Source organism: Benincasa hispida, chromosome 2 (assembly GCF_009727055.1).
Source record: "Benincasa hispida cultivar B227 chromosome 2, ASM972705v1, whole genome shotgun sequence".
NCBI lineage: Eukaryota > Viridiplantae > Streptophyta > Magnoliopsida > Cucurbitales > Cucurbitaceae > Benincasa > Benincasa hispida.
The window spans coordinates 53,914,522-54,058,700 of record NC_052350.1 but is presented as its reverse complement, the minus strand read 5'-3'; the positions used below and the strand labels follow the sequence as shown (position 1 = coordinate 54,058,700).

Sequence of the window (144,179 nt, the reverse complement as noted above, 5' to 3'; positions counted from 1 at the left end):
AAGGACACTTAATGAGGGGAAACCTTATCCTGGTAACACTACGGACGCGGCTCACTTTGTGGAATTGTTACAAATTTTATGACCGAAAGTCTTCCGACAAATCGGTTACCATTTGAAGTATTACTTTTTGGGAGCCGTCCAACTCTTCGACGCACTCCTCTATGTGGGCAATAGAGCCCGATGAGCTATCGCCATGTTCAAAGCTGTCGTACATGTTTTTTAGTCCTCAAGGGGTCTCTACCTCCATCCAAGAATTCTCCTGTGCTTTTTCATGGATGTTTTTAACGTTTTCTTGTCCTCTTTAATTCTCTTGAAGCGTTAGATTGAGTTGTGGACTCAAAATACAGCTTTGAATGAAGGGAATTTGAGAGAAGAAGCACACTTTTGAAAAACTCGAGGTTAAAAGTGTAAATTTTGTATGAAAAATTGTTAGAAATACTACTTAGAAGTTTCACATTCATAAACTAGCATGTTTTTTAAAACTCGTTAAACTATAAATTATATCTTATATATAAAATAAAATTTTCCCTAAGGACCGAATTTGAACATTTCCAAATTCTCACTTCACTAGTTCTTCAATTTTGTCCGCCAGCGTTGACCTTTAATCGCGGCATCAGAGCAAAAAGATTTAAGACCAACCCATCATTGCAATCATTGGAGAAGAAAGGTTGCTTCACCTTGAGCTCATAAGTACGGAGGCCACGATTGTAAAAAGGGGTAGGACAAACGATCATTTAAATCATATTTAAATGATTTCCTCTCACATAACCTATAGTTTTATTGTGCATCTAATGTAAAATTAAGTTTAACCTCTAGTTTTGATTTAATCAATTTTAATTAAATTCAAAATTCAAAAATAATTCTCAATCAGTATATTTTGAATTGACGTTTCCTTTACTTGCCTAGGTGACGCAGCTATCATTTTTCCTTTTCTAGCCTCATAACTTTTTGCCTCGTACGCTAACGCCCCTCCCAACACCCCATGCGTGCACACGTGAAATTAATTTGTAAAATTAACAAATATTGATTTTAGAAATAAAATATAATTTTAATAACATTTATAACTCTTTATTGATGATAGTCAATTAATAACATTTACTCTCTATGAGTTTTAGGACATAAAATCCAACTCATTTCCCTCTTCATCATGTCACGCTGTCAACATAGCAAAAGTCGACAATAATCATATAACTACTAAAGAAGTCAATGAATCAAAAGAAATGGACTGACATGTGAGATCCAGTAGGCTCTTGATGTTCAGATAGCTAGCAACCTGAATTGGGGTACCAAAAACACACCCATTATTATCCATAACCAACAATGAGGAACCCATATAAGCAACAAATATGAATTCCAGTTTTAGGTAAAACATCATTTGCTATCTTAAGCAATTGAAAACTTGGTTAAATTTGAAGGGGAAGTGTTAAAGGGGCTTGAAGCCTAACATGTCCTACCAAAGAAACATGATCAAAGTAATCTTCAACTCATAGTTTTTTTTTAAAAAAAAAAAACCCAAAGAAGCAAGATAACTACACAAAATAACGGAGAGTAAGAAAAAAAGAAACTCACCAAAATGATATCAAGTAGGATATTCTGATCAACGACTTCAGAATCTTTATCATCTGTGTAATCGCCATTGTCATTGCTGTCGATTGGGTAACATCGTCATTGTTGTCGTCGCAATTTGAAGTCGTTGCTGCCGTTTGATTTCCTCTGCCATCCGAAGTTCCTATCACGCGAGAGCGAAGACTGTGAATCTCACGATTTCTTTGTTGAGAAATTCGTACGGATGGGTCAATGTTCGAGGCCCACTCGAAATAGGTCCAACTTTAAAAAATACTCGAATTTTGGCCTTCTGATGACGTCAACTACGTGTAACATGTTTATTTAGTCCCTAAAAGCTCGATGTCGCACATGCATTATAGATTCTCGCTCCTTCATCTCATTTTTTACTCCTTCCTCTCGTTCTTCATCGGACAGATCGAAAGTTTTAAATTTTATTCAGTCTGCCGGCTTCTTCTTCCTCTTTCTTCTGCCTTTATTTTTCTTCTTCTTTCTTCTTCTGGCTTTCTTTTCTTCTTCTTTCTGAATTCAAATGAAGGAAAAAATTACAAAATTGATGAGGAAAAGCTAGAGGAAGAAACAAGAGGAAGAAGCGAGAGGAAGAAACGAGAGGAAGAAGCAAGAGGAAGAAGCAAGAGGAAGAATTCAAAAGAAAGGAAAAAATCAAGGAAAAATGATGGAGAACAACGTGAATTGGGGAGTGAGATGAAGGAGCAAGACGGGGAGATGAAGGAGCGAGAAATCTGTGTTGTATTTGGCCCCGCATGCATTTTGGGGTTAAAACGATACTTTTGTACGCGGCTAATGTCATCAGGAGGCCAATTTTCGAGTGTTTTTAAAAGGTGGGTCAAATTTCAATTGGGCCTCAAAATTTGACCATCTGTACGAATTTCCCTTCCTTTTCCTTCATTTTAGGAAAATTCGTACTGACGGGTCAATTTTCGAGGCCCACTCGAAATTTGGCTCAACTTTAAAAAATGCTCAAATTTTGATCTTTTGATGATATCAACTGCGTGTAAAATGTTTGTTTAGTCCCCAAAATGCTCGATTTCACACACGCATTGTAGATTCTCGCTCTTTCATCTCGTTTTAGACTCCTTCCTCTCATTCTTCATCGGACAGATCAAACGTTTTAAATTTTAAATTTCAGTCGGTCGACTTCTTCTTCCTCTTTCTTATGCCTTTCTTTTTTCTTATTCTTCCTTCTCCTAGCTTTCTTTTCTTCTTCTTTTTGAATTCAAAGGAAGGAAAAAACTCAAAGGAAAAAACTACAAAATTGATGAGGAAAAGTTAGAGGAAGAAACAAGAGGAAGAAGCGAGAGAAAGAAACGAGAGGGAGAAATGAGAGGAAGAATCAAGAGAAAGAATTCAAAAGAAAGGAAAAATAATGGAAAACAACGTGAATTGGGGAGCGGAATGAAGGAACGAAAGGAATGAGAGGAAGGAACGAGAGGAAGGAGCGAGAAATCTGTGTTGCGTTTGGCCTCGCACATGCTTTGGAGTTAAAATCGTACTTTCGTACGCGACTGACGTCATTAGGAGGCCAATTTTCGAGTGTTTTAAAAAGGTGGGTCAAATTTCGATTGGGTCTCAAAATTTGACTCACCTGTACGAATTTCCCTTTGTTTTATGGTTTCTTTTTATTAGGGGAAATTTGAATATTCCATATGTTCATTTGTCCTATAACTCTTTATTTTGAAAACTCATCCCAAATATCTTTACTCCCTTTAAATTTATCTTATTTCCGCACTTTCCCAATTCCTATTGATATTTCCACATTTAAGTAAGTTTGACATTGACATAAAAAATGAATGAATTGACATCTTAATTATTTTATAAATAAATTCATCAATAAAATTATCAAGATGAACATAATATAAAAAATAAATATTTTAACTCATTTACAAAGAGTAAGATATTTATTTCTTAATTTATATATAATATTTTCTGATTTTCTTGTTTTTACCTTGTTTTTTTTACGAGACATTTCCGAAGAAGTGTGATTCAACATTTTCATTAACATCAACATTTTAAACATAAATAGCCCACATTTCCAGATTATCCACACCACCACTAGATCTATTTCCAAGTTCACATATAATAGAGATATGCACTAGAACCGTTTGTCATTGCATACCGTATTCAAAAAGGTGATATAAGTCATTTCATATATTCTTTTCTTCCTCCCATTATTTCAATGTTCAACTACAATAATTAAGCTCGTCTCTAATCTATTTATATTTGAATTTGTTTGCCACTTTTACCGTTTGCCAGAAAAGAGTAAAGGGTTTCTGAAGCTGATTAGACTAGAAGAAACTATTGTCTTAATTCCCTATCTCCCTCCAAAAGAAAATGTACGTAGAAAGATATATTATGATGAAGGATTAGGAGTTAAAACGTATCAATCAAGTTATATTAAGAGTATCAATATTGTAATTATTAATGCTAATTTATTAGAATGTGGTGGCTATAAATAGAACAGTTTAAGAAGTTGATATGGTAGTCAATTGTAATATCTTTGGAATTTTCTTTCTTGTTTGACAAAGTGTGGATTGAGGAAATCCAACTTCAAATATTGAGAAGTTCAATATCAATAGTACAAATTTTATGTCAGTTGAGCTGTAGACTCCCGTTGTTGTTTGTAGCTATTTAGATAGAGTAAACCAGCAGAACTTTTATAGTTGTCCCTATTATTTTGTCAATGCTTTTTAGTAATCTTCCATGAAACTTGAATCTGACCTAACCTCCCTTTCATCACCCATTAGATTCTCTACATGGTTCTAAATTTAAAGAACCCTTACTTGTGATCTTATCTCTTAGGAGAAAAAAGAATATAAAGCTTCCCTGGCTACTATAATATCAAGTCTTTCAGGTTTTCCACTCCGCCTGCTATATGGCTTTGAAGAAAATACATTCTATCTCAACGATCAATCAGGAATGAAATTTGATGTCCACAAAGAAGCATCTGATAGTAATTTTACTCAGCTTGATTAAGCATATAGACCTCCCGTGGCGTCAAAGCTAAATTCAGAGAGTTAGGCTTTGAGGGATCTGGCTCTTAGCTGAAGAGGATTTAGACAGGCTGGATATTGAGCAAATTTTAGACACAAGTCTGTTTCTGTTTTCTTTTTGCTTCACTTCTTATTCTTCCACCCTTTTTGATCTTAATGAGAACCTCATTGAAATCAAGGGAAGAATGTTATTTATAAAACCTTAACGACTATTCTTGAAGCTTCTGCAGAAGTTCAAAGGGGAGAAAGTCTAAGAAAGCTAATGCTTGGCCATCAAAGTTGGACTACTCCGCTCTTGCTACAAAAAGTCTAAATAAGCCAAACAAAAGACAACAAGAAAAGGAGAATTTTTCTGTGAACTCTGCAAGAAGACTAGAGATACTAACAGATAAAGGACATCGAGCACATCAAGCTCAGGGTAAGTGATTGAAAAATATTCACCAAATGGTGCCAAAACCTTTTAGTAGCAATGAGCAAATGAAGTTTCTTTCAAATATGTGAATCAGTGTCGAACCTTAAAAACTCACATGAATGGAAATTATCATGCTTCGACTCTGGAGCATCAGATCACATGAATATAATTACAACAAACTAGAACATTCAAGATATAAACCAGTAATTTTAGGTTCAGTTGATTTCAATGACTATTATCATCACGGGTGAACCAAACTAGAGTCAGAAACCTTCAAAATGAAGAAAGCAGCCTCCAAATTTCAATTATAGAAGCAGTGATCAACAGAAATGTTAACTTTCAATTTAACCCATCAATGATTATCCATAGATACCATAAACAAAACATCCCACGATTATAATTTCCAACTATTCTAGTGAATGTTTTAAGTTACCATCCGTTTACTTCCCAGTTCTAATTCTTTAAACTGCTCTCTCCAAAGCGACTTAATGGGGCCCTTCAAGGTCAAAGATTTCTATCGTTGAAAATCCAAAATCAGTCACTAGACAACTCCAACCATTTTCCCCAAAGAAAACAATGAAACTACGCCCTGTGACCATCTTTGTCTAATAATAGGATTCTCACTCGTTTCCTCATATCCTTCACATAAACCAGAAAGTCAAGACAAATAAAAAAAGAACGCAAAACAAAACTACTTGAATCATAATGCGCCGCTTTAGTACCTCTGGGGTATCTGAGGTAATAACCCCATCACAAATTGGATTTAAGAAATAAATTATTTTCACTCAATCAATGTGTATCATTCCTACAATCCAACACAATAGCAAAATTTCGAGAGGCAAATAATAAGAATATCTATATTTGTCCAAGGATCTATCTGGTCTATGACTATTTTCTCTGATTTCCTTGAAAAATTTTGTTGAAGTTTTTATGGATGACCTTTCAGTTTTTGAAAACTTCTATCAATCTTGCCTAAACAGCTTAGAAGCTATCTTCGCTAGATGCGAGGAAACAAACTTGGTGTTGAATTGGGAAAAATGTCACTTCATGGTGACAGAAAGTGTTGTTCTAGGACATAAGGTGTCCAAGGCTAGATTGGAGGTGGATGATGCAAAAATTGATGTCATAGTAAAGTTGCCTGCACCTGCTAATGTTAAGGCCTTAAGGAGTTTCTTAGGTCACGCAGGCTTTTATCGAAGGTTTGTGAAAGGATTTTCCCAGATTGCGCATCCACTGAGCGCATTATTAGAGTTGAACAGACCATACATATTCGATGAAGACTGTCACAACGCTTTTGAAACTTTGAGGTATGTGTTAACCACAACATTGACATTGATAACTCCTAACTGAACGCAACCCTTTATTCTAATGTGTGACGCAAGCGATGTGGCAGTCAAAGCTATGTTAGGTCAGATGAAGAGAAACTAATACACCCTATTTCTTATGCGACAAAAACACTCAATGAATCCCAAGAACACTACACAATTATTGAAAAAGAAATGCTAGCGGTAGTGTTTTCCAAATGAGTCATTTAGGGTTTGGGGTTTTTTCATGGTTCTGAACCACTGCATGCGTTTCGAGCATTTCGCCCGGTGGAAAGTTCTTGCACGAAAATTGGTCCTCAATGGTTATCCAGGTGGGCACGGGAGTCGTTTGGGGCACCAAATGACCTTCATTCCCAAAATCCTCCAGGGCACGAGGTTTTATCATGGTTCTAAACCACTAAGTGCGTTTTGAGCGTTTCGGTCGATGGAAAGTTCGTGCATAAAAATTGGGCTTCAGGGTTGCCCGGATGGGCTACAGAGCCGTTTGGGTACCAAATGAGCTCTGTTCCTAAATTCCTCTAGAGCACGGGATTTTTTCATGGCTCTAGACCATTGGGTGCGTTTCAGGCATTTCACTCGATAGAAAGTTCGCACATGAAAATTGGGCCCGAGGGTTGCCCGGGCGAGCCACAGAGAAGTTTGGGGCACTAAATGAGCTCCGTACCCAAAATCCTCTGGGTCATAGGGCTTTTTCATGGTTCAAAACCATTGGGTGCGTTTTGGGCGTTTCCCCGACGGAAAGTTCATGCACGAAATTGGGCCTCAGGGGTTGCTTGGGCAGACCCTGGAGCCGTTACCAAATGAGCTCCGTTCCCAAAATCATCTGGGGCACAAGGTTTTTTCGTGGTTCTGAACCACTAGATGCGTTTCAGACGTTTCGCCCAATGAAAAGTTCACACACGAAAATTGTACCTTGGGGGTTGTCTGAATGGGCCTGGAGCCATTAGAGGCATCAAATAAGTCTCGTTCCCAAAATCCTCCGGGGAATAGGGTTTTTTAATGGTTATGAACCACTAGGTACGTTTCGAGCATTTCGCCCGGTAGAAAGTTCACACACGAAAATTGTGTCTCGGGGGCTGCCCCAACAGGCACGAGAGTCGTTTGGGGCACCAAATGAGATCTATTCCCAAAATCATCTAGAGCATAGGGTTTTCTCATTATTTTAAACCACTGCGTGCATTTCGAGTCTTTCGCCCGAAGGAAAGTTCGTGCATAAAAATTGGGCCTCAGGGCTACCTGAATAGGTGCGGAAGCAGTTTAGGGCACAAAATGAGCTATGTTCCCAAAATCCTCAAAGGCACGGGTTTTTTTTTTTTTTTTGAACCATTGGGTATATTCGAGCATTTCACCCTACGAAAAGTTGGCGCACGAAAATTGGGCCTTGGGTGCTGCCCGAGCAGGCCTCGGTGCCGTTTAGGGCACTAAATGAGCTCAGTTCCAAAAATTCTCCAGGGCATGAGGTTTTTTCATGGTTCTGAACCACTGGGTGTGTTTCAGGCGTTTCGCTCGATGGAAAGTTCGTGCATGAAAATTGGGCCTTGGGGGCTTTTCGGGCAGGCACGGTTGCCGTTTGGGGCACAAAATGAGTTTCGTTCCCAAAATCCTCTGGGACATGGGGTTTTTACATCGTTCTGAACCACTGAGTGCCTTTCGGGAGCTTTGTCTGATGGAAAATTCGCGCATTAAAATTGGGCCTTGGGCCTGCTCGGGTGAGCCCCTGAACCGTTGATAACTTTAATAGAGTTATATTTCCTAGCTTAATTTGAGCTTGTTGTTGAATTTTATGTGTTTATTGTGTTATTTTGTAGGTACCGAGCAATCAATAGGTATAATTAATCATTTGGTGAAGAACGGGGTTAATTTGAAGCAATTTAGAGGTATTTGACCATTTGGGCTTCACATGAGTTAAAATTACGAAAATGCCACTATTACAGGGTTGTAACGCTAGCCTGATGCTTTCCTGATGCTTTACAGAGTTGCAACACTAGCCTGATGCTTGCCTAACACTATAAGGCAGAATGTGCATGCATTGCAACGCTCCAAAGTTTGTACAACGCCAGTGTTACAACGCTGCGATAATTTCTATAAATACCTCCCTTCGTCTTTTGGTCAAAATATGCTAACTTTTGGGGTTGAACTGATGAAGGCCGAAGTTAACCTTCATTCTTCTTCTTTTCCCTTCAGAATTTAGTATCTTTAGGTTAGTTTTTCTTTTTATTTTAGGTTGTAATCGATGGATTGGAGGTGTATCTTGAATTTTTCTATGAACTAAGAGGTAACTTCTATCTAATTTCCTTTGAGCAAAAGCCCTGTGTCTAATTTCTTGAGTTTTCTGTAATTAAATTGTGATGCTCTTCAATTCTATGTTTTTCTTTGAATCTTGATGACTTTAGATTTCCATTTATGCGTTCGACTGATGACCTTATCATAATTGCATATCTCCACTAGTTAATTTCGAGCTCGCATGTTTCCTCGTAGTTTGTCTATGCTTGATTTTACCCAGTAGCAATGGTTGAATGTGTATATTTTAGATTTATAGGCTGTCCTTGAATTTTGTCATTGCATGTTTAATCCATATTCGAAGAATAAATTGGTTAATTGAATATGACTTTTCCTTACTTTTAATCGGCATGATTGAATCCTTATTCCTAATGCATATGTTTTTCTAATTCTATATGATCGCTAAGAACCCAGTAGAATTGAGAGCATATAGTTTAATTAGGGCATGGTTTTTCCGACCTTAATTAATAATTAGGACGTTTGATTGATTTCGATTTAATTAATCGTCAGCCTTTGTAGAGATTAGTTAAGTTGAATCGATTTGGTAGTCGTGCATAGTATAAACCTGAAGTTCAGGATTTCGACTTAGTGTTTATCCCCCTGAAGAAGAACTGTACACACTTGGCATCAAATGACTAGAATTCATAATTTCAGGACCACTGATATTTGGGAGAGATGAAGTTTCCCAAAAATTATCTTCAAGGTTAGATGTCTCCCCCTAAAGAGAATTTGGGATAAAAAATGTTGATTTTCCAAAAAAGACACATCCATACTCTCAAAATACTTATTGGTCAAAGGATCAAAACATTTGTAAACCTTCTTATGAGGGACATAACCTACGACAATACATTTAATAGCTCGAGGGTTAAGTTTAGTTCGAGAGAGGGTAGGAGTATGGACATAAGCAGTACACCAAACAATTTAATTGGTAAATCAGAGGACAGTCGGTTGTTAGGAAAAGACTCATTGAAGTAATTTACAGGAGTTTTAAAACTCAAAACCTTAGACGACATTCTATTAATTAGATATGCAGTTGTAAGAAGAGCATCACCCCACAAATATGTTGCAACATTCATAGAAAGCATAAGGGCATAAGCAACTTAAAGTAACTGTCTATTTTTTCGCTCAACAATGCCATTCTGCTGAGGCATGTCATGACATGTAGCCTGATGAAGAATACCATTATCTTGTAAAAAAATCGGTTAGTGATTCATTGAAATATAAGTGAAGAATTTGAATTTTAGTTTGGAATTGAATCTCAATCATATTATAAAACTGAACAAAGACCTCTTTGACCTCTGACTTTTTTGTTAACAAATAAAGCCAAGTTAAATGAGTGTGATCATCTATAAAAGTAAAAAACCAATGGTTACCACTCCGAGTTAAGACTTTAGATGGACCCCAAACATTAGTATGAATTAAAGAAAAAGGTGACGACGCCTTATAAGGTTTAGGCAAATAAGCAGATCGGTGATGTTTGACAAAAATGCAACTTTCACATTGAAAAATAGAACAACCAAAACCTTTAAATAGGTTGGGAAACAAATACTTTAAGTAGACGAAATTTGGATGCCCTAATCTACAATGCCAAAGCATTATAGTTTCTTTAACAGAAGAAGAGCAGACACTACTCAAGTCCTGAACTTTTTTATGACTAGTGGAAACGTCGTCAAAGTAGTAGAGACCATCAATCATCTTAGCACGTCCAATCATCCCCTCAAGTCTTGATCCTGAAAGATACAATGAGTTTCACAAAAGATAACACGACAATTAGCATCCTTAGAGATTTTACTCACAGACAACAAATTACAGGCTAATTTTGAAACATGAAGGACAGAACATAATGTGAGTTTTGTAGTCAAAGGAATAGCTCCTTTTCCTGCAATAGAGGTGTAGCTACCATCGACAATGTGAATCTTTTCATTGCAATACACAGGTGAATATGAGTCAAATAAACAAGGGGAACTAGTCATATGATCGGAGGCACCGGAATCAATAATCCATGGAGATGAATTAATGCAAGAGAGAGCTTGAGGACAAGTACCTGATTGTGCCAAAGAAACACCAGGATTACAAAATGAGGAAGTGGACTTTACAACTTTAGAATTTGGTCAATTTACTCTTTGTTAAATGGGTTGGAGTCAACAACATGAGCATTAGAGGTATGCTAATGAAAATTTCACTTACCTTGCTTAGAACTTTTCCAATTCACAAGTTTTCCGTGAAGTTTCCAACAAGTTTCGCACGTATGACGAGTTTTATTGCAATGGTCACACCAGATTCGAGGCTTTTCATTTGGCATGTTGGATTGATCAGAAGCCTTCATCGCAGTATTTTCGGTCACCAATGCAGAGCATTCAACTGATCAATAGGTTTTTTGCAGATCATAACATTCTTGCGACTTTCTTCCCTGCGAACTTCAGAAAAAACATCATTATAGTTGGAATAGTAGACTTTCCAAGTATTCTACCTCTAACTTCACCAAACTCAACATTGAGGCTAGTAAGGAACTTGTAAATACGACAATCTTCAATAGTTTTCCTATAGTGCCTTTGGTCCTCTATAGACTTCCACTCATACGTATCAAAAAGGTCAAGGTCTTGCCAAATCCGTTTAAGGAAGTGAAAATATTGTGTATCTGAGTTAGTTCCTTGTCATATATCACCCAATTTCAGGTTCAACTTAAACACTTGTGACTGGTTGCCCAAATCAGAATACATCTGAGTTACATTGTCCCATAATTCCTTGGCAGTAGAGTAGCACATGTAATTGGAGCCAATGTCTTCAACCATGGATTTGACAAGTCAAGTCATAACCATGGAGTTTTCAGCATCCCACCCTACGAATGACGAGTCATTTGGACTAGGGGCAATTTTTTCTTCCGTGATGTAGCCAATCTTCCCTTGTCCACGAATATACATCCAATCACTTTGGGACTAACGAAGAAAATATTTCCCATTAAGTTGAATGGTGGTAATTTGGACAGTGGGACCAGTTGATCGAATACGATTGTCGTAAACTTTAGTAATCGATGCATTAGTGTCTGCCATATTGCTGGAAAAAACACAAACTCAAAGGGAATTCAGCTGTGAACAAAACGATAGATCTGGAAACTCAAAGAATCAGTAGATTTGGAAAAAACTAGAAAAAAAAACAAAGAGAAAAATAAGGGTGGCGAAGATCGGCTGAGTAGTGGCAGTGGTCTCGGCTATGAGTAGTAGAACAAGGCTGTCAAACCCACGTCGAGGTGAACCTTGAAAAGTGACCAGACGAGGAGATGTTGTCAACTGCGAACCTTAAAAAATGAACGAGTGGCGGAGAAACGAACAAACCCTGAAAAACCTTGATGAACCCAGTGGAGAAAAGACGAACGACGGTCTTTGAATGTCCAACGACAGTAACGAACGAGGGAAAAGGTTGTCAGCGGTAGCGGCGGTGCGACGCGACAACACTTCTAGGTTTGTTTGTTTAGGTTCTTTTTAGAAAATTAGGGTTTTAGGGCTTGAGTATAATTATGCTCTGATACCATGTGTAAAATGTATTATTTTATCATATTACAAGAGTACAATGTCCTTAATTTAAATAGAGTACAAAATTAATGAAATAAGGAAAATATTGATAGAAAAAAAAAAAGAATCTAACACAATAGTTACATCAAATAAGATCAAATAAAATAAAATATTTGCATAAACCAACATGAGTTTTCCATGTAAATTCTTATGTTTCCAATTTTATTGCTTTTCTTTAATTTCTCTATTATTTTTCTACTTATTCTTGCAGTAAAAGTGGGAGGTTTTTCCCAACAAGTGTTATAAGAGCGTCAGATTTCACAGTTTCTTGAATTTCTAAATATGCTCTATGGTTGCAGCATAGTCTGACCTTCCATATCCGAAAAGAAATCTTAAAATAGGTTGCGTGTTTGTGAACAATGTGATTTGTTCACTATTTTATGTTTTTTTAGGAGTGAAGCAAATGTGTGTCAAGCTTTATGAGTCCAATAAAATTTGATGTGGAGAAATTTGATGAAAGGATCAACTTTGGCTTATGGTAAGTGCAAGTCAAGGATGTGTTGATAAATATGGATTACGCAATTGCATGTTAAGCGGTGATGATGTTCCAGTGCAGTTTCGAAGTGATTCTAGCAAAGGTTTAAATAGAATAGTCTTCAAACAGAAGATAGGCTGCTAAGCATACGGACAATCTAGGCATATGAAAATTAGAGCAGGTTCGTCAAAGGGCTCTAGATCAAATGCTGACAGTGTCTTTCTCGTCAGGGGGGATGATGACTTCCTTTGAATAAGACGAAAATCATCATTATGGTATGTCCGCTTGACCATGATAGAGGATGTGATGTTAGCGGTTCTACTAGTTTTCACATGGTCATTGACTTGGCGGTTATGCAAGGTGTGTGGTGGATGTTATATCGATGCTTGAAGGACTTCCAGATGAGCCAAGTAGGTGGAATTTACACCATGAATATCAGCAAGGTTTGTCGACATGTGACAAAAAAGGAAAATCTTGGGAGGTGATATTCCAAGTGGTCTATTCATGGTGAAGTAGGTTATAGTTCTCTTATTTGAGAATTATGATTTTTTATGAAGACAATGGATGTAGTAGAAGCTGGGATTCTTCAAATATCTTGTCGTTTGTCCCATCTTGTAATTGAGATCAGGAGAGAATTGTTCTGTGTGATTATAATAAATTTTCACCTGTGGTGAAAGTGGGAGGTTTTTCTTGACCCTCAAACTATCTCTACAATGGTACGATATTGTCCACTTTAGGCATAAACCCTCATGACTTTGCTTTCGGTGTCACCCCAAAAGGCCTCATGCCAATGGAGATAGTCGTCCTCACTTATATAACCATGACCCTCCTCTTATTTAACAAATATGGGACTTTGGTCGCATTCCCAACATTTTCTGCATTTTTCATTTTGGGCTTTACCTTTTCCTTTTTTTTTAAAAAAAAAAAAATTCTTCTCCTTCTTTTTGTGCGGCCGGTGGTCGAATCTGCTGCCAGTTGGCCCGCTGCTTGTCGTCCACATAAGGCCTTTGCTATATATATTCTATTTGAAATCGCTATCGTACACCGACCGACTTTGCTTTCTTTTCTTCTTCTTTTTTTTTTGTTTATCACCGCTTTAACACCGTTGCCATTGTTGGCGAATGGTGTGTCATTCATCTGTGAATGGCATCGCTAGCGGGATTGAAATTTTATTATTAATGTTGATGCTGCCGTCCTTGGACTTTATTGAGAAAGGAGGTTGAGAAAGAGATTGAGGGAGATAGAGAAAGAGAAATTTAGGAGAGATGGGGTGTGGTGAAATGGGAAAATTTCACAAAATGACCCGAAACCAAAATTTTTTTCTACCAATGACCTCTTCCTAAAAACTGTTCTACCACTAACCTTTTGCCCATGCGAAATTCCAAAACTACTCCCAGTTTTTAAAAAGCCTTATGATCGTTTGTTGAACGTGCGTCTCTACGAATACTTTACAACGATAGGGTCTCCCTCCATTTCATCATTTCCCAATCGTTGAAAGAATACTAACTGATTGGATTAAAAATACTAGGCAAACGTTTAGAGAATATTAAGCGAGCGTTTAGATATTACTAAGCGATTAGATAGAGATTACTAGTGATCGTATAGAGAATACTAAGTGATCGTTTAGCTAACTATTATGCGATCGTTTAGACATCTATTATTCGTTTAGCTCACTGTTATGTGATCGTTTAGATATTTGTTACACGATCGTTTAATTTTTATTACGTGATCATTTGGTTAATTGTTACGCGATCGTTTAGATACTGTTATACGATCATTTAGTTTTTGTTATGCGGTCGTTTAGGTTTTGTTATACGATCGTTTAGGTTTTGTTATGCGATCGTTCGATTTTGTTATGCGATCGTTTAGATTTTGTTATGCGATCGTTTGGCTAACTGTTATGCAATCGTTTAGATATCTGTTATGCGATCGCTTAGTTTTTGTTATGCGATCGTTTAGATAAATTTGTGTAAAATTTGTAGAGTATAATTGGTGTTGTACATTTAACTAAGCAAATAAATAACTAAACGATCGTTTAGATAAATTTGTGCTAAATTTGTAGAGTATAATTGATGTTGTACATTTAACTAAGCAAATAAATAGCTAAGCGATCGTTTAGATAAATTTGTGCTAAATTTGTAGAGTATAATTGGTGTTGTACATTTAACTAAGCAAATAAATAACTAAGCAATCATTTAGATAAATTTGTGCTAAATTTGTAGAGTATAATTGGTGTTGTACATTTAACTAAGCAAATAAATAGCTAAGCGATCGTACAGAAAAAACTAAGCAAATAAATAGCTAAATTTGTAGAGTATAATTCGTGTCGTAGTCCTGAAGATTGTTTATATCCATATTCAGTATCGAATTGTGAAGTACATTTGGGTTCATTGTTCTGACCAAACCATGCTTCACTTCGGTCATCCCCCAAGTTATATGGTTCAATATGATCATCAAGTGAAGACATGGTATGAATATTGCGTGTCGGAATGGTTGCAAACCCACAATTTTGACTGGTTGAAATGGGTTGATCGGTTGGATTGCAATGCTGCTACATATTGTCCATGTATACTCCATGAATTTTGCAAGGTGTAACTGATACAAATAACAGCATCCGGGATGCATCACTGCCTTTTAAAAAGAAGCTAAGATCTTCATCGTCGACTATGTCAATTGGAGGAGTCGGGACCAAAAGATTGTAGCAATATTTGATGTATATATCAAACATATCTGGATCGATATTTAGTCATTGGTGCATCATACTCACTAATTCACTGCCTGTTATATCATTTTTGATTTTCAGACCTTTCATATGACCACCAACATAATTTCTTCTGGACTCATCCCAATCCCTATCAAATCATACAAAGATGCGAAGTAGCATTATTGATTTACAATGGGATAAACAAATCATTGATAAGTGAACGATTGTTTATACATTACTATGCGATCAATTATAAATGTTTACATGATCGTTTACAATTTATTATACGATCGTGTAGTATTTTATACATGGTCGTTGATAATTTACTATACGATCATATTGTAATTTATGAACGATCACCTATATTGTACCGAACGATCATTTGGTAATTTATGAACGATCGTTTATATTGTAATGAACGATTGTGTATATATTACTATATGATCGTTCATTCAATGCTAAACGACACTTATTATGAATGCGATCTGGGACAAGAAATCGTACATTGAATGAAGGGCTGAAAAAATCGTTGAAGGAAGAAGAAAGTGGACTGAATCTGAAGATGAAAGCAATCAATGAAGATGTTGGATGAAACTTTGAGAGAAAGCTACAAGAGAAAAGTGAGAGAATTTCGTGGGGAGTTCGACAGAAAGTGAATACTGAGAGTGAAGTTCCATTCTCTTCAATGCTATTGGAAGAATATTAGTTGGGAATAAATGTTTTGGTGAAATGTTGGTGTTGTATTAAATGCACATTGAATGAAGGGCTGAAGAAATGTGGTGCGATCTGAAGGCTTTTTAAAAACTGGGGGTAATTTTGGAATTTCACATGGACAAAAGGTTAGTGGTGGAAAAGTTTTTAAGAAAAGGTCATTGATAGAAGAGTATTTGGGTTTTGGGTCATTTTATGAAATTATGGGCGAAATGAGAATTTAGGGGTTTTTTCCCTTTTTTTTCCACATTTTTTCTTTTTTCTTTTTGTTTTTTATTTTTGATCTTTTAACTTATTATGCTTTTTTTACTCTTTTTTTAAATTTAATTTACTTTTTTTTTTTTCAAGTTTTTCTTTTTCTTTTTATATGTAACAAACTCTTTTTTTTCTATTTTTTATCTTCTTCTTCTTCTTCTTCTTCTTTTTTAAATAAAAAATAATGATGATAATAATAATAAATCCTTCCCTTATTTAAAACTTTGTTATTATTATTTTCAATTCCTTTTACAACCTCTTTTTTATTGCCTTTTTTTTTATTTCCTTAAATTTTCTATCACTCCTTTTTTTTTCTTTGCAACCTATTTTATAATTTTTTTCGTCACTAAATTTTTCTTAATTGCAATAAATTTTTCTCTAACTTGCCTCCATTTTGTTTATAGAGTTAACTTGCACCTTTTTTTTTTTAAGATGTCAAACAAAACCAGTTTTCCTCCTTAACTTGAGGGGTTGTCGCCAGCTTCATCAGTAACGATCTAGCATCTTATGTTGATGACTGTGTAGCACCTGCAAGATGGCCGCCAGCTTCGCCAACAACGATCTAATTCTTGCTCCACACATTTCCTATGTGGACGAATGTGTGAAGTGGAGCCATGCACACTGAACTTGAAGATGAAGTGGAATGGCTTTCGACCTTGAACTTTGAAGACGAAATGCCGCCTTAGGTGAGTAAAGCCCCAATGTTGAAAATGAAGTGTCAAAATTTAGGTGGGCGGTGCCTTAAACTTGAAGCAAGAAATTTCTAATACTTGAAACTTCTTTATTTAAGAGAGCAAAGAGAAGATTGGACAAATTTTTTAGCAAAGACCTTTTGGGTATGCATTCAACTTGTATAGTCTTGTGTAAAGTAATATGTGCCTTCAATTTACTATATCACCTTTCTACTAGGGATGAACATCTTGAATTTTTTGTTTTGCCCCCAATAGAGATGAAATTCTTCAATTTAAAGTTTCATTCTTTAATGAGGATGGATGAATGTGGCACCACTATGTTATGGACTATATTTAAATTTCTTTAAGCAGCAAACGTACCCTTGAAGTAAGGGATCAAGTCACAACATATTTCAAATTTTTTTTTTTGGTCATTCACTCATATGGACTAGGAGTAACATGCAATTTATATTCTTACGTTAAGGAGTTTTTGCATTTATATTTCAAAAGCTTCTATTATCATCATGGCTTCCTCTTCATTTGTGGATTTGTCAATATGATGAGTTTTAACTTCATTGACAAGCCGTCTTCTATACTTATGATAGTAGACAACTTCCTCTTTGTACATGAAGGGACAAAGCTATGAATTTTATCATCATTGGTTGCTTCACGAAATGGTTTTGCCTTCAAGACTTGCATCTTTATTTCATGTTGATCGCTTTTCACTTTAAGATGATCAAAAGCAGATGTTGAATGTTGATATCTCTTTGATGTGAAGATACTTAGCCTATGAAACTGAAGTTTGAGTAGGAGTAGATGTCAAACAAGTAGTAGAAGGCTTAATACGATTGAAGATAGAAGTTCTTTGTTTGATTTTTTTTTTTTTTTGGATTGTCAACTTCTAAAACGTTAATATAATATGAACTTTTGGAGTTTTCATCCTTCTTCTTCATAAGAATTCATTTTCTAGAAAAGAACTCCTTTGATGTCATCGGTTGATGAGATTGAGAAAAATTTTCATTCTCTCTCTTTTCATGCTTCAACTTCAATGAGCTATATTTGTTTTGAATAAGATGTCATTCTTGTTCTTTACCATGAGTTTTGGAAGTCAAATGATTGTCTTCAACAATGATATATTTGATTACGACTTTGGATTTATTTTCTGACCCCTTGTGTTGAAACCAAACAGATACAGGTTCCAAGGTTCCAAATTGGAGTAAGCCATTTCTTAACAATGGAGTTGGTTATAGCACATTTGACTGCATTTATTTGTTGTTACTGCAATATGATTTGATTGAGTTTTTTCATCAAATTCTAGCTTAACTTTTCCTTCTCATGCTAATCTTATGATTAACTCTTTTAGAATGAAGCATTTTTCCACTAGGTGACTGATGACTCGATGATACTTACAATAATTTGGATCACTAACTTTTTGCATCTCTTTTGGTCTGGCTGGACTAAGGCAAGTGGAAGATTTTATTGTACTGGGTTTTTATGCCCTAGTTTATTGTTTTGTACTTGTTTTGTACACCTCACTTTGCTTTAGGACAAGTGGAAGATTGTTGGGATTTGTGCCCTAAAGTCTCGTGTCCTGTAGTTTGTAAACAATTGTGTACGAATGCTTGTGATGTATAATATATATGATATTTACTTCAGTTCTTGACTTTGTACATTTAGATGTTTTTATTTTACCACAAACCAATAAACTTAATATCTCTGGTTGTCTTTATGTAACTTAAGCATGTATGTAGTGACATACAAGTGGATCATATCTTAAGTGACAACCAAAATGGTCTGTAGTGTATGGATATAGGAGGGAAACTTTTGTGGTCTTATCTTGATCATTCATGTAGGGGACATGAGCGGGGGCGTCCTATACAAAGAGTTTGTATAAGACCTGACCATGAAGTGTTAACGTCTCATCATATAACTTCGTTCATGACAGAGACTTCACTTCACTAGGATGACCATAGGTAATATGACCTCAATTCTAAGTGAGTTGGGAACTCTTGCCATTGAGGGCGACCCTTTGATTTGCATGGGTGCGAGTGGTCAGAGCGTCGACTCAAATTTGTGACATGATGTATGTTTCAGTAGTTTGTATAAGCTTAGTCTCAAAGGAATTGCATTTTGGTAGGGGATAAAGAATTCAGGATATGTTTTGCCATAAAAGTACACAATTGTATATTTATTGGCAAGCTGGAAATAGGTTACTCTGAATTAAAAACTCTTCATATTTATTACTAATTTCTTGGTTCAAAAAAATTATTGGACTTTCTCTTAAATTCTTAATGTGTCTCTCGACTATTAACACATACTCACTATTAATTTACAACTTTGTTAAAACATTTAAAGTTCTAAAGTCTTTGGTGGTTCCCTTGTTCTCTTTATTGGAAAATTTCACAAAATGACCCAAAACTCAAATTTTTTTCTACCAATGACCTCTTCCCAAAAAATGTTCTACCACTGATCTTTTGCCTATGCGAAATTTCAAAATTACCCCCAATTTTAAAAAAATTTTCAGACCTTTTGGTGAACGCACGTCTCTACGAATACTTTACAATGATAGGGTCTCCCCTCAATTTCGTTCATTTCTTGCTCAAAATATCTCTTCGAAGCATTTTCTCTCGATTTTGCTCCCGTTTTCTCTCCGGAGCTGAGCATTCCTCGCAGGTTTCTCGCCGATCGTCTCTACGCACTTTCCACCGTCTTCATGATCTGAAAGGTATAAGACTCTTTTCCTTGAAGAATGCATGTTGATATTTGAGGTTTAACTATCTTTTAGGGTTTAATCATGTGTTCGTTCGTAATCGATCGTTGAGAGAATACTAACCAATCGAATAAAGAATACTAAGCGAGCATTTAAAGATGATCAGGTGAGCGTTTGGATATTATTAAGCAATCGGATAGAGATTACTAAGCAATCGTATAGAGAATACTAAGTGATCGGATCATTTAGGTTTAATATCGTGTGATCGTTTAGCTAACTGTTACGCGATCATTTAGATATTTGTTATGCGATCGTTTAGCTAACTGTTATGCGATCGTTTAGATATCCATTATGCGAGCGTTTGGTTAACTGTTAGACGATCGTTTAGACATTCATTATGCGAGCGTTTATCTAACTATTACACGATCATTTAGATATCTGTTATGCGATGGTTTAGCTAACTGTTACGCGATCGTTTAGATATCTGTTATGCGATTGTTTGGCTAATTGTTACACGATCGTTTAGATATCTATTATGCGATCGTTTAGTTTTTGTTATGCGTTTGCTTACTAATTTTTGCACCACTTTCTGTTAAGGGAGGTAGCAGATGCAAACCCAGATGTTATTTCATTCAACATTCTAGGGAAGAAGGTAACATTCTCCCAAGAGGATTTGAACTTGATAACTGGGTTGTGATCGACCAAGGAAACAATGGAAAGAGAAACAAGTGGTGAAGATGTGACGAAACAAGTGGAAACAGGGAATAAACTTGCAATAGCCTTTACAATTTAGATGTGACGATCTGATATAATCACTAAATTGGGAATGTCTCCTATCGAAGTCTTCAAATGAGTTATGAACCAAGTCCACGATGCATCGTTCTCACCATCTACAACACTGAAGGCGATAGGATATATGTTGTTATTGTCATCGATACACGTTGCTATTAACAACACACCTTTGCATTTCTCGTGCAAAATGGGTCTCATCAACAACGATTACTGGGCGAACGCAGTTTAGAGAACCCCTGATACACGAACCAAGTGCCATGAAGATGCACTTAAAGTATTTTCCGTCCTCTACTTCAACCTCTAATATCGTACCTGGATTTGCAAGCTTAATTGCCTCGTCATATGCCCTAGCAATAGCATATGATCCTTATGGTGACCCTTGTGCGAACACCAATCCATACTCTCTAGCATGATAAGCCTACCCATAACTTATGTTCACTCCATAATCTCGTCGGACGTTCTCAATTATATCCCTTGGGCGGTATGTTCGACCAACTTGTTCGTATTTGGACTTAATTAAATGTCCAATAATCTAACTTTTTGCTTGTCGATGATTACCAACTCTCATTTCAAGAAAATATGTTGTTCGCTTGGATATTTCGTCACTTTGATGGAAAATTTTCATTTTTTTTTGCATGGACCCTCCACTTGCATTCCTCCACCGAACACCGGATAGTTAGCAAGCTTTTGTTGATTTTTTTACACGGTAGTCAAAGTTTTTTCTTATTGCAAGTATCGATAATTTAACTTACAAATCATATTTCAAAAAGAAAATTTGACCGATCTTTATATCATTGTCATTCAGATAGTCATGAGGTATTGTCATGAGGTTGTCGTATGATGGGCCCTATGATGGTTTGGGTATATCAACGAATGGTTCGGTTGAAATGGTGGAATGCATTAGAATCAAAGGCATCACAACTGGTAGGATGGGAGCAAGTATGGTTGGAACATGGATGTTAGGTGTTGGAGAAGTTTGTGGTCCTAAAGATTGTCTATATCCATATTCAGTATCGAATTGTGAAGTACATCTGGGTTCATTGTTGTGACCAAACCAAGCTTCACTCCAGTCATCCCCCAAGTTACATGGCTCGATATGATCATCAAGTAAAGACATTGCATGAATATTGCGTGTCGGAATGGTTGCAAACCCATAATTTTGACTGGTTGAAATGGGTTGATCGGTTGGATTGCAATGCTGGTACATATTGTCCGTGTGTATTTCATGACTTTCGCAAGGTGTAACTGATACAAATAATGGCATCCGGGATACATCACTGCCTTCTAAAAAAAAGCTAAGGTCTTCATCATCGATTATGTCAATTGGGGGACCTGGGACCAATAAATTGGCAGATGTTGGTATCCTGCATACTTCATGAAAAGTAAATATGAGTTTAGAAATGCTTTTGATTTTTGCTTTTAGAACATTTCAACCTCCTTCCTAAAGAGAAGCGATTTTCATTTTTGTAAGTATCATGTTCATGAACAAACTAGTGCATAATTTCCCTTGCAAACAACACTCTCAAAATATTCTCCCAAATAATCCAATAAAAAGGAAAATACATCAGTCAAAATGGAAGGCTGGAAATGCCTTTTCCTCCCCGATTTAAGGAATTTGTTCTTAATGATCTTATCACTAAAATTGCATCCAACCAATCTGCAAATCTAGCATGAAAAACTCTTCAATTATCAGTCCAAAATCTCAGGAACAAATATCTCACAGAAGACCAGAATATAAAGTTTGCACTTCCGCTTCCATTTTATATAGACATGATGGAGAATACAGATCCCATGCCTCAACCTGGAATAAGATTTGGTGTCACAAAAGAAATGTCTGGCATTAATATCACTCAACTGGTTAAGCACCTCATAAGGTCAAACGGGGAATGAAAATGAACTTGACAAACATTATTGAAGATATAAGAACTTGCTTGCCATTTGAGAATTGTGGATAACTTCTAGTGTCATCCATCACAATCTGGAGATACAATACAATAGACAGATATCCTGCATATTACGAGAATTCTGAAGAGAACATTCAGAACCATCAATAATCTCAGCTTCCCATAAAGGATGCATATTATGAAGATTTTGGCAGCTTACTCACAAGAGTACATATATGAAAAGGAGAAACAATTTCATTCTTGAAATTTTGGTACAGATGAACCAATACCAATGGTATTAATGCAGAATGACTCGTTCCTATAAAATGAATTAATGCAAAATGACAGTCTTAGAAAAAATAAAATAAAAACTAAACTTACGTCAGAGCACTTCACCACTGCGTTAGTAATATCTCACCCATCGCGAACCCTATTACGAACGACTGATTGGCCCAATCATTAAAATGGATATCACATTAGGGCTCCAATTACCACTGCATACAGTCGGCAAAAAAGTTAGTTTTCATTCATTTTCGTTTTTACAAATGCCTCTTCCAATTCTAATTTTTCCTTATTTTGTTGCAGTTAAAACTAACAAATCCCCACATTGCACATGATGAACAAAAAGTCCTCCCTCCACGTTACGTTCCATTTACATCCTATTTGACATTTTAGGAGGAAAAACAAAAAAACCAACCTGGGGTCAGGAAATTTAACATACGCTAAATTGTAAACGAATGGGAACAGTGTTGAAGCAATTGTTTTAAAAGGCAAAGATGAAATTCACCTAACAGTAGTAAAGGAAAGAGAATAAATACCTAAAAGAAGATGAAGACATTGATAAACTGAGGAATTTGGAAGGGGCCGCGCGAACGCAGGCCCCCACTGCCACAAATTATGACGTAAGCTCTACCACTTTGGGCAGACCTTAGGCGAGCACCCCTCCGGTATGTGCAATGGAGGTCACCAACCTAGGCCATGGACCTTGCTGATCGCCCATAAACCCCGTCCAGGTAAGTATGTTCAAATGCTTGCCATTGTCCTCTATTAATAGCGCTTTGTGAAGTCCCTGCCGCCAGTTCCGCCGATGTGGGACTTCTCAATTATCTGCTCAGTTATTGTATGCTGTTGAGGTAAAAAAGACCAAAAATACTTTATCCGCGATTGGTTTTTAGCTTTTAGCTATTGTGATATTTTTTTCAGAAATATTTGAATTTTTTAATAAAGTTTGAAAAGTGAAAGTAAGTTCTTATAATGCTTGTTTTCAAACATTAAAAAAATTAGTCGACTAATTTATAAATATAGTAAAATATCCAATTGACACTGCCTATCAATATCCATCACGGTCTATCTCGGATAGATAGTAACATTTTGTTATATGTGAAAATATTTCTAACAGTTTTGTCATTTAAAACATTATTCTTCTTAGAAATAACACTTCTTAAAACTTCTTTGATAATCATTTTTTTTTTAAATTAAGCACAATTTAAAAGAATTCAAATTTTTCTTTCATTTTGAAAACATGGGTAAAAGTAGATAACGAAACAAATAAATTTTGAGGCTATTTAGAGCGTTGAGTTTGTTACCTTAGTATGTGGTTATTGTAATTTGTTGGGTTATAATAGTCGATAGAGTTAAATAATCTATGTTTGAGGTGCAAGTATGTTAATACAGATTCAAAAAGTTTGCGTTTGGGATGCGGATTATTTTAGTCTCAATTTAGGGTTTATATGTTTAGGTTGTTGATTTGTTTAACATGGAATTCTTAAGTATGAATTTAGGTTTTAGGATTATTTTCGATTTTTTTTTATTATACAAGTATTGATACATTAAATATCAATTTTTGTAAATATAAACAAAAACATTTGTTCCACAAATTTTAAAAAATGTTAGATTTTAAGTTGCTTTTTTCTCTATCCATTTGATCATTTTAGGGATGCACAAATATTGTTTAACATTCACAAAATATATGGGATCAAGTTAAAAATCCATATCATCGACTAATGGAGAAAACTCCATATTTGGAAGTGTACAAAAGCAACCAATACTCTAAGCACATTATATTGCACAAAAATGTAAATCTTGGCGTGATAATTGTCAGGTATAGGTCACCACCATAATTACACACAAAAAATATTGTCGACTTATGTAAAACTCGGATTTCAATTTTCCTACTTAAGCAAATAATTAAGAGAATTAACTAAGCATGAAATCCTATGATGAAAAGGAGGTAATTATAAGTGTTTGAATAGATTTTCCTTGAAAAGTATGGAGATAAGCCTTAACTAGTAGAAATTAGGCTAAGTATGAAGTCAAAAAGGAATCGTGCATTGGATGTTAATGGATGAGATAGGCTAAGTTGAAAAGAGTTAAGCATTGAAGCCAAGGGCAACCATGCGTAGAGATGGTGAGGTTTGGGCGTAAGTTGGCCGAAGCATTGGCGAAAGGCATTGCCAAGAATTGCTCATGCGTTGAGGCTGCAAGAGCCTGAGAGAGCGAGATAATAAGCGTAAGATGTGGGGATGGACGATCGTATAACTATGTGCGGGCGCTGAGTGATACGCTAGACGATCGTGTAGCTTCAGGCGACGCTAAACGATGTGAAGCGATGTGCTATACGATAGGTGATGGCACTACATGATCAGCATAAGTGCTAGACGATAAGCGTAGAAGCTGGATGATAGCGCTATACGATAGCACTAAACGATAGTACTAAGTGGGTGTTAGACGATAAGCTAAGCGCTAGACGATGCGTGGGCACTGAACGATAGCAATACACGATGACGCTACATGAAGAGCGTGAGCGCTACATGATAGACAGAGCACTAGATGATGGGAGTTTCACAATAGGCGCGGACGCTGGGCGATGGTGTTGCACGGTAAGCAGACGCTACAAGATGGAGCTAAACCATAGGTGCAGGAGCTATGCGATGGGCTATGCGCGAGATCGTTGATAGCGAGAGTTTACTAAACGATTGTGCTACACAATGGGATGTAAGAACGATACGATGGTCAAGCATGATATGATGTACAACACAACAAGGATCTGAGAGTTGTGGGCTGGAAAAGTTAATCGGACATATGGCTGTCTCTTATACACATCTAGATGTGTATAAGAGACAGATACGATGTACAACACAACAAGGATCTGAGAGTTGTGGGCTGGAAAAGTTAATCGGACATATGGCGATCGAAGGAAACGCCTGAAGACCATGCATATTGAGTTGGACGAAGGAGAATACATGCAAATCGGCCAAGTTAAGCTGTAAAAAGAGGAAGGAGACATTTCAAACAGGAGGTGGTGAGGTTGAGCGTTGGCAGATTGAAAGAAGAACGTTTGGACATGCTCAAAGGTGGAGGTGTCAAGCTAAGGTGAGGGGTAAAGTGCTTATAAATAGGGCAGAAGGTTTCATTTCAATTCACAAACATTTCTATTCTGAAAGACCACTTTAAAGGAGTGAGTGAGAGTAAATAAGAGAAATCTGAGCGTTGAATGGAGGAAAATCAACGCTGATCGGAGCGGTGGTCAAAACAGTGGCGTTGGACGGAGCAGAGTGTATGGACAGACGCTTGAGCCAAGTTCAAACGAGGTGTTATTCCAAACTACTCTTGCAAATCAGGTGGCTATTGAACCAAAAGCTTTTAAATTAAATGTAGTTTTGGTATGAGGGCTGCTATGAGGAAATTCTAACTCTAAGGCTATCAAATTTAAGGAAAACCAAGAGGTGTTAACTAGTGAAAAGACAATCGGGCCAGGTAGAGTGAACTTGAGACTCCAAACTTTCAACAGGGAATCTGTCACACCCCCTCCCAGATTACCCTTCTTAATCTAGAAGTGAATGTGACGACAGTAGTTATCAATCCTTTTGTGGCACTTACTGCCTAACTAACATCTGTAACCTGCTTAGATCCTTGGAGTACATATATAACATTCACCAAACTAATGAAACTTTAAAAATAACCTCAGAACACCAGGGATTAACAACAACATAATTACATCATATTAACACATACAGAGTTCAGCAGTCCAATATATTTTACTAGTCTCTAATATGAGCAACACATATGTACAGGCGTTTACAGAGTAAACACCTAAAACTTCTCTCTAGACTTTGGACTTTTAACTGGAGTCCTTAAGTGGCAGAGTAGAATGACAGCTAACCTCTAGAGAGATGACCACTATTTGGGAAAAGAAAAACATTTGAAAGAATGAGCTACTCGCCCAGTAAGTGACTTAATAAAAACATAAATTTCATGCTTAAACTGAAAGCTAGAAAACATAATTCTGGAACTAAAACATGGCAAACAACGTGTACATAAAACTTTCAAAACCATTGTATCTGAAAACATAGCTAAACTGATTCCCGGTTGAGAGAGAACCCTTTTGCTCGATCTCTCAACGTCAGATATCATGTTTAAGAGAGAACGCTTTTGTTCGATCTCTCAAACATAAGCCTGGGCATAGGTGAGAACCCTTTTGTTCAACACCTTCTAGCCAATGCTAAGAAAGAACCCTCGTGGTTCAATCTTATCGTCGGGTATCATGTTTAAGAGAGAACCCTTTTGTTCGATCTCTCAAACATAAGCCTGGGCTGGGGTTAAAACCTTTTGTTCAGCACTTTACAGCCAATGCTAGGAAAGAACCCTTTTGTTCAATCCTACTGAACTGATTAACTATCATATGTGCACATAGAGCAAATTGGATCCTGATGTCAAGGATCATAACTGAGGCAGCGTACCACTGCTTATCGCTGAATTGAGTGAATTATTTTGATACCTTCTCTAAGTACTTCAGTACCAGAATCATATCATAACTGAAACTAGGTAGTACAGCTCGAATACCTTCTCCTTGTACTTCAGTATTTAGCTAAAAATACCTGATAGGAAAACATTTTTATAAAACATCCTTACTAAAATCTTGATCTCGTAAATCATAGTTTTCATAAGAACATTATTTGCTAACACATGCTCAACAACATTAAGAGCACATATGCTTTAAAACATAATACAAATACTTGTAACATAAACATGTCATAGAATCTCCTTTTGAAAACTACCATGGTTCAACCATTGTACCAAAGCATATTTCATAAACTTTGTAACTAGCATGCATTTATAAACTTTAGAGAAATGCGTTGCTTGGAACTTCTTGTAAAATAACCAACATAAAAGTAAATGTCAATAAAGCATGGATTATTAAAATATTTATAAACCATTTATAAATCATTTATAGTCACTCACAGATCCTTCAAGTTTTCTTCCTTAAGGCTTGATAGGCTTTTCCAATGGGAGTTGAACCTACAAATATAAGCATACTACTTAGTGTTTACATTAGCCTTCCTTTTAGGCCTATTCAATAAATCAAGCTCACATGCCAAACCATCACATTGTGCCTCCTACCATTCACTTTGAGGGTCGGACACTTAGCAAATTTGGAGGGATTGGGTGTCAAAAGAATGCACCCTTTGATCGTCCAACTCCCCACACTTAGAAAAATTTTGGAGCATCAAACTGCAGATTCAATTCCAACAATTCATAACTAAATTTCCAGAACTGATCTCAAGAAAATTCCTTCTACAAACTTGCTTATAATCAAGTTAGAAACATTACCTTAAAATTTCAGCTCGAAATTCCTCGTCGTTTTATCTGGAGATTCAAAATTTCATCATTGGCCCTAATTCAAGGAGCTGCCTACTTGTTCAACCATTTCCAGTTTAATTTTAAAAAATATATAACTCGATTTCCAAGCCTCATCTTAAAACGATTCATCTACAAAGTTGTTTATAACTAAGTTTACAATATTACCTCAAATGTTTAGCTCAAAATCTTCTTGATTTGTCCTAGAGCTTCAATTCTTTATTGATGGCCTAGATTCACCTGAGAAACAAACCCATCGTCTTTATTTTGCTCCTCCATCCTTATTCCAGCAAGTTTTCCCTCCAACACAGCCACAGAAACTAAACGCACACAACTTTCAAATGCCACAAGAATTACACGAATAGTCTGTCACACCCCGCCCCAGATCACCCTCTTAGCCTAGAGAAGGGCGTGACTGCAGCAGTTATCAACCCTTAGGCTGACACTTACTACCTAAAAACTCTTGCGGAATAACTCTGATACCAACTACAAATTATATGCAACGAAACGGCTGTAGGCCCACAATTTATTAACTTAGAAACTTAATATGTTTAGAGTATTTACAACATTAGATTTACAAGTCCCAATACCCACAAACCCTAGTCCCTATATGAACAATAGTAACATGTGTACAATATTAACAGTAACCATCTAGCAAATGGTTACAAGCCTTTTCGTCCTTTAGTGGAAGAGTAGATACTGAGCTGTCTTCAGAGGATTTGACCGCTACTTGTGGGGGGGAGGGAAACAAAAACATTTGAAAACGGGGTGAGCTTACGCCCAGTGAGTGATCGAGAAAACATAGTAAATTCTCATGCATGATTTCAGTAATGAGTTTTTAACTGAAACATAAACTTTTACAGTACTTGTACTACAGCATAAACGTTTTCCAAGCGTAAAACATGTAAAGCTGTTTTAAACATAAAACAATAAAATCGTTTCTCATATCAAAGTACTTTATAACTGGTAAAATAATCTCAACACAGACTACTAATCCAGAGAGAACTCTTTTGCTCAATCTCTGACTTTATTCACCTGTGGCCACATTAGGTACTACTGCTCAAATACCTTCTCCTTGTACTTCAGTATCAAGCTACTAGGATACCTTCTCCAACGTACTTCAGTATCCCGTTCGCTTGGTACCTTCTCAAACGTACTTCAGGACCAATAGATACCTTCTCCTTGTACTTCAGTATCAAGTTGGGTGGATGCCTTCTCCTTGTACTTCGGCATCGCATTTTACCAAAACTATTTATAAACAACTTTTCTCTTTAAAGCATGTACAGTATAACACATATACAACATGGCTTTAAAGATGATAACGCATGCTGGATAAAATCAACATATGTAAATAGTTTTTCAACAATATGCATGCGTTCAAATCACAATTCAAACTTGCTTGGAAACCACTTTATAAAACTAGTAAGCATGAGAATATTTTCGCTAACATGCTTTTTGTAAAATGTTTGTAATTAAACCAGTTTAAAACGTTTTAGTTCGAAAACATTTTAGCCACTCACCTTGAATTCTTAGGAACTTGTCACTCTAGTAGCTCCTCGGGTCCCTTTTTCACCCCTAGAATCCAGATTCAACTTACATCTTAGATTACTCATGGTTCCAAACCTTATTTGGAAATATTTCTTTCTACAAACTTATTCTAAAATTTCTTAGGAATCTTACCCTAAACTTTCAGCTCATAATTTCTCATGGTTTGGCTGGAATCTCAATATCTCCAAGACTGGCCTAGACTGATCTGACAGTCTAACCTTCTGCCTTCTTCTCAACCTCCAGCCCAGTTGCTTTGAGCTTTTTCCTCCGGAAGCCCTACTATGAAAACTAGACTTCCAGAGATTTCAGATGGCTTTTGAATCACTCCAAACGCACGAATAGATTGGAAGATCTCCTCATCCAAAATTGACACATTCCCTCGAACCCTCACTGCCCTCTACTTTCTCTACGAAATTTATGATTTTTTTGTGATTTGAAAATGAAATTCCAACTCCCTATTTATAGGCATTCAAATTGCTCGTGGAATTGACATCACCTACTTGGCTGCATGGCCAAATGTTTAATCCTTCCATTGTCAATGTAAGCTGACTTCACCTTGGTTCAATGTGTTCTTCTCAAACGCATCCAACACAATTTCTTAGGGTTTAAGAATTTCTCTTAATTGGACACCTAGATTTTAGTTGACGTTTGCCCTTACGTCTTCAAGCTTTGTTTGTATTCAAATTAGGGTTTTTAAATGCATAATCTACCCCAACGCGTCCGAATACATCGCCCAAAAGCTTGCTCGGCCGTTCAATACATAAGCGAGGCGTGGGCGTGACGTTCTAATGCAGCACCGGACAAGGCATGGCTGACGCACATGTTACTCTCGCTCTTTCTAACATTTTAGCTCAAAATCTCACTCTCTCCCTTTCTCGTTGGTCTTGCTCTCTCCAATCTCGCTCTCTCCCATTTTCTTTCCATCTTTCTCTCTAATCTTTCTCTCCAACTTATCTCTCCAATCTTTCTTGCTCAAAATCTTGCTCTCAATGATCTCGCAGATCTCACTCTCAACGATCTCGCTCTTAGCTACTGCGAACATTGTTTGTCTCCGTGCAATTTCTACACGATTATGCCACTTGTCACTTGCCTTCCAGTGCTTTGTGCACAACACGCATTTCACATAAATTTTCCATACTTAGCCAATTTTTCCCAAATTTCCCAAACTCAATGTCCATATTTTTCTTTTCAAATCTCTATTCCTTCTTCACCATTTCACACTAACTTTCTCATCAACCTACTTATTATACAAATTTCATTACAATTTCACCAATTAAAACCCAACTTATTTATACAAATTTAAATAGGGACATACAATTAAGTGAAAAATTAAGACAATTTAAATAAAAAAACACACTTAAGTGTAAAATTGGGATTCGGGGTTTACATAGCCCAAGTAATTTGTTCAAAACAATTAAATGAAGTCGGCCTTCCTACTTACCACCGCCCAAAATCCTGCGTGAAATCTTCTTGGGCCACTTAGTCCACTAATGAAGATTAATGGCTGAGATTTAATTAAGCCATTTTCTTCCCACTCCATCATAGCATAATTCAGCATTAAATCTCATAGAATAGCATGGTCTCCTCTTGGTTTCCCATACTTAGCCAAAATTTGACCATTCTTTCCTACATAGCTATCTGAGAGTTCTCTTGTTCTTTAGTTTACTTTCTTTCTCCATCACTCCTAACCAAAACATAATCTCATTAAAACTCATTGGAAGACATCACATAACTTACACTTGCTTACTTAAGGTAATTAGGGTTTGGGTTTTACAGAATCTCGAGGCAAAACTTTAAGGTAAGCTAGTTAAGACATTTTCAAACATTTTTATAAAAGAAAATTTCTTGAGGTAAGGTCCGGAATGATGGGTAATATGAACTTGAAATTGAATCTGAAATAGAATTCAACAGGAGATCAAGGGAAACCGAGTGAACTGGGAAGGAAAAGCAATTCCAGCAGATCACTGTGAGTGGTTTCTTTTTTTAGTCTTTTATCATATTTTGAATTAATATGCTACTGTTTGTGAATGAATGCTTATACCATGAGATGAGCATGGGGTTGGGATAGTCAGGGGGTCAAACGAATCTAACGCCTGAGCCGAAGATGAGTTCTCACAGGATGGTCAAGGGACCAAGAAGTCTAGTTCGTGAGCCTATGGGGGCAACCTTTGCATGGGATGGTTAGAGGGCCGACGGGCCTAACTTCTGAGCCCATGAAAGGAAGGACTATGTGTACATAAGTTAATGAACGTTTATAGACGTGAAATGTTAACTATCTATCGTACGTGTAGGTAGGTTTGCGAAAAGCTTCATTCAAGATGGAGGTTTGCGTAATAACCTCACGTTATGATGTTATAAGTCGAGATTGACTTATAATTACGATTCCAGTCACTGGGCTTCAAAAGCTCATGTTTTATTTTCATGTTTTCCTTGCATATAGCAGAAGAGTCCAGGTTGTAGGGAGTGGTCGAGGTCTGCCACAAGATAGAATTATTACTAGAATAAAAGTTTGTAGTCAGGATGGGACTATTGTTGTAAAATATAGGTTAAAAACTTGTAAACTGATTTCCTAAACAAAGTATGTGATTTCATCAATTCCATTAAGTTTTCGGCTGCAATATTAAATGTTTTTAAAAGGAAACTAGTAATGAATGGGCAATAAGTGTGCTTAAAGAGTGCTATCGGTTGTCATCATGCCTTCTCTTAGGTAAGAGACGAAATCTGGGAGGGGGTGTGACAACTTAGTTACATAATTTAAAAAAAATGATGGTAGATTATCATTCAAAAGTAATTAAAGAAGAAAGATTGATCAAGAGTGTTTTTTGAGGAGGAGCTTGCAATACTAAAATAAACTATTATATTATATGAATTGAATTAAAATGCATAAATTGTTGTAAAAGGTTCTTTGGAAAATTTCTTATCTTATTCTCTAGTTCAAATTTATGAATGACATTCTTTTAACATATATACACATTTTTCTTACTTTAAATTTTGATGAGACCTATGAAACAAGTTATATATTAAGGTATGTTGTAAAGAGCAATCGACGCTTAGGAAACTTGAGAGCTTAAAGCAATAGAAAGTTAGACGTGTGGCAAGTTGGAAGAGGGTAGAAAATTTCCTAAGTATGGAAAGGGATGCTCTCGGGTGAAATAAGTGGAAGTGATACTTAGAAGAAATAAGAGAGTTTGAGGGTGGTTTTGCCATGCCATGCGTTCAAGGTTTGGAAGAGGAAAAAAAAAAAAAAAGACTAAGTGTGAGGCTTGCATTGAGAGCCATGAAGAGGTTAGTAGAGCCTACCAAAGGAATGACTATCGAGGATGTGTTAGCTTCACCAGAGGTTAGTGAAAGCTAGGGCATGTGGTATGCGTGCAGCCAAACTTAACTAATCGAAAGGTAAAAACTGGTTAAGGATGGTAATGCACTGAATACCTATGTACTGGGGATGCGTTGAGTAAAAAGGAATGTGATGATGTGTTGAACTAAATTTGGACTTAGTATATGTTAAAGTTGAATAGTGAAGTTAAGCTCAAAAGGGAGCTAAAGACATTAACCAAAGGCTCTTATTATTTTTAAAGGACAAACGCAGATAGGGGAGGCTTACAACCCTTTGAGGAAGTAATTCAAAGACAGTTAGTGACTAGCTTTCAAGAGTTTACTAAGTGTTTTACTAACCCTTTGTGTAAATGTCACTTAAAGTTTTTGGAGCATTGTCTTTAGATGTCATGATGTCTTTAGATAGATTTTGTAAGAGAGAAAGAGATGAAAGATAGAGAGATTCCATTAACTGTGTTAATCTGTTTGACTAAATTTTTAGAGAAATTTGAACTTTGTATTTGTATTAATTTCTTCAGTATAGTAAGTACAGTCTCTAAAACATAATTCTTTGATGCTTTCTCTCAGAAAATAAAATTTGATCTGTAAGCTTATTGATCTCCTTGGATGATCGACCTTTGAGCTTGATGATCTTCTTAGAGGATCAGCCTTTGGCTTGTTGATCAACTTGGATCGGCCTTCACTAGAAGAAATTTGGGCTTTAGTGTCGATTTTAAACCGACATTAAAGGGCTTTAATGTTAGTTGGCAACCGACATTAAATATAGTGTTATTAAAGCCCTTTAATGTCGGTTTTAAACCAACATTAAAGGGCTTCAATAACACCAATAACACAGCCTTCAATGTCGGTTGCAACCGACATTAAAGGTCTTTAGTGATTAAAGCCTGTCGGTTGAAACCGACATTAAAGATCTTTAATGTCGATTGCAACCGACATTAAAACCTTTTTTTTTTTAATTCTTAACCGACATTGAAGCCCGAATCTGTCAGTTTTATCAATTATTGTCCGTTTTTTAAAATTCCCTTGCCAAATCCATTTTTTGGGTAAAAAAGTATAACATGACACATCATCATTGAACACTATGGCTATGACATATTATTCATGTATGGATTGTAAATCTATTACATTTAATCCGCTATGGCTTTATTGTTGTGAATGGATGTTTGTGATATCATAGTAAGGGCAATAGAATCTTCCATGTAAGTTTCATTAGCTAAAGCTTTATCTGCTATGAGTTTCTTGTAACTAGAGCTCAAGCCACCCTACACCAGAATTCATTAAGAAAATGATGGTTATCTGTGTCTCTCAAGGACCCTCTCAGTGCCACATCAGAACCTTGTAAAAGAAACTACAACGTGATTCTAATCAAAAGAGATGAGTTAAGAAAGAAGCTTTATAAGACTACCACCTTGAGCACCACAAAAGGTTGAAAGAGGGCAATAAATTGGGGTGGCTTTTTGCCTTGAACGACTCTACCAAAAGAAAAAAGCATATGATAAAGAAATTCCCAAAGATAGAAACTATTTATCACGTATACTTTATGTTTATGGTACCTAAACAAGTCTCCTTTCAGCGAGTTGGACATTGTATTCGTCAACCGTGTAGCCATCTTTTGATCTTCCTGAGGTTTGAAATAATATAAAATGGTTTAACAGCAATAAAAACATATGTTTATGTACAAGCACTTAAATATGTCATGATATAAAAATGTAAGGAATGAGAAAACATCCCTACACTTGTTTACAAGCAATGATTCTTTTACAAGAATCAAGAGTACTTTTATTAGATCAAGGAAACCATCTTCCATTATTCCCTTTCTTAGAGAATCAGCACTAGCTATTCAACTGAATTGGCAAGTGTATCACCACATTCCAAGTTTAAGTATGTAACTTACAATAGTTAGATTTTCTCAAAATAAACCCTAAATGCTAACTAACCTCGATGCTATCCTTTCCAAACCAAGAGCACAAGAAATAATCATCTTTCCTCTCACCAGAGTGATAGGTGCAAAGAATGATGTAGCAGTCTCCACTATAAAATTTACCAATATCCTCTGCAAGCAATATCCTCTCCCTCCAGCAACGGTGGAACTTCCTCATTCACTGGTGCACATTTTGTTAATCCCTTGAGATCGAGATCTTGTTGCTTCAATAGAGTTGTTTACAAAAAGAGTACCATTTTGAATAATAATTAAAGCAAGCAGAATAAAAAACTCATTTTATTAATTAGATGTGGTAACTACCAGCTACTATCCTCTTCCTTCCTCAGCACCTATAGTCACTGATCCAACTGGCCAGGACTCGAAGTTGGACTTAAAAGAATGTGTTTCATAGCCTTGTATAACCCGAGTCACACGAGTTGCCTTTGGCTTATTCTGGCTGGCAATAAATTCCTAAATATAAAGTATTGTTTGATAAATCTTGTCCATAACTTTAATTACTTGAAATTTTGGCACAGAAGATTACCTCAACTACTTGAATTGTTGCTTTTCGCTCCTCTACTTGCATCACTCTTCCAACCCAAACAACTATTTCAGCACCATAGTCCAGAAGATAACACTTATTATTTTCCAGTATGCTTAGGCTAACAACTACCCACATCCAAATTGCTAATTTTTGCCAACTACAGCAGCAAACTTCCAGTACACAGTAAAAACACATCCAAATGAGATACACCAAATCACAGTAAAAATTACCTTCTCAAGTGTCTCCTTAATTGCTTCATCACTCAGCTTCTCACTCCTACCTTTCTTAAGGATGTTATCACAAAAGGTAGCAAGTAATTATGCACTAGAACTTCAAGTAATTCAACAAATGTATCATATACAACAAAACCATTAATCAAATCGAATTTCAAAGGCCATAGACACATAAAAAGGCCAAAATCTAGGAGCAAAGAGACATATTGGAGTGAAACCATAGCTGGCTTTTATTGAGACATTTACACAAACAGTTGAGAGGCGTAAACATAAGAACAAAAATTTCATGCCAAAACACATAAAGTAACAACATGCCTCCAACATTGAGACATTTTCTTTACAAGTTCACAAGGTTCTCAACCCCTTTCTCATAAAATCTCACCAATGCATGATTTCTACCATATAATCCTAAACCATATCTCATATCAAAACACATAAAGTAACAACATGCCTCCAACATAATCATATGCATAACCAAACATTCTCAACAAGTCAACAAAGTCATATGCACCATATCACTTAATAACTCATTCACACGTAAGCTATTACACTACTACATGACATCATAACATGCTATTATTTAGCCAAAACACATGATTCAAGATGATCAATATGTAGTCATAAATAATATATAAATTACAATAGAAGACCAAAACATGCTAGCACACAACAAATAGACTCCAGAAGTAGAATTCCACTTGCACGACGCATATAAAAGAACTTATAAAATATTTGAAAGACTCCCAAAGAAATTTTAAATCTCAATTCGGACACTTTGAATCAAGTCTAAAAAAAATAGTCTCATATTCTTGCTGAAAAGTATTCGAAGAGTTTTGAAACTATTCTGAATCCAAAAGAACCCAAATCTTTGCTTGGTGGTGTCCGAATTTGCTTAATCCTTGTCCAATAGAAGGAAAACTTTGTTGTAAGCTACTGTGAGAGTCCTAAATAATGTTGAAAAAGAATTTATCACCGTTGACTGCTAATGTCGTCACTATACTAAGACTGTAGGGTTTTAGGGTTGCAGGGTCCTCAATCGCTAGCCGTTGCACACTAATGTTATCGATGTGTGTTGGAAGAATATTTGGGTTAGTGTGGCCTACCAGAATCACAATACCATGAATACAGCTTCCAATAATAAACATACCATGTCTTCCACCTATGAATTTATCCACAAACAAGAATCACAATACCAGAACCAGACTTTCATAGAATACTTACACCAAGCTATCATTTCTCTCATTCACAAATATCAATTATTACTAATTCCATGAATAAACAAGAATCACAATACCAGAATCACAATACCATGAATACAACTTCCAATAATAAATTGATCATGTCTTCCACCTATGAATTTATCCACAAACAAGAATCACAATACCAGAACCAGACTTTCATAGAATACTTACACCAAGCCATCATTTCTCTCATTCACAAATATCAAGCTAAAACAGGATTTTCAAAACATTCTCATCAATAAATCCAAGCTAAAACATATTTTTGATATAAATTTCCAACGAATCATAATATTAAAAGTACCATAAATGCCCATGAATCAGTGCTAGAAAACTGTCATCAAAACTACAATTTAATTACTCTAAAAACAAGTCATGCCCATAAAATCAGGTAAAACTGCAAAGGTCTATTTTCAAGGAAAGTAGTCACTCACAGTCAAGGGCGAGAACTGTTTAGGTTGTAAGCTTTCCCAATCTCCGTTTTTCCTAAAATTGTTCAACCAATAAAATTAACACCATTTTTCTATTTCAAACACCTTGTTCATCAGTGTTTTGACTTTTTTTTCTTTTTTGTTAATAATTTGAATGAGTAGCTGGCTTACTCTTTACATTTTGGTCATAAAATCCACCTTGAATGAAATGATACCTGTAGGAAGCTTTGGTTATCTCGAAGCCAGTTTTAGTCATTATCAACCTTGATCTTGGATATTATCTTGTTACATTACCAATTTAGCTTCAAGTAGTTGTTGAATTAAGGTTAAACTTTACTCTGACCCACATGTGTTCCAGGAAAATGGGTAATAGCTTGAAACTGGCTGTGGAATGAGCCAAGGATGTTTTGTCTTTTGAAAAATGGTGTTTGTTTCAATGGATTAGACCTGTCTACGATCTCCTCCTTTAAAACAGTCTTATTAAAGTTGCATCAACTTTTCTTTTGGTTGTGTGTATTCTCGTTTCATAATGACAGTGATTTTGATCCATTCAATCCAAATCTGAACGAAAATTGGTTTTCTTTGTGGGGGGAATTAATTTGAATCCAAATTTATAAATTAATGACAGTGATTTTGAACCATTCAATCCAAATCTGAATGGAACACCTATAAAAAGATAACAAATGCAACAATGTCAAAATAAAATAAATAAATAAATACAGATCTGTAACTTACAATGATCGACGACAGTAAGGTGTACTCGATGGCTGCAGCTTGTTCAACGAATGACATGAAAAAATCTGTAACCCAGTTTTTAAAATTAAAAAAGGAAAAAGAAAAAAAAGAAATCTAAGATTAAACTTACGTTTCAACCAGTAGCAGTTGACGATCTCATTGGCAGCGGTGGCAGACGATACGACCGAGCAACAGCAGTAGCGGATGAACACCACCTGTAGTGGATGATCTTCAGATGGTTTATGAATATCAAAAATAGCGTGCTTCTGCTAAAAACAGACCATAGATGGACGACACCAATGTTGGACGACCACGGACGGATGGCACCATGAACGAACGACTACGGACGAACGGCGGATAACCATAGACAGACGATGGGCAACCTGATTTGCACAGCCAAACTTGGACCACGGACAGCCTTTCGCATGACCAAGGCTTAGGGTAAGAGAGAAATGAAATGGTTTCGCGGTGCGAGAATGAAAATAGAAAAATTAGGTCTTTTTCATTAAAGTAAGAAAAAGAAATAATAAATCAGACCTCCGACATTAAAGATCCGTGTTTTTTTTTTAACCGACATTGTATCTCCAGTTTCACTTTTTCCAATCGACATTAAAGGCCAAAATTCTTGTAGTGCTTCGACTTGTTGATCAACTTGGATCGGCTTTTGGTTTGTTGATCATCTTAGATCAGCCTTTGGAGCTTTAAACTTCTAGTCTTTAAGCTTGAGAGCTTCCGTCTTCAGAATTTGAGAGCTTTATGGCTCTAATCTTTAGATCTTGAAAGGATTTATATTCTTTTTTATAGATAAAACTAACATGCATCGGAAGAAATCATAATCAATACTTAATTTGAGTTTATAAAGCATGCTAAAGCAATTTTTGCAGAAAAGAGGGTTTCATGTTTCAATACCTTTGAGGAATAGCTGAAAACTTCTTCTCCTCTACGAATTGGGTCTTCAAATTGATAGTAGACCACCACAATGATCTTCTCTACTAATCTTCAACTTGAATTGAGAGGTAGAATTTCAGATTGAGCTCAATCTTGGGTTAAGAAACAAGAAGGTTTATGGAGAGCAAACTGAAAATTTTCCAAATGCATGAACTAACTCCAAATATGAAAATTTGAAATTTTTAAACAACAAATTCATGCAAGCACATAGTTCATCAGCTTGATGACAGTTCAACAACCAATAACAAAGTGGACTTAGGTGTTAATTAGGGGTTAATCCACCTCAAACTTTAAAATGTTGGAAAATTCCACTAAATGGAATTTTCCAATTCTTCATTTTCTTTTCCTATTTTGTTTTTATTTAATTTTCACTAAAATTAAATTTAAAAAAAAAAAAATCAAACATGATTTTGAATTTTCAAAATTGAAATCATTTTATTTAAATAATTAATTAAACACCTAATTCATACATGAATCTTATTCATTTAAATTAATATTTAAATATTTTAAATTCTCTAATTTGTTTAATTTTAACAAAAATTAAACGTTTTAATTATATCGAATATAATTAATCAAACCCTAAGTCGAATTTGAACACTTCAAATTCAAAACCTAATTTCGAATTTGAACAATTCAAATCTCCTCAATTCATTATTCCAAGATATATATTTTATGAGCTAGTAGATGGACCTTATGGACCTACAAATCATGAGCTCCAGTGATTTGAGATTAATTGGCTAAACTCTTTAGATGAAATTTAATTAATATTTGTTAACTACCGAGACACACCACTATAGCTCAATAGTTGCACTCCTCTCACTGTAGATATATTTATGTCCATTTTAACCATAATCAGTAAGTCGATCCTTCAAAGGTCTTTCATATTTTCAGCTAGGTCAAAATTACCGTTTTACCCCTTTAAACACGCCTTGCTCTTTAAGCTCACGCCGATCCTCTGTTGAAAAATTTGGTTTATAGTTCAACTTATAAACGATATCCCTCTCAATCATGAGAGGGCGGGGCCCCATTGTTCAAAACCAAGAATCAGTGCTTAAGAGAACAATATATTTGCTAACCCTAAATCGGGTAGAAGTAAATTCCATTTTGCAGAACTATGTTCCCAGCTATCTATCTGGTCTTATCCTCAAAATGGGAGGCTTATTGAGTAGTGTTGTTGGACTACTCTCACCTATGCAGATCAAAGGATAATCCCGAATAAATAGGAGTTCATAGTTAATTTAGGATTAAGATCGAGTTACCCTAGGTTAGTGAGTTTGAAATAGTCAGTTTTAATAGTAAACGGTCATTATAAAAAAAGTGACTATTTCGAGGTCTGGTCTTATGTAAACTCAATGCATAAGATGCCCTCACTGACATGTCTCCACATGAATGATTTTGGGATCACCTCATTTGTATTAGTATACAAAATAGGCTGCATCCAATAGTGTTACTAGGATGAGGTACCCAATCTCATCCATATACTTATAGACCATTTTGGCTATATACTAAAACTTGATCCTCTTTATGTCGCCAAATAAAGTTAAATTATAGTCATGGATTCGTTTATTGGATTTTTATAACCGAATGCAATATCAACAACAATTTATTGAATAAAATACTCAATAATACTTTTATTGAAAAAAAGAATATGTTAATAGTATGTACGGACTGCGAGTTTAGGACATTCCCTAGATCTTCACAGCTCGAAAGGAGTTATATTCTTCAAGTCTTTCGAGCTTTAGTCTTTGTAACTTCAGATCTTTAGAGCGCTTTGACCTTCAATTCTTCCAGCATCTAGAAAGCTGTAAACTTGAGATCGATCAGAGCTTTACTCGTCTGGAATTCAAGGAAGTTTTCTTCTTCCACGTCTTCAATCTTCAGAAGGTTATAATATTGAAGTCGATCAAAGCTTTAGAGTCTTAAATATTAAGAGCTTCAAGTTTTCAGAGTTTTAGTACTTCGTCATCAATGCTTCCAACCTCCCCCTAAATGAAAGAGCAATGCCTAAAAGAGGATTTCCATGGGCTTTAAGTGAGCATGGGCCCATTGTTGTTGAGCCAAATCTTTAATTTGGCTCAAATTTTCCACGGGCTTGAATTGGGTTGAATTCGAGCGACTTTAATTACTCAACCTGATCCAACCTATAATTTCCATAATGGGCCTGGGCTTTCGTTGATGACCTGGCTACATGTGGTTAGCTGAAATTTCTCATTCGACAACCCAAACACCCCCTCAGTTTGGTAGAAAATCTGAAAGCAGAAATTTAAATACAAGTGATCCAATTAAAATAGAGTTGTATTCCATATTTTCACATGTGTTTGGTATCAAATTCAAACATTGCATTCAAATTTAAACAATTGTTTAAAATGTGTTTAATACTATATTTATAAATCATAATACAAGTTGTAGTCACCCACTAATATTTCGTTGACAAAAAGCTATCATTAATTTATTTATGAATATGATTTATGTTGAAAAAAAATTATATAATTATTATTTTGCAGTGTTATATAATTTATAATATATTACATAACACATATATTATTTTTTAAAAAGTAGTGTGAGTTTATAACATAACATACTATATTTCTAAATGTCTTTATATTTATTTAATACAATTCCGCATTTTAGAAATTTAAAATTCAAAATCTGAGTATAATGAAAACATTAAGATATTGTTTTCAAAAGTTACACTATCTGGATCCCAGAATCTTATTTTTTTAAAAAAGTGGAGTGAGTTTATAACATGACATACTATAAATGTTTTTATCTTTATTTAATATAATTCTGCATTTTAAAAATTAAAAATTAAAAAATTGGATATAATGAAAACATAAAAATGTTGTTTTCAAAATTTGCACTATTTGGATAACAGAATCTGAATAGTTTTCATAAATAGAATTTGGGTAGACTGTCAAACACATTTGATGAACTTAGTGAATCAGAAAATATAAAATAGAATCCGGATTTTCTACCCAATAGACCTAAACTTTTCAAAACAAAGTTAAAAAATTATCTATAATCCCTCATCTCCCTTCCATCTCCCATTTGCTTCAATATATGGTTTATGTGGTCTAGCACTTCCCATTTCTCTTTTTATCCCCCTTTCTTCTTAATTAGTATATCCTCTTACATCTTCCTTAATCTTTAAAACTACCTCCATTCAAATTAAAGTATATATACTCTTCACCACGATCAGATCGTAGTATTTTTATCTTCTTACCTAACAAGTCTTCAATTTCAACCTTATACTCCTTGAACTTGTCAAGGGCTTCAGACTTACATTGCATTAGGTAGAGATACCCGTACCATGAATAATCATCTATAAAAGAGATGAAATATTCATACCCACCTCAAGCCTTAACATTCATCGGACCACAAAGGTTTGAATGTACAAGCTCCAAGGCTTTCTTTGCTCTGTAACCTTTTCCAGTAAAAGGTCATTTGGTCATCTTGCCTTCGAGGCATGATTCACACACTGGCAAGAAGTTTTCTTCTAAACTCTTTAGAAGTCCGCTTTTTGCCAACTGCTCAATCCTATTGAGGTTGATGTGACCTAACCTTAGATGCCAAAGATGGGCATTTTCCTTAGTAGAAACCTTTGGTCTTTTAGCTGTTGTTGTTGTAGTGAACATTTCAGTATTAAACAAGGTCTTTATGACTAATGGCCTTAGTACATATAAGTTACTTTCCATTGAACCATAACCAATCTCCATTCCATTCTTGAAAATAAAACACTTTATTCTAAAAAAAGAAGATGGTATACCTTTGTTCAATGAGACAAGAAATCGAGATTACGTTCCTCTTATTATGAGGAACTACGAAAACATTATCCAGTAACAGATAACGTTTCTTGTCAACAAATAACTTCAGTCTGCCTACAGCAATAGCTGAAACAACCTCACCATTACCGACTCTAAGAGTCATCTCTCCTTGTGGCAACGTTTTCCAGGAACTAAATCCTTGGTAAAAGGAACTGACATGATTGGTAGCACTCGAATCAAGGATCCAGGCAGAATCATCATTCTCTACCAAACACGTCTCCAAGATCAATAAATCAGATTTACTCTCTGTCCTCCTCTTTTGAAAAGTAGTTGGATTAGTGTCAGAACAACTGACACTACTGGTTTCGTCATCCATCCCTTTGTGCTCGAAAAATAAGAATTGATGTTCAAAAAAATCTTGCAACGAGTCCATGATCTCGCATGCAATGACCATATTCTCAACCCTTTTCGCCAAAACATCAAGTATGTTAGCCAAAATGTGAAGTCGGGCCAATGAATTAGCCTTCATCCAAAACTCATATGCATTACGAACACTTTGCGGTGCATCAAGGGTCAGGACTTGAGGACATCCCTCAACCATGAAATATTCAAGGTCGTTTGCCACGAAATACATTTTACACGATTATTTCCACTATATGTAATCGGTCATATTAAAGGCACTAAATAGAAATACTAAAGAGTTGCTAAAAAGAAAAATACATTAACTTACGTTAGGTTTTAAGCAAATACCTGTTGTATAACAAACAACATCCAATAAGGTTTTAGCAAAACTAATATGAACCCCGTGTGACATCTAGTTTCGCAATGACGCTTCAAAGGTTTAGGATAAAAGTCGTCGAAGAGAGGTCAATTATCCCTCCTCTGAATTGAGAAGTTCTCAACCAGTCATTAATACCAGAACAACTCTTATTCCTATAACGACTAGCCATCATTGATTTGGTCAAGAGATCATTAACTTACTTAAAAATCTCCCGTAAGTGTGACCCGCCATTTTAGGCCCTAGAGATCCGCCCCAAGCAGCCAATCCGAAGGGGAAAAATCCGATTGGGGAAAAACCTAAAGTAACCCTATCCATTTTCTGGAGTTCACCTTGATCTTGACCAACTACACAAAACCCATCCGAAGGGGGATGCTCCCAGGGCACCACGAGGGAGTACAGGATGATCTCACGATGTGAACCAATGATAAAGATCGTAGGACGTGTTGACACACACCTTTCACCCACTTACTATAAACACTCTCTCCGTCCACCTTGATATTGACTAATGCAAACACCATCCGAAGGGGGATGCTCCTAGGACACCACGAAGCCAAGCATGAATCTCACGATGTGAACATACAAGGAGAAACGTGTGTGGAATCATAAACGTATCAGAGACATCTCTTCCTCCCATAGAGTATTTTATAACCTAGAGTTTAGTTTACTTAGAAAAAACATGGCTAAGGATTTTAACTAAGTGACTTTTAGGTTTGCCCAAGAGTAACTTTTACCTTGGATTGTTAAACAACTTTTGATCATCATCCATTAAACTCTTTAACGGAGACTTTGACCAATTGTCGCATGCTTGTAAAAAATATATCTAATTCATCTTTCTAGGTAGGTTTCTAGGTAGGGGTGTTCCATTTTCGTCAGCTTAAGAACTCCAGCCTAGACAAAACTCGCCTTAGACAAAAAGTCCCTTATAGATAGATTTAAAGAAAATTTAATCTTTTATGACAATCAATTTAATCCTCCTAAACCGATTTTAAAAGATTAATCTAGGTTACTAAACTCTTTAGAACCAGTGAACTTAAGTTCATCTCATTCAAATTTTAAAACCCTTTTAAAAGAGTTCACCCTAAGTCCACATGCTAGTATTTCTTATTGATTTTAGTTCTAATTTCCTTTATAATACTTATAAACGGAAACAACCAAAACCACAACGCAAAGCTAACACATGATGATGCATGATAATGCTCACTGCATGCAAAATATAACTCTCATATTTCATGATGCATGTGCATGCTTTCATGTAATTTCTTCATGCAATATTATAAAACTTATAATACATGATGCATGAATGATTGCACGACCTAATGTGGGTTTTTAAACTATATGTCAAACACTTTGCCATATAAATACCATACATCACATGTATAATAAACAAAAGTTGATGAACCGGGTAAAATTGCCTCAAATCCTAAAAAAAACAAGCTAACTATTACAAAATTAAGGAGTCTTCGGTTCAAATAGGCGAACCGGGTCTTGAACCGTTCGGGTGAAGCAACGCGTCTCCACTCATCGTGCACCAAAATCCCCGCGTTTGTCTACACGAAAGAACAAACACTTTGCTCTATCGTTTAGCAACAATCGTGTACCTTTTACTAAGCGATGAAGAACGAGGTACACGATCGTCATGCGCGATCCACACAATGCACAGCTCTATAATATCATCTAAATGACTACGATGCAGCGAAGCATCATCGTCTAAACGATCGTTGAGCGAGCGCCTTCGTTTCGTATATTGCGTGATCGTGTAGTAGTGACTATGCGATGAGGCATCCTAACTACACGATCGTCTAACTTCAGCGTCTATGTGATCGGGCAACCAACGCTACGCGATAGAGTAAACGATTTACCCCATCGTTTAGAATTAGCTAAACGATCGTTTAGTAAATACTACACAATCATATAGAAAAATCTACACAATCGTTTCGATAAATCCCAACGATCGTTTACCTGAGGCTACACAACACGACCAACTCTTGGTCTTCTTCTTCGTTGAGAACTGCATCTCCATGCTTTGAAACTTCATCACGAACGACTCAACTAACTCAAATTCTTTGAATTACAGCCTCGATAACATATTAATTATGCCCAAAAACACAGGGGCCCTTACAAATTAACACTTTGTAATTGAACAAAAGCTTTAAACAGAGGCAATTAAACCCGTAAACATTCATCAACGCCATCCACAAAAGCATTTAACAATTAAACACAAATGCAGAAAACCCACCATGACTGTAAACGAAGTTCAAAACAGAATTGAAATTTGGAATATCAGAACAACTTAGCTCTGATACCAATTGAAGGAAATCAGACACAAGGATTTCCATGAGTAGCAGAAGGATCTTTCCAAACTTCAATTGTATATGACATTACAATTACAATCATAAACGGAAACATACAGTTATGCATAAAACAGAAATTACAACTGTGTCGAGTTGACTATGACACCACCAAAAAAGTCACCTCAGTATTCTCGGTGTGAGAATCCAAAGTATGGGTTCTTTGTGGACTTGGTTAGAGGCAGAAAATCGGAGGAAGAACAATCGTGTAAACGATTGAGCAAGTGGGAGATGAAACAACCTATCATATAGATCGATGCCCAATCGTTTAGTAAAAGCTATGCGATCGTCTAGAAAAAGCTATGCGATCATCAAGCTCATTGTCCAGATGTGTGTCTATCGTGTAAGAATACTCCACGATCGTCTAGCTAACTCCAAGCCATCGTTTAGTAAATTTGATTTACTTGACAACCATCCATGAGTAATTTCCAAGATTGGAAATCTCAAAATAATACATTCAAATCTTACTAAAACTACGAAAACATTTTTCCTCTCACGGTTACCATGAAACCACCAATAACCTCTAACTCAATTGGTTATTAGAGAAAAAGATATAATTATCCAATAATTAATATTATTATAAATATAAATGGTAACTAAATTACCATGATATCTTTATAACCTATAGTTTTAATATTTCATCTCATGAAACATATAAACCATAGCTCTTTTTCTATTCCATGGCATTTTATGTAAAACTCATTTACAACCCTCCACTTGATGTATCTCGTACACCACACCGATCATATCATATATAATCGAATTACCTCTTAACAATTTGAACATTTCAAATCAATACCAAGAACTGATCCTCAACTTGAATCCATTGAGCTACCAAGGGGACCTTATGAACCTGTAGCTCGAAGCTCCAACGGTACGTGAATAACTGACTAAACTCTTTAGTCACGGGATCCACCATCCGTTAACTATCAGGCACTCCACTAAAGACCGACAACTGAACTCTCCTTACTACAGATATATTATGTGTCCATCTTAACCAATCAACAGAGAGACACCCCTTTACAGATCGCTCGTAAGTATAGCTCGGCCATTAACCGTTATGCCCCTGTAGTTACATATAACTCCATAAGTACCATTGATCCCTCTAATGAACATAAGTCATAGTTCTACTATAACTGAGTCCTCTCTTCCATTATGTGCAAGCCCCGGAATCAGCCCTTAAGGGAGAAATCTATCTACTTACCCCTACTTCGGCGAAGGAGTGAATTCCATCTTGTGTAATTGGGTTCCCAGCTCCCAAATCAGACAAGTCCCCAAAAAGGTAGGCATGTTAAGTTGGCAATCTGGCCACTCTCATCCATACTAATCAAATGACCGCCCTCAAAAGCAGGAGTTCCCATAATACTCAGGATTGAGGTCATGTCACCTATGGTCATTTAGATGAGATGTAAGTCTTCAGTATCAACGACGTTATATATAGAGACGAATCATCTCGTGATCCGGTCTTATGCAAACTCTTTGTATAGGACACCTCCGCTCACATGTCTCTACATGAATGATCATCTACCATCTGTAGTATTTTACAACACTTGTAAACCCCTACAAAAATGGGTCGTATCCGTAGTGTCACCAGGATCAGGTATCCTACCTTAATTCTTATATTACAGACCTATTTAGGTTATCACTTTAAGGCATGATCCACTTGTATATCCCATATACATGCTTAAGTTTACATAAGATAACCATGAAGCTTTGTTTATTGGATATGAGTAAGTGTCAGAATGAAATAACACTTATTTTATTCATAAAACAATGTGTATAATTACAAACAACGAGACTTCAGGAGAATTAGGACATCAATCCCAACAATCAATGCTTCAAACCTCCCCCTAAAAGAGCAATGCCTAAAAGAGGATTTCCATGGGCTTTAAGTGCGCATGGGCCCATTTGTTGTTGAGCTCAATCTTTAATTTGGCCCAAATTTTCCATGGGCTTGAATTGGATTGAGTTCGAACGACTTTAATTACTCAACCCGATCCAACCTATAATTTCCATAATGAGACTGGGCTTTCATTGATGACCTGGCTACATGTGATTAGCCGAAATTTCTCATTCGACAACCCAAACACCCCCTCTGTTTGGTAGAAAATCTGAAAGCATAAATTTAAAAACAAGTGATCCAATTAACATGGAGTTGTATTCCATATTTTCACATGTGTTTGGTAACAAACTCAAACATTAAATTCAAATTTAAACAACTATTTAAAATATGTTTGATACTATATTCATAAATCATAACACAAGTTGTAGTCACCCACTAATATTTAGTTGACAATAAGCTATCATTAATTTATTTATGAATATGATTTATGTTAAAAAGAATTATATAATTATTATTTTGCAGTGTTATATTATTTATAATATATTACATAATACATATATTATTTTTGAAAAAGTGGAGTGAGTTTATAACATAACATACTATATTTCTAAATGTCTTTTTATTTATTCAATACAATTCCACATTTTAAAATTTTAAAATTCAAAATCTGATTATAACGAAAACATTAAAATATTGTTTTCAAAAGTTGCACTATCTGGATCCCAGCATCTTATTTTTTAAAAAAGTGGAGTGAGTTTATAACATGACATACTATAAATGTTTTTATCTTTATTTAATATAATTCTGTATTTTAAAAATTTAAAAATTCAAAATTTGGATATAATGAAAACATAAAAATGTTGTTTTCAAAATTTGCACTATTTGGATAACAGAATCTGAATAGTGTTCATAAATAGAATTTGGGTAGATTGTCAAAAACATTTGATGGACTTACTGAATCAAAAAACATAAAATAGAATCCAGATTTTCTACCAAATAGACCGAAACCTTTCAAAACAAAGTTAAAAAATTATCTATAATCTCCCTCATTGCCCTTCCATCTCCCATTTGCTTCAATATATGGTTTATGTGGTCTAAAACTTCCCATTTCTCCTTTTATCCCCTTTTTTCTTTAATATATCCTCTTACATCTTCCCTAATCTTACTACCTCCATAGCAAGAATACAGAGAATAAGGGAACGACCAAAAGACTTTGGAACTTTAAATGTTCTAACAAAGTTGTAAATTAATGTGTTAATAGTCAAGAGACACATTAAGAATTTAAGAGAGAGTTCAATAATTTTTTTGAACCAAGAAATTAGTAATAAATATGTTGTAGAATGTTCTTGTCACATTCTAAGAGTTTTAGATACATATTTCCAGTTCGCCAATAAATATACAAGAACTTCTCACTTGTGTACTTTTACGGCAAACCATTTCCTGAATTCTTTATTCCAAGATAGCCCCTCCCAAAATGCAATTCCTTTGAGACTAAGCTTATACTAACTACTAAAACATACATCATGTCACAAATGAATCATTTGAAGGTCTTTTGCAGAAATATTCTGGTACTATCAAGCAAACATAATTTACTAAGAGGCAGATGTTGGTATCCTGCATACTTCATGAAAAGTAAAAATATGAGTTTAGAAATGCTTTTGATTTTTGCTTTTAGAACATTTCAACCTCCTTCCTAAAGAGAAGCGATTTTCATTTTTGTAATTATCATGTTCATGAACAAACTAGTGCATAATTTCCTTTGCAAACAACACTCTCAAAATATTCTCCCATAAAGGATGCATATTATGAAGATTTTGGCAGCTTACTCACAAGAGTACATATATGAAAAGGAGAAACAATTTCATTCTTGAAATTTTGGTACAGATGAACCAATACCAATGGTATTAATGCAGAATGACTCGTTCCTATAAAATGAATTAATGCAAAATGACAGTCTTAGAAAAAATAAAATAAAAACTAAACTTACGTCAGAGCACTTCACCACTGCGTTAGTAATATCTCACCCATCGCGAACCCTATTACGAACGACTGATTGGCCCAATCATTAAAATGGATATCACATTAGGGCTCCAATTACCACTGCATACAGTCGGCAAAAAAGTTAGTTTTCATTCATTTTCGTTTTTACAAATGCCTCTTCCAATTCTAATTTTTCCTTATTTTGTTGCAGTTAAAACTAACAAATCCCCACATTGCACATGATGAACAAAAAGTCCTCCCTCCACGTTACGTTCCATTTACATCCTATTTGACATTTTAGGAGGAAAAACAAAAAAACCAACCTGGGGTCAGGAAATTTAACATACGCTAAATTGTAAACGAATGGGAACAGTGTTGAAGCAATTGTTTTAAAAGGCAAAGATGAAATTCACCTAACAGTAGTAAAGGAAAGAGAATAAATACCTAAAAGAAGATGAAGACATTGATAAACTGAGGAATTTGGAAGGGGCCGCGCGAACGCAGGCCCCCACTGCCACAAATTATGACGTAAGCTCTACCACTTTGGGCAGACCTTAGGCGAGCACCCCTCCGGTATGTGCAATGGAGGTCACCAACCTAGGCCATGGACCTTGCTGATCGCCCATAAACCCCGTCCAGGTAAGTATGTTCAAATGCTTGCCATTGTCCTCTATTAATAGCGCTTTGTGAAGTCCCTGCCGCCAGTTCCGCCGATGTGGGACTTCTCAATTATCTGCTCAGTTATTGTATGCTGTTGAGGTAAAAAAGACCAAAAATACTTTATCCGCGATTGGTTTTTAGCTTTTAGCTATTGTGATATTTTTTTCAGAAATATTTGAATTTTTTAATAAAGTTTGAAAAGTGAAAGTAAGTTCTTATAATGCTTGTTTTCAAACATTAAAAAAATTAGTCGACTAATTTATAAATATAGTAAAATATCCAATTGACACTGCCTATCAATATCCATCACGGTCTATCTCGGATAGATAGTAACATTTTGTTATATGTGAAAATATTTCTAACAGTTTTGTCATTTAAAACATTATTCTTCTTAGAAATAACACTTCTTAAAACTTCTTTGATAATCATTTTTTTTTTAAATTAAGCACAATTTAAAAGAATTCAAATTTTTCTTTCATTTTGAAAACATGGGTAAAAGTAGATAACGAAACAAATAAATTTTGAGGCTATTTAGAGCGTTGAGTTTGTTACCTTAGTATGTGGTTATTGTAATTTGTTGGGTTATAATAGTCGATAGAGTTAAATAATCTATGTTTGAGGTGCAAGTATGTTAATACAGATTCAAAAAGTTTGCGTTTGGGATGCGGATTATTTTAGTCTCAATTTAGGGTTTATATGTTTAGGTTGTTGATTTGTTTAACATGGAATTCTTAAGTATGAATTTAGGTTTTAGGATTATTTTCGATTTTTTTTTATTATACAAGTATTGATACATTAAATATCAATTTTTGTAAATATAAACAAAAACATTTGTTCCACAAATTTTAAAAAATGTTAGATTTTAAGTTGCTTTTTTCTCTATCCATTTGATCATTTTAGGGATGCACAAATATTGTTTAACATTCACAAAATATATGGGATCAAGTTAAAAATCCATATCATCGACTAATGGAGAAAACTCCATATTTGGAAGTGTACAAAAGCAACCAATACTCTAAGCACATTATATTGCACAAAAATGTAAATCTTGGCGTGATAATTGTCAGGTATAGGTCACCACCATAATTACACACAAAAAATATTGTCAACTTAGTTACGTAATTTAAAAAAAAAAAAAATATGGTAGATTCTCATTCAAAAGTAATTAAAGAAGAAATATTGATCAAGAGTGTTTTTCGAGGAGGAGCTTGCAATACTAAAATAAACTATTATATTATATGAATTGAATTAAAATGCATAAATCGTTGTAAAAGGTTATGTGGAAAATTTCTTATCTTATTCTCTGGTTCAAATTTATGAATGACTTTCTTTTAACATATATACACATTTTTCTTACTTTAAATTTTGATGAGACACATGAAACAAGTTATATATTACGGTATATTTGAACTGATTAGGAAAAAAAAGTTTTTCAGAAAGTAATTTTCATTTGAGCACTTTTTATAAAACTGTTTAACATAAAAACACTCACGTGCTTGGTCACATCATCAAAAGCACTTTTATGCATAATTGTTTTTCCTATACAATGAAAATATTTCTATTAATATCAAATTATTATAAAAGAAGATTATTAAATACAATGAACTGATGGAAGTAGTCGTTGAAGCTTGTCGCCGAAATTGGACGTTGGTGTGGTCTTCGTTGGAGTTCGGGGATTGTCAAAGTTAGTCGTTGATGTGTGGAGTCATTGGAGGAAACATTGGAGGGAGAGACGGTTGGTTATTTTAAATATCGAATTGTAGATAGTGTTATTGCAGCAAAACGAGGGTTAAAATAACCCTTATCCACATTTTCTTAACACACACCCAAAACATTGATTGGGCTATTACAGCACACACAACTAATTCCAAATTGGATCCCCAAATTCTCCTATATAGGTGAAATGAGTGTTTATTAATTTATTTTTAAAAAATCCAACACCAACAAACTAGGTTTGTTTTGATAACTATTTGAATTTGAAAATTGTGCTTGTTTCTTACAACTCCTTTAACTATAGTTTTCATCTTTCCCTTATAAAAAAATAGAAATAGAAATAAAAACTAGACAAAATTTTAAAACTTGATTTTGGTTTTTGAAGACAATTCTAAAAAGTATATTAAAAATTATATGAAAAAAAGAGTGTTTATAAATGTATACTAGAAATGAAAAAGAAAATAATTATCAAATGAAGCCTAAATTGTTATCTTGCTTCTTTTGATATCCAAAATTGATTATAATTTAAAAAAAAAAAAAACATTTTAAATTACCATTCTTTTTTGGAACCCAATAAAATAACAATTTATACACCTAAACTTGGAGTTGTATCAATTTAAACATTGAACTTTTGCAAGTATATCTGTAAATCCCTAAACCAATTTTACTAATTAATATTGTTTAAGTTTCTATGATTATGAGTTAATGGTGTTTATGTAGTTGAATGTTAAGTAAAATGTACTATGATTATTTATAATGTTTAAAAGAGGATCATTTCCTAAGTGTTAGGACGGTGTGCTCTCGTGTTGTAAAGGGCAATCGACACTTAGGAAACTTGAGAGCTTAAAGCAATAAAAAGTTAGGCGTGTGGCAAGTTGGAAGATGGTAGAAAATTTCCTAAGTATGGAAAGGGATGCTCCCAGGTGAAATAAGTGGAAGTGATACTTAGAAGAAATAAAAAAGTTTGAGGATGGTTTTGCCATGCCATGCGTTCAAGGTTTCAAAGAGGAAAAAAAAACTAAGTGTAAGGCTTGCGTTAAAGGCCATGAAGAGGTCAGTAGAGCCTAGCAAAGGAATAACTATCGAGGATGTGTTGGCTTCACCAGAGGTTAGTGAAGCTAGGGCATGTGATATGCATGCAGCTATTAACTAATCACAAGGTAAAAACTTGTTGAGAATGGTAATGCACTGAGTACCTATATACTGAGGATGCATTGAGTAAAAAGGAATGTGATGATGTGTTGAACTATATTTGGACTTAGTATATGTTAAAGTTGAATAGTAAAGTTAAGCTCAAGAGGGAGCTAAAGACATTAATCAAAAGTTCTTATTATTTTTAAAGGACAAATGTAGATAGAGGAGGCTTACAACCCTTTGAGAAAGTAACTCAAAGACAGTGAGTGACTAGCTTTCAAAAGTTTACTAAGTGTTTTACTAATGAGTTTGCAATAAATAGTTAAATTAACTTGATTTTCTTAATGTGTGACTTAAGTATTGGAAATTGATGTTGAATGCATGAATATAGTTTAATGATAGATTTTAAATATAACTTTCATGTGTTTCAACTAAGCTTTATGCCATGTTTCAACATGAAACTAAGCTTTTCAAGGATTTTCTAAAGTATTTTGAGTATGTTGTTATATAATGAAGATTCATATACAGTTGAAATGTTTTATGCTTTCATGAAAAACCTACTCCTGGACATTGGTACCGAAGGTATGGTAAGGTACCCAATTATATGAGGATCCTTGCTACCAAAGGTATGGTAAAGTAGGTAGGATCCTAGTCAGTTCAACGTGCACATTAGATCTATGTTATCGACGTTGATGAGATCGAGTAAAGGGACTCTCTCTCAACTAAGGTTATTAGGGATTGAGCAAAAGGGCTCTCCCACATGCTTAAGCAAAGGGAGTAGAGGCACTTTGCATGAAATAATGATGAGTTCCATTCTAGGGTTTTTATATGTCATGTTTTCACTTTTCTAGCTTTAACTTTAAACCCTGTAAATGTTTTATGAAAAGTATGTTTATGTTATTCTTGTATGAAAGCATGTTTTTTTTAAAAAAAAAAAAAAAAAACAGCCACTCACTGGCATCTTAAGCTTAATCTTTTAAATGTTTTCTCTCCCCTGGTAGCAGCAACATCCCGAAGCCTAGAAGATCTGCCAGTCAGTCACTACCCAAGATCTTCCAAGCATTTTGGAGTTTAAGTGGTCCATTTTGCTATGTTTAGACCCTAGTTTTGTCTGTACATGTCATAAGGAACAAGATAGAACTTGTGTCGAACTATTGTATTATTAAACTTAAGTTTCCAGAATCTATTAATGTATGTTTATTTGGTAACTGGTTAGCAGTGTATATATATATAAATGTAGTGGAAATGATGATGAGGCTATGTTAGGTTGTTGAGATTATAAACTGCTAATCGGGTTTAACAGGTGCTAAGAGACAAGTTCATAGGAACAAGTTAGACCGTAGTTGTCATAAAAGGGTCAACGACTGCTGTCTTCAAATCCCTTCTTAGATTTAGAGGATTGTGACAAGTTGGTATTAGAGCAAAACATTTTGGGAATAGAATCGTGCACTAGTTTAGGGGCATGTAAATGATGTTATAAACCTAATAATGTGAATATTATAGGAAACATACCTCGAGGAAGTAACGGACTGACTCGACAAATGACTGATGAGGATTGTGACCCTACCCGAGACCTTGTAGTCCAAGAAGATCGAGATATAGTTAGAGAACCAGTGGCATAATAAGCTATATCTGAGGGAGAGTTTAGCACCTCTTAGGTTAGAGTTGATCCTCAAATGGAGGACATAGTTTTTGACAAGATTGCCTAAAGGTTAGTAGCCAGTATGAGGTCTATACAGACAAATCCAAAGAAGAAATATGGAATTGAGAGGATGAAGGCACTAGGTGCCACTGCATTTAAGGGTACGATGGACCCAGCAGATACAGAAGCATGGTTGATTTAGATGGAGAAATGTTTGCAGGCTACCGAATGATCTTGAGAACCATAAGGTCAAACTAGTTGTATTCCTACTACAGAAAAGAGCAGAACAGTGGTGGAGAGTGATAGACTCCAGAAGAAATAGATCAGAGATGATGCCTTAGGATAAGTTCAATAGAATTTTTTAAGAAAAGTATTATCCTGCTTCCTTTCATGAGGCAAATAGGAACAAGTTCTTGAGATTTGTTTAGAGGAATATGACAATTGTTGAATATGAACAGAAGTATACTAAGTATCTAGGTATGTTTCTACAATTATAGCTGAGCGGAAGGATAGATGTAAACGATTTGAGAGTGGACTAAGGAAAAAGATTCAAACTCCCATGACCACTATAGCTAACTGGACAGATTTCTCTTAGCTAGTTGAATCAACAATGAGAGTTAAAGAAAGCTTGGCAGAGGATAGGCAAGACAAGAAGGTCTTCAGAGGTGAGAAACGGAGATTTCCTCCAGAAGGTTGAGGAATGAAAGATTTTAAGCCCCATTTCAGTGGGCAAACAACTTCCCAGGGTAGCACAACAGGAAGCCAGCAGAAGAGGAGCAAGCAGAGATATAGTCAGACAGTTGGAGGATCTAGATCGGGGCATATAGTAAAGTCTGTCGCCAGTTCAGTTAGGAAACCTCAGTGTACAAACTGTGGTAAGCACCATTTAGGACAGTGTTACGAGGGGCAGAATGTCTACTACCAGTCTAGACAGCTCGGTCATTATCAGAGAGAGAGAGTCACACCCCTTCCCAGATTACCCTCTTAATCCAAAAGAGAATGTAATGGTAGCAATTACCATCCCTTTTGTGGCACCCACTACCTAACTGACATTCTTATCCTGCCTAGAGAACCCTGGAAACTCATATACAACATACAACATACTCAGAGTACTCAACCAAACTTAACATAACCAAGGGTTCAACACACATCATATACACATTATATTAACAACACAGAGTTCAGTAGGTTCCACCACTCTTCGCTAGTCCCTAACATGAACAACACATATGTACAAACATAAACAAGGTAAACACCTAGAACTTCTCTTCCAACTTTGAGCTGTAATTGGTCCTTAAGTGGCAGAGCAACAGGGCAACTAACTTCTAGGGAGATGACCACTACCTCGAAAAAAGGAAAACATTTGAAAGAATGAGCTACTAGTCCAGTGAGTGACTAAAAAAACATAATCATCATGTTTAATACTAAAAACTTCCAAACAAACTCATACTTAAAAAACTTTTAAAACATAGAATCTTTGAAATCATAAATCTTCTTAAACCTTGTTGAGCGTGAACCCTTTTGCTCAATCTTTCAACCTCTATCCTTAGATAGTGTGGAGTAATCTCAACACTACCAATGTCAACTCTACCTACGTGCACGTGGTAATAACTAAGTACCACCATACCTTAAGTACTATGGTCTGAATGTCATACCTTAGGTACTATGGTCTAGATACCTTCTCATTATCCTTTAGTATCAGGTTCCACATTAAAACATTTATCTCAGATACCTACGCAAAATCCTTCGGTATCAGTTCATCATAATCGTCACAAAACTTTATTCATTAAAACATGTATACTCGAAAGCATAGATAACATAAACTTATGCTACTAACGCATGCTAGTAAACATAAAGCATATAAATACTTAGAACATGCTTTCATAAGCATCATTTAAATTGAGCATGCATTGGGAAAACTCTTGGAAAACTGGTTTGCTTGGAAGACTATCTCATTCATACTTTAAAATGAAGGCAAGTATGAAAACTAGTCTTTTAAGGAAGACATGTGTTTGCTAAACACTTCGAAAATACTTATTTTGTCACTCACAGCCTTGGGCATTCTCTTTGTGGTTGGTAAGCTTCTTCTATGGGCGTTTGTCATGTAAAGTTGGCAAACAACTTTGATTAATGCCACTAGCTCCCTTATAAGCCTAACTCCCTTTAAAAAGCTTATTATTAACTTAAAACCTTAACCAACGCATGCCCACCAACACATCTAATGCTTAAATACTTCGAGTCAAATGGCTAGGCTATGCGGCCACCACTTCCCTATGCGTTAACGCACGTCCATCCTTATGCGCTGCATACCACAACTATGCATCAGCACTCACTACCTCAACGCATCAACGCACCCCTTCGCACACAACATGCCTCACGCCTAGCACAACGCCTGACACCCCACAACATGTTGGGGTTGATGCCCTAAAGTCTCGTGTCCTGTAGTTTGTAAACAGTATGTATGAACACTTGTGTTATTAATATATGATATTTACTTTACATCTTGTTTTTTGTTCTGTTAATTGTTTTATTTGCTTTACCACAAACCAATAAATATAAAATCCCTGGTTATTTGTATGTGACTCAAGCATGTATGTGGTGACATACAAGTGGATCATGTCTTGAGTGATAACCAAAATGGTCTGTAGTAAATGGATAAAGGAGGGAGACCTTATCCTAGTAACGCTACGAATACGACCCGCTTTGTGGAATGGTCACAAGTGTTGTGACTTGTCACAGATGGTCTGATCCTGATCATTCGTATTGGGGACATGCGAGTGGGGGAGTCCTATACAAAGAGTTTGTATAAGACCTGACCACGAAGTGTTAATGTCTCGTTATATAACACCGTTTATGACATAGACTTCACTTCACTAGGATGACCATAGGTAACATGACCTCAATCCTGAGTGAGTTGGGAACTCTTGCCATTGAGGGCGATCCTTTAATTTATATGGGTGCGAGTGGCCAGGTCGCCAATTCAAACCTACCATTTTGGGGATTCGTCTAATTTAGGAACTGGCAACTCAGTTACACTAGATGGAATTCACTCCTTCCCCGAGGTAGGGGTAAGTAGATAGAAGGCTCCCTTAAGGGCTGATTTCGGGGCTTGAACGATGTGGCGCCACATACCTTCTCTTGGCTCGAGAGGTGTTCACACATAGTTGGACTATGTTGTATTGTTCATTAGAGGAATCAGTGGTACTTAAGGAGTAAGATGTAACTACTAGGGCAAAATGATAAATTGGCCCAACTGTACTTACGAGCATCTATGAAGGGTCATCGTACTCATGATTGGTTATATCTGATGGACACAAAAATATATCTGTGGTAAGAAGAATTCAGCCGTTGGTCTTTAGTGGAATCACTGACAATTAACGGATGGTGGATCTCATGGCTAAAGAGTTTAGTCAGCTATTCATGTACCGTTGTAGCTTCCAGCCACAGGTCTATTAGGTCCTCTAGGTAGCTTGGATAAAGTCGAGAACTAGTATTTGGGTTAATTTGAAATGTTCAAATTGACAAAAGGATGTTCAATTATATATAATATAATTGGACTGGTTAATTATATATGATATAATTGGCTAAATATATGAGATACATTATTTTGGAGGAAACTAGATATAAATATGATTTATATCAAGTAGAGGAAAAAATACTATAGTAGATATGTGATATCAAACTATAGGATATAAATATAATATGATTATATTAATTAATTAATTAGTTGATTATTTATATGATAATTAACCAATTCTTCCACATTCGGACGTGGGTAGTGGGCAGCGTTGGTTATGGTAACCGGCGGGTTAAAAATGAAAAGAGTTTCATTTTTCAAAATCATGCATTCATATTTTCGTCTGCCCAAAAGAATTCGTGAAACGATCGCTCGAGAGACTATACAATAGTAGCTCTTCCTTCTAAACGATCGTCTATCTCACGATTTCTCTAAACGATCATATATGTTTTTTCTAAACGATCGTTCAGCTTTTCATACACGATCGTGTAGCTCTTCTATACTATAAGCACTTCCGCTATATGATAGCACAGTTTTATCTCCCACTTGCTTATTGTCTACACGACGCGTTGTCCTCCGTTCTCTACCAAACTCACTAAAGCCCACTCTTTAGGTTTACTTCGAGGATACCCGGGTTCATGAGTGGTGGTGTCGTCTCCGCTGTAGTGTTCGCGTTCGTACTGATCATGTTGTTGCAGTCGACATACCCGTCAGATGTTGGTAGATCTGTTGGAGGTTTTCCGCTGCATTGGCTTCAGAAGTTCAAAGAGAGTCTTCAACTGGTATGAACCCTTTCCCTGTTATTTATTGTGTTCTGAGCATGCCGATAATTAGAATAATATGCATAACTGTATGTGTTGAATGTATATCTTTTTTATTTCAGTCATTGTGAAATCAGACCGATCTGAACACGCTCACGAAACTCTTGGTATGAGATCCTTTAATTGGTATTTGAGCAAGGTTTCTGATACTCCGATTTCATCTGTTGCAACAAAATGACATATACATTCATGGTGGGTGGATTTCTATGCTGTTTTATTTGTGAAATCTGCTGTGGATGTGATGGATTAATGGATGTTTTCGAGATGAATTGCCTCAGTTTGTTTAATTTTCTTTACATTTACGGTTGTTTGTAAAACCCCCTTCGTTTTTTGGCATAAATAATCGTTATCGAGACTGTATTCAAAGTTTATTTGAAGTTTTGAGTCATTCATCGAAGTTATGGGCAAGAGTTGCAGCTCTTCAATGAAGGAGGCGATCTAGGGTTGATCACATCATGCAGAAGAAGTTCTACATGATCGCTGTCCATCGCATCGTAAATATGAAGGAATACGCGATCGTGGTTGAACGCATCGGTTAGACGATGAGAAGTTCGCATATCGTTTAAAGCGCACTAGACGACCGTTTAGGTCAACAAGTTTCATCACTTAGTAACCTGTCTCTTATACACATCTAGATGTGTATAAGAGACAGGGGCAGCAAGTTTCATCACTTAGTAACTGACTAAATGATCGCTTAGCATCACAAGGTAAATCATTTCCCAAGTTGCACGCATCTGTTAGACGATGAGACACTCGTGTATGGTTTAAAGCGCGTTAGATGATCGTTTAGGACAGCAAGCTTCATCACTTAGAACTGACTAATCGATCGCTAAGTAACTAAAGGTAAATCGTTTACTTATCGTCGCGCTACACGATCGCATGAACAATCAGGCTTCGCAGCCTCGTCGTCGTCTACGCGATCGTTTACTTATGCTCCTATTGTCTAGTGCATGCTAAATGATCGTCTTCCTACTGGAGTTTGCTACACGATGAAGACCTCCTAACGGTTCAAGACCCGATTCGCATGTGAACCGGTTTGCTCGATGAAAAATGTAATAGATAGGGTTTTTCATTCCGATTTTTGGTTAAAATGCTCATCTCAGTCCATTAATCCTTTGTTTATTACATGCGATGTATATTTTATATGTCATATGGTATGCACATATAGTAAATCTCACCTTAGGTTATGCAATGATCATGCATCCCCTCTTTATTGTAATTGTTATAATTTAAAGAAGCATGATTTTAATTATGTAAGAGCATGCTCATGCATCATATAAATAAGAGTTATATTTATGCATGCATAAAAAGCATTGACATGCATCATCTTTATATTATAATTGTTATAGTATAAAGGTAAATGATAGCATGTTTGCTTGGTTATTACGTGTTATATAAAAGTTATATATATAGTAATGACCGGACATTGCATGAAGCACATAGGTTACTTTATAAATGTTATAAAACGCCTTGTTGTGCGCAATATTTTTTAGTTGTTTGTTTTTAAGAGTTAAAGAGAAATTAGAACAAAAAGAAATAAGAAAGACATGCATGCTCACGTAGGTTTAATTCATGGTTTTAAAATGTTTAAAACTTGGATCACATAAACCTAAGATCACGATTCTAATATGATTAGCAACCTTAAGGCTTAAATATTTTAATCAGTTTAATAGGATTAAATTGGCTAATAAAAGGTTAAAATGTAGCAAATCTATCTATAAAGGACCTTTTGTCTAAGACGGGTTCTATCTAGGCTGGGGTATTTCAGTTGACGGAAACGTAACACCCCTACCTGGGAACTTACCTAGAAAGGTGAATTAGATAGATTTGATATATGCATACAAGTTAAAGACAGTCCATTAAAGTGTTTAAATGTGACTACTTGAACTTGTTTATATTTCATAAACAAACGTTGTTTATGAGCAGAGTTTAAAAAGATGACTTAGACTAAAATCAGTAGCCGGATTGTCTAGGTTAATGAATCCCTAGGTAGAACATTCAGTGGGAGGTACTTGGGGCATAAGATGCTTCACTTAAACCTTTCACTTTTCTCCTAAATAGTCCACATCGTGAGATTTATCCTTGGCCTCGCGGCACCTTTGGCGTGTCCCTCCAACAAATGGTGTTTGGGTAGGTCAATATCAAGGTGGATGGAGAGAATGTTCATAGTAAGTGGGAGCGCGAAGTGCAACAGCATATCCCTCGGTCTCCCTCGTTAGGTTGAATAAAGTTACTGCACATTGCCTCGAGGCACCCTGGGAGTGCCCCCCTAAAGGATGGCAGTTTTGCGCGTTTCTTTATTTGATCTCCTATAAGAGGAAAAGTAACTTAGTTTCTTGTCCTAATCTGTCTTTTCCCTACGATAAGCACATTAGGGCGGGACTCTGGCACAAAAACGAGGGGTCACACTTACACAGAATAATTAATGGTTAACTATTATGGACCAAAAAATGGTGGCTGTTAGGTTCAGATCCAAGAGTTGGTTCTGCCTAATGGTTGAGAATGTCTCATCCCAGCGAAGAGGCAACTGATCACCCCACCGGTGGCATTTTTCCTGCCTCACTGGGGCATCATTACAAAATAGAAGTCTATAACTTAAGGTACTTGAAACTTTTTTGCAAAATTGATTGGTTTAAAAGTGGTTTAGTAAAATCTAATAAAGTTTTGTTCGTATTTTTAGCAACATTTTCAAATGGCAACAACCACATTAGCTCACCGAAAAACTAACTGGCGATAATTTTTCAACATGGAAACACATGATCACGACGATCCTAATCATCGAGGATCTCATGTTTGCTCTCACAGAGCTTGTCCTCCTATTCCAGCTCTAAATGGCCCTCGAAATGTTCAGGAGGCATACGAGCGATGGACAAGGGCGAATGAGAAAGCCTGAGCCTACATCTTAGCAAGTCTTTTTGATGTCTTGGCCAAGAAACATGAGCCTATGGTCTCAGCTCGTGAGATCATAGAGTATCTGCGGGGGATGTTTGGACAACCGGCTGAACAGCTTATGCATGAGGCTCTTAAATACATATTCAACTCCAAAATGCAAGAAGGCACCTCTGTTCGTGAAAATGTGTTAAACATGATGGTCCACTTCAATGTGGCGGAGTTGAATGGGTCTATCATTGATGAGGGCAGCCAGGTTAGCATAATCCTGCATTCTTTGCTGGAGAGCTTCCTGCACTTTGTTAGCAATGTGATTCTTAACAAAGTGAAATATAACCTTACAAATCTCCTCAATAAGTCGTAGACATACATCTTTACTAAAAAGTAAGGAGAGGCAGAAAGGTGAGTCAAATGTTGCTTCATCCTCTAGGACGTTCCATAGAGGTTCGACCTCAGGAACGAAGTTTGCAACTTCTACTTCTACCTCTGCAAAGTGGAAGAAGAAGAAGGGTGGTTAGGGAAAAGGGAAGGCACCTGCTAACCCACCGCCTGTCGCCCTGAGGAGGCGTCCATAAGTTGCTAAAGGAAAGTGTTTTCATTGCAACCAAGATGGACACTGGAAGAGGAACTATCCTCAGTATCTGAAGGGGAAGAAAGCAACCAAGGCTAAAGCTAAGGCGGATAAAGGTAAATGTGATTTACTTATGCTTGAAATTTAGTGGAGAATGATGATTCTGCCTAGATAATTGATTCAGGTGCCACTAAACATGTTTATTCTTCTTTTCAGGGGATTAGATCTTAGCGACAGCTGGAGACTGGTGAGATGATGATGTGAGTAGGCATCAGATACGTCGTCTCAGCTGTGGTAGTGGGAGGACTCCAGTTAGCTTTACAAAATAGCTTTCTCATTTTAAAAATGTATATATTGTTCCTGAACTAAAAAGGAACCTTATTTCTGTAAAGTGTTTATTGCAATGTAAATACACTGTTTCTTTTGATTTGAATAAAGTGTTTATTCATAAAGATGGTGTCTTTATTTGCACAGCAAATATGGAATCGAATTTATATGTGCTAAGGTTGTTAGCCATTAATTCCCTCCATAATACTGAAATGTTCAGAACTGTTGTAACTCAATCAAAACGTTGACGAATTTCTCCAAAAGAAAATGCCCAACTTTGGCATCTACGTTTATGGCACATCAATCTCAATAGGATTGAGAGATTGGTGAAGAATGGACTTCTAAATGAGTTAGCAGAAAATTCTTTGCTTGTGTTTGAATTTTTCCTTGAGGGTAAGATGACTAAACGACCTTTTATTGAAAAGGTTCTAGAGCCAAGAAGCCTCTTGAGTTAATACATTCTGACCTTTATGGTCCTATAAATGTGTGAGCCCAAGGTGGTTATGAGTATTTTATCAATTTTAATAATGATTACTTCAGGTACGGGTATGTTTATCTTATGCAACGGAAGTCTGAATCCTTTGAAAAGTTCAAAGAGTTCAAGGGTTAAATTGAAAACGCATTAGATAGACGGATTAAAACACTTCGATCGAATCGAGGTGGAAAGTTTTTGGGCTCTGTATTCCAGGACTATTTGATAGAACATGGAATCATTTCCCAACTCTCAATGTCGGGTACACCTCAATAGAATGGTGTAGCAGAAAGGAGAAATAAGACCTTGTTAGACATGGTTCGCTCGATGATGAGTTACGCTTTCTTACCAGACTCGTTTTGGGGTTTCGCAGTGGAGACTGCGGTGTACATACTCAACTGCGTTCCCTCCAAGAGTGTTGCAAGTACACCTCTGGAGTTGTGGAATAGGCGTAAAGTGAGTTTACGTCACTTCCGCATTTGGGGTTGCCCTGCACATGTGCTTGAAGCTAATCCCAAGAAGTTGGAACCACGATCGAGGTTGTGCCTCTTTGTAGGTTACCCCAAAGGTATATGAGGGGGTTATTTTTATGATCAAATGGAAAATAGGGTGTTTGTTTTAATAAACGCTACTTTCCTAAAGGAGGATCATATAAGGTAGCACAGTCCATGAAGCAAAGTCGTGTTGCATGAGCTTTCCAATGAAACTACTGAAACTTCAACAAGAATTATTGAAGAGCCTGCTACATCAACAAGGGTTGTTAATTGGAGTTCATCCAGTAGATCGGTTCCACCTCATATGGTCGCTAAGGGCCCAATTGAATCTAGGAACATGTAGGTTAGTTAGGGCACGGTCTTTCTAGCCTTAATTATTAATTAGGACGCTTGAATGGTTTCAAATTAATTGAGTATCAGCCTTTGTAGAGATTAGTTAATTCGCATCAATTGGGTAGCTATTCATGCGTAATTCAGTGACATGATTCATAGGCAGAAAATGATGATTTAAATTACATTGAATCGCCACTTGATTCGAGAACTAGATAAACCAATTATTGTTTCATCTATCCCTTGCAATTTATTTTTCTTGTATGTTTTCAAATTAATAAAAAATCAAAAACTAGTTTTTACTGTTTTTCCACAGTCAAATTTAATTCAAAAGAAATTAATTCTTTGCTTCTCTGTGGTTCGACCCCGCACTTACCACTATTGTTACGTTGTTGTAATAATAAGAGTAGTTCGGTGTTTATAAATTTTCTTTTGATCAAGTTTGAGGCTTATTAACAACGTAAGTCTCGGGCCTGTCAATTTCAAAGAGGAAAAAAATGACCAAGTGTGAGGCTTGCGTTGAAGGCCATGAAGAAGTCAACAGAGCCTACCAAGGGAATGGCTATCGAGGATACGTTGGCTTCATCAGAGGTTAGTGAAGGCCAGAGCATGCGGTATGCTTGCAGCTAAACTTGCCTAGAGAAGCGCATGAGAAGTGCCAAGGCAAGAGCTAGGTGGGCTGCGAGGCGCAAGGTATATGTTGACTAAGGAACAAAGAGGTTAGGTTGATGTGGATGACTAAAGGAATAAATGCTTGCTTGAGGGGTGTTGAGGTGTGCCATAGAGGTTAAATGAGGCCTTAATGAGCGGCAAGTCTTAATGCAAGTGCCTAAGGCAAATCGCAGGAGACAATAACCGAGAGAGAAAGGTCTAAGCGATGAACATCACCCTATGCGATGGTGTCCAGCTGATGCATTGGGTGAGGCTAAAGTACTTAGGTTAATCACCCGGTTAAAGGGGCTAAGTGGTGTGTTTAGAGCTTTAAGCTAGAGTTAGTGGCCTATATGTCACTTTATTAAGCCCTCTAATCATGAATACACTAGTATAAAAGGAAGATTAAGAAGAAAAACTTGATTTGGGTGTTTTCACTCGTGCTATTTGAGAAAAGTTGCTACCAAACTTAGGGTTGATCAGTGTTAAGGGCGGTTTTAGGCTGCCAAGAAGAAATTCCCACGAACTGGAGCTGAAAGTTGAAGAATTCCTCAAGTGCTCAAGATTCTTAGGTTACTTGGATAGGTTGTAAAGATTGACGAATTTCAAGCTTGTAGAGAGAAATCAAATGCTGGAATTTTAAGGTAAGTTAGTTAAGATGTTTGAGAATAAATTCTTAGAAGGAAGGTTGATAAGATAAAATATGGAATTTAAGTTATTCAAGTTAGAAATTAAATCTGGAATTTTTTTTTTTTGATGAACAAATAGGCAGCTNGATTCCTGAGGTTAAGTCTGAAATTTAAGTTACTTAAGTTGGAAAACTAAATCTGAAATTTTTGGTTAGATGAACAAATAGGCAGCTGCCACCCAAGCATAAGCAACCACCTGGCCGGCTGAGGCTAAGTGTGGGCGAACGCACGCATAGGTGGGGGTATGCAATAGAACAAGCAGGAGCTAGCCAACGTGTGCACACAAATTGCACGAGAGGCTACGTGCAATGGAATATACACATTAAGGGTTGCGCCCATCGCATAAGCGAGGTAGGCACATTCTAACGCCATTAAGCACCTGTGTGCGGATCACTACCCACTTAACTAATCGCAAGGTAAAACCTAGTTAAGAATTGGAATGCTTTGAATACCTATGTACTGGGCATGCATTAAGTAAAATGGAATGTGATAATGCATTGAACTAGATTTGGACTTAGTATATGTTAAAGTTGAATAGTGAAGTTAAGCTCAAGAGAGAGCTAAAGGTATTAACCAAAAGGTTCCTATTAATTTAAAAGGACAAATGCATATAAGGGAGGCTTACAACCCTTGGAGGAAGTAACTCAAAGACAGTGAGTGACTAGTTTTCAAAAGTAGCTCATTCTTTTAAATGTTTTCTCTCCCTAGTAGCGGTCAACATCCCGAAGCCTAGAAGATCTTCCAGTCAGTGTTACACCCCCTCTCGAGCCTCATCTCCCAAACCCGGAAGGATACGTGAAGACAACTGATACCACTCTTGTGATACCAACTGCCCAACTTCATACCATTCCACAAATAGCTAATAAATGAGAACTAAATTAATTTTGTGAAAGGTTACAGAGTTTCTACTATTACACAATATTAGCTTTGACAATCCTAATGACTTTCAAAGATAACCCCAATCCAAGTCCCACACAGTGAGAGAGTAGTAGTTTCAGACCTTGCATGGCTTTTCCCAAAACGTTCCGCTTTTCATTACCTAGGGGAAGTAAACATTGAAAAACGTGAGCTAGAAAGCTCAGTGAGTGGTATCCTTCAAAAAGGAAAAACAAGTTTGGTTTAAGGAATGCATGTAGAAAAACAATTTTCACATGAAGATAATCATCACAACAATAATGCAACCCTTCCAGCCTGGTAACTGGATAACGCTGGCATGATCATGTATTTCCTCGGGTATTCCTAGAAGTTCCTGATATGAATGATGTGGAAACAATTCCAGTACCCTTATAGCTCGTCGAATGTGCACATGTCGACATTATCCCACTAGACGTTTTGTAGGCACGCTAACAATTCCCTAGGGTACAATCCCAGTTTTCAATGCAAATCACAACAAGCAATATATCATGAATTAAGTCAACCAATAAAATCCACGAAAAACACATTTCCCGTTTCATGCCAATTTTCCAAACTTTACATATATATATATATATAATATATAGAAGAGAGAGAGACCGCTTATTGCGAGGTCCCACTTGGACTCAGAGAGAGAGAGAGAGATAGAATTCAACATAACAAAATACTAAAAACCACTTACAGTCTTCCTGTTTATCCTTCAAGATTTTGCCTAGCACAGCTCCTGGCCCAAGTTTCCTTGAATTTCACCTCTTTTCAAGAAATCCCAAATTAGTCCAACAATTCCACCAGTAATTTTATTTTAATACAAAAATAACTTAAAGGTAAAATAACCAACTTACCCCCTTTAAAAATACCAAAATAGGCTTAACTTTCCAACAAAATAGCCTTTGGAGGTTATTTGGTGGGCTGATGGGCGCTGGAGCCAGAGGGTGTTGACGTGAGCAACTGGTCATGCCCCCTCCTGAGCCTTGTCTCCCATGCTCGAAAGGAGACGTGATGACGACAGATACCACCCTTTTGTGATACCTACTATCCATCTAAACATGTTTCACTCTTTAAACTTAAGCCAAGTAAATAAGCAACAACTATTTGGCTAAATTTATTTTAGTACAAACAGAATAACATTTATAGAACTCACAGACTTAACTATAATGTCTACAATAACAACTTAAATCCAGAAGTGTGACTACGACGTGGCAAACCTTGACCTTAGCAGCACCCTAGAACTCCTCATCTTCTGCTACCTGGAAAAGAGAAACATGAAGGAAACGAATGAGCTTCAAGAAGCACAGTGAGTGGTAACAACTTAAATAGTCTCTTTCAACTTATAGCGATACAATCATATCATAACACAAGGTTACTATGCAAACCTCCATCTTGAACGAATCTGTTCTCAATTTTACATACACACATGGTAGATAGTTAAAATTAATACTTATCATAAACGCTTAATCTTCTATGTGCACATAGATTCCCTTCTTATGGGCTTAAAGGCTAGGCCCGTCGGCCCTCTGACCATCCCATACAAGATTCCTCTCACAAGCTCAGGAACTAGGCTTCATGGCCCCCTGACCATCCCCTGAGATTCTGCTCCGGGTCACAAACTAGGTCTGTTGACCCCCTGACCATCCTGGCCACATATTCTTACTTTTGTTATGGTTACTTGTTAGCTCTCAAAAAGAGCTAGTATTCCTAGCTTAATTTAGGCTCCTTAGTGAATTTTATGTGTTTATTTCCCTATTTTGTAGGTACCGAGCAAACAAGAGGTAGAATTAATCATTTGGTGAAGAACGGGATTAATTTGAAGCAATTTGGAGTTAATTTGAATATCCGGTTTCAAAAGAGTTGAAAGGACCAAAATGCATCGAGTTCCACCGAGAATGACCAGCCATCGAGCATCATCGAGTACCATCGAGGAAGGCTGTCAAGTAATCAAGAAAATGCTACCAAATGAACGAGGATCGAGTATCGAGTCATTAAGCATCATCGAGTACCATCGAGGAAGGCTGTCAAGTAATCAAGAAAACGCTACCAAGTGAACGAGGATCGAGTATCGAGTCATCAAGCATCAAGTAGTCAGTATCTAGCAATGGACGCAGTGTAGCAACGCTACTCCAAGCATCACGACGCTCCAAAGTTGAATCATTACCAGCATCCCAACGCATCCTGGCACTTCACTCTAACACTTGAAGGTAGAAGCATCAACGTTGCAATGCTTCTTAGAGCGTTGCAACACTGCAATGAATGAAGGACATGGAGCTGAGCGTGCATGCAATCAAGCATTGGACTAAGTGTTGGACTTCTTGCCCGACGCATCCCTCTCACCGCATCAGCATTGCAACGCTACTAAGTGTTGTAATGCTATGTTGATCACTTTATATATCCTTCCTCGACCTCAGGTCGAAATATGCTAAATTTTGAGGGTACAGGCCGATTTTAGGATTTGAATGCATGGTGTTGAATTTTATATCCTAAAATTCGTAGTTTGTAAATTGATAAACATATTTTGTTTTGTTTTTCGATAAAATTGTTACTGAAATTGTAATCTTGAATCCAATAAACTAAGGTCTTGAGGCTATTTAATGTAGACTTAAACTTTATGTGATGACATAAAACATGGATCAAGATCGGGTATATAGCCTAAAATGGTCTATAGTATAGGGATGAGGTTTGACCCCTTGTTCTGAGGACACTATGGATGCGGCCTACTTTGTAATTAGTACAAACAATGTGATCCTAAATCGTTCATATAGAGATATGTGAGTAGGAGCATCCTATGCAATGAGTTTGTATAAGACTAGACCACGACTTAGTCACTTTTACTTTATAACACCATTTACTATTTAAAACTGACTAATTCAAATTTGATGACCTAGATAACTCGATCACAATCCTGAGCTAAATATGAACTCCTGTTTATTCGGGATTATCCTTAGATCTGCATGGGTGAGAGCAGCTCAACAGCGCTGGCTCAATAAACCTCCCATTTCAGAGGTAAGACGGGGTAAATAGCTGGAGACATAGGGTGCAAGATGGACTTCACTCCTACCCATCTCTAAGAGTAGTAGATAGGTTGTTCCCTTAAGTACTGACTTATGAATAAGAACAAGGGGCCCCACCCTCTCACTAGGTTGAAGGGAACTGGATTTGTTAGTTAGACCCAAATCAATTGTTCTTTAGAGGTTCAGTGGGACTGAAGGAACAAGAAGTGTTCTCGAGGGTAAAACAGTATTTTAACCCAGCCAACCACGAACAACCTGTGAAAGATTGAATTACTGATTATGGTTATATCAGATGGACAGAAATATATCTATAGTGAGGGGAATGCAACTACGAGACTTTAGTAGAATGACCCGTTAGTTAACAAATGTTGATTAATTATGTTAAAGAGTTTTACCGGTTAATCTCGGATTGTTAGAGCCCATGATCTGTAGGTCCATTAGGTTCCTCTGCTAGCTCATATGGATTAAACTTAGAACAGTATGTTGGATTAATTCGAATTATTTGAATTAGGAAAATGGATTAAAACCGACAAGTATAAGTGATATCGCTATCGATTTTTTGTATGGCGCTCTATATTCAAATGTGATTTGAATTTAAAAATATGAATGCGGATTCATGTTCGAGAGGTTAAAATTAGTCAAGAGGGTCAAAACTGTAAAAAGTCAAAGGGTTAACTTTTTCACTAAGGAAAGTCAAAGTTTTGTTGGGGTTGATGCCCTAAAGTCTCGTGTCCTGTAGTTTGTAAACAGTACATACGAACACCTGTGATTGTTAATATATGGATATTTACTTCACCTCTTGTTGTTTTGCTCATTTACTTGTTTTTATTTGCTTTACACAAACCAATAAACATAAAATCCCTGGTTATCACTATATGACTCAAACATGTATGTGGTGACATACAAGTGGATCATGCCTTGAGTGATAACCAAAATGGTCTGTAGTAAATGGAAAAGGAGGGAAACCTTATCCTGATAACGCTACGGATGCGGACCACTTTATGGAATGGTCACAAGTGTTGTGACTTGTCACATATGGTTTGATCCTGATCATTCGTGTTGGGACATGCGAGCGAGGGCGTCCTATACAAAGAGTTTGTATAAGACCTGACCACAAAGTGTTAATGTCTCGTTATATCACACCGTTCATGATAGAGACTTCACTTCACTAGGATGACCATAGGTAACATGACCTCAATCCTGAGTAAGTTGGAAACTCCTGCCATTGAGGGCGGTTCTTTGATTTGTCTGGGCGCGAGTGGCTAGGTCGCCGATTCAAACCTACTATTTTGGGGATTCGTCTGATTTGGGAGTTGGCAACTCAGCTACACAAGATGGAATTCACTTTTTCCCTGAGGTAGGGGTAAATAAATAGATGGCTCCCTTAAAGGCTGATTTTGGGGCTTGAACGATGTGGCGCCAATACACACTTCTCTTGGCCCGAGAGGTGTTCACACATAGTTGGACTATGTTGTATTGTTTATTAGAGGAATCAGTGGTACTTAAGGAGTTAGATGTAACAACAGGGGAAAAACGGTAAATGACCAATTGTACTTACAAACATCTGGAAGGGTCATCGTACTCGATGATTGGTTATATCCAATGGAAACATAAATATATCTTATGATAAGAAGAGTTCAGTTGTTGGTCTTTAGTGGAATCACTGACAGTTAACGGATGGTAATCTCGTGGCTAAAGAGTTTACTCAGCTATTCACGTACCGTTGAAGCTTCGAGCCATAGGTCCATTAGTTCAATCTGGGTAGCTTGGATAAAGTCGAGAACCAGTGTTTGGAATTTGAAATGTTCAAATTGACAAGAGGAAGTTCAATTATTATATGATATTAATTGGACTAGTTAATTATATATGATATATTGGCTAAAGTATGAGATACATTATTTAGGAGGAAATTAGACTTAAATATGATTTATATCAAATAGAGGAAAAATTACTATAGTAGATATATGATATCAAACTATAGGATATAAATATAATATGATTATATTTATTAATTAAATTAATTGATTAATTATTTAATAATTAACCAATTAATTCACGTATGAACGTGGGAACGTGGACCGCGAAGGTTAAGGTAACCAGCAGGTTGAAGTATGAAAATTGTTTTCATTTTGAAGAATAGAATTCATTAGTGTAATAGAGATCCCGCGCCCAAAAGAATTCATGAAGTAAACGATCGCGAGAGCCTATACGATAGAATCTCATTCGTCTAAATGATCGTCTAGTTCACGCATTCCCTAAACGATCGAGTACCAATTTTCTAAACGATTGTGTAGCTCTATTATACGATAAGCATCCCCGCTATACAATAGCAAAGTTCTTCTTATGCGCGCTTGTCATCTACACGATTTGTTCTCCTCCGTCTTCTACCAAACTCACCAGAGCCCACCCTTTAGGTTTTTTACACCGAGGATACCTGGGACTCCCTATTAGTGGTGTTGTTCCCGAGTCCTTGTTCGTGTATATTTGGATCGTGTAGTATTAAACGAGAGACTCACCGGGGTGCTAGTAGATCGGTGGAGTTCTTCCGCTGTTGTTGGTTCATATATTTGAAGATCGTCTTCCTCTGGTAATGAACCCATTCTCTATGCTTTATTGTATACTGAGCATGTTGTTGTTGAGTTTTATTATGCATAATTGTTAATTTAGAATGTATATCGTTTATATTCCGGTCACTGTGAAAATCGGAGCGATCTAAGTCTGCTCATGGACTTCTCGATTTTTAGATCCTTCAAGTTTGACTTTGACCAAATTGACAAAATGACCATTTTGCCCTTTGACTAAAATTAGTGGGAAAATCTAAACTTTTGTTGGATAATTCCACTAACAAGATAGTGGGCTAGGTGTTGACTTATAGTGGAGACATCAAGCCCACTTAGATAGTGGATTTTGAGGTATTGGATTTTTATGATTTGTTTCATGCAATTGTTGCATGACTTTTTTCTATAAATTTGAGCTTTCAAATTGGATGAAAAAACTTTTGACATTTTTGCCAAAACTAGTTTCTAAATTGGGCTGAAAAAAAAATCCAAACCAAAAAGAAAAATCCATTTCTTATTTCCATCTATTTCTCTCTCAGTTTCTTCATCCATCAGGTCCCACAATCCGGTTCTGAGTCCAGAGGATAATAGGTCAGCTCTAGTGGTTATCCGGTTCGTGTTCGAGTGGAGATAAAAGCGTTTCGGGAGCTTCAAAGGTAATTTTTCAAAAAACCCTAATTAATTAATTTAGGGTTACATGCTATTTTCCTTTTAATTAAAAGCAATTAAAGTGTAATTAGATTCTTATTCTGTTGCGTATGTCTCGTGTTCCATCATGTGGTATCAGAGCATGCTTTAATTACACTCAATTTCTTTTGAGGGGTATTTTTTCCCCTTCTTTCAAGTGTTGAATGAAATGTGGACTAAAGTGGATTTATTATGATTTTGGCATTATTTTTCTTTAAATTTCTTGTGGAAATTTGTAATTGCTCACATGTTTATGAGCATTATTGTGTGAAAAAGGGTCTATAAATTTGTTAGAGACATTAGAGTTGAAATTAGGTTTTAATTGCTCGGTTCTGGGAGATTGGACAGCTTCAATTTTTGAGAAAAAATTGGTTCCAGAAACCAGACCCACCCGCCAGCCCAAGATCCGACCCGGTTTGGAGTAGCTCCGCGCATGCCAACTAACAACAAAGTGCTCTGGCCCGTTCCACGACCCGACTCGATTTCTCCATCTGCACCGTTTCGACCCGGTTCGAAGCTGCCTCGTGCATTCACTCGCCCACGACTCGCGCGCCCGTGCGTTAACCCGGTTCGCTGCCCGCCTCCACGCGCCCGTGCTTTCCGTTCGACCAGACCCGGCTGCGCTTCCGTTGACTGTGCCAACACGCGTTGACCGACTGGTCCAGATGGTCTGGACCGGTTTGAGTGTTTTCTGAGCGGTTCTGGATGGTTCAAAGTGTTTGAAGCTGGTTGCTGATTTCTGTAATAAATTAGTTATTGATTTGTTTTTAATGCCAAAATCGATCCACTTTAGTGTTGTTTACCTATTATGCATGTGATTTATAATGTTGTTTGATTATGTGTGCATATAGTATGCCATATAGTTTTAAAACCCCACCATAGGAAAAGCATGTGACATGCATTTGTTATATGTTATAAGTGTTAAATATATACTATGCATGCTTAGTTTTAATATAAATGTTATATTAAAGCATATTTGTTTGAAGGAAGCATGTTATAGATGAATGTTCTAGGGTTATAATTGTTATAATTTATTTTATAATTGCTATAAAATAACCTAGACTTCCAAAATTTATAATACAGATAAAATGCATGCTCACTTAGGGTTGACCATCGAGCAATCCCAATTTTTCATAGAAAATAGGTCAATATCTTGTAAAACCGAAGTTACAAGAAAACTCACCCGACAAGATCTTGGCAAAAAGTCAGATAAAATGACTAAGGTTTAAGATATTTAAGTTGACGGTTCACGAAACACCTATTACTTAGAGATCGAGCCGGCGTCTGAGTTAGGTTAAATCGGTTTTGTGAGCATGCGTGAGCGGTGAGAGGTAATAAAAAAAATTTATTGATAACGGGCAGAAACACACGTTATCATAGTGCTAAGTTCTTAAACAATGTGGCTTGCGTTGATAAATTGTGTTAGATTGCATCCAAAAAGCATTAAGTTTATTACATTGCGGTCGCATGCGTTCATCGCATAGGAACAATCGATTTTTGTATTTTTATGCAGAATATACGTTGACGCAAGGGGAAAATTGCGATCATAGGAAATCATTGGTCGAACGCAGCATTACCATGAGGCTTTGCGATGATTGTGTTCGCAAACATTCGCTCAAGAAGGATTGTCGCAACTTGGTGGGCGCATCTGGGTGAAAGGCATAATTAATCACGATGGGACAGAAAGCTGACGACGGTCGAATCCGAATTAAGTTGACAGCCGCTTAACGATAACAAGTACATTCAGCTTTTCGGTGACAAATAATCGGCGCATCAGTCAGAGAATTAAAGCCATTCCATCTGTGCAATCATAAGAGAGAAGCCACCCTTCACCTCGAAGCTCTATAAATACCAAAGGCATCCTTCAGAAAAACGGTTGTTCACGAATTTAGGAGTTCAGCACGACCTTGTCCATAGTTTTTCCTTTTATTTTAAGTTAGAGCAAGAGGAAAGAAGAGACGCCAGAGATCACTCAAGGAAACTCGAGAGAGAACCCTGAGGTGTAGAAGCAGAAAGCGGGCTGACTCTCCCGAAAGCGAAATTATCTTGTGAACACGAGTAGAAAGACAATGTAAAAGCCTAGGACGCAAGAGATTGCTCCAGGCTCTTTATTCTATACTTGCATTGTTATTTTGTACTTCATCTTTATATTTATACTATGGAAGTTCTTATTCTACATCTATTCATTCTCTTAGCACGCATGAGTAGATAAACTAGTCGAATGGGTTGAGAAGAACTAAGCTAACATGACCTAAGAAGTTCATTGCTCGCGATTATCTTGTGTTATGTTGTGTCAAATACTCCTTTAGAGCTACTCGAGAGAGAGTCTAGAGAAAGAACCTAAGACTGGAGAGAGCTAAGTTAGAATCTAAACTCGAGAGAGCAAGATTAGAACTACATAAACAAGAGATAAGGACTTAGAGATAAGCCTTATTTGTCAACCTGCATCGCATGCAGCCTAGAGATGAGAATGGTATTATGTGGTCGCCTTATTTATGTGTGTCATTTTGTCATCGCATAAATAAGAATAGAGGCTTATGTGTACGTCCTATAGACTTATCGCATATATCGCATGTGTTCTAACCTTAGAAGTCGTGGCATTCGCACCGAGAGGTGGTTTACTGTTGTATGCATGTTGCATGAATGCATCTTAGGAAGTGCTAGCCAAAACTTTTCTCAACCTGTTCACCGCATATTCATCGTATCTCTTGTTTTATCAATTCTTTTCATATTCCACCGCATTTGTTTATATTTTTATTACCGCAAAGAACAACCTCAACAACTATTGACTTATTTGGTTACCACAGAGTTGTTCTAAAAATTACCATCGCAACCTGTTTTCACAAGTCCTTGAGTTCGACCCTAGACTTACTAGGAAACTCAGTGGAATTTACACTTGGATTCCACTGAGGAAACTTGAGTGCTCAATGCAATTTCACCATCGCATTTCATCCATATTTCCACATTAAAATAACACATCATTTATCACCTAGATATAATAGGTTAAAAATCCAATATAAAAGTTATACTTGAATGAATCACCTAGACTTAGGATATGTTTAAGTTAGCCAAAATGTATCCCTACATATTTTATACCCTAACCGTCTAGAACACTTCAGCTGGAGAGAAGTAATGTACTTTTAGCTCTAGCGTCCCTAAGAGTTCACACCGTGAGATTCATGCTTGACTTTAGGCTGCCCTGGGAGCGGACTCCATTCGAAGAGTGTTTGTATGAGTCAGTACCAAGGTGAATAGGGGAAGTTATTCATAGTAAGTGGGAGAAGGAAGTGTGTCAACACATCCTACGGTCTCTTCCATTAGGTCTCACTGTAAGATTCCTATAATGCACCTACATGTCTGCCCTGGAGCGACCTTACCAATCAGAGGGCTATATTATAGGATTCGGAACTCCACGAACACTAGAAATTGATAGGGTCTCTCAGGTTTGTTTTCATTCTTGTCTTTCTAACTTCGAGAGCATAATGATTTCGATCTTTGAGGTCTGAGAATGGAGGGTCACACTTACGAGAATTACTTAGTGTTAGTAAATTCCTGACCAAAGTAGCGATAACTAAGTTACTATAGGAATAAGAGTTATTCTGGTGATAGTATCTAGTTAAGATAGTCTTGGTTCAACGGAGGAATAGTCGATCACCCCTGGTGAAGGTTATTCTAAACGTTGAAATATCGTTGCAAATATAAATAATGATGGTTACATTATTTTTTGCTAAACTTGATTGGATTTAAAAGATTAATGTTTTTTTTACTAAAAAGGATATGTTTTTCTTTTCAACATGACTAACTCTTTAGTTCAACTATTAGCTTCTGAAAAACTTAACGGCGACAACTGCTCAACATGGAAAACAAATCTGAATACAATACTAGTAATAGATGACCTGAGATTTGTCTTAACTGAGGAATGTCCTCAGGCCCCTGCCTCGAAAGAAGCACAAGGTAAATATAATTTACTAGTTGCTGAAACATGTTTAGTGGAGTATGATACCTTCCTTCTCTTTTCAAGAAACTAGTTCCTGGAAAAAGCTTGAAGAAGGCGAGATCACCCTCAAGTTTGGAACATGAGAGGTTGTCTCGGCCGAAGCAATTGGAGACTTGAAGTTGTTTTTCAACGATAGATATATCATACTTAAAAATGTTTTGTATGCTTCTAAAATGAGACGGAATTTAATATCTATCACATATATATTATAACAAATGTATAAAATATATTTTGAAATTAATGAAGCATTCATTTTCAGAAAAGGTATTCAAATTTGATTTGCCATACTTGAAAACAACTTACATAAGTTAAGACCAACTAAAGCAAAATTTGTCTTAAATACTGAGATTTTTAGAACAGCCGAAACTCAGAATAAAAGACAAAAAGTTTCTTCTAATGCCTATCTATGGCACTTAAGACTTGGCCACATAAATCTCAAAAGAATTGAGAGATTGATTAAGAATGGACTTTTAAGTCAGTTAGAAGATAATTCTTTACCTCTATATGAGTCTTATCTTAAAGGAAAAATGACTAAGAGATCTTTTACTGGAAAAGGTCTCAGAGCCACAGTACCCTTGAAGCTTGTACATCCGGATCTCTGTGGACCGATGAATGTCAAAGCTCAAGGCAGGTATGAATATTTCATCAGTTTTATTGATGATTATTCAAAGTATGGTCATATTTACCTAATGCATCATAAGTCTGATTCTTTTGAAAAATTCAAAGAATATAAGGCTGAGGTAGAGAACCAGTTAGGTAAAACAATTAAGATACTACGATCAGATCGAGGTGGGGAGTACATGGATTTAAGATTCTAGGACTATATGATAGAACACGGAATCAAGTCACAACTCTCTGCACCTAAGATGCCTCAGTAGAACGGTGTATTTAAAAGAAGAAACAGAACCTTGTTGGACGGTTCACTCAATGATGAGCTTTGCTAAGTTACCTGATTCCTTTTGGGGACATGCATTAGAAACTACTGTCTATATTTTAAATAACGTTCCCTCTAAAAGTGTTTCAGAAACACATTATGAGCTATGGAAATGGTGTAAAAGCAGTTTACATCACTTTAGGATTTGGGGATGCCCGATACACGTGTTGTTACAAAATCCTAAAAAATTGGAACGTCATTCAAAACTATACCTATTTGTAGGTTATCCAAAAGAAATAAAAGGTGGTCTATTTTATGATCCTCAAGAGAATAAGGTATTTGTATCGACAAATGCCACATTCTTATAGGAAGACCACATAAGAAATCATCAACCTCGCAGTAGACTAGTATTGAATGAAATTTCCAAAGACGCTACAAATAGAGCTAGTTCATCTACTAAAGTACTAGATAACACTAGTATATCTGGTCAGTCAAATCCTTATCAAGAGTTGAGAATGCCTCGACGTAATGGGAAGGTTGTTCATCAGCCTGACTGTTACTTGGCTTTAACAGAAACACAAGTCGTCATACCTGATGACGGCATAGAGGATCCATCGACCTATAAACAGGCAATGAAAGATGTGGACCGTGATCAGTGGTTCAAAGCCATGGACCTCGAAATGGAGTTATGTACATCAATTCTGTTTGAGAACTTGTAGAACAATCAAATGATGTAAAACCAATTGGTTGTAAGTGGATCTACAAGAGAAAACGAGACCAAACTGGTAAAGTACAGACTTTTAAGCCTTGACTTGTGGCAAAGGGTTATACCCAGAAAGAGAGAATGGACTATGAAGAAACTTTCTCTCTCGTTGCCATCCTTAAGTCAATTAGAATACTCTTATCCATTGCCACCTTTTATGACTATGAAATTTGGCTGATGGGTGTCAAGACAGCCTTTCTAAACGGCGATCTTGAGGAGAGTATCTATATGGCTCAACCAGAGGGGTTTATTGCACAGGGTCAAGAACAAAAGGTTTGTAAGCTTCAAAAATCCATTTATGGGTTGAAACAAGCTTCTATATCTTGGAATATAAGATTTGATACTGCGATCAAATCTTATGGCTTTGAACAGAATGTTGACGAGCCGTGTGTTTACAAGAAGATCGTCAATTCTACTATAGTGTTCTTAGTTTTATATATTGGCGATATTCTACTCATTGGGAATGAAGTAGGTTACCTAACTGACATCAAGAAATGGCTAGCAACGCAGTTCCAAATGAAAGATTTAGGAAATGTGCAGTATGTTCCCAGGATTCAGATTATTCGGAATCACAAGAACAGAACACTAGTCATGTCTCAAGCAACTTATATAGACAAAATGTTGTCTAGGTATAAGATGCAGATTCCAAAAGAGGTCTGTTACCTTACCGATATGGAATTCATTTGTCAAAGGATCAATGTCCTAAGAAACCTCATGAGGTTGAGGATATGAGACGAATTCCCTATGCTTCCGTAGTAGGGAGCCTGATGTATGCAATGTTATGTACTAAACCTGACATATGCTACGCAGTAAGTATAGTCAGTAGGTATCAATCCAATCCTGGATATGATCATTGGACTACCGTTAAGAATATCCTAAAGTATCTTAGGAGAAAGAGGAACTACATACTCGTGTATGGTACTAAGGATTTGATCCTTACTGGATACACTGACTCTGATTTTCAAACCGATAAAGATGCAAGAAAATCTACATCAGGATCAACGTTCATTCTAAATGGAGGAGCAGTAGTGTGGAGAAGTTTGAAGCAAAATGTATTGCAGACACCATAATAGAGGCTGAATACGTAGCTGCATGTGAAACAGCAAAGGAAGCAATATGGTTGAGGAAATTCTTGGTAGATTTGGAAGTCGTTCCAAATATGCATCTGCCATCACCCTATATTGTGATAATAGTGGTACAGTTGCAAATTCAAGAGAACCAAGAAGCCATAAGCGCGGCAAGCATATTGAGCATAAATACCATCTTATCCGGGAGATTGTACATCGTGGAGACATTGTAGTGACCCAAATATCTTCTGAGCAAAACATTGTTGATCCTTTTACAAAGGCCCTCACGACTAAAGTGTTTGAAGGTCACCTACAGAGTCTAGGTCTACGAAGTTTGTAAACTAGGACAAATGGGAAAACTTTTAGATATATGTCCTAGTTTATTGTATTCATATGTTTATTGTACTCATATGTTTCTCACTTAAATTCAACATTGTGATACTCCACTAGGAGTTTTAGTCCAAGTGGGAGTTTGTTGGATTTTATGTCCTAAACTCGTAGTTTGAAAATTGATAAAAATATTCTGTTTTGTTTTTCGATAAAATTGTTATTGAAATTGTAATCTTGAATCCAATAAACTAAGATCCTGAGGCTATTTAATGTAGACTTGAACTTTATGTGATGATATAGAACATGGATCAAGTTCGAGTATATAGCCTAAAATGGTCTATAGTATAGGGATAAGGTTGGGCATCTTATTCTGGGGAAACTATGGATGCGGCCTACTTTGTAGTTAGTACAAACAATGTAATCTTGAATCGTTCATATAGAGATATGTGAATAGGGCATCCTATACAATGAGTTTGTATAAGACTGGACCACGATTTAGTCACTTTTACTTTATAACACCATTTACGGTTTAAAATTGACTAATTCAAATTTGATGACCTAGGTAACTCGATCTCAATCTTAAGCTAACTATGAACTTCTGTTTATTCGGGATTATCCTTAGATCTGCATGGGTGAGAGCAGCTCAATAGCGCTGGCTCAATAAACCTCCCATTTCAGGGGTAAGACCAGGTAAATAGCTGGGGACATAGTGTGCAAGACGGACTTCACTCCTACCCGTCTCTAAGGGTAGTAGATAGGTTGTTCCCTTAAGTGTTGACTTTGGAATAAGAACAAGGGGCCCCAACCTCTCACTAGGTTGGGGGGAACTGGATTTGTTGGTTGGACCACAAATCAATTGTTTTTTAGAGGTTGAGTGGGACTGAAGAAACAAGAAGTGTTCTCGGGGGTAAAATGGTATTTTGACCTAGCCAACCACGAACAACCTGTAAAAGATTGACTTACTAATTATGGTTATATCAGATGGACAGAAATATATCTACAGTGAAGGGAGTGCAACTACAGGACATTAGTGGAATGACCCGTTAGTTAACAAATGTTGATTAATTAGGTTAAAGAGTTTTACCGGTTAATCTCGGATTGTTGGAGCCCATGACCTGTAGGTCCATTAGGTCCCCCTGCTAGTTCATATGGATTAAACTTAAAACAGTATGTTGGATTAATTCGAATTGTTTGAATTAGGAAAAGGGATTAAAACCGACAAGTATATGCGATATTGCTATCGGTTTTTTTTATGGCGCTCTATATTCAAATGTGATTTGAATTTTGAAAATATGAACGCGAATTCATGTTCGAGAGGTCAAAATTAGTCAAGAGGGTCAAAACAGTAAAAAGTCAAAGGGTTGACTTTTTCACTAGTGAAAGTCAAAGTTTGACTTTGACCAAATTGACAAATTGACCATTTTGCCCTTAGACTAAAGTTAGTGATAAAATCCAAACTTTTGTTGGATAATTCTACTAACAAGATAGTGGGCTAGGTGTTGGCTTATAGTGGAGACATCAAGCTCACTTAGATAGTGGATTTTGAGGTGTTGGGTGTTTATGAATTTGTTCATGCAATTGTTGTATGGCTTTTTTCTATAAATTTGGACTTTCAAATTGGATGAAAAAACTTTTGACATTTTTACCAAAACTAGTTTCTAAATTGGACTGAATAAAAAACCCAAACCAAAAAGAAAAATCCATCTCCTATTTCCATCTCTTTCTCTCTCTCGATTTCTTCATCCATCGAGTCCCACAATTCGGTTCTGAGTCCAGAGGATAGTAGGTAAGGTCTAATAGTTGTCCAGTTCGTGTTCGGGTGGAGATAAAAGCGTTTCGGGAGCTTCAAAGTTAATTTTTCAAAAAACACTAATTAATTAATTTAGGGTTGCTTGTTATTTTCCTTTTAATTAAAAGTAATTAGAGTGTAATTAAATCCTTATTCCACTGCGTATGTCTTTTGTTCCATCACATGGAGGCTGAAGTCAGACTTCCTTCTTCTTCTATTCCCTTCAACTTTTAGTATATTTAGGTTAGTTTTTATTTTATTTTTGGATTATGAATCTGTATTGGAATATATCCATTGGTTTGTCTATGAATCGATGAGGTAAATCTTTCGTTTAGTTCTTGGATCGAATGCTCCTTGTATTTTGATGAGTTTTCTGTCTAATTCTATGTTTTAATTCAGAATTATGTTTTTCTTGAATCTTGTTTAATTTGACTTGCTTTTATGTGTTGGATTGACGCCCCTATCACGAACGCATGTCTTCGCTAGTTAAATTCAAGCTCGCACGTATTCTTGTAATCGTCCATACTTTGAATTTAGCCTTGTAGCATAGATTAGATAAGCATGCTTAGGTTTTTAAGTTGTCCATGAATCTTTGCATCGCACTTTTAATCTAGATTTAAAGAATAAGTTGATTATTTGAACACGGTTGTTCTGACACTTAATCAACATAGTTGAATCCTAAATCTTAATGCATGTGTTTCTAGTTCTTTATGGCTACTGAGGACCCAATTGCATCTAGGAGCATGTAGGTTAGTTAGGGCACGACTTTCTAGACTTAATTACGACTTAGGATGCTGGATTGGTTCGGATTAATTGATTATCGACCTTTGTAGAGATTAGTTAATTTGCATCGATTAGGTAGCTATGCATGCATAATTGGAATATATGATATGTTGGCTGAAAAAAATGATTTAATTTACATTGAATAACCACTTGATTCGAGAAGTGAATGAATCCATTACCGTTTTATACATCCATTGCACTTTTATTTCAATTTTACGCATGTAATCTCTTCCACACCAAAATCCTCCCATTTATCGCTCTAGTTAAGCTCTACGGATCGACTTGAACTTACCACTATTACTGCATTTTAGTAGTGATAGGAGCAGTTCGGTATTATAAATTTTCTTTTGTTTCGGTTTGGAGTCAAATTAACGACATCGATTCTCAATCCGAACCCTACTCATTCACAACATAAAAATATAATCTAAAATATATGCTTAAGACCTTAAAAGAATACCACTCACCTTGAGTTGCAGGAACTTATCTCTCTTTCCAAGTTCCCTGGTTTCCTCTGACTTCCTTTTTGAACCCTAAATTCCATATTCATTTTGAAGCTCAGATTACTCATCATTCCAGACCTTATTTTGAGACACCTTCATCTACCAATATTTTTATAAATGTCCTTGTGTGCCGCAAGCCTCTTGTTAACGCATGGCACACCTTTCGGCCAACTCCTTAGCCTAGGGCATGCCTCGCACGCCAACGCCCATACCATGCGCCCTTCATGGTTTTACTGAGCATCACACCCATCACTTAGTGTCTTTGGCCACACACTCCACATAACACATGGTGCCCCTATGCGTCCACCACTTAGCCAACAAGACACATTCATGGTGCTCGTCTAACCTTTAATAACAAGACCAACGCCCCACGGCTTGGCCTTACACCGACGCATCATGGAAGTCCAACTCATGCGCCCATGCCTTAACTTCAACGTATAGTTTGTCTTTGGGTTCAACACTTAGCCTCACACAACCTCTATAAGCCTTAGTCACCACACACACAGACACAATGCCTCATGCGTCAATGCTTCCTAACACCAATGAATGCCTACTCTTGGCTTTTATACTTAGCCAATTTTTCACTTGTTAAGGCCAACACAAAGCCACCCGAGAGTCCTATTTCAACACTTAGAATTTTCTTCTTCCTTTTTCTCTAACCTTTTTCCTACAACATAAAATTAACTTATACCTTGTTTATCACCATAATTACTCACTTAAGTAGGGAAAATGGGATTCGGGTTTCACACATTAGGTGTCGCACAAGGTAGGCAGGGACGTAGCGCTGGGCGTGCGTCTGGGCGATTGCGCATGCAGGGTTGGCGATGGAATGCGCGCAAGCATGCACTGGCCGTCTGCGCGTGCCTAGCATGGAGCATCTGTGCACTAGTGATGACGCATGAGCAGGGCTGGGCGATGGGCTGCTAGGCACACGTGCGCAGGCATAGGCGATGGGCGTTGCGCTGTGCTATGCATCCGACTAGGCCTTCAACCTTCCAATGTTCTTAATGCCCCGCCTAGACAACTCTTTACACCATTGATTGGCCACCCACATCATGCGTCCACCATGGTCTTTGCCAGGCATAACACTCCTTGCTTGGTGCTTTGGCCTCAAGCTTCACACCAACGTATGGTATTCTTAGCTTTCCACACTTAATAAGCTTACTTAACCTCTAATGACAATGTCAACGCCTACACTTCAAATGGCAAGGCCATTTTTTTGCACTCCCTCATCCTAATGTTTAGTATCAACGCATGCCCTCCATACTTAGCTAAGATTTTGTCACCTAAAACCTCAAGTTGTAGCCTTTAAAGTCTAGTTTCAATACTTAAGGCATTTTCCTCCTTTTTTATCCTTCTTCAAGTTTCCTTACTAACCAAGTTTTAATCTAATTCACTTAGGTGAAATTCAAGGTTTTACAGTCAGTCACTACCCAGGATCTTCCAAGCATTTTGGAGTTTATGTGGTCCATTTTTCTATGCTTAGACCCTAGTTTTGTCTGTACATGTCATGGGAAACAGGGTAGAACTTGTTCGAACTATTGTATAAAACTTAAGTTTCCAAAGTCTATTAGGGCATGTTTGGGGGCCCAATATCCTATGTGGGAGATCATATAGCCTCTATAACACCGTTTGGCCCACTGATATACCATTTCCCCTTTTCACTTCCTTCAACATGTGTACAATAACCCTCATTTACAACCCCCCACTTTCTATGTTTCCCCCTTCTCATACCCAATCGTCACTCTCTCCTCCCTTCCTATGACTCACTTACGTTTTTATTTCTTTATTCTTTTCTTGATTTCATTTCATTATACTTCAGGTGTAATTTTTTTCCACTATATCCATTTTATTAAGAAACTATGGTATTTCAATCTAGTTCCATGCACCCATTTTTTACCTTCAATTTACATACATTATTTTTTCCTCTAGTGTCCTGTAATAGAGTATATTAATAATTTATTGTCTATAAATTATGTCATTCAAGTTTTCATTCTTATTTGCTTAGTATATCAATTATTTATATGTATAATGCCCCATTACAAAATCACAATATTCTGGATTAAATCTTTGTACAAAATTTCTCAAAAGTAAAAAAAAAAAAAAAAAAAAAAAAAAAAATCTTCGTATACAACATCAATATTTAAAATCTACAATTCAAAAACCCATTATAAAACCACAATAAAACCCTCATCCGTGAATATTTAACTGACCATTCACAACCTTTTAATTCTTGATGGTTTTTAAAAATTAAATTTTTAAATACTACTTTCATTCGTTTTTTTTATTTTTTTATTTGTCTTACTTTTAAAGACTCCTTTCAAAATTCAAGTCATGATTGAAAGTTATATATATATATAGTATTAAAAATTGGAAAATTGTTTTAGAAAAAAGTTGGTACGTCCATCCCTGGCTAGACTTCGTATTTTTAAATGTTGGTATTTCGTTGACTATTCACGATTAATCTTAAATTTTGACTGGGTTTTTTTAAAACAACAATAACAAAGAATTATTTAAAAGACAATAATTGAATAAAAAAAATGAATTGATACAAGAATTGAATTATAAGATTAAAAAAATGTGTTCATATAGCACTGATATATGAACTCTGCACAACCAAACACATATCATCTCAGCGCCCCAAACAACCCCTTAATGTATATTGGATTGATAACTGGTTATGAGTATATATATAAATGTAGTGGAAATGATGATAAGGCTATGGTAGGTTGTTGAGATTATAAATTGTTAATCAGGTTTAACAGGTACTAAGAGACAGATTCATAGGAATAGGTTGGACCCTAGTTGTCATAAGAAGGTTGACGATTGATGTCTTCACATCTCTCAAGCTAGTATTTAGTAATAAATATATTGAAAAATATTTTTTTTACATTCTAAGACGTTGTTTAGTTAAACATTTTCTGCATGGGAATTAACACATACATACAAAACACATGTTTGTTTCACAAAATTTCAACACTTTACCACTTATTCCCAAGCATCCCACAGTTAAGAGTTTTTTATTTCCTTATAAAACTGTGAGTTTTCTCTTTTACCTTCTCCATCTTTTTTTCATTATATATAATTTCATTTTGAATATAATTAATTACTTTATTAGTTGATGATAATTTAACAAAATTAATAAAAATATTTATTTTAACAAATCAATAATAATCTATTAAAATATTTACTAGACTTATTTTTTTCAATAACTTTTTTACATAAACAACTAATTAATTGACTGACAATATCTTAAATATATTCAATTAATAAATTAGAACTAGTTAAATTCAGTTAGTACAAAATTTTATTTTGAATAATAATAATCGATTTCTTATTTATTTTTTATAATCAAACAATTATTTATTAAGATTAATTTAAATTTAAATTTTCACGCTAAACATATAAAACTCTATTAGTAATATTAATTAATATTATTTATTAACATATCATACTTTTTTATATGATGTTTCACTTTTTATATAATACTGTTTTTTAAAAGATATTTTCTTATGTTATTTAATTAAAATGACTAACATTGAACTTAATTAATTATAAAAATAATTAAGCATTAGATTATAACATGCATTTAATATATTAATTGATTAATTTAAATTATAAATTACTCAACTTTTAAATATCTATAATTAAAAAAATATTGATTATTAATTAATTAACTTTTATCGAATGATATTTATTTTTTAATTAATTAATCTCAATTATATATAGGATTGTAATACTTAATTTCATAAATTAACTACAAACATAACTTTTGTTCATAAAATTATGATAACATTTCTCATACACAATCAAATATATCTTTGATTTATAGACATATCTTATTCTCAAACATCTTATTCCCAAACAAATCTCAAAACCAAACCCATAAAAAACTTTTCATGTAAAAGTAAGCTATTTCAGTTTGCCAATAAATATGCAAGAACTACTCAATTCTCATTAATTTTTAATCAAATCCTTCCTAAAGCTAGCCCCTCCCCAAATACAATTCCTCTGGGACTAAATCCAACCTTAAAAAGGTTATACTAACTACTAACTACTAATACATATACACCAATGAATCATTTGAAGGTTTGTTGCAGAAATCTTATGGTAGACTATTTAACAATCATAATATACCAAGAGGCACATGTTAATATCCTCCTGCATGTTTCATGAAAAGTAAAGTATGAGTTTGGAAATGCTTTTGATTTTTGCTTTTAAAAGATTTCAACAAAGTAGTACATAATTTCTTTCACAAGCACCACTCGCAAAACATCCAATAAACTTTAGTTCAACGAAAAAGAAAATACATCAGACAAAATGGAAGGCTTGCGAAAAACCATCTTTAACGGAAGGCTGGAAGCGCCATATCCTCCCCTATTTGATCTTCTAGATTCAAGGAATTGATCTTGCTGATCTTATCCCTAAAATGCATCCAACCAATATACGAATCTAGCATGAACATCTCTTCAATTATCGGTTGAATTCTTTCAGGAACATATGTATCATGAAAGTCCTATGTATCATGAAAGATCAGACAGAATATAAAGCATGCACAATTACTAATATAACTTCTTCTACATTCTAACATGTTTTTCACTTCCATCTCGATATAGACATGATGGAGAATATAGATTCCAAGTCTGAACCTGAAATAAGATTTGGTGTCACAAAAGAAGGGTCTGACAGTTATATCAATCAACTGGATAAGCACTTCATAAGGTCAAACAGGGAGTTGAAAATGAACTTAGATATATAAACTTGCTTTCCATTTGAGGGTTCATTGTGGATAATTTCTAGTGTCATCCACCACAATCTCTGAAAATACAATATAATAGACAGATATCCTGCAAATTACGAGAAATCTGACGAGAACATTCGAAAAAAATTAATAATCTCAGCTTCCCGTAAAGGATGCATATTATAAGAGTTTTGGCAGCTTACACACAGGAGCATATATATGAAAATGACTAATGAGATTCAATTTCATTCTTGAGATTGTTGTACTGATAACCCAATACCAATGGTGTTAATGTAGAATGATTCGAAAACTAAACGTATGTCATAGAGCATTCCACCCCGCTTGAAATGCATTATCCCTTTAGGAATGTCAAGCATTATCCCTTTAGGAATGTCTCACCTACCACGAAATAGCTAGAGCTCTAACGTGATTTTCATCTATAATCATCCATTGACTGTTATTTAAAAAAAAAAAATCTCAGATTGAAATGAATGTTGCATTACGCTCCAAAACGTACTTTAGTTTTCATTTTATTTGTCAAGGTTGGTTCGTTCTGCATTAAAGCCTCCAAAAATATGTCATCGGTAGAAAAAATAACCTCCTCATTCTTCATTAACTTACCAGTTCTAGCTTTTCCTTATTATGTTGGGATTACTACAAGTTAAAAGTGATATCCTCCAGTTAAAATTGCAAAACCCCACATTGGAAAGCATCGAGTCTCAAACAGGTGATGAAAAAAAAATTAAGCCAGGCACAATTCCTTCCCTTCTCCCTCCCTCTATGATACATTTTTACATCATAATTGACATAAAAAAGGAACACCCTGCCTCAGTTCTAGGGTTTCCAAGGGCGAGTCATTTATTATACAAAATTACATATCGCAAAGTTGGAAACGAATGTAACCCACTTCCAATTTCAAATCTTCAGAAGCCATTTGTTATAATAAAATGTAAAGATGAACCTCACAGACCAACAGTAAAGGAAAAGAATAAATACCTGGAAAGAGAGGAAGACATTAACGACATTGATGAACTGAGGAATTGGGTTGGGGCCGCGCGAACGCAGGCCCCACTACCACAAATTATGACGTAGGAGCTACCACTTTGGGCAGACCTTAGGCGGGCAACCCTCCGGTATGTGCAGTGGGGGTCACCAACCTAGGCCATGGAACTAGCTGATCACCCATTGACCCCGTCCAGGTAAGTATGTCTAAAAGGTTGGGATTTGTCTTGTATTTATCGTACAATCTGAGGTTCCTCTGTTGCTTGCTTAGCCGATGTGAGTCTTTCTCGAATCTCAATCTCCTTTACTCGGTCACATTGCACTTTCTACCCACAATTTATTTGACTTTTTTAAATCATGTCAGAGAGATTTTTGTTTGAATGATCCAATTTCAACGATTTTAGTATTGAATGATTCTATCCTTGAAAATTGATGAAAACTAATATCTACCTATGTCATAGAGCACACTCCACTAATGTTTGTAATGTATTATCATGTTAGAGATACCTCACCCATCGCAAAAGGGTTGAAGCCCTAACACGATTTTCATTTTTAACTATGGACGGTTGATTTAAAAAATCTTGATTGAAATGAATATTGGATTAATACTCCTATTATTTCACAATGGGAGGGACCCCAAAGCAATAGTGCACTAGTAAAAGGTTTGTTTTCATTTTCCTATATACATATATATTCATAAATATCTTTTTTTTTCCCTATTTCCTTCTTAGATCACCAAAAATAAATCCAATTCCCAACCTTCCCAATTAAATTCAATTTTCACTAATGGAACTAAATCCAAATTTTTTATCAAATTTAATTTAAATTGAATTATCTTTCAAAATAATTCAATTGAGTCTTAAAATTCAAAATACATCCCAAGTAACCATAAATGATTAGATTAAAAAAATTACTTCAAAAAATTTGGAATACATTCTTTGGAATATTTCTATCAAACCAAAGTAATCTTAATTAAGGTACATGAGGTCAATGAAGCCTCAAAGCCTCTAAGAAAGTCCAAGAACACATAACCATTCTTACACACCATCCTCCCTAACCATGAATGGACGAATCTTCTAGCCAACTCATGACAACTCCAATATCTCCCAATAAACACATAACCACTATTACACACAATCCTCTGATAAGACTCAGTCACACGAGCATCCCTCGAACTCGTTATTTGATCGACCGAGAGAGGACTTCTGACACCTTTTCTTTGGTCCATCAGGGACCAATGTGAAGACATAGTATTCACCCCCTGACCGGATGTAAAAGGTTTCAAAATTTCAAATACGAGCACAAAAATCAACCCCCCAACACACTCCAAAGAGGCTTTAAGAACCCTATAGAGAATCTATATGGCCCAGGAGCCTTGTCATTCTTCAGGGAGTACAACAGCCCCCTAAACTTCCTCCACTGTCACAAGCCGACACAAATCTACGTCACACTCCTCAAACTAATGGAACTGAACTATTTCCTCAATTTGCGTCATAAGATCCCTATACTCAACAAATTGGGAACCAGGCTACCAGTCACATCCCATCCCAGATTACCCTCTAAACCTGGGTAGAATGGTGACTGCAGCAGTTATCAACCCTTTTGCTAGCACTTACCACCTAACTATCCTGTTAACCTTTACTCAAACCCTGAATACATACATATCATCAATATACCAATATATAAACTCAGAACTTAATATATTTACATTACAGGGTTTCACAACATTGTTCATACATGAATATTACAACTTAGTGAGCCCCATCTAGTATACTAGTCACTAGACAGACACATGTGTACTAATTAACATACGTCTTTAATTACGCTTCCTTCAACCTATTTGCTTGAGTGGCAGAGCAGCAGCAAAATAGTCTTTTGGGAACTAACCGCTACCTGAAAGAAAACATTTGAAAACGTGAGCTAGAAGCCTAATGAGTGACTTAATAAAAATATAAATTTCATGCTCAAAACCGGAAGCTTGAAACCATAACACTGAAACTAAAGTATACCAAGCAACGTGTACATAAAACCTTTAAACCACCATTAAACATCATTATTCCTTAGTTGGAACGAGCATACATCGCTCTAGCTCCCAACGTCTCTTACCGGCCAAGAGACTCATACTTCGACCTCCCTTTGCTGGTATATAGCCTAGGAGACCCATACTTCGGCCTCTCATTCGAAACTACCTACAGCACATGGAGTTTTCTATGTACCGTCAACGCCATAGGTACATTTATTCAAATACCTTCCTTACCTTCAGTATCCGGCTCACTTAAGCAATCAAGGTCTCAAATATAGCATAGAAAACTCTTTAGGTTACCTTCCTTACCTTCAGTATCCCTTTTCATTATGTTTAGGAATACCAATGCATGTACTTTGACAATCTTAGGTATTTAAAACATAGTACCTCAAGCTTCATTCAACCTTAGCTTTAACCCTAACGCATGCTTCATACTTTGTAAAAGAAGTTGACTTAAATCATGTTGAACTAGCTTGTAAAAACTATTAGCATGCGTTAAATATGGAAAACATACTTGGAAAACTCATACATTAGTAACATCATGCGTTGATAAACATTCATAAGCATTAGAAATTCCAAACTATCCTTCTAGCCTAGGCGAAGATATGACTGCCCTTATCCTTAGTTGAGAGTGAATTTATTATATCTAACCCTCAATGTCAACCTTGGTCGGGGAGAACCCTTTTGCTCAATCTCTCGACGTCGTACTACCTACGTGCACGTGGTTATAACTGAGTACCGTCATACCTTAGGTGCTTGACTAGGATACCTTCTCATTGTTCTTCAGTATTCTTAGGATACATTCTCATTGTCCTTCAGTATCCGTCATATAACTAGTCATAAACATTTAGTTGAAAGGATACCTTCTCATTGTCCTTCAATATCCGTCATATAACTAGTTATAAACATTTAGCTGAAAGGATACCTTCTCATTGTCCTTCAGTACCCGTCATATAACTAGTTATAAACATTTAGTTGAAAGGATACCTTCGCAGTGTCCTTCAATATCCGTCATAAACATTTAGTTGAACACTAAGGCTTAGTGCTCAAATCATCATACTAGTTCATCCATCACACTGGTTCATCATAAAAATGGAGTTACTTAAACATACTGATAGTATTTGGATAAGATAACATATCTAAATCATGTCAACTCCATGGAAAACATGCTTTACTTAACATGAGAAACAGTTTCACAAATATGTCGCTTGCAATCCATTTAAACACTTAGCATGGAAAATATCTTCAAGAAATCATAGCTTCTAAATCATTAAAATAGTAAGTCATCACATAGTCACTCACAATTCGATGGCCTCTTAACGGGTTATACGCCTCTTCTAGATCTTCTTGGTCTGAAAGGACATAATTCCCAGTTAAACTACTTAGAATTCTTAGCAAAATAACTCAAATAGTTCATTTACTATAGGAACTTCCATCAACAAAGACAACTTTACTAGCGAGATCCTCCTCATGAGCGAGATCCTCATGAGTGAGATCCTTCTCATGAGCGAGATCAGAGAGATCCTCCTCATGAGCGAAGATCCTCATGAGCGAGATCAACGAGACCCTCATGAGTGAGATCAACGAGATCCTCATGAGCGAGATCAAGCTTTTCTTGGCAAACTGTCATTCTAGTGATACTAACCTTACCAGCGAGATTCAGCCCAATTTCTAGCGAGATTCCCTTCTAGAGCGAGATCCTCATCACAAAATTAGCGAGATTTCCTTCATTAGCGAGATCCTCATCACAAAATTAGTGAGATTTCCTTCATTAGCGAGATCCTCAACACAAAATTAGCAAGATTTTCTTCATTAGCAAGATCCTTTTTTTCCATATGAGTTGTTTGCTTGTTCTTCCCAAGCAGTTGTCTGCTTATGCACAACTTCTCTATTACTACTTCAAAAATTCATAACTCAAAATCCAACCCTCTTTCGAAGAAACTTCCTTCTACAAACATGTTTAGAATTGATTAGCAACATTACTTTAAAATTTCAGCTTGAAATTCCTCGTCGTTTAATCTAAAGATTTAAAACTTCATCATTGGCCCCAATTCAAACAGCTGCCTGTTTGTTCAACAATTTCCAGTTCAAACTTCAAAATTATATAACTCGATTTCCAGGCCTCATCTTAAAAGGTTTCATTCTACAAGGTTGTTTATAACTGAATTAACAATATTTCCTTAAATTTTAACTCAAAACGCTTCGTAATTCATTCTAGAGCTTCAATTCTTCACTGATGGCCTAGATTCACCCGAGAAACAAACCCTTCGTCTTTATTTTTCCCTCCGGCCTTATTTCGATGAGTTTTTCTTCCAGCAGCCCAACCACAGAAAATAGACACGCAAAGCTTTTGAATGCCACTGGAATTACACAAATAGCCTAAGTAGTTTTTCCAAACCGACCCAATGAACTCAACCTTTATACTTATATTACCGCCCAAAATCCAGTATGAACTCTCCTTGTGCCACTTGGCCCATTATTGGTGATGAAGGGCTAGAATTTAGCAGATTTTCTTTTGCTAACTTCACTCACGATATTACTTCAGCACCATACCTCATTAGATGGTATAGTCTCATTCATATGCTTATTATGCATTCCATCATCAAGCATGACCCTCCTTAGTCTAGCCGAATTTTGTCCTACTTTTACACTTAGCTACCCAAGAGCCTATTTCTTATTGCTTACATCTTCTACCATTCCTAAGACATGGCTTCATTTAGCTCATTAAAAGACATCACATTACTTACTCTTACTTAAAGTTATTAGGGTTCGGGTTTTACACTACCACGATAAAATCGAGCGGAAACAGCCAAAATTTCTCATGCTTGGTTATGCAAATTTTCTAACTCATCCCGAAGAGAAGTCAGACCATTCCCACCTTCCTAGCTTGAGCACTTCGGTGGAAGAAAGCAAAATTCTAATTCTTCAAAGACAACTAACGGAAATGCAACTATTACCTCAAAGAGAGCTTTACTTGAACATAAGAGAACTTAAGTTACAATAATGGAAAAAATGAGACCTTTTTTTGAGCATAAGAGGTGTAATTTGGAGTTTTTCCCAAGCTAATTATGGTTGGTAGGGTTCTTAAAAGAAAAAATAAAATAAAATAAAATTTTGAAATCAATCACGGGCTCTCCCTGATACTTCTAAGGGATGTTTGGGCAAAGGATTTGGAAAGTATGGACTTGTGAACTTCACTCATTTGACTCAAGGAGTTTGTGGGTCTCACTTCACTACTAAAAAAATATCGATTTTATACTTTATTGACTCCGAGTCTTAGAAGTTCACAACTTCCTAGACTTCGTAACTTCATGGAGCTCACAAATTCCATCTCTTGCTCCAAATGTCTCCTACAGAGATTTCCCTCTCAACTCTCTTTACCTATACATTCTTTCAAACCTCTCTCTCATTTGTATGTTTATGCTGCCACCACTGATAAGGTTGTATCTCATCGTTACACTTATCTCTCTATTTCTCACACACCTTTGGGTGTCACACGTACCCCTAGAGTATGCTAGGATTGAAAGCTAATCAAACTAGAACCTCTTTCTTGAACCTTTATGTGTTTAGGTTTTGGACCGATTAGAATGATTAGATTGAACTGATGAGTTAATATTGGGTAAAAACTAAGTATTAACTCTTAGAATTGAGTTTTAGAATTAGTAAGAGTAATTTTTAAGTTTTAATTTCATAAATCTGCTTTAGGTTGATTTGAGAATATTTTATTAAACGAACTGTGTTTATACTTTGATTAGCAACACCCCTACTAGACGGCTTTGAGGTTAGGTTGAATATATGTGTGAATTGTGTTGTTTATGTGATATGCATGTTGTATTATTGATGAATGTGATGTTCATGCATGCATTTTATCATATACATTGAAGAATGAATTATGGGACCTCATGCATATCTATAAACGATAAAGCTCAAATTTAATTTGATGAAATGAAAATAGTGATTTTCAAATGCTTACGTTAGTAGGTAAAGGTAAATTTAATTATATACCATTTAACATACCCTTTTACTTGTGGGTTTGAAATATGAAGAAGATTCAATAAGTGAAAATCAATATTAAATTGGAAGGAGAGGGGAATAACATTGCACAGATTTAAACGTAAGATATCTTGAACCAACATGTTCTAATACCATATTAAATCATAAATTAGTAGATAAAATAAATTTAATTATATATCATTTAAAAATCTTCCAGATAAAAATTGATACAACATAATATAAGGTAGAAAAGGTACTTTTCCCTAATCTCTTTGCAACGCAACCATGAACCATATAAATTCATGAGCATAATAAGCCACAAAAACCTTTTTCCTTATCTTCTCGATAAATGTAGAGAGAGAGAGTATGATTACAACCCCACAGACTTTTTTCATTATCTTCACGCAAGCTGGCTTTCCCCAATTTTCTTTGTTTTTTCTTCACCTTATGGTCACAATATACATAGAAAAATGATAACAATAAAAAACAAAGGAAAATAAAGGTCTAAATCTACTATAATTGATAACGTCTACTTGAGTTCCAAGCAAAATTGTTCACGCAAACCTCTTCCCCCTTTTTTCTAACTATATATAGAATAATGTTAAAAAAAAATGAGAAAAAAAAATCTAAATGTATAATTGATTCTATGCTTAACGGATAGGAAAACAAAAATTGGATCTATTATAGGTCACATTCGAAATAGAGTTCCATTGATATATCAATCGTAATGGATCTCAATCAAAAATTTAATTGAATTACTTTTAATCACATTTACTTAGAATTATGAATCTTTCATATTTACTGTTATCGTTAGCATTATCGTTATTATTTAGGATCGATCTAACAGTAATAATAATAGTAAATGTGACAATCAAGATTCAAAATATTGATATCGATGGAAATATTGAAGTCCCAATTTATGGAAATATCAATATTGATCAAAATTTTGGGAAACTTGATGGAAATTGATGAAAATTGTTATAATTAGTTAATGAAACTTGGATTGTGGCTAAATTAGATTATAATTAACTATTTTTAATCATCATTTCTCTAAAGTAATACAACATTTAGATATAAATTGTAAAATATCTATGTAAATGTCGATGTGATAGCAAAAATTTTAAAAATGAAAACAAACTACAAAATAATATCAAATACTGAAAATTAATTACAAATTAACGGACATGAAATATTTGTATATAAAATAATTGTAAATTGTTTATTACAAAATAAAGTTGATACAAAAATGAAAAATCATAGCATTGAACTAATATAGCATAACATAATAAGAATAGAAAAACCATAACATTAAACAGAACATAATAGAATGAAAAAGAAAAAAGAAAAAGAAAATTCTACAAGTACATAGGAGCTTGAGAGAAAATGAAAGAAATATTAAAAAACTCACGTTAAATCAAGTTTGAAGTAAAATGATGTAAAAATTCAATAGAAAATATTTGAATGAAAATATGTGGTTTCTTGAAAATAAGAATTTTGTATGGTAAAAGAGGAAAAAAAAACTTCCCTTGAATTAGCATAGCTAATTACTTTTTTAAAAAATCAAAATTTCGAAAGAAATTGGAGGAAAATTGAAATTCTTCGAAATTTCAAAATTTCGGGATCTTGACCAAAATTTTGAACTACGGTGACAATAAGTATGACAGATTCATAATTCTCATATGGTAACAATAACACTATCTATAACAGTAATAGTATCGACTAGTGGGTCCCACGTAATTGTGAAACGCAATCGGATTGATCACCCACACCTTAATTGGATTGCATTATTCCATTACAAACTTGGATGTGGCCCCACATATCATTAAGATTACAGAAACAAATGTAATCAACTATGGTCTACTTTTCAATTACCACTGATTTATTACATTTCCCTTGGATAAATGTGGCAACTCTCACCTATGAAATAATGTTTTGTTTTTATAGTAAAGCTTTTTTAGGCAAACCGATACATAGAGAAGAAAGACAATTACAATCTAGCATCCTTGTCAAGGATGATGAAGAAAATCAAAATATTATCTGAAAAAACATCTTTCCAAATCAAAGAACAACTCATAGAAGATGTCAAAGTAGCAAAAGTATGGATTGCTTTATTCTCTTTCCCACCAGGGCGCGCCGCCCCTGGACCCCGACTCGCTGACCAGGTAGCGAGACCCCGTACTAGATTATTCAAAGCGTCAGCAAACAGATTCAAGGCATTTCAATACTTACCAATAATTATAAAACTAATGTCCTCAATAACCACTTAAATATCAAAAAAAAAAAAAAAAAAAAAAAAAAAAAAAAAAAAAAAAAAGATGAATTCACAATATTAACGAGATTAACGACCTTAGGGGCATTGAATTCAACCACTCACGGCGGTTTGAGACCATTCACTCCCGCTTACCTGCTTTCAACCCCTCATAATAGCCTCAGCTTCAAGAAGACTAACACCTTCCCCCTCCTTTTGGTAGATTTACAACCACTTAAGAGCATGACTTTCATGATCACGAACAATCCATCCAAACTCTCTTCTGTCATTTTATAAGATCATATCACATCAACATTGAACTTCTAGATATCGACAATATCGGAGGAACCCAACGAGAGTGGGATGGCTAAGGAATGGGAGGGGGGTGTTATATATTATATATAGACATACATAACATATATATGTATGTATAGGTATATATATTAAAGCTTAAGATTCATCCAACTGCCTTCAAATCTCTCTCTCTCTCTGTGTCTGAAGATGGATTTCAGCGATTCAATTTGGATGGTGATTATGGTGTGTTTAGTGGGATGGGGATGGAGATTTCTTAACTGGATCTGGTTGAGGCCGAAGAAACTTGAGAAGTGGCTGAGACAGCAAGGATTCGCCGGAAATTCTTACCGTCTTTACTCCGGCGACGTGAACGACATGGCCGCCGTGATGGAACAAGCCAAATCCAAACCCATGAGCTTCTCACATGATATTGCTCCACGTGTCATCCCATCAATACATCATACCATTCACAAATATGGTAACTCATTTTTTGTTAGAGCGAGCATACCTTTTAATAAAGCAATGAATAGGGACAATAAAAGAAAATTATTTTTTAGTTATTTTTTTTAAAAAAAATAAATGATCACGTACGAGTTACACACTGAACTGCACTTAAGTTCTTATTATTATTAGTGTTTGCCAGCTTAGTGTGAGATATACAGAAATTAGTACAAGTCTTAAATGAGTTTAGAATTTATATACTTCTTTCTTAGAGTTTGAGGATACAATTATTGTATTCAAAAAGAAAAATAATAACAACAATAAATAATGTTTTAAATATAAATTATGATTGAAAAGTTGATTGAGATGCTCGAAATTGGAGTAGCCTAGAATGCACCTAAATATTTTTTTCTTATTCATATATTCATTATTATTTGTATAAAAATATGATTTTCTATGTCTTACCTTTAATTCTTTAGCCACTTTACTTTTGTTTTTACCTAAAAAATCTTATAGTGCTTTTTTAGAAGGATTCATGGTAGCTTTCTTTGTCGGGCGCTTTTTTTCCTTTTAAGTTGTATTGTATAGTGTGTTTGGTTGTTTTTTTGTCGTTATCTTTTCACTCTTCGGATTGTGTTTTTTTCTAGTTGTGAAATCTAATTCTTTTTATTAGAATTCAATATCTTTGAAGAAAAAAAATAATGACATATACAAGTATTGGGATTGATATAAACAAATTATGATAATATAAAAAATTTAGAACATCAATCTAACACCAAGATCTTCTCCTCAAAATAATTTTTAACTTGAACTTCACGACCTTATTGTTATCTTTACTTGCATATACGGGAGAAGAACAATTTTTATCTTAAACTTCATGACCTTAGACTTGAATAAATATTATAATTTTTGTCTTCTGCTTGGCTTTTTGCTACATTTACCATTGATTGAAAAAAAAGAAAAAGAAAGAAAAGAACTCTAACTAATCAATCTACCAAATTCAACAAAAGTCCAACCCTATGTGTTTACTTTCGACCGACACTTAGTTCTTTTATTTGTAATCTATTGTTTTTTATTTATTTATTTATTTATTTGAGTACTATATCCTACTAATTAAATATAAAGTTGTTTTTAAATATAAAAGTAACTTATTTACAAATATAGAAAAATGGTGTGTCTGTCACGAATAGATAATAACATTTTACTATAACAGTAGTTTTATCATTTAAAATAATTATCCTTAAATAATATATAAAAATATATATGTGTTTTTTAATTTGTGATATTCAACATGTAAAGACGTTACTTCAACTTTTAAAGTTTAATCTAAAAGAAATCGAGAAATTTAAAGTAAAAATAGACTCACTCTCATTAAATTAAAAGACTAAAAATTGAGGGTCCATTTGGTAACTATTTTATTTTTATTGTTTTTTATTTTTGGAAATAAAGCCTATAATTACCTCTTTCACTTCTAGGTTTCTTTATTTTGTTATCTATTTTCTACCACCGATGTTTTCAAGAACAAGTCAAGTTTTGAAAGAAAAAAAATTAATTAATTAAAAAGTTATTTTTGTTTTTGAAATCTGGTTAAGAATTTAACTCTTTACTTAGGAAAGATGAAAACCAATGTAAGAATTTAAGAAGAAACAAGTACAATTTTCAAAAATCAACTGACTACTAACAAGACCCGATTTTCTTCTTCCGTTTTTTAGTTCACCTTACAAACAAGAATATGTTCCAAAGTTCTAACCTAAGCACTATATCATGCATTAATGGATTTCCTTGTTTAACTATATTTTCTAACATAAAGTGTAGTGTTTGTATAAATGTAGGGAAGAATTCATTCACATGGCTTGGACCATATCCAAGAGTGTACATCATGGACCCTGAGCAATTGAAAGCTGCCTTTTCTTTGTACACTGACTTTCAAAAGCCAACTATCAACCCTCTTGGTAGGTTGCTTTTTGATGGACTTATTAATCATGAAGGGGCAAAATGGGCTAAACATAGAAAAATAATCAACCCTGCTTTTCATTTTGAGAAGTTGAAGGTATGTTTTTCTCTCCCTCATCTCTTAGCAAATCTAAGAAGAATCTTTCAATTTTCTTATGGGAAATTTTATTTCAAGTTTCTATATATGAGTACGATGAAATACTTAGAACAAGATATGCATTAAAATATGGAACAACTGCCACTATATTGATTTCATTTTTAGTCTTACGTATTTTTAAATTTATGTTTGTTTCTTCTAAGTTTCTAAATTATGGTTTTTATCTTTTAAAAGAAACATTGAATTCTTAACATAAGCTCCCAAATAAATAAGTTTTTGAAAACTACTATTTTTAGTTTTTAATATTTGACTTGGATTTTAGAAAAAGTTTTAAAATGCAAAAAACGAAATAAAGAAATTTATAGAATAGAAATAATGTTTATAAACTTAACTATTAAAAATTAATAAACGAAGAATTTTAGGTCTCATTTGATAATATTTTTATTTATTTATTTATTTTAATGTTTTACTTGTTTTCTCATGATTAATATATAATGGCTTTCCTCATAAGTGGAAGTATAATTATTTTTATCAAACTATTTCTTATCAATTTGATCTCAAATGGTTGACAATCACAAGAATACGATTAAAAAGATCTTCAACGCTTTTGGTCTCTTACATGATCTTTATAGGATCTAAATAACTCCGTCCTATAATTCCTATATTCTCCTTGATATGTAGATTGTAAAACATACCTAGCCATATTTGCAGGAGTAGATGTTAAAATTCTTTTAAAGATTCCTTCATCAGTAGGTTGGATAAATAAAGGAATAAAGTCTTCTCGTTTTTCTTTTAATTTTCTCTCAACTCAGCATTTGTTAATTAGTGATTCTATGTCGATTCTGAACTTGAGTGTATCCTCTTTCAGCAATATCTCACAAATTATGTGAATGGTATAACATTCTCGTTTGTATATTCTATTAACTAAAATTCTTCCCATTAAATTTTGAAAGTTGAGATTTCAACATGTAACCATTTGATGACATCTCTGATCTTGACTCTAATAACCACATGTTGGAAACGTAGTAGACCCTCACAGTATAATTCAAGAGACTGAAAAAGCGTTAGGATGACTTGTCACTCGAAATCCAGATGTTAAACAAAAAGCACTAACAAGAATTGTAACAATAAACAAAAACAAGTAAACAAACACAAGAGTTGGTAACCCAATTCAACGATAAACCACCTACGTCTAGGGGCAGTGTGCTCAGGAAAGACAATCCATTATATTGATGAGTTAAGTAATTTACAATGTAGTACTTATCTATAATACATCAACTACTACAGTGACTCACGTAGAGCTCAATTCCCAAGTCAACTAGACTTCTCCTAGATGTGAGACTCATTTTCAAATGTACTTAGGCTCCCTTAAGCTTGATGATATTAGTGATGAGATTCCTTATCTTCCCTTCGAGTTAGTGGACTCCTTTCACTGATGAATCTTAGGATCCCCCTATGATGGAGAACTCTCTCTCCGTAGCTGAGTCTTAGACTCCCTCTAAGACTGAGAATCCATTCTCTGATAGCTAAGGCGTAGGCTCCCCCTAAGTCGTGATAATCTTCTATGTGTTGCAATCAACGGACGAAGAACTTGCATAGCGAAATAATGAACAACTACAAGTACACAATGTAGAACAGTTTGGTCGAGGTATAGAAAACATCTTACTCTCAAAAATACAATTCGGCTTCTTCGAAATGGCTCTCAATAAACCACACCTTTTATACACGAATTCAGAAAAGGAAATAACTCCCAAATAAGAGAAAATAATCCATGCCTCATTAAAGGAAAATATTAGGAAAAAACCAACCGCCAAATTTTTTCAGAAACCAAGGTCTTAGAAAGATATAAAACCAATCGAATGAAATTTTCAACAAACTCCCCCTTTAGCTTATATTTTTATGGCATAACAAAAAAGTAGCTATCAAAATAAGATGTATGAATGTCAAGAATAAAGTCTTAACAAAAACAATAATAACAAAAGGTCCAGAGAAGAACATCCAAAATCAACAAAATTTTCAATATTATACGTACAGAAAACAAAATAACATAATCACGGCAACAGGATATCAAATCATCAGGCCATCAACATTAACAACCACAAAACAAAACATGGTCACAACATTCCTCCTTTAACAAATGGAGAGAAAAGGTATGTGGAAATACATTCTTATTACTTTCACTTATTGTATTTACATACTTCAAGTTCCTTTTATAGAAGAACTTGTTAGTTTGCTTGACTAACTAACAGCTAGAAAATACAAACAAACTCAAACAGAATCATAACTGTTGTAACAAATAAATTGTTATAACAGAATGTAACAAATAAATTGTTGTAACTAATAAATAGAATGTAACTGTTTTACACTTGATACCCTTTCTAGCTTAAAAATTAAGGTTGGGCATGAGAAGAAGAGGCCGCAGCAAAACGTGCCAATGTTGCATGTATTGTCTTTAACACTTTGGCCACAACTTCTCTTCATTCCTGAAGCTGCAACTATTCATCATCAATATCTTTGAATTTAGTAGATAGATGTTGTAGAACACGACTGCCAAAAGGAGATTCTATGAACCTCGAACTCAGACCATCAACATAGGCTTCAATAGGGGGAATAGCAAGATCAGAACATGAAAATTTTGGAGAAGCTTTGGGTGAATAGAAATAAGTGCTGGAGCAGGGTCAACAGCCTCGTCAGGGCCAACAAGATTGGGTTTTTGAGCCAACAAAACAACACATATCAATCGAGGGTAACAAGTGGGCAGTTTAAAGCTTATGACTCAATGTGTCGTTTAATCTAATAGAGTGCAAAGGTACCAAAATCAAACTGAATACCAGTGCCAATTTGGAATAACAAAGTAGCAAAAGAAACTGACAACCCAGACTTGTGAGAAGAGAGACATCAGTTGAAAATCCCCATTTTATGAAGAGTTGTATACTTAAAGCTCATAATTGTAGTAGATAATTGCCCTTTCTTAGGCCAGGATGTCCTTGCTCTTCTTGTCAACTCAAAGACAAGCTCTCTCCAGGAAGGTCATTTCTTAGGAATATCAACAGACACCATTTGAATTAAATACTTATTAATCATATCAGCATTGAAAACAAATGGATGATGACACACATGAACCTTTTGAAAATATGGACTGGTTGGATTCTCAAAATCTGGAGGAAGATTGACAATAAATTCTCAGACAAGTTGGGGATAGAAATGACCCAAATTTAACACAATCCTATCCAATTGAGCTTATAAAATTAGATTGACAAGATCAAAATATTTTTTAGTTCGGTCAGACAGTTTCTTTTCATCAACAATCTTCCTTTGAATCACATATTTCCACAGGCTGGCTCCCAACTCAATATGAAAGGACACACTGTCTAAAGGAACAGAGGACACATTCAAGGAAGCAAGGTTCTGATAGAAGCATGGGTAGCTAGGCTAGGAGGAGAATCCTTCAAGACATTGTCTTCAAGAGAATCAAAAATATCTTCAGAGTCGCCCTGATCAAATTCAGACTTTGATGTTTTAAAGAATGTATCACCACCACTTTTAACATCTTTAATCTTCTTGCCAGTAAGTTCTGAAGACATACATTATCATTTGAATCAGAATCCTCAACATCCTGATGAACATCTTCCTTCTCGGCACTAGTTTCATGAGACACGCGATCCTCTGTTGAGACAACACTAGTTGTCACAAATTCAGCAATGTGAGGAACCACTGCAACACTTTCCCTTCCAATACTCTGAACACCCTGATCAGCCAAGCAGCTGTACCAGGAGAATACTGAAATCCCTTTCATCAGGGTTTTCAATAATTCTATTCCCATTATCAGTAAAAGTCTCAAGTCATTGCAAATGGGTAAAGAAGACACATATACCAGAGTTTCAAAAACAATTTTGTCAACAAAATCACTTAATGCATTAACATCAGAATCAGACAATAATACATTTTTTGTCTCCAATGTAGCAGAACCAACATTTCTCTCAGCAACCAAACCAGAGTAAAAAATAGTAGAAGTCAAATTATCTAAACCAGAAATAAGGTTGTTGTCATTCGTAACCCTACCCTCAAAAACCCTGTCTTTAGTTTGTTCACGGACAAACTCACTAGAGACAACCTTAGGGTTTCTAGGCAAAACGATAAACTCATGCATGCTTTTAAGAGAACCATCGGAAAAGGACTTGCCTTTTTCAGGATAAATGTCAACACCCTCACCAACCAAATCAGTCAAAGTGGGAGACGAAGAACTTACTTTTTCTTTTCCTTTCGTTTTGCTCGATTGACTAGAACCAAAATGTCTGTGTTTAGCCATCGAAGGAGGGACACCAACTTCATTCTTTGAAGTAGACATGCCACGAACACGAACAACATACTTATTCGTGGAAACTAGAGGAACATCCTTTTCAATAACCTTTTTCTGTTTTACTTTCTCCTTATAACGCACCATTTTTTTCATTGGAAGTGTGTGTGTCTATTCTAGTACTGACCATCAGATAATCATACTAAACTCAAGTAAATAAACCCTCGGGGATGGTTTACAAAAGATAGGCATGAATTTGAGAGAGGAACTGTCACTTTCAGTCAATGAGAGTTCAAGTTTGGAAGATATTTGAAATCAGATAACATTTGAATTTCTTTAACCCAATACCAACCATAATTAATATAATTTGATCATCAATTAACCGTTTCACCTTCCACGTTTGATAAGCTGAAATCAGTAATTGTTAGTCCTTCAAAATGCACAGATCCAAGGCAACTCTTAGGGCCTCAAACCGACCAGCATCAAGAGCCTTGGTAAAATTGTTAGCTAATTGGTATTTCATGCTGACATGCTCTAATAAGATATGCTTACTCTCTACAAGATCACGAATGAAGTGATGTTTGATGTCTATGTGTTTAGTTAGACTATGTTGAACATGATTCTTTGATATATTTATTGCACTTAAGTTGTCACAATAAAGAGTCATGACATCTTGTGAGACATCATATTCTTGTAACATATGTTTCATCCAAATCAATTGTGTATAACTACTCCCTGCAGCAATATATTCGGCTTCAGCTATATAAAATGAGAAACAATTTTTACTTCTTGCTAAACCAAGAAACCAGATTATTCCCAAGAAAGAAACACCTTCCAGAAGTACTCTTTCTATCCTCTGAACTTCTAGCCCAATCAGAGTCGCAATAGCCAACCAAAGAGTTACTAGTATCAAATGAGTATAATAGACTATATTCACTTGTCCCATTTATGTATTTGATTATCCTATTGGCACTCAGCAAATGACTATTCTTTGGACATGATTGATACCTTGCACACATGCCGGCAACAAAGGCTATATCTAATCTATTAGTTATTAAGTAGAACAAGCTTCCAATAATGTTTATGTATAGACTCTCGTCAACTGGGTTCCCATCAGAGTCTTTTGATAACTTTACATGCATTGGAGTCAGAGTTCTCTTAATACTAGCATTTTCAAGGCCAAATTTCTTTACTAAGTTCTTGGCATATTTACTCTAGGAAACAAAGATTCCCCTTTGAAAGTCCAGAAAGTAGAACAATTTCCCTACCATGCTCATCTTAAATTTTTGTTGCATTTATTTCATAAAATGCTTGACCATCTCCTGTGAAATTCCTTTAAAAACAATGTCATTGACATAGATTTGGACAACAACAAAGCTCTCTAGAGAGATCTTCACAAAAAAAGTTTTATCTACACCACCTAGTACCCATTGTTGACCAAAAATTGGGTCAATCGTTCATACTAGGCTCTAGGAGCCTGTTTAAGACCATAAAGTGTTTTGTTGAGTTTATATACATAGTCAAGATGAGAAGACTAAACAAAACCCTTGAGTTGAGCGACATGCACTTCTTTTTTTAGATACCCATTTAGGAAGGCACTCTTTACATTCATTTGGTATAGTTTAAATTTCAAAAAACATGAAATATCAAGCAACGGTCTAATTGTTACCAGCCTTGCAACAGGAGCAAAAGTTTCATCAAAGTCTATTTCTTATAATTGTGTGTAACCTTGAGCCACTAATCTAGCCTTATTTCTGGTCACATTCTCATTCTCATCAGTCTTGTTCTTAAAAGTTCACTTTGTTCCAATGACATTTACAGACGAGTCGGGAGACAAGTGTCCAAACATCGTTTCTAATAAGCTTCCCAACCTCCTCTTACATTGCATTGATCCAACATCCATTTTCAAGGGCTTCTTTGACATTGTTTGGCTCAACCTGGGAAGTGAAACAAATATTACTTATCATTTCTAGATAGTCGACTTTGTCTTTCCTTTTCGTTGTCACCCCTTCAATAAAATCACCAATAATGTTACTAGAAGGATGGTTTTTAAGAATCCTATTAGAAGGTTGCTTGTTACTTCTTTCTGTCTGCTCAGAAATATCCAAGATGTCTTCCATCGGAGTACTCGACTGCATATCAGAGGGCTTGTCAAAAGGAATGTTAGGAGCATCAGTATTAACAAGCTGAGTTGAAGAGGGGTCTTCTTTAGATGTAGAGGAGGAATCGTAAGAGGAGACATTATCATCAATTACTACGTTAATATGATAGTGCAAGTACATTTATTGAAAACCGGGTAGGTTCGGCTATTTAAGGACTACCCAGTGGAAAATACTTCATCTGAATTTGAGTCCCATTTCCTCATGGCCTCTCTGTTAACCAGGATGTAACAAGTACTACCAAAGATGTGAAAATACTTTGTATTTGGTTTTCTTCCTCTCCACAACTCATAGATAATGCTCGAAGTTCCTGGTCATAAAACAATCTTGTTATGGATATGACAAGATGTGTTCAGTGCATCTGCCCAAAACTGATATGGTATCCCATTGGCATGCATCATCAAGTGAGCCATTTCCTGAAGAGTCCTGATTTTCCTTTCTGCAACTCCGTTCTAATTAGGTGTAATAGGAGTTGAAAATTCATGATGAATTCCAACACTTTGGTAGAACTCAGCGAACTGAGAGTTTTCAAGCCCATGATCACTCCAAATTTGAATAACATTCAACTCCTTTGTGTGTTACAATTGGGGATATAGAGTTTAAAACACAGAAAAAGTGTCAGATTTATCTCGAAGAAAACGAACCCAAGTGAATCTCGAGTAGTCATCAACAACAATTAAGACATATGGTTCCCCCCCCCACCCTAAACTTTCTGACTACATTGAACCCTTAATGTGCATATGAAAATGTTTGAGAATACGAGATGATCCAGAATGACCTGTCTACTTGTGAGGAGTGTGAGTTTGTTTCCCAATTGACAATCCCTATATATAATTCTAGTTTATATAGGCAAATAGGGGAGACTAGGTATAGCGTTCTTGCCAAAAGCCTTTTGTATGGTCTTCATGCTAACATGCCTAAGGCATTTATGCTATAGGCTAGCTTCATCTATCCTAGAAAAATGGTAAACCTGCGAAGAATTATCAGAACTCCACAAATAACAATTATCAGATGAGCGCGTACCTGTCATGACAAGTGCTTTGACATTGTCTATAACAACACATTTGTTTATGGTAAAACTCACGTTCAAACCTTAGTCACATAGCTGACTGATGCTAATGTGATTGGCAATAAGCTCCTCAACCAATATTACATCATTCAATTTTGGAAGACCTGGATAATTCAAAGTTCCTTTTCCAATGATCTTACCACTCGCACCATCACCAAAAGTGACTTTTCTTAAACTGTCAGATTTGAGATCAGATAAATAACTCTTTTCACCAGTCATATGACGCGAGTTACCACTATCTAAGTACCAATCGCCTTTGGTGGACGATATGAGGGAGATCAAGACAACATTGCATTTGTTTTAACTGCTCTTCTCTCTCCAACCTATTTTATCATGCTCTATCTAGGTCTATAATTTTGAAGGAAGTGAGCAAACCTTTTGAGAAAAGGGGGTCTGTAAAGATCTTTCAATAACTGATAGCAAAAAGGACGTTTATGACCCAATTTTCCATAATAGTGACAAATTCATCTCCACCTAAACACATTATTACCTTTCTCAATTGGATTGAGGGTGGGAGGTTTTGTAACACCTTAGGACTCTGGATTTTGAGCTTTAACAAACATAATCGTTTGTTTCCCTTTAAACTGTATATTATGCTAACTACTGCTTGCTAAACAACCAATGCCAAAGTTATTACTTGTTGCCTTTCCTATTTTTAGGGTCCTTTCAAGAGTCTCAGTACCAGTGTTCAACATTCTCACATTCTTGCTCATAGTGTCTTTTTCAGATTTAACCTGTGAAAGTTCCTGCTTCAATTCTGCAATAGTAGACATTAGCCTACAATTATCAACAATCAGAGTCTCAATGCTTTTTTTTTTGTACCTCAAGGGCTTTCTGGTCTTCTTGCATTAAGGAAGAGAGAATGATATAAAGGATCTTATGCTTCAGGACTCGTAGCATCAAAAGACTTTTCTGCATAAACATCATATTCACAAACCTCGTAGAATGAGGTGTCTAACAAAATGTTACTAACAAGAGCTTTAACATGTTCCTCTGAGTCACTACTATCTTCTATTTCAATATCAGATAGAGCAAAGACATACTATTTACTCTGTTTCTTAAGGAAGTTAGGGCATTCAACCTGAATGTGACCATAACCACTACACTCTTTGCACTTAATGTGCTTTTCTTTTTTAGACCCAACTAAACCAGACTTTTAGACTTCCTTCTTGTTGTTTTGATGTCTAATCTAATTGGAGGGGAAAGAGCCATCAAGCTTGTAGGTGTTGTACGTGGTTGGTCTCTTGCCAAACCGTTTGAGAATACGATTAAACTATCTTAAAAGTAAAGATATAGATTCAACAAGAGAATCTTTTAACTCTCTATCATGATCAACAAGCTCTTCCCACAGGGGATTGAAGAGCAATACCCTTATTTTTCTTCTTGATCTTCCCATCCAAGGGCATCTCAAAAGTAAGCAAATAACCAAACAGTTCACCTACTCTCAACTTGGTTATGTCTTGAGCTTCCTAAATTGCAGTAACTTTCATATAAAATCTCTTAGGTAGAGATATAAGCACATTTTGGACAAGTTCTTCTACTGAGATTTTCTCTCCAAAAGCGAAGGACTCTTTTGCAATATCTAACAATCTGAAATCAAAATCAACAATAGACGCATCATGATGCACTCTAAGGTTCTCAAATTTTGATGTCAACAACTATAGTCTTGACATCTTGACTTTAGAAATTTCCTCATGTGGAATGGAAAAAAATGTTCCATGTTTCCTTAGTAGAGACACAAGTGCTACTTATTATGAATATGTTGCGACCTACACCATTAAATATGGCATTCAGGATACGAGAATTACCCAACGAAGCTTCATCTTCTTCTCCAGACCACTATGACTCTAGATTCAATCTTTTTTTCCCATCATTAGGATGAGTCTACCCAGCAATAACTGCTTTCCATGTTTTTCTATCGATCAACTTAAGAAAGGCAGTCATTCTGCTTTCCAATATGAATAGTTATTTCCATCTAGAATTGGGGGACGAGTGGTAGAGTTACCTTCTTTGATCTCATCCATAATCGAAACACCTAAGATAAAGGTGACCCGCTCTAATACCAATTGAAAAGCATTAGGATGACTTGTTACTCAAAATCCGGATGTTAAACAGAAAGCACGAACAAGAATTCTAACAATAAACAAAAACAAGTAAACGAACACAAGAGTTGGTAACCCAATTCAGTGATGATAAAACACCTACGTCTGAGGGTAGTGTACCCGAAAAGATAATCCACTAATATTTATGAGTTAAGCAATTTACAATGTAGTAACTATCTGTAATGCACCAACTACTATAGTGGCTCACGTAGAGCTCAACTCCCAAGTCACCTAAACTTCCCCTAGATGTGACACTCCCTCTCAAATGTACTTAGGCTCCCCCTAAGCTTGATGATATTAGTGATGAGACTCCTCTCACAATGATATCTTCCCTTCGAGTTAGTGAACTTCCTTCACTGATGAATCTTAGGATACCCTAAGATTGAGAATTCCTTCTCTGAGAGCTAAGGCTTAGGCCCATAAGCTGTGATAATCTTCAATGTGTTGCAATCAACAGATGAAGAACTTGCACAACGGAATAATGAACAACGAGCAAGTACACAATGTAGAACAATTCCGTTGAGTTACTTCAAAATGGCTCTCAATATTAATTATTGAATACCAATACATGAGACTCTTCACCAAATAGTTGCACATTTATGAGTATACTTGGTGATTCATGTATTCAATTAATCATATATATATATATATATAATTAAATGAAATTCATGTATTTGAAAATGTATCTAGATATAAAAAGAGTCATCATATATACCTTTAAATTAACATGTAGGACATGGTGCCAACAATGTTTGAGAGTTGCAGTGAGATGATTAGCAAATGGGAAAGAATGATATCAAAAGATGGATTTTGTGAATTGGATGTGATGCCTCATTTGCAAAACTTGGCAGCTGATGTCATTTCTCGAACAGCATTTGGAAGTACTTATGAAGAAGGAAAAATTATATTTAATCTTCTCAAAGAGTTGACTAATTTGGTCATTAAAACTAGTAATACCGTTTACATACCGGGATGGAGGTAAATTTAATTTTTCTAATTGAAAATTACTTGTTATTTATTTTGAAAATGTCTTTTTTTTCTTTTGAAGAAATTTGAAAATGTCTTAAATGCTTAGATGTGGTAAAATACATATTTGGTCATATATTGATAGTTTTCATCAATGGTTTGTTTTTATTATCAAAATTACTTTATCTTTTAGTTAAGATTATGATATTTCAGGCTTGTCTGATAATTTTTTTTTTTTTTTTTACTTTTTTGGTTTTTTAATACATTACAACAATTATCACATTAGATAGCACTAAAAAACGTTATCGTAGACTTTTTATAGTATTTTCGAAATGGTTCGTAGCCAATGTCATTAAAAATCCGTGATTTTCTGTAGCGCTTTTTTAACACTATCAATACTACTATAAAAAAAAATACATTGCTTAAGTTTAATGCTATGAAAACTTTTCATAGTATTAGCGAAAAACGTTATAAAAAAATTTTTATAACATTTTTTATAGTGAAAAAAACGCTACACAAGACTTTCTATAGCATTTTAGGCAAATGATAGCTCATGTTATTAAAAGTCTCCAACATTTCATAGCATTTTTAATGTTAAAAAAAGCACTATAAAAAAAAATTTTATTGCATAATTTTAATTTATGATTGTCTAATAGCGTTTATAACAATAAGTTTTTGCTATGCTTGTTTCTGTAGCATTTATTATGTGCATAATAACTATTTCAATATTATATATGTTTTAATAGCTTTTTTAAATGTTTTATCGTAGATTTTATAACATTTCCTTTCTACTATTTGTTATTAAATAGTAGTTATAACCATAAATTTTTATAACTTTAGTGTCACAAATAATTTCATTTGTATTCTTTAAAATATCATATAAAACTATTTAATTCCAAGCAAATGTAATACACATGTTTGTTTATAACTAAAATAAATTATAAATATCCAACAATAAAATAAATTCAACAAGTAGATTTCAGCAAAAATTGGTTAAAATATTTATACACAATTTATTGAGTAGAGTAGCAAGAGTATAAAATACAGAAAGTTAGGTGAATTGTTATCCCTTCTTGACATATTTAGTCGATTCCCATTTTAATTTGTTGGCTGCTAGTTCATAACTCTAATTTGAGATTCTACTCTGAAGATGAAAATACCTATGAATAATGTTCTAATTTTCATATTACGCTGGAATCTTTGTAATCTTAAATTTCCATTCAAATACAGCTAAAAGTGTACATATTTAAGCACAAAGGGACATATTTTGAAAATTTTAACACAATGCCAAAATCTAAGAAACTAGGCCAAATTTTAAACAAGAGAACCTAAAATCTTACAAATACATAAAACAAAGATATCCATTAAACGAGTTGCTGAGAGCAAGGACGAAGTAAAACTTAAATTAAGAAACTTACACAGTTATATTATGTTGTTTTTTCATACAACTTTTTAGTAGGTTTCTATGCCTTCTAAAAACACATTTATTCTTAACCAAATTTTAAAAACAAAATCAAGTTTTCAAAAACAATTTTTTGTAGTTTTTAAATTTTTGCTTGGTTTTTTAAAACATGTTTAAAAAGCAAGTAAGAAAGCAAGAAAGCTTGAGATAGAAGTATTGATGGTAAAATAAAAAGGAAACGGTTATCAAATAAAGCCTAAACTAGTTGGCTATACCATGTTGGCAACTCGACTAATTTATTCCTAGCTAAATGAGTCAATGACATTTTCCATACTTCAAGCATAGTTATTTATTTATTTAGGGCCCATTTGGTTTTTTTACTTTTTTTAGTTTTTAAAAATTTAACCTTATAAACACCCGCTTTCACCTCTAAATTTTTTATTTTTGTTATCTACTTTTTACTAATACTTTCAAAAACCAAATTATGTTTATTTTAAAAACTAAAAAAAATCGTTTTTAAAAAATTTGTTTTTATTTTTAAAATTTCGCTAATAATTCAACTATTTTACTTGAGATATGAAAGTAAGGGAAATAGACTTAATTTTCAAAACCAAAAACAAAAAATAAGATGGTTACTAAACAGGACCTAAGGATTATATCTATGTTTTATTTATTTATTTATTTATTTATTTCTTTTATTATTATTATATATGTATATTTCTTTTTCTCTTCCTCAAGCGTATACAAATTCACTTATTTGTCGTTTAAATATGAGAACTAATTCATCTCATTATCATCTTTTTCCAGGTTTCTACCAACAAAGTTAAACAATAGAATGAAAAAGATAAGTAAAGAAATGAAAACTTTGCTCTTGAATCTTATCAATAAAAGGCAAAGGGCAATGAAGGAAGGTGAAGCTATACATAGTGATCTATTAGGCATTCTCTTAGAATCAAATTTCAATGAAATTCAAGAACATGGAAATGTGAATATTGGAATGAGCATAGATGACTTGGTTGAAGAATGTAAGGTTTTTTATTTAGCTGGTCAAGAAACCACGGCTATCCTACTAGTTTGGACCATGGTTTTGTTAAGCTCATATACAAAATGGCAAGATCGAGCAAGATCTGAGGTCCTACAAGTCTTTGGCTACAACAAACCAGATTTTGATGGTTTAAATCGACTAAAAGTTGTGAGTGATAGATTCTCTCCTTGTATTTATTTTCTGTTTATTGTTTCCTTGTTATTTCAATTATCTCATACTAACACTTAGATGAGTAAGATATATCAAGAAAACATAATAAGTAAAGTGTAACTCAACAAAGTACGTCAACATTATAGCTTTGTTCAAAAGATCAAAGATTTGAATCCTCCACCTATATGAAGAAATTTTGAGGGGCTTACCTAAATTTTAACTACTCATTTACGTTGTTTTGATTCCTATAAGATGAAAAAAAAAAAAAAAAAAAAGTAGAAAAATATAGGACATGTCCCTTCCGTTGAAAACTTGATGTAAAGGGTCTGCTTGGAGAAACGTTTCCCATTAGATGGTATAATATCAAATTTTATAACTTCACTCATTAATTTAAGCTTCTTGACCAATTAGTGATTTAAAATGGTACTAGAGCTTGTGGTTTAGAAGGTTCTATGTTCAAACTCTTTTACTTTCACTTATTAGTTTAAGCTTTTGACTAAAAGATCATATGTAACACTCGAGTTTAGGTAGAGCACATAAATTAATTGAGATCACATTCAAAATAGAGGAATTTTGAGAATATGAAAGTATGGAAAATCACCTAAAGAATTGAAAGTTACTACCAATACCAACAAGGTGCACCTTTCTTTTCTATAGCTCAATCATAAGAATTTCGAAGTTAAGTATACTTACTTAAACCAATTCTAGTTGGGTGACCTCTTGAGAATTTTCTTAGGAAGCATGTGAATGAGAAGAAAGCATGATGAAAAGACTCGTGTTGGTATGTAAGTTTATCCTAACATGGTGTTGCCTAGTGTTACATTATAGTTTCAAAGCCTTGCCTGATGCCTCGTCATCCTTTTTATTTTTTTTTTATAATGTGGACTTTATATATAACATGTTTTATTTTTGCAATGTCATAGGTTACTATGATTTTGAACGAGGTTCTGAGATTATACCCACCAGCAAGTGTGTTTAGTCGTCGTCTTGTTAAAAAAGAAACAAGACTTGGAAATTTGACTTTACCAAGTGGAGTGTTGTTGAGTTTTCCAATTCTTCTTATCCATCAAGATCCAGAGCTATGGGGTGAAGATGCAAATGAATTCAATCCAGAAAGATTTGCTGAGGGAATTTCAAAAGCAACAAAGAATCAAACTGGATTCTTCCCCTTTGGTTGGGGTCCTCGAATATGCGTTGGACAAAATTTTGCCATGATTGAGGCCAAAATTGCACTGTCAATGATTCTACAACACTTCTCATTTGAACTTTCTTCATCCTATACTCATGCTCCTATATCCATTTTAACCATTCAACCTCAGCATGGAGCTCATATCATCCTACATAAACTTTAGTTAGTCATAAGGGAAAAAAAAAAAAGAGAGAGAGAGAGAAATCAAAGCTCAAACTTGTATACTTCTCTTCTTTGATAATGTCAAGTTATAAGATTTAACGGTTCTTTGAACGTCAAATAAGCCATAATTAAGAATTAGTTTTACATGTTTGAAATGTCAAGTATATTCTTGACATCTGTTACCAATCATCTTTATTCAAATATATTGCTATCTTGATGTTGTGGAAAGGGTAAGTTTAAGATCAGATTTATTGTTACCTTGACGTTGTGGAAAGCATAAATTTAAAATGTAGGATGTCAAGTTAATTAGTTATTGACAGATTTTGTGCATGTTTATGCTTTTTTCTTATTCTCTAGTATCTTGAATTTTCTATGTTGTACCCAGTACAAAACATTTGAGTTGTTTCGATGATATTTCTTTTGATGTATCATTTCGTGTTGGTTGATATTCTTTCTAATGTAACCCCTGAATTCAAAAGACGTACATGATTGAACCGATATCACACCTAAATGAGAAAGATCCTAAAGATATGAAAGCATGATTATGAAAGACTTACCAGAATTGAAAATTATTACCTGTACCCACAATATGCACGTTCCTTTTCATGACCTATTGAAAATTTTTCTAGGAAACATGTGATGAAGACAAAGCACATTGAAAGGACTCATGTGAATTTGTGAAACCAACTTTCCCTCATCAAAGTATTTAAGACAAGTAAAGATAATGTTGCATGGAAAACAAAGGAATGCTGAAGCCATCCAGTGCCAAGTTCAAACTCCAAATTTTGGGCCTAATGCCAATGCAAATAGCTTGCATCAGCAGATACACGGGATTTTCCTAACACAAAATTGTTGCAATCAAAAGGGTCAAATTGCAAAACGAAAAGTTCCATTCAGTTCACGTTCTAGGAAGGCAAAAGGATGAAAGAGGAGATCAAAGTCTCACTTCCGGAGCGCAAACCAATAGCAGGCGACTGTACAAAAACAAAATATGGAGCTACCGTCTTTTTGTAGCAACAGCATTACATTTTTATCCATGTTATGTACCTCTACAACCTTCTTTTTTAATCTTTTTCTTTCTCTTCTCTTTTCTTTGAATACTTGTTTTTACATTTCAAAAATATACAATACAGCCCCACTCAAGGGAAACCAAAAAGGAGTTTCCTTATTCACACTTGAGAAAAATGAGCTATATCAATCTATGGTGTAGAATTTACAGAAATCTCTTGCAGCACCGATGAACTTCGCTGGTCTGAGTGTGGTGGTAGGACGAGCCGCTGCAGCGGCTTCAGAATGTTGGCTAATTGTGAGAATGAGGGGCGCAAGTTCGGATCGCTGGCAATAATGATTGCATGAAAAAGCAGTCAACAGCATAAACAAAAGGAACATAAATATTATAACTTGATGTGTAAAAAAGTGTACTAAAAACACACAACTTACGTTTGCCAGCATTCCCAGATTATCCTTGCAACCGTGGGATCCACTTCCTTGGGTATTTCGAGTCGTCGATTCTGGAAACCTACTGCACCAACAACTTGCATAGGATTCATCCCACTCCAAGGCAGTCTCAATGTAGCAAGTTCCCATAGAATGATTCCAAAGCTATAAACGTCGCACCTGTGCATTTGAAGAAAAATCTATTCATATCCTGTGACAGTTCCTAGTCATCTTAGCCACATTGCAACAAAAAAATAACCACAGAATCATGCTCGAATTCTCATCTGTTTCGCAGCCCAACATATACTAGATGGAGTTTTTTGGCTAAGAAATTTTGAAATTATTCCTCTTCATCGAGTATATTCTAGTCATTTTTCACGGGATTTTAGTTTGAAAGCATGTTTTTCCTCTCCCATTGAATTTTATGCATGGTTCTTAACTTGACAAATTGTTTTTTTTAAAATTTAGTATGATCAAAATCATGTTTTCCGACATGCACAAAAAGATTTTCAATTATATTTTTTCGGAAATCAGAAAAAGATTAGCAAAAGCATTTCGATTACAAATTGCAATATTTTTAAAAATCCCATATCATATTGCCAAATCGCTTGCATATCCAGGTTGTCATGTTTCCACTGTTATCATGTTGACCTACTTTTTGGAAAATACCTCCCATTCTACAATTAACCATCTACCTAGAATGTAATATGATGCCATATCGAAGGATCGGACATAAGATGACATAGATCTCATGCTCAAACGTGAACTGAAAATGAACTTGAGAAATACCATCATAACTCCAACTTACTTCTCATTTGAAGGCTCATTCCGAAGAACTTCTGGTGCCATCCACTCAGGCTAACACATAGAAAGCAAATGAGAGACCAATGATATAACTCAGCTATGTACTGCATTTTAGTAAATCTGAAGAAAACATCAAAGTAAAAATCAACATTCTCAGCTTCTCACCGTTCCTCCAGTTGATTTGGATGATAAAAACGTATTGTGCTTCAGGCGTGACAATCCAAAATCTGATACCTACACAGTGAAGAAACCATACAACAGACAAGACTGTTACAAATTCTAATATTCCTTCTATTTTTAAGCATCTAAAGGTAATATAATCCATACATATCAAAGATTGAACAGCCAATATTCTTGGTTAAGTGACCTAGCTTATTTTTGCTTTTTCTTTGACCTGAAGAAGACAAATTCAAACTTTCTGTGCAAGTTCACACATTCGAGCCCCATGGCAAAGTTCAAGTTTGGTAATCACTGTGCCTTCATCTTCAGAAAGGATTCTTTTTCTTCTTTTTTTTTTCTCTTTTTCGGAGTATGGATGCAGTAAAGAAGATTTTTTTCTTTTTTCCTTTTTTTTTCTTTTTAGAAGAAAAAATAAGAGAGAGACAAAACTGTATTAAGAATGAAAGAACGAGGGAGTAGAGGACCCGTACAAAAATAAGAATACCAAATCAAAGAAAACATAAGCAGAAACAGGCACATCCCTCAGGATTGCGCAGCTTTAGAAAAAGACACTATTAAAGAGAGGCTGAGATTTTGTCAAGTGTATTTCGATGTGATGCTGATTAAGATTAACTAAGCTAAAAGCCTGCATTGTGGACCAGCACATGTAAACCAACAAAGCCAAGAGACCATTTAACACTGGCACCAGATCAGCAATTTCAAAATTAACCTAATTTTTAGTAGGTCAAGTGAAGAGAAAAGGAGGGGGCATAGAAACAACACAGCAATGGACAACTTTCTAAGGAGAAGGCTGCAAGAGACGGAAAGAAAGAAGCTTTCAAGACTTGGAAAAGTTCTGGTTTCATTTTTTCTAGTTTATGGATATCTCTATGATTCAGAGTTCTAGTAGGCACATAATAACGGAGGAAATTGTTTTGAACCTACCATTTCCAAATAAATATCATTTACTTTGGCTGTTTGATTTTTAGTTATTTTGTGGAATATTTATTCAAAAAAAAAAGGGGGCAAATACTTTCGCCACTAATAGGTGATGGGAGGTAGTTTTGGCTGGAGCACTTTATCGCCTCTCTTTAACTTCACTTTTCTGAACATTCTTTTGTTGGTACTCATTTTTCTTGATTACCCAACAGTCCGTGCCCCTTTAGGTACCCTTATTATAGTTTTTCTTTTTTCTTTTTTCTATTTTAATCTCCTTGTTATCTTCTGCACGCTCCTTGTGACCTTGATGACATTTGTTTATTCACTTAAAAGAACTTTTGGGTGACTTCAGAACTTGGTGAATGAGTCACAAAAGCAGTAATTAATAGAACCATGGACGAAAAGCATCAGCAGTAGGAGACTTGTTATACCTTCACATTCCAGTTCTTATCAACCAAAAGATTCGGTGACTTCAGGTCTCGGTGAACAATTGTTGGATTACTTGTATGCAAGCAATTCATGCCCCTGGCCTGCCATTGTATAAAGAATTCAGAAGAGGAAATTTTTATCAAACATTAGTTGAATAAGATATTAAAATTAGTCATATACCACATCAAGGGCCATTTTTATTCTGCGCTTTTCATCAATTTGACAGTGTGGGCGGTGAATGATCCGGTACAAGCTTCCTCTGGAGTTCAATTGCATCGAGAAAACTTCGATCAAAAAACGGACAAAGGCATGTATAAGATGATCTAAACATTTTTCTTCTTCCTTGTTTCTTCGTTATTTTTTCTTCCTCTTACGGGGAGGTTGGGATGGTGGTACCTATTGAGAAACTTGAGCAAAATTGAATGCATACCTTGGAAGAAACTCAGTAACAATGGAAAGGTTAGGAGGACGAGTGACAGCACCCATAAAAAGAACAATATTTGGATGACGCAGCTGCCGCATTATCAGTACCTTACATCAGAAGAGATAATATATGAGTCCATTGTCAAAGATAGTTGATTGAATATATAAATTCAAACAAGATGCAAGTATAAAAATCATTCCCTGTAACTACTTTTTTATATTAACTATTGCTCATTAAGTTGCATTTCTCAAGTTACTAGAAAACAAATTGACCATATGAAGCAACACCGAACTTCATAAAAGATTTCATATTTTGCCCCATTGGTTTTTAGTCCACACCATCCTGCATTATCTAATATAAACTAGAATCAGAACAAAAAGTTCTCTAAATGGTGTTGGAATCACGGTAGAAGAATGGTGGTCTTATTGAAGAATTGAGGGAGGAGAGAATCAAGCTTCGAGGAGGCATCTGGATTGAAGAGTGAAGAAATGAGTTGGAGCCAGAACTCGTGTCATGGGGATTAAGAAGTGGACCTGTAATATATTTTTCATTAAATTACAAATATTCACGTTAGTGTTAGCATCAAAGAGGCTCCTAAACTTTTTTTTAAAAAAATGTTTAATAGGTCTTTAAACTTTCAGTTTTGTGTCTAATAAGTCTTCTCTCTGAACTTTCAAAGGTTGTCTAAGAAATCCCTCAACTTTCTATTTGGGCCTAATAAATCTAAGAGCTTTCAATTTTGTCTAATATGTCCTTAACCCTATCTAACATTTTAAAAAATTCACAAACCTATTAAACGCAAAATTGAAAGTTTAACATCCTATAAAAACTAATTTCAATTTTAAGTTCAATAAATTCATAAAACATGTTGTATATGTCAATGACCTAACGACACAACTGAAAAAAACCCATTTGATATTTTTAAACTTTGAAAATCTATTAGACACAAAATTGAAATTCAAAGACATTAGATCCTTCTTAAAACTTGAAGGTATTAGACACAAACATAAAAGTTCAATGACTGAACTTTTAGTTTAACCTTTTTTTTCTTTTTAGAGTGATAAGTTTTATGAACAAAGACCATCATTGGTCTCATACTATGATCTAAGAAGCATGGACATCACATAAAGGTGACATGTTAATTTTCAAAAATCTAACATATACGCATGGCATTTAAAAAAATTCACGAACCTGTTGATCACGGAATTCAAAATTTAACATCCAGCAAAAACTAATTTCGATTTTAAGTTGAATAAATTTGTAAAACATGTTGTATATGTCAATGACCTAATGACAATTGAAAAAAATCTATTTATATTTTTAAACTGTAGAAATCTATTAGACACAAAATTAAAAGTTTAAAGACATTAGATCCTTCTTTTTCTTTGTAATTATTCATTGATTGGAGCCCCCTTTTGTAATTTGTTGCATGTCTCCTTTTTTGTGGGCTTCCTTTTTGTTTTTTTGCTCTCTTTTCTTTTTTGTGGGTTTCCTTCTCTGTGGGCTCTCCTTTTTCGGTTCCATTTCTTTCAGGAGTCTGGTTTCTCGTTTGCTCACCAAAGGAATATCAGGGATATGATCACATAGTTGCCCCTCCAACCCTTTATAAGAGAAGGGTCGGTTCTTATAGTTGATTGGCATGTGCGCATTGTTACGGGACTTGTGAGGTGGAAGTAATAATAGAGTTTTTAAGGCATGAAGAAGGACCCTTTGATTTCAATTTTTTTTTTTTTTTTTTTTTTTTTTTTTGTAATTGTTCCACATGTGACATTTCTATAAAGTTGGAAATTGGAATTCCAGCAGAGGGGCCCTTTTTAAATCTCCACGTGCATGGTTTGGCAGATTCACTATAACACTAATTAAAAGTGGGATCTTATCAATGTCAAGCTTATCATGCCTTGTTCGAGAAATCATCAAATAGAAAAATTGCAATTTTGATTGTATATGCGAATGATATCATCATTGCAGGGGAATTATCTGGAAGAGATCCTCAACCTTAAAAGGATGTTAGCAACTAAGTTTGAAATCAAAGATCTGGAAAGTTTGTGGGATTTTTTAGGCAAGGAAGTGGCACACATGGTATTGTAAGTTCACGGAGAAAATATATTCTAAACTTATAAAAGGAGACAAAATCTTGGGTATAGACAAATAACCCATGGATCCAAATCTAGATCACCACAAAAATGAAGGGTTATTTCAAATGACAAGCATATATCAAAGACTACTGTGAAAGTTAATTAATCTTCGATGCACCAGGGAGTATTGTTCGTCGGTATATGAACAATCCAAATGAATGTCATCTTGAAGCCGAGCTATTATTCAAAAAGCCATCAAACAAAGTGATAGAACTTTACACTGATGCTAGCTAGGCTGGAAAATTAACTGACCAAAGATCTACAATTGGCTATTGCTCTTATGTTTGAGAGTTAGCCACTTGGAGAAGTAAAGAATAACCAAGTGTAATAAGTGGTGCAGAAGCTGAATATATCAGAAATGTGGTTCCAAGAACTTTTTAGAGCTGAAAATTGAGACTCGTAATTCAATGAAAATGTTATGGGATGGTAAATCAGCCATCAGCATTGAAAAAAGTCTCATGCATCATAATAGACCAAAATGCATAGAGATAGATCATCATTACACATTTGAGAGAGTGGACAATAACATAGTGGAGTTAAATTGTGTTCCATCACGTCATCAAATTGCTAACATCCCCGCCAAAGTATTGTCAGACAATTTTTAAGAAATTCGACTCGAAGCTTGGCTTGTATTCTATATACAATCCAGTTTGAGGAATGTATTTTCTTTAAATCACTAATTGACCCAAAAGCTTAAGCTGATGGATGAAGGTAGGTAGATTTAATTACATCAACTAACACTCCCCCTCACTTGTGGGCTTGATATATGAAGAAGACCCAACAAGTGGAAAACAATATTAATTTGGGAGGAAATAACACAATAGATGTTTTGATGTAAAGGTATTTTAGTAATTCTTGTATTTTTATTCTCTTTATATTTTTGTAAAACATTTTTAGTTTAGGTGTGAACAAGCCCTTCCTCTTTGGGTCTATTTAAAGAGGTTAGAGTTAAGTTTAATTGGGTTAAAGTTAAGTTAGTTAGGTGTGAACACACACTTCACCTTTGGGTTTATTTAAAGATGGCCTTGTTATCTCTTATTCATTCAATAAAGATCTCAGATTTTTTAGCTCCAAGATTTCTCCAAGATTTGATTGCATTAGTTTTGGTATCAGAGCACCCACGTGAACGGTGACCTGATGACGGGAAAGAATCCCAAAAATCCCCCTCCACCCCCTAATGAAGCAGAAGCTTCTTCGTCTCCAAGATCTCTTAATATTTGGTTGCAGCAAGTAGAAGATTTTGTGGGAAATCTCAAAGAAGTACTCAATCTACAGTAAATGACATGAAGCTAGCCATTGAACAACTGACTCGAGAATTCAGTAGGATGAATAAAGGTAAAGAACCCGTGCAAGAAAGCTTGAATGAACAAGAAAACCAGGAAGTCCAAGGATTATCATTCTCGACTGCTGGAAAAAAAGAAGAGGCTTTTATGTGGACAAAAAATTAAGAAAGGCCAAGATTCTCTCCAAGAAAGGATCCCCAAAGTGAAAATTTGTGGCAACAAAGGTTGATTCCTCAAAATCAATTGGTATTAGAGCGACCACCAGCCAAGATTGACTGTTGTCAATAGAAGACCGGAAAACCCTTGGCGACGTTGATCACAAGAGGGAGCTTCGTGCGTTGTGCTCATTGCCAAACAACACACATCTAATTAGGGAGATACCTTGAAATTCCAAGAAAGAAAGAAGAAACTAAAGATTTTTCAAGATTTTGCAAGAATGGACTATTACCGACCAAAGAAGACATCCAAGAAAAAATACAACAATTGGAATGGGCAAGAAAATCAAATTTACTTCAAAAAATAGTGCTGGAATTCTGACTCAAGTGATTCCAAAGAAGAATTTCAACATACTAATTTTGCCCTGCTCGATTTTCTCAAAGAACCTATCATTATCCACATTGGAAATTTGATTCTAGTGATTCCATGATGTATCAAGGGCAGTTTGGGACGGAATAAGAAGGCGACAATATCGAAAAAGGGCCCAAAGATCCAATCAAACCCATTTTTCAAGATATCAGCGTATAGATTGGGAGTTAGATGAATTAAAGAATCATCAAGAATAGATTTTTACAGCCCAAGAAAAACGTTCAAGACTTAAAATTACTCTTTTGGTTATGAAATACGATCAAGAAAGGTTGATTCAACAGAATCAATGGATGAGTCCTATACCCATCATGAGATTAAAACATATTCAAGAATCCAACAAAATGATTACTTAGATCCTGTAGCATTGGAGGAAATAAAGAAAATAACAAAAGAAATCCAACGTTCATTGGAGAAAATGACTCAACATATTGATCAACTATCAATTCATTTGCAAGAGTTCAAGAACGGATTGATTTCGTATACCGAAGAAATAACAAAAGAATCACGGTTGGAAAATTTTCAAATAGAAAATTTTGAAGATTAAATTGAAGAAAAACAAGAATTTGAAGATGTTGATATGGAAACAGTTTCGAATGAAGAAGAAAAATCCAACGAAGAAGATGAAAAAGAAGTATCAAACACCAAGCAAAAATCTAACAAGAAAGGGACACGCTGATTGCGATGGAAATGGATCACCACACTGTCAAAAAACTTGAAGCGAATGATAAAGAAGACGTTAATCTTGAATGATTTTCCTTAGAAGGTGGTCTTTTAGTGATTGGTCCTTTGAATACGGTTTTGAATGAGCTTGAAGGAAACATCTTTTTTGGGTTTATACCCAATGGAGAAGTTCATCTTTTGGTAATAATATTAGATTTTTTGTCTCGAATTTATACCTTTGATCATAATATTTTTGTTCAAAATGTAGGAGGTTGGTTTAGTCATACTCCGTTGAGCAAGTTTATTTTATTCCTTGTTTGCTTCATAATTTTTTTCTTTTTAAAACTCAAAGGCGAGTTTCTTTTTGGAGGTAGAATGATGTAAGAAGAATATGGGTCAATTGGGTAATTAGGTAATATTCTAAGTTAATTCCCTTTTTACCCCCACTTGTAGTAAAACTCTATAAATAGGAACCTTCCCCTCTTGTATGAAATATATTATTCATTCTAATAAAAGATCAACAATCTTGATTCTTGGAGAGAATTCTCCTTGTATCTCCTTTAAGCTACATCATGATTGAACCCAGGACCTCTTGAACCAACTTAATCTGATACCATCTTAAATCACCAATTGACCCAAAAGTTTAAGTTCATGGGTGAAGGTAAATTTAACTATATCAACTAACAGATTTATTTGATTTGTTAAAAGTATTTTATTTTTATTTACGTTCATAGATTAGATACTATAATAATGTATCCTATCATGCGTTTATTAGTTATTTTCTTTGGGTTTTTTTTTAGCAAATTTTCCTTTTCTTTATTTCCAATTGTATTACATAGGGTTTTTCTAGAAGAAAAAATCGACTATGACTAATCCAAGCATAAAGTCAACCGACTGATATTGGTTTAGTTAGTTTCAATCGGTCAGATCGGTTTTCAATCCAGTTTGAACGCCCCTAGTATTACATATTGTATTTTGGAGATTTAGAGAGAGACATTTGAAATGTCTCCCAAAAACTACAGTTAAACATTTTTATGTATTGCACCCTCAAAATGTTCTCAAGTGTTGAACACGTGCTTATTGTGATTAACTAGTATTTGACATTGTGCCTGACAAGTGTTGAACTTGTATTCATTTGGACCTCTCTTATTATTATTTCTGATTTATAAACTCCATTAATATTTAGTTTTTTCTGTATATTTAATATGTACCAATTGTTATAGGAGTATCATATGTTAATAAAAAAAAGAGTAAAAGTATACAAATCATTATTGAGGCAAATACTCGAGATGTGAATACGATTGAAAAAGTTTCATTATTTTGATAGGTTTTACTTTTATATAAGAGAAACTATTAAACATATACTCTTTTTCCATCAAGTTATGCACTGAGAAGTCTATAGTTGTCATGGAAGTAACGGCTCCACTTACTTCTCTTTTGAACTCAGCTAAAGCAGCGCCAGAAAAATCCTGGTCTAAGAATTTCTTCACAGCGACCTCCTGCAAATCCGTCAATAACATCCAAATGTTAGGTACTGTTGCTCATATAGTTAACAGCTTAAAATTAAATTTTCTAAATAATTGGAACACGGTAACAACTGATCAAAGCTAGAGTTCTTGCATTCAAACTTTAACATTGTCATTTCTTCCTTAATTGATATTCAGATTTAGCACAAATTAATATTTAAGCCCATAAGTGGGTGTTAAGACAGCCTAGGCAATTATTTCAAGCTTTTAGATTTAATGGTAATTAAATGATTGGATATGATCGGGGTTTAGTGATAGTTTAATAATTTCAACATAATAATTCAGGCATTTTATCATAACCCTGACTAGAGAGTTACCAGAATCAACATGAATCAGACAAGTTATTGAAGCTAAAGAAATCAAAAAATGAATGTGCCAAGTTTAATATTGGAAGACTGGCTACAGAATGAAATAACATAGAAATAGAGATAATATAGCTCACTGTTCCATTCCAATCAGCATGGTAGACTTCTCCATATGAACCTATATATAGAAAACGTGAAATTAAAAGAAGGAAAAATGAAGACCCCCCAGGGAACCAAAGGTAAACTATTTCAAAGATTTAATCATTACAGGAGAGAGCAATTTGGAAATAAGTTTAACCATGGAGTGATCAGTGAAGCAATAAATATTTTATTTCCAACCTCTGCCCATATAATGTGTGTGAGATCGATAGAAAGATTCTTATCAGCCATAGCGTACCTAGTCCAATCCTTTCACCAATAATGAGGTCCTCCCATTGGATTTCACATTGACCTACATCCACATCATCATAAACTTGCTCAAACCTATTCGTACTTGGATTGACCAACAGGCTGGGACTTCCCGGATCCTTCAATATCAAATTGGTCCCCACAGATCTGTCGTATGTGAACTTTCTACGGTTATCAAATCTGATTAAATTTTCGCGCCCATCAACAGCATCTACCTTTTCATCCTCCATTTCTGCATTTCCCGAATGTTCTCCATTGGAATTTCTGTTTTGTTCGTCAATCAAAGGCAAAATATTAGGCTCAATCATTGCAGATGCTGGCCGTGAGTTCATTTTAGATGAAGAACTTCCAACTTCAGCACTTCTGGTCAATGTACTCAAGTCGGTAGGTGTTCCTGAACCACCAGGATTGACATTTTCAGAGACAGTAGAGTTGGAAGAAGACAATGCCAGATTATGATCATTAGGTCCACGGCTAATTCTTGGAAAACGGCCCTCCATATAATCATACTCATTTTTATTGGGAACTGCATTGAAAGCAACCCGATTTTTCCATAACGGTACAGCAGGATGCCCAATAGTAGGTTTCTGGAGCTCCTCAATTTTATTATCTGAGAGTTTGTTAGGAATGAAACTTTTTCCAGTTCCTTTTATTTGGAAGGGATTAAGGTCTGCGAAAAGATTTTTGGAATCCTCGGAGCTTTGACCAAATGGAACTACATTGACATTCAATCTAACATTGCCATCGCCAAGATGGGCCCCTTTGTATCGGGAAGTCCCAGTTCCTAACAAGGAAAGATTTTCCTATTAATCTGAAGTTATTCTAGCAGGTACAGAAATAATGTAAATGTCATCTACACACCTGAGCTTGACGGCACAGACTCTGCCCTTCCATAGCTCAGTTTCCCATCCACCAGTGAGATGGCCTCTGCTTCAAAGTTTTTACTGCTGCCTTCCTCAAGTGCTGATGATGGTTTTGCAGAAGAAATTCCATCTTTGGAGTGGTGAAGAGAAGGAATTTTGCTTACTTTAGGGTTGTAAGGCTTAAAGTTAGTAGTGTCCTTTGCATTAAATATGTCTGCCGGTAGAAGTGTTCCAGGAGCTGCCATTAGATCAACCAAAAACTCCCTGAAAGTAGACATTAAATATTTGTATAAATTGATTTTAGAAGTCGGCATAACACTAAATGAGCCTTTTAGGACTGGTTTTACATCATTCTCATTTTTAGTTTCTATTCATAAGAAACAAAGTGTTGTTTATTGAACCACTGAAATTCCAAGGGGAAATAAACCCCAACAACTGCCACAGAGTTAAAACAGCTCCCCAATTGATAATAGTAGAATTTCTTAACAAAGTTTCCTTTCAAGTAAAGTTTGGTTTCTTGTACAAAATTGAAATTCTTAACAATGATTCAATATTTTATAGAAACAATGGCTTTCATTGGGAAAAAAAACGAAAGAATACAAGGCATACCAAAAATGAAGCCCACCTAAAACCCTCTAAAGGAAGGATTTCCAACTAAGTAAGATACTACCTATAAGATAATTACAAAAGTCTTCGAAACCAAAGTCCAAAAAGAAACATAAAAAAGAAACATAGAATCTCACAAAGGACCAAACATCATCAATAATTCAATTTTAAGCAAGGCAAATTAAATGTATGTATAATATAGGGGAAGACCAACTACAACAATAAATGTTTGGGATGGGAGAGTCGTAAGGATGGCCCAAAATTTGGACCCAAAATGAAGTATGTCCTACCTTGTAAAACTCAAGTTTTTTTTTACCAGGGCCTTACGTCATATCAAATAGAATTACCAAAACGGATTATTTTGCATGCAGATTAGGATCTCACTCTCACCCTCTTAGCTCCTTTGAGTTTAGGTTTTTTTAGCCCATCTCTCTCTCTATTTTCTCTCCCTTTCACTCCTCTCTCTTTTCCCATTCCTTTGGGTTCAGAATTTTATGCTTCTCACTCTCTCTATTTTCTCTCACTCTCTCACCCTGGCTACTCTCGATTCTCTCATTCCTTTGAGTTGAATTTTTTGCTCCTCACTCTCTATTTTCTCTTGCTGCTCTTTGCTCCACAGTAGTAAGAGCCCAACATGCGTGCATGATAAGGTTGTTTTGGTAATATCCACGGATGATGACACAAGTAAAACATTTTTTTTTATTAAAAAAGATGTAAAATGTTGGCCATATTCATCTTGGGTCCACTGTACAATTATCTTCATAATTATTACAGCTAAAGGACACCATTAAGAATTAAAGACTAACATTTACTGAAAAATATATCCACAAACATAAGAACCCAATTATCCTCATAATCATTCTGTTATGCTTTATTTTATTACTTGAGTCTTAGGTTTTTGTCCTAGTCCCTTGTGGTTAGTTGTTTACGCTATGTTTTTGTAGTATCCTTTTGTATCTCAAAGCACTAGTCTCTTTTCATTTCCTTAATGAAAAGTTTCGTATCATTAATTCCTAGGAAGAAAAAAAAAAAAAAGCATAAGAACCCAACCAACAAATGAGGCTTTACAAAATTTACAAGGAGAGTCCAACTTCTTCTTCTTTCTTTTTTTTTTTTTTTCCTTTTTTTTAAAAGTAAACAAGACTTTTCATTGATGAAATGAAGAGACTAATGATCAAGTTACATAAATCCCGAAGGAAGATAAGCAAATGAAAAACAAGAAGAGCAACAAATATAAAGATAAAGAACTAAAACACGATAGAGGAAATATTAAGCATCCCAAATAAGACATAAAACATGAATAGAGAAGCCAGGGAAATGATGGAATGGATTTGAGACGAGCCGACTCCAGATGATCAAAACAAGTGAGAAGCTAAACTTGAAAATGTCGTTGAGACTAACATTCCAAATTACCAAAAACAAGGCCTACATCGCATGAACTTGTAAGAACTATAATCTTCCAGCAACTTTGCAAAAAAACGAATTAACGGGAGGATCTTTTCGGAAACATGGGAGATGCTTCAGACGTGGTATGTTTACCTTCACTTCAATAAAAACTGAATAAAGTAAAACAAAACATAACAAACCGTGAAGGAGTCCAGTGGAACTGATTATCTAAGAGAGCTTCAAACGGCCAACTACCTTACCCAAACAAAATAGTATCTATTACATATGACTCTTTTACCCAGTTATTTAAATTCAAATTCACCATTACTGATGAAATAAATGGAACAGAACAAGGATATACCTTTCATCCTCCAACTTTATAATGTTGACAGCATCTTCTTCAACGCCAGTATAGTGACTACCTTTAACAAGCCTACAAGGCATCTTGATACTGTCAGCTAACACCTATATCCAGAGAAGAAGGCGATATGTTCTTATAAAGTCAGTAAAGCTTTGGTTCAATAATGATAAAGCTTTAAATAATATATATATATAACAATATATCACCAAAAACAGTATGGTCGGAACTTGTCACACCCAGAAATTTTTATTTTCCTGAAACCTTATTGGGGTTCTAGGATCTTTATTTCAAGTGTGTAAAAACCATGAAGCTATGAAACCATTGGGTTATTTCAAGGGTGTAATAATAACTAAACAAGAAAACGGAACTTTATCAAGTTTTCCATATTAACAGTATAACCACGTGCTCTATTACCATGAACAAGCCATTTCACATAGGAAAGCTCTACCATAAGCCATCATGAGTCATGACCACTCATGATGCTACAAGGTAATCTTCAATAAAAATCAGGCTGCGTGATACTACAGATATTTTAGAGACATTTGCAACTACCAACCTTGAAAAGTAATGCCCGATGTCTTGAGAGGCCAATATTAATTGAACCAATAGGCAATACACTGGTCTGAAGAGAAGTCCTTAACTCTGTGCTTCTTTCCATCCACCTTGCTAGCATAAAATGGGCGTCCTTTACAGGTCCCCCCATATGCCCCATAACAAGCTCAGCAAGCCTCTGAACCAAAACCCTGACCTCAGTCCCAGGGCAATCTGCAATACATTGAGCAATTTGCACTAGCTCTTCTAGTGCAGGATCAACAGTCATATTGACCATCACAACTTCAAATCCAGAACTACCAAAGCTTGCTTCAATATCAGATAGAGATGGAATTTTTCCTTGGACTGCTGAATCCGTAGAAAGGACATCATAAAACCCATTGACCACTTTTTCTTCATAGTCAAGCAGATTGTATTCCTTAAAATGCAATAAAAAATAATATTAGTTAAAGACTGAATGGTCCTACAGTTTAGAGTAGCAAGAAAAAAGAATATCAATGCAATGTGAAAAGGCAAATGTCTAAGTGGCAATTCCAACTCCTCCAATGTTTTTCTTATTGAAACAACTGTTTTCATTGAGAAAAAAATAAAAGAATGTTTGCGTTGAGAAAAAATATAAAGAATACAATGGCATACCCAAAAAAAAAAAAAAAGTCATAAAAAAAAAACCCTACAAAAAGGGGCTCCGACTAAGTAAAATGTTTTATGATGAATAATTACAAAAAGCCATCGAAATCGAAGCTAAAAAAAAACATGAAACCCCACCAAGGCCCAAAGATCACAAGGGTCCCTCTTCACATCCCTAAAGACTCCATTATTTCTCTCCCCCTAAATATCTATAACAAAGCACGCACCCTAGCAAACCATAAGAAGCAGCATTTCTCGTTAACAGACAGATTGAGGTGGAACTCCCTGACTGTTTCTTTGATACCGCTCTAATGAGCATGCACAAACACAAACTTTTGAAAGAAACGACTCCACGTGATTTTCACAAATTCACAGCTCCAAAGTAAGTGATCCAAGTCTTCCTCCACCTTCTAACAAAGAATACAACAAAAAACGACCCACCGAAGAAGGGCAACATCCTCAAGAGTCGATCCATAGTGTTCACACAATCTAGTAAAACTTGCCAAGTAAAGAAATTGAAATCTTAATCCTCCACAAGATATCAAAAACATACACGCTAGTGGGAGAAGGATAAAGATGATGAAAGAAAGATTTACAAGAGGAAACCTCTAAGGGATCAAGACTGCATCCCTTCTCCCAATCCTAAATGAAACTTCCCCAATCAAAGAAACAGAGAGGTCATCTTTGTCCTATCCCTATTGGTCAAGAAACGATGAAACCCAAAAAAGAGAACAAAAGCAGCCCCTCCACCCCCCCGCGCACACACAAGAAAACTAAGAAATCAAAGATCAAACGATCTTTAAGAATGGACAAAAGATATAAACGAGGAAACATAGAGCATGGGGGGTCTGTCCCCCGTCCAATCGTCTTTGTAAAAATACGTTTCTTTACCATCTCCGACCACACAACAGACGAGATGGGAGAAAAAGGGAAACTCAAGAGCGATATCCTTCCACGGATTCCAGTACATGTCTTCAATCCAACTTGCAACTCGAAGAGATGTGGACCATACTTACCACCGATGAACCATACTTTACAATACATTGATGCAGCAACTACCTTCTGAATTGACTAGAAAATGTAGCAAACATAAGAAGCAACTAGTTTTCTTAAACATAAGTAATTTAAAACAATTAATTTTTTCCTTCTTGTTTCAAATATGCTTCTTTTAAACTTCTCTTAAATATCTATTTATATAAGGAGTCGTGATTTTTCCAATGAACCAAACAACTCTACAATTATGCAGGTGCCTGATGCTTTTATGTTCATGATAATTTTTTAATTTCAGTCCTTGAAGTAGTTAGTCTAAACCAATGGAAATGCTAGACGTTGTAAATCTATTCTTGACATATGAACCATCCCAGACACGATGCAAATGTAGGGGGAGCAAAAAAATATATCCTGAATTCTAGTCTACTCAATATGCTTGTAATGTAAAATTAATAATTAATGCAGTGCCCAAGTACGACTATAAATGGCCAAGTTTCGCGCACTTAACCACATAGCTGTAGGTTGCGTGGTACAATGGGATCAGAGATGGAACTACTGTCTTTTAGCTGCATAAACCTTGAACCTTTATCTCATTAATTCTGTTTTTTATGCTAATATTCAAAACTTGGTCAAATGAACTCCCAAAAAAGCAAGAAATCTCACCCAATATTGTCTCGAGAGCACCTCCGCAGCATCTCCCTGGTCCCTGGCAGTGGAATCAATCCGATGATTTCCCAAGCTCAAAAGTGTCGCAGCTCTAATTTGATCCTTCTCTGGATCATCCCGGAAGTCCGAATTCGATGCACTAATAGCTAGGGCAAGCTGAACCTGAAACTCCTCCTCTGAAGAAAAGTAATCAGCGCGATTGGGAGGCACCGAAACCGGAGTAACGCTTCCACCCCCTGGAGGAGTTGTTGCCAGCGACGGCGACGATGAAGGACTGGACGGAGAGTTGCCGGAAGTCTGACCCGGAGCAGTTGCAGGACGATTATCAGAAACACATGGTGAAGACGACGCTGCTACAGGCGACGGATTCTCGCTGGACCGATTCGGCTCGTGATTGCTTCCTATATGAAACTTCTTGAAAATGTGTTTCATCCCTCTTCTGCAATCTATCTTTCCCACACTTTCCTTCACTTCCCCTCACTTTCTCAGCCACTTTCAATCACTCACCAGCTCTGCCAACTTCAAATTCCTCTCTCTAAAACCACCGATTCTCCTTCTCTGCTCCTCAAAACTCGGTTCTAAACTCTCTCTCTCTCTCTCTCTCTCTCTCTCTGCTGTTGCTTTTCTTGGTTACGACGGTCAGAGGAAATGGTTGGAACTTGGGAGGGAAAATGAATTAACGCGTGAAGAAAAAATACGCACCCACATTTATGTCTTTTTGCACACACTCGTCTTCATATCCGTCAATGTGGGTGTGGTGAGTCTTCTTTATACGTGTTGGTGTGTATAAAGAAAGTGGCCAAAATTCAGTAAATAGTAAGAAATTTTACATTCAACTAATCAACGGACCTGCGCTGACTGTTACCTCACTGACCGTTACAGCCCAATCACAACCCGCCAACTCAGCAGTTGATTCAATCTGCCGGGTGAAGGAAAAGGACTATCCATTTTCTTTTTAAAAATAAATAAAATAAAATAACGCTTTTGGTACTAAGTTTGAAGTTTGTTTTAAATTTATCCCTAGATCTTAAGACTAAATTGTGAGATTTCATTAATGTTAAAATTTAAATTGATTATTAAGCTTTAAAATGAAGTTCCAAGATTGGTTTGACTAAAAATTATAAACCTTGAAATTATATTCAAGGCGATAGAGGGCATGTTGAGTTAAAGAGTTTATAATTTACTAGTGAGATAAGCAACACTACTCATATAAAATGTCTTTCTGTCGGTCTAGGATTGGTCAATTATATCTTTTTGGCTTTGCCAACAAAAATATATGAGTCTATGTTGATTGAGTATGACTCTTTATGTGATGTAATACATAAGCACGACGATCGTGAACAATTATATATATGTTTAGCATGATCAACGTGTGTATGTTATACGAAATTATGTATTTGATACATATCTGATGGAATGTACAAGCATATAGCGGAAGTAATTAGAATCAATAAACACTCTAATCACATTTAATTTGAGTTTTAATAACATGCAAAAACCGTTTTTCATAAAAGAGGGCTTCAAAAACTTATACCTTTGAAGATTTTTACCAAATCCAAGCCGCTCTCCATGAATTTGAGCTCCAAATGAACAGTAGACCACCAAGAGTGTCTTCTCTACTGTTCTCAAACTTGGATTTGAGATGTGAAACTCTAGATTGAGCTTAGTTATGAGAGGGAGGAGAGGATTTGAGAGAGTAGTTGAAATTTTGCATAAATTTCCCAAATTTCTGATATATCTATCTTCAATTTCGAAAATTGAAGGTTTTATTCAACAATCACGTGCAACCACTAACTCAGTCAGCATCTTAACACTTCAAAATGCAGTATGGAAGTGGGCTAGGTGTTGGTATTGTGTTGAATCCACCAAGCAACTCAAAAAACTTAGAAATTTCCACTATCTCAAACCAACTTTCAAATTTAATTGATTTTTCTAAAAAAAAAAATCGATTAATTTTAATTTAACTAAATTAAACAAATTTAAATTAAATTAAATTAGACAAAATTGAATTTCCCAAATTGAATTTCTTAATTTGAATTTGATTTATTTTAATTAATTAATAACTTAATATCAAATATTAAATTAAACACTCAATTCATACATGAATTCTATTCATGTAATTAACATTTAAATTAATATTTAAATAGTTTAAACTCTCCAATTACGTTTAATTTTGATAAATTAAACGTCAATGATATCGAATATAATTATCCAAACCCTAATTTGAAATTGAACAATTCAAATTCAAATCCTAATTTAAAATTTGTACACTTCAAATTCAAATCCTAATTTAAAGTTTGCACATTTCAAACTGAATTTTCAAATTGAATTTGAACGCTTCAAATTCACTAAATATACTAATCTAAGATTTACGAGCTAATAGATGGATTTTATAAACCTACGGATCATGAGCTCCAACCATTTGAGATTAATTGGTTAAATTCTTTAAACCGAATTAATCAATATTCGTTAACTATCGAGGCACACCATTATAGTTCAGTAGTTGCACTCTCTTCGCTATAGATATATTTTTGTCCACTTGATTTAACCATAATTAGTAAGTCGACCTTTCACAGATTGTTTGTATTAACGGTCGGGTCCATTGTTGTTTTACCACTAAAATTACATATTGCTCCTTAAGTCCCACCGATTCTCTAATGAACAATTGGTTTGTGATCCAATCACTAAACCGAATCTCTATCAGACCAATGAGAGGTTGGGGCCCATTGTTCAAGACCTGGATTCAGTACTTAAGAGAACAACCTCTCTACTACCCCTAAATTGGGTAGGTGTGAATTTTGTCTTGCATCCTATGTCCCTAGCTATCTACCCGGTCTTACCCCTTAAATAAGAGGCTTATTGAGTCGGCGCTGTTGACTTGACCCTCGCCTATGCAAATCTGAAGATAATCTCAAATAAACAGGAGTTCATAGCTAACTTAAGATCAAGGTCGAGTTACCTAGGTCATTGATTTGAAACAGTTAGTTTTAAACAGTAAACAACGTTATAAAGTAAGAGTGACTTATTTCTTTGTCCGATCTTATACAAACTCGTGGCAAATGATGCCCCCGCTATTCATGTCACTTCATGAACGAATCAGCATCACTTTATTTGTAACATGATAACTTATAAAAATGCAAGTTATCGTATCTTTTTCATTTAAAATAATAAGGCAAAAGCATAAAATTTAGATAATTTTTGCCAATAAATCTATACAAAAAGCGAACTATGCGATCACATACTTCTAACGCATAACATATTTAAATTCCAAACTAATTTCATTACTTATGTGCAGAATATCCTTCAGCAGCCTGATGATCGTGCGATCACATACCCACTGCTGTGTTCAAAGCAAGAAGTTGCCTGAGAAGAAAAGGAAAGACGATTGCATAAGTTGCAGACGTTGAGGCATAACATGACGTGGGCGGTGGATGTTATATCACAAGTTGCATTGATGGCCGACAGAAAAACTTTGTTGAAGATTAAATGCATCGCTGACACGTTGCAGATGGCGCAACAGGATATCGAATTTAATGTGCCACATCAATGCAATCATTAGTTTGAGAAAAGAAGTACTCGTGGACGCCTATAAATACCCGTGCAAATGTCATGCATAAGGGACGTTAATATACATTGTGACATATATCATGGGATATATTGTGGGAGACGAGAAGAATACCCTGAGAAGGGATTCTGCTAGAAACCCCTATCAATTTTCCATAGAAACTCATTAGTGAGAGCTTAGGATTATAGGGAAAGAAGAAGATAATATTGTTCAATCATCAAAGTGAAGCAGCTGTAAAACGAGTCGGAGGAAGCAAGACATTGTGAATCACGACTTGACTCTCTGACCCTTTCTCTTTATTTTGTGTATTTATTTTGTATTTCTTGTATTGACAAATTTAGATTTGCAGTATGAATACATGTATGTTATATATCTTATCTATATTTTTCACCAATATCATGTGTAGCTAAATCGCTTCATGGGTTGAGAAGATTGTAGCTAACACGACTAAATAACTGGAAGAATCATGCGATCAACTTGTTTTATACATTATTATATTTGTTGCTTTAATCAATTGAGAGATTGTTCTAAGTAAAGCTAATCTAAGTTTGAAATAATTTAGATTTAGACCTCATAAAACAAGAGAGGATGTTCATTAGAAATGAGTACATTCTTTGCATATTACACTTATCGCATGCATCTTAGAGATAAGATAATGTGGCAGAGAACATTGAGAAGTGTTGGTCGTAACATTGAGTGTATAGCTTGATCGCATATTTCATATAGTTGTTTAGAAAAAGTTAGTGAAAATCCTTCTCAACCGTCCTATCGCATAACTGTCATCCAACTCACATTACTTCATTTCAAACATATTTCTCATTGTATATTTAGGTTTAAGTTTGCTTCCTCAATCACCTATTTGAACATTTTAACTCGTGCTAAAATCATATCGCGTGCTTACAAGTAATCCCTGCGTTCGACCCTAGACTCACCAGGAACTTTGATTAAATTTACACTTGGGTTTGACTAAAGAAAACTGAGCATTAAATCTCATAAGCATTATATTTCATCGCATGAACAGAGCATATCATAGCACTTTACAACAAATTGTAATAACTACAAAGTGGGTCGCATCCAATAGTGTTACCAGAATAAAGCAACCAACCTTATTCATATACCATAGACCGTTTTGACTATTTACTTGAACCTGATTCATCTTTATGTCACCACATAAAGCTCAAGTATTCATGTATAGCCATGGATCTTTAGTTTATTGGTTTTAGTCTTTATGAGTATAATTTACATATTCAACAACAGTTTTATTAAATAAATGTCAATAACGTCTTTATTGATAATAGAAAATGTTTAACATTACAAACTACGAGTTTTAGGACATACAACCCAACAAACTCCCATGTGGACTAAAACTCCATATGATTTTACATATATAGAAATATACATATACAATGTTGAGTGATGAAAGAATAAATACAATAAAATAGGGTATATTTCTCCCACTTGCCATAGGTGTATATATCCCGCAGTCCTAGTCCCACTGGATGACCCTCAAACACTTTAACCGGGAGGGCCTTTGTAAATGGATCAGCCAAGTTGTCTTCAGAGGTATTCTGCGTGACAGTCACGTCTCATCATTGTACGACCTCCTTAATGAGATGGTACTTACGCTCGATATGTTTTCCGCGCTTATAGCTTATAGGTTTCTTTGAGTTGGCAACTGCTCCACTATTCACAATACAGGGTGATCGACATATGAATATTTGGAACTACTTCCGAATCAGTAAGGAACTTTTTGAGCCACACAGCTTCTTTGGCTGCTTCACATGCAACTACATACTCAGCTTCCATGGTGGAGGTAGCAATACAACTTTGTTTGATACTCCTCCACACTATTACTCCTCCATTCAGAGTAAATACTGACCCCAAAGAAGCTACAATCTTCAAAATGTAGATATATTTAGGTGTCTTGTACAAACTCTTTGTATAGAATACTAGGGGTGGTCATTCAAATCGCAAAAACTGAACCGTTTCTAAAAACCGAACCGAAAACTCAGTGAAACCGAAAAATTCGGTTCGGTTCGGTTTCACTTTTGAAAATCAAATTTGAAACCAAACCAAACCATTTTTAACTAATATATATATATATATATTTAAAAAAAGAGTAAAACTGAATTTAAAACCGAACCGCTTTTAATTTAAAGAACAAAATCGAATTTAAAATCGAACCGAACCGAATCGTTTTTAATTTAAAAAAGAATATAAGGATTTTTTAAAAATGCCAAAACCGAACCGAACCGTTTCCACCCCTATAGGATACCCCACTCACCTATCTCAAACGATCAGGATCATATCATTTATAGCACTTTATAACAATTGTAACAATTACAAAGTGGATCATATCCGTAGTGTCACAAAGATAAGGTACCTTGCTTCATCCATCTACTACAGACTATTCATGTCATTGCTTAAACTTGATCCACTTATATGTCATCATATACATGTTTAATCTACATTAAATAACCTAGGATCTTAGTTTGTTGGAATTGGGTTAATGCAAACTAAACGTCAAACAAAATAACACTTTATTTTATTAAATAAATAATTAATGTACAAATAATTTATAAACTAGGAAACCCACAAGATTCGAGGGATCAATCCTAACAATCTTCCACTTGTGCTAAAGTTAGTGGGTTGTACAAATACCAAGTAAAAACAAAGTACAATACAGAAAACAATAAACTAGAGCATATACTACGCACTCAATAACATCTTCCACTTGTCTTGGACTAAATGATGCATGTCTCCTAGACCCATACTCTCCAGATGACCCTCAAACACTTTGGTCACGAGTGTCTTTTTAAATAGATCAACAACATTATACTTTGAAGCGATCTTTGTGACGATCACGTCGGCTCGATTCACAATCTCCCGAATGAGATGATATTTGCATTCAATGTGTTTCCCTCTCTTGTGGCTTCTAGGCTCCCTATAATTAGCCACAACACCATTGTTGTCACAATAAAGGGTGATGGATTTCAACATATCAGGAACAACTTCCAGATCTATAAAAAAATCCATGAGCCATGTAGCCTCCTTGCAGCTTCACAAGTTGCTACATACTCTGCCTCTATGGTAAGTCAACAATGCGGTCTTGCTTTGTGCTTCTTCAGACCACAACTCCTCCCTTAAGAATGAACATTGATCCTAATGTGGATTTCCTAAAATTCCTATAAGTCTGAAAACCATAATCAATGTATCTTGTAAGGATCAAATCTCTCTATACTCACACTATTATAAAATTGGGCTTTGATGTTGATTTAAAACTGACATCATAGGGGTACAATGTTTGTTGAAAACCAACATTGAAGATCGTGTTATAAAGTCTTTAATGTCGGTTTTAAACTCACATTATAGCTGACCGAAATTTCAATGCCAATTATCGTTGATGTCAGTTGAAAATCAACACTGTACACCACATTGTCAGTTCAAAAGCGACATTATACACCATTTTCTATGTGATAGATAAAACTCACATGCAGCGGAAGAAATTAGAATTAATAAGTACTACAATTACACTTAATTTGAGTTTATAAAGCATGCTAAAATAGTTTTGCAGAAAATAGGGTTTGATACTAGAATACCTTTGATGAACAGCTGAAATTCTTATTATTCTCTACGAATTTAATCTCCAAAATACCAATGGACCACCACAAGGATCTTCTATATTATTCTTTAACTTGGAATGGGAGGTGAAATCTCATAATTGAGGTCAATTGTTTGAAAGAAGATCGGGGTTTGGAGAGAATTTTTGGAAAATCAATTTTAGCTTGCATGAACTCAACCAAACTCAAATCCCAGTCTTTTTATGAAGAATTATCATGCAAGCACTTTAAACTTCAACTCATTGACACCTAAATGAGCTTATTAAACTTCAGCTCATTGACACCTAAATGTTGGATTAATCCATTAACTTCCCATTTTCATTTTCATTTTTAATAAAACAAACAAAAAATTCAAAATTTAATTTAATTTTCATAAAATCAAATTAAATTAAATTCAAAACTAAAATTTGAACTTCATAAATTTGTAAAATGTTTTATTTAATTAACTAAATAAAAACAATTTAATATCAAATATTAAATTAATTAAACACCTACTTTAAACATAAATTCATGTTAATTCAATATTTAAATATTTCAATCTCTCCAATTTCGTTCAAATTCGATAAATTAAACATTTAATTATATTGAATACAATTGATCAAACTCTAAATCGAATTTGAACACTTTAAATTCAAAACCTTAATTCTGAATCCAAACACTTAAAATATGCTCAATTCATTAATTCAATATATATTATACGAGCTAGTGGATGGATTTTATAGACCTACAAATAATGAGCTCCAACAATTTGAGATTAATTGGCTAAATTTTTTGATCAAATTAATCAATATTCGTTAACTATCGAGACACCACTATAACTCGATAGTTGCACTCTCCTTACTGTAGACATATTTCTGTCCATTTTAACCATAATTAGTAAGTCGATCATTCGCAAGTTGTTGGTATTTACAGTTAGGTTAAAAATACTGTTTTATCTCTGTAAATACATCTTGCTCCCCAAGCTCCCACCGATCCTTCATTGAACAATTGGTTTATAGTCTAACTTATAAACCATGACCCTCTCAATCATGAGATGGCGGGGCCCCATTATTCAAGATCGAAAATCAGTGCTTAAGAGAACAACCCATCTACTTACCCTAAGTCGGGTCAGAGTGAATGTCATCTTGTAGAACTATGCCCCCAGCTATTTATCCTATCTTATCCCCAAAATGGGAGGCTTATCGAGCAGTGTTGTTGGACTACTCTCACCTATGCAGATCAAAGAATAAACCCGAATAAACAGGAGTTCATAGTTTGTGGCTTAAACATGTATGTAGATACATACAAGTGCATCGTGTTTAAGTGATAACCTAAATGGTCTGTAGTGGTTGGATAAGGCTAGATACCTTATCTCGGTGATACTACGAGTACGACCCATTTTGTAGATGTTACAATTATTGTAAAATACTACAAGTTATCTGATCCTAATCATTCATGTGGAGACATGTGGGCGGGGCATTCTTTACAAAGTAGTTTGTATAAGACTGGATCACAAAATGACTAGTCTCATTATACAACACCATTCATAATAGAGACTTACATTTCACCAGGATACACATAGGTGACATGACCCGAATCTTGAGTGAATTGTGAACTTTTGCATATGGGGGTGATCCTTTAATTTATATGGGTGAAAGTGGCCAGATTGCCAACTCAATGAGCCTACCCTTTTGAGGATTCGTTTGGTCGGGGAGCTGGGAACACAGCTACACAAGACATAATTCGTTTCTTCCCCAACATTGGGGAAAGTAGATAAATTGTTCTCTTAAGGGTTGGTTATGGGGAATCGACACTCGAGATTTTCGTGAGCAGTGGAATAAGACTATTCCAAATTACAATCATGAATCAATAATTCATTTACGGTCGACTTCGTACAAGCGGTTATGCAAATATATAGAGAAATTACAGCATGAACAACAAATGCATAAAGAGAACTCTATGCACATATGAAGAAACGTCTCCATGCTCCGATGCGCGACTCTGATTGAACAACTGCATCCACGAGCGCTCGATCTTCACGACCACAACACCACACGAACACTTCGCGCTCGTCCTCATCGATCTCCTCGATCACGAACTCCTCTGCAACAACGAACAGACTCCTCCGCAACACCATGAATGGCCTCCAAAAAACCTTGATGGTATCAAGTTGAGTTTGACACCACCAATAAGGCGACCTTGGTATTCTCGATGTGAGAATCCAGAGGGTGGGCTCTGTTCGGACTTGGTGTGAAGCAGACGAACGAAGGAAACAACGATCGTTTACATGACTGGGCAAGTGGGAGAAGCCGAAGACCTATCGTATAGGTCGATGCCCAATCATTTAGATAAAACTATACGATCATCTAGCAAAAGCTATGCGATCATTTAGCTCTATCGTCTAGCTCGGTCTATCGTGTACATACTCTACACGATCGTGCACCTTGTGCCAGCGATCGTTTAGTAAACACTGCACGATTGTTTAGCTCGTCCAACCGTCGTTTAGTAAATTTGTATTTACTTGACTACCACCGTGAGTTTCTTTTTGCCGGATAGAAAACTCAAAATCTTTTTCAAACTTTTGTAAAAAAAACTTCTTTTTCAAAAATGGGAAAACTCTTTCCTTTATACTCACGATTACCATGATGCAATAACCACCTACTACATTTGGTTATTTAAAAGAAAAATTATTAATAATCTAATAATTAATATTATTATAAATATAAATGATAACCAACTTATCATACTATATTTATAACCTATAGTTTTAATATTTCATCTCATGAAACATATAAATTATAATTCTTTTTCTATTCCATGGTACTTAATGTAAATCTCTTAATGTAAATCCATAGTATTATCATCATACCGATTATATCATATATAATCAAAATACCTCTTGTCAATTTGAACATTTCTAATCAACATTAAAAATTGATCCTTCAACATGAATCCAAGCTACCAAGGGGACCTCATGGACCTATAGATCTAAAACTCCAACGATACGTGAATAACTGACTAAACTCTTTAGTCACGGGATCTACCATCTGTTAACTGCGAGACACTCCACTAAATACTGACAGCTAAACTCTCCTCACTATAGATATATTATGTGTCTATTTTAACAAATCAGCAGTGCGACAACCCTTCACAGATCACTCGTAAGTACAGTTGGGCCAATAACCATTATGCCCCTGTAGTTACATCTGTCTCTTTAAGTATTACTGTTCTCTCTAATGAATATAAATCATAATCCTATTATGACTGAGTCTTCTCTTTTAAAGAGAAGTTGTGGCCACTATGTTCAAGCCCTAGAATCAACCCTTAAGGGAGCAATCTCTCTATTTGTCCCTGCTTCGAGAAAGAAGTGAATTCCATATTGTGAATTGAATTCCCAACTCCCAGATCAGACAAGTCCTAAAAAAGGTACGCATGTTGAGTTGGTAATCTGGACACTCTCACCCATACTAATCAAAGAACCATCCTCAAAGGTAGGAGATCACAAAATACTCAGGATTGAGGTTGTGTCACCTATGGTCGTTTAGGTGAGATGCAAGTATCTAGTATCAACAGCGTTATATACAGAGTCTAGTCATCTCGTGGTCCAGGTCTTATACAAACTCTTTGTATAGGACACCCCCACTCCATGTCTCCACATGAATGGTCAAGATCTACCATCTGTAGTAGTTTAAAACACTTGCAAACCTCTACAAAGTGGGTCGTATCCGTAGTGTCACTAAGATCAGGTATCCCACCTTAATCTTTATACTACAGACCGATTTAGGTTATCACTTAAGGCACGATCCACTTGTACATCACATATACATGCTTAAGTTCACATAAGATAACCAAGGAGCTTTGTTTATTGGATATAAGTAAATGCCATAATTAAATAACACTTATTTTATTCATTGAACAATGTGTATCTTTATAAAACAACAAGACTCCGGGAGAATTTGGACACCAATCCTAACATGAACAATGTGGCGCCACACCCTCTCTTGACCCGATAGGGGTTTAGTCATAGTTGGACTATGATTTATTGTTCATTAGAGGGATCAATGTACTTAAAGAGTTAGATGTAACTGTAGGGGCAAAACGATATTTTTTTTTGGCTTAAATGTGCTTACGAGCAATTTATGAAAGGTCATCGCACTATTGACTGGTTCTATCCTGGTTATATCCAATGGAGACATAAATATATCTGTAATACAAAGAGTGCAGTTGTTAGTCTTTAGTGGAGTGCCCGACAGTTAATGAATGTTGAATAATTTAATTAACTATTCAAGTACCATTGGAGCTTCGATCTACAGGTCCATGAGGTCCCCTTTGTAACTCAACATGGATTAAATGAGAGTCAATTTTGGATTAATTTAAGTTGTTCAAATTAATTAAGGGAAATAATTATATGTGATATAATTAATTTTACTTAATTATATATGATATAATTAATATAATGTATTTGATACATTATTTGAGAGGAAATAAATATTAAATTTGATTCAAATACTAATTATGTGAATTGGATTCATATAATTAAGTTTAATATAAATAGAATTTATATTAAATCTCATGCATTATTGAGAGAATGAAAGCTATATGTTATATTGTATTTGATACAATATTAATCTGTAGGTTATGTGTTATATTAGATATAACATATAGTTTAATATATATTATATGAAAATGGTTTTGGGAGGGATTGCAACTCTCTTTCCCTTATCTCTCTATATTTAGTGCACGTGTGGATGTAGTGCTCAATAGACTTACACAATTCCAAAAAGCAACATAAGTTTTTCTCTAGAAAAACAGTTTTTCCTGTCAATCACTTCCTCTCTTCGAAAAGCTAAGAGCCCACAACTTCTTAGTGATTCTCATCCCATTAGGGAATACATGAGGATCTTTTCGTGGTAGTGACCATTTGGATCGAATTTGTTCATGATAGATTAAGAGGAAGGAAATACATGAAGAAGAGTTCTTCAAGGATTAGTTTTCACCTCCTTATTTATTTTTCTTAATTGTTTTTCAACATGTTGTATTTTGTCATTAAATGCATATTATCATGTACTTTTCTGTAAAATTTTAGATTTGGGTTCGATCCCTGTTTTCACTCAAGGACCTTCAAAGGTTCCTACATGCTCAAGTTGTGTATGACATGTCCATTCAAGAGCTTGAAGGTGCCATTGGTGTACGTATATTTAGAGGAGTAACCAACATCTTTAATTGTTGAATGCTCATAACATAACTAAAGTTACAAATTCAAAGTACAAAAAATGATAAATAACCAAACTCATTTTGTGGAAAAGAGGCATACTTTTTTCTCGCCAACCATGCTTACAAGTTCACGAGGTCATGTTATAAAGTTCTCCATCGCCTGATTTAAAGTCTCTATTTTTCCCTTTACAGGAATTGGTATTGACAAATCTTCTCCCATGACAATGTCTATCGATACTCTAACGGTAGAACATGCAATGTCATCATCAACATCGTGGCTACTGCAACAATCTTATCCAGAGATCTTATAGCCTAGTGGCACGGTGTTCCCTTAACAAATTTAAAAGAATAAATGTGATGCATGGTCAAGCACATTATGATTAAAATTTAAAGGTCATAACAAATACAATTACCTCCAAACTTTCTTTAGACACCTTCTTAATATTCTTTTTTTCAGATGCACTAAGTGTGACACTTCTGACAGACGATCTAGTTTGATG

The 144,179-nt window shown here is 35.3% G+C and overlaps 2 protein-coding genes, 2 long non-coding RNA genes and 3 other non-coding genes across 15 annotated transcripts; 1 reads left to right on the top strand and 6 right to left on the bottom strand.

The window, feature by feature from the left end:
• Positions 1 to 21,913: 21,913 nt before the first annotated feature.
• LOC120071392 lies at positions 21,914 to 36,795 on the bottom strand. 5 transcript variants are annotated; one of them, XR_005480235.1, is made up of 6 exons: positions 35,578 to 36,795; positions 35,348 to 35,409; positions 34,820 to 35,274; positions 34,436 to 34,503; positions 23,180 to 23,486; positions 21,914 to 23,020 (listed from the first exon to the last, which is right to left on the bottom strand). It is a non-coding gene; the product is annotated as an uncharacterized LOC120071392 (long non-coding RNA). The 5 variants fall into 5 exon arrangements; XR_005480234.1 differs by having other exon boundaries at positions 35,348 to 36,793; XR_005480233.1 differs by having other exon boundaries at positions 34,820 to 35,027; positions 35,125 to 36,403.
• LOC120072406 lies at positions 23,219 to 23,382 on the bottom strand. The gene has a single exon (XR_005480466.1). It is a non-coding gene; the product is annotated as a U1 spliceosomal RNA (small nuclear RNA).
• A 13,336-nt stretch (positions 36,796 to 50,131) lies between the features above and the next one.
• Positions 50,132 to 50,295, bottom strand: LOC120072405. The gene has a single exon (XR_005480465.1). It is a non-coding gene; the product is annotated as a U1 spliceosomal RNA (small nuclear RNA).
• A 36,713-nt stretch (positions 50,296 to 87,008) lies between these two features.
• LOC120071476 lies at positions 87,009 to 88,963 on the bottom strand. The gene is made up of 2 exons (XR_005480270.1): positions 88,561 to 88,963; positions 87,009 to 87,472 (listed from the first exon to the last, which is right to left on the bottom strand). It is a non-coding gene; the product is annotated as an uncharacterized LOC120071476 (long non-coding RNA).
• On the bottom strand, positions 88,609 to 88,771 carry LOC120072409. Its single transcript, XR_005480469.1, has one exon. It is a non-coding gene; the product is annotated as a U1 spliceosomal RNA (small nuclear RNA).
• Positions 88,964 to 96,927: 7,964 nt separating the features above from the next.
• Positions 96,928 to 114,359, top strand: LOC120070852 (cytochrome P450 CYP72A219-like). 4 transcript variants are annotated; one of them, XM_039022741.1, is made up of 6 exons: positions 96,928 to 97,602; positions 99,398 to 99,615; positions 109,976 to 110,220; positions 112,418 to 112,802; positions 113,542 to 113,586; positions 113,729 to 113,833. In XM_039022741.1, exons 1-5 carry the CDS (start codon positions 97,332 to 97,334, stop codon positions 113,554 to 113,556), a joined length of 1,134 nt encoding a protein of 377 aa, XP_038878669.1. In that variant the 5' UTR covers positions 96,928 to 97,331; the 3' UTR covers positions 113,557 to 113,586; positions 113,729 to 113,833. The 4 variants fall into 4 exon arrangements, with proteins under 4 accessions (XP_038878669.1, XP_038878670.1, XP_038878667.1 ...); XM_039022742.1 differs by having other exon boundaries at positions 113,542 to 113,590; positions 113,729 to 113,791; XM_039022739.1 differs by lacking the exon at positions 113,542 to 113,586 and having other exon boundaries at positions 96,931 to 97,602; positions 113,729 to 114,359.
• Positions 114,360 to 115,078: 719 nt separating this feature from the next.
• On the bottom strand, positions 115,079 to 132,025 carry LOC120070850 (serine/threonine-protein kinase EDR1). 2 transcript variants are annotated; one of them, XM_039022737.1, is made up of 14 exons: positions 131,299 to 132,021; positions 129,023 to 129,436; positions 128,467 to 128,570; positions 126,112 to 126,377; positions 125,240 to 126,034; positions 124,980 to 125,020; positions 124,442 to 124,510; positions 118,355 to 118,455; positions 118,105 to 118,183; positions 117,927 to 118,025; positions 116,563 to 116,631; positions 116,402 to 116,451; positions 115,597 to 115,773; positions 115,079 to 115,491 (listed from the first exon to the last, which is right to left on the bottom strand). In XM_039022737.1, the coding sequence occupies exons 1-14, from the start codon at positions 131,731 to 131,733 to the stop codon at positions 115,356 to 115,358; spliced, it is 2,835 nt and encodes a 944-aa protein (XP_038878665.1). In that variant the 5' UTR covers positions 131,734 to 132,021; the 3' UTR covers positions 115,079 to 115,355. The 2 variants fall into 2 exon arrangements, with proteins under 2 accessions (XP_038878665.1, XP_038878666.1); XM_039022738.1 differs by lacking the exons at positions 115,079 to 115,491; positions 115,597 to 115,773; positions 116,402 to 116,451; positions 116,563 to 116,631 and having other exon boundaries at positions 117,921 to 118,025; positions 118,105 to 118,208; positions 131,299 to 132,025.
• Between the last annotated feature and the right edge of the window lie 12,154 nt (positions 132,026 to 144,179).

Excerpts from the sequence above, each read along its gene's own strand:
- LOC120070852 (XM_039022739.1), top strand. The coding sequence starts at position 97,332 with ATGGATTTCAGCGATTCAATTTGGATGGTGATTATGGTGTGTTTAGTG. Across the intron at positions 97,603-99,397 it reads TCATACCATTCACAAATATG|GGAAGAATTCATTCACATGG; the intron begins GTAACTCATTTT and ends GTATAAATGTAG. Across the intron at positions 112,803-113,728 it reads GTTTAAATCGACTAAAAGTT|GTTACTATGATTTTGAACGA; the intron begins GTGAGTGATAGA and ends GCAATGTCATAG.
- LOC120070850 (XM_039022737.1), bottom strand. The coding sequence starts at position 131,733 with ATGAAACACATTTTCAAGAAGTTTCATATAGGAAGCAATCACGAGCCG. Across the intron at positions 118,184-118,354 it reads GTTACTGAGTTTCTTCCAAG|AGGAAGCTTGTACCGGATCA; the intron begins GTATGCATTCAA and ends ATTGAACTCCAG. Across the intron at positions 116,632-117,926 it reads ATAAGAACTGGAATGTGAAG|GTATCAGATTTTGGATTGTC; the intron begins GTATAACAAGTC and ends TTCACTGTGTAG.